The sequence below is a fragment of the Macrosteles quadrilineatus genome, unplaced genomic scaffold (assembly GCF_028750875.1).
Source record: "Macrosteles quadrilineatus isolate MER2022 unplaced genomic scaffold, UCM_ALF_1.0 Scaffold_15__1_contigs__length_3749704, whole genome shotgun sequence".
Taxonomy (NCBI): Eukaryota; Metazoa; Arthropoda; class Insecta; order Hemiptera; family Cicadellidae; genus Macrosteles; species Macrosteles quadrilineatus.
In genome coordinates, this window is record NW_026542608.1 from 146,169 (window position 1) to 290,347 (window position 144,179).

General features: G+C 33.1%; 1 protein-coding gene across 1 annotated transcript; it reads right to left on the reverse strand.

Moving 5' to 3' along the window:
• Positions 1-56,527: 56,527 nt before the first annotated feature.
• LOC129005076 (neural cell adhesion molecule 1-like) lies at positions 56,528-114,315 on the reverse strand. Its single transcript, XM_054433868.1, has 15 exons — positions 114,219-114,315; positions 81,329-81,355; positions 70,879-71,008; positions 70,003-70,226; positions 68,964-69,074; positions 67,968-68,171; positions 63,795-63,946; positions 62,178-62,322; positions 61,168-61,298; positions 59,203-59,344; positions 58,581-58,660; positions 58,107-58,329; positions 57,447-57,559; positions 57,049-57,289; positions 56,528-56,796 (listed from the first exon to the last, which is right to left on the reverse strand). Exons 1-15 carry the CDS (start codon positions 114,313-114,315, stop codon positions 56,528-56,530), a joined length of 2,289 nt encoding a protein of 762 aa, XP_054289843.1.
• Positions 114,316-144,179: the final 29,864 nt, after the last annotated feature.

The window sequence follows — 144,179 nt, forward strand, 5'->3', positions numbered from 1 at the left end:
GAAACCAACCATCCACTTTCGGCTCTTAAGCCAACTTGTACAAACATTTCATCTTTGTCAACAGTATAACTTTGCCCCTTTAAAATAACTCCCGAAATTTACTTTGAAAGCTATACAAAAGATTCATCCAACACTTTTCTTTCGGTTATAATATTTCTTTAAATAGTTCGTGTCTAAGATGTACTAATTAATCTAATATTATTTACGAGAACAAAACACTGAATCTTTCTCAAATCCCTCTTATTTAAGTACACAAAATACAGTTAATACTGCGTAGTAAGTACATCGTTGATTTAAGTATGGGTCCTTACTTCAGGATTAGATGTAGGTTAACATTTTAGAGAATTAACTATTTTAAAATATAATTATAAGATATTTACATTTTTACATATTTAAAGTACCTCTTTGAATACCTACTATGTTTGAAGTAATAATATGGCCATTTGCGATTTTTGTGTTGATGGCTTTGTTTTTATACGGCAAACGTAACTTTTACGGGGAATTCCTTCATATTAAATTTCAAAGGATCACGGACTATTGCGAAGTAAGACACTTTGACCGGAGTCGGCCAACTTCGCTTTGATGCCTTCCTCACCTGCCCAAGTGAGATACAACAAATTTTGGCCCCATGCTTAGGTTTCTCATCAACATGATAATAGAGTTATTTTTAGCATGGGCTTATGAGGGGATGGAACTAAAGGGGCTTAATGAGTTCAAATACTCTGATGGATTCAACAAAGCGTTTCACATCCCTTGCTAAAGAACCGAATCAAAACTGATATAAACCGTGTCCTATCGGTAACAAATTCGAAACAACAAACCAATCCATTCATTGAAACCTTTAATGAAGAAAAGGTGATGTTTGAAGATGGAATTCTTAAATATACATGTCATAGAATTGGTGTTAGGTATGTCAAAATGAAGGCTACTTCGTAAATAAAGAAATAAAACATGCTAAGGAATCCAAGCTGCACTTCTTTTTGAGTTGTTCTTGGTTAGAATTTTTTTAGGTTAAATCTCATTTCTTATTCTTATAATCTGATTTAATCTCCAGGGTTATTTATCGTAGAAACACAGACTAAGTGTGTGTTCACTTCGTCTTCACGGGTGAAGTAAAATCAAATCATTTGGATTTAAGAAGTAAATATTCGTTTGTTGAGATTAATTTAATTCATATGTTTCAGCTGATCGAATAACGTAAATAAACATTTCAAGTTTGAATTCCTCGAGAAATGATATACTAGATCGTTTTTAAAAAAAAAATAAAAAAAAAAAAAAAAAAATAAAAAATAAAAAAACTGTAATGGTAGTGATGTAAATATTTTCCCCGGGTAGTGAAAAAAAGGCTTTATAATGACACCACATTTTTAAAAATGAATGAAGAAATGAGGGAGTTATGGCATACCGACAAAAAAATACTACACTTGTTAATTATATTCAATTTATAAACAAAAATCAACCAAAATATGACCTACATTGTAATTATCCAACTCTTTACATTAAAGTATATCACATAGTTCTCATAACTTACGGTTATACAGTAGAATCTTTCTTTATTTCCACATTCAATAACATAAATAAACCTACCTTATATTTGTGTTAAAAATGTTATTTTATTTATTTGGATCAGCTTTCTGAAATTGTGAAATAAGCATTTAGCAGTTCTGACTGTTTACATTGAAATGTCAACGCAAAGGTTAACAAAGATTGTTTATTTTTGTCATGCTTCCATGGAGACCAATCAATATTTACTTTTGAAAACCTCACATCAAAACTTAGAACATCCAAGGTGTGTAGCCCGAGAGGAACTCAGGGAAGTGAATAGTCCTATGACATTCCTAGTGTATGTGGATAATCTTTGTGCTTAATTTGGGCTGTGTCGGTTTAAAATTCTAATCGTGGCAGCCAGCAGACAGACACCACCTTAATTTTATAATAGTATAGAATAAATAGGTAGATTATGATTTTTTTAATGCTGTATTTTTATCATGAAAGTATTTTGATTCAAATATTGACTGAATTAGTACTAATCAGTACTGCATCCGCTTCCTTTCCCAATGAGCAACAGACTAGGAGCAATGAAAACCAGCCCATGATTGTTAAATAATAATATTCACTCTTATTTTAATCATTAATCAACTTTACACTCTTTCTATCTTGTGAAAATGTCACAGATAAGTAAACGTTTCTTGACACATTCGTTGTTTGTACACGTATTTATCCTTGTTTTGGTAGGAAGGTTGTGTTAAACGTCACTCAACGTGTGAAATGGGACACCTGGCAGTATTGACAAAGACAACCACGTTGTTGACTAGATGTCTGAGGTGTGTGTTGATATGGCTGTTTGTGCTAATAGACTGAAGTAACTACCACGTGTTTTGATCAAGTATATAGTTTTAAAAAGGCAGCTTAATCATTTCCTTTATAAAATCCAAAAACTTGAAAACTGTCTTACAAGTAAAGTTTTAATTGGACATAGCATATCTCACCAAACTGTGCAACGTAGTTAGGTACAGCTCATTATGTTTATAGAACCGTTGAGGAGGAAAAAGATTCTGTAATAGTTTTGTTGCTTGTAACTATGTTTGGTGAAGGTAGCTTTTACCATGCATTGATAGGGAAGATGGCAGATCATTGATGTTATATTGTAATGTCATTAACTAACGATATATTTTCAAAATTAAATTATAATGTCACATTTATATTATAATGCAGCCCGTTATTAATGATTATTGAACATTCCGCATATAAAAACAAAAGTGCTTACATAATTTTTAATTTATAAAAGTGTATAAAACATTTTAATTTTCAAACTAATTCCATTTAATTACTGAAAAGCAATCCTGCATACAAAGCAAATTTCCATTTGCCTGATTTGTCTTTCACTTAATCTATTTGATAGTTTTAGGTGTACAGTAAAGAGTACCTTGGTTTTTGCTGATACGTGGAGTATTTTCTCTTGAAATAAATATATTACCAAACTATATCTAATAAATCACTCAAAGTAAATCATTCTCCTCCCACAGCAAACCTGCTGACTAAGTGAATTTTCATTTGCCTGATTTAACTTTCACTTAAATCTATTAAATAAGTTTAGGTTAAAGAGTGCCTAGGTTTGCTACTACAGTGAGGATAATAAAGTGTATTTTTAGTATAATAATAATACCTTAGTATAAAATTAATAAATTTTCCTAGTTTAATCAAAATAAATCAATAAACGAAAAACTATAAAAGTTTACTTTTGCTCCGTAAGCATAAAATGATAATTTTAAATTTAATTTTTTTTTCTCTGCAACCAATAACTTTGCAAAGTTTATATTATTGCCAAATTATACCTAATTTATTAGTTTTTTTATCTATAGAAAATGGTTTGGAAATAAACTGTGAAATTATATGTTTTTAGGGTCAAAAATAGGAAAAATCTATTTTCACCCCAATAAACCCTCCATAAACCCTCGTCCCCATAGTCCGGTCATGATGGTTCACGAACTTGTTCGAACAAATGTAGGTCTACACGTTTTACCTAATGGCATCAAAATTTTATTATTTTTGTTCGAGTAATCGTGCGAAAGATATATTTAAATTTGGACGGATTGTGTTTTTGGTGTCCGCCGACATAAAAATGAAATAAACGGTATCAGCATTCTGACACATACTTTCTCCCATAAGTTTGTCAACAACCTTTATCATGTGTAAGCGGTGAAAGTAAATATACGGAAATGTAATTTGTACGATTTTGTTCAGAATTTAAAGGACTACATACTAATTTTTTTCAAAATCGTTCGGGCCATTTTTGTTAAAATCTTATTTTTCCGTTATTTTATGGGGTTTTTATGGGAAAATAACATAATTTACAATTACTTTTGAACCATAATTTTTACAGAAATGGGATTTGTACCATTTTGTTCAGAATATAAAGGACTATAACATACAAATTTTTTATCAAAATCGTTCGGGCCGTTTTTGGGAAAATCCTATTTCCTGTTATTTTATGGGAAAATTCCCATTAAAAATTAAAATTTTTTTAAAAATGAAAAAACTATCAAAACTTTAAGGACCATAACATACTATGTCAAAATAAAACCGGATTTTTTTCTAAAATCCTATTTTTCGTTATTTTATTGGGTTTTTATGGGGAAATAACATAATTTACCATAACTTTTGAACCGTAATTTTTACAGAAATGGAATTTGTACTATTTTGTTCAGAATTTAAACGGCTACAACATACTAAATTTTTATCAAAATCGTTCGGGCCATTTTCGAGAAAATCCGATTTTTCAGGTTTTTTTATGGGTTTTTATGGGAAAATCCCCATTAAAAATCAAAATTTCAAAAAAATTAAAAAAACGCCTGGAGATACCATGGATTAGAACCTACATACCAAATTTCATCGAAATCGGACCACAGGTGTAGTCCCTAGCTCTGTACACATCCAGACACACAGACACACAGACACACACACAGACACACACACACACACACAGACATCACTTCGAAAACCACTTTTTTGGGTCCAGGGGGACCCAAAACAAATATATCCACTCAAAACTCAAACTCGAAAATTTTGACGAAAACAATACTTTCTCCATATACTATGGTATAGGGGGAGAAAGTAAAAGTAAATCCATCCTGGGTCCAAGTCTTATGATGAGACCTACGGTAATAGCTCACTCCCTATATGGGAAATTCGCTAAAAACACGTGGTCAATCATCTTTTAAAGGTTTTATCTACAAAATAATCTGAAAACACATAAATCCTAATCAAACATAGTGTACGTGGGGGGACTGGACATGGCTGGCCAGACGGCGCTATAAAACCACGTCACTAGGCCAAACATAAAACAGATCTCCGTCAAAGTCGTATAAATACAAACCGACCACTGACTGAATTTATAGCATATCTCTAAAAGCATTTGATGAAAACAAATCAATTGTGGGTGTTAGTTTTATGACTAGACTAATTTGTTAATAAATTTGTTTAACCCAATAAAAATTTATAAAATATAATTGGATATTTAACGTGAGGGTTGACAATTAATTTTAACTACTCCTTGTTATTCATAAATTTAAAATATTTAATAGTCTTAACATTTTGAGTAAATACTAAGTTTTACTCAATGTGTTTTTGTTAGGCTAAGAAATTTACAATATAAAAAGGTTTTCCCAGTTTAGCGGCTAGTAATACAATTATAGTATGTATGTTTACATGAAGGATGAAAAATACATTTTTTGTTCCTTTCATTTTGCTTTTAATTTGTACTCAGTTCAACCTATACAAGGACGTATTTTAATGCAGGTAGATTTTAAACATTGACAATATAGGTACTGGGTGAGTTTGATTTATTTAATTGTACGTTATTTATTTCTACATTGCACAATTATCTGTGGTGGTGAATAGTGATACAAATTTTAATCTGTTTAAGCCAAAAATTAGACTGGTCTAACTGTCAAAGATGCTTATATAAGTCAAATTGTATTTAATTATTCTAAGGTAATTTAATCATAAGCCATACTATTATAATATAAAAAAGGTGCATAATTCTGTATTATTTTGAAATTACTAAATAAAAAGGTGTTTCGCCATATGGTTTTTCTAGTGGAATTTCCCTACTTTTTGGTGTTACAAAAGACGCTGTGCTAAAGCACGATAACACATCTTGCACATAACTTCCTCCTCATAAACCTGCACCATATCGGCCATGCTGCTTCTACCGATGGTGTTGCATGTGGTTACATAAAACATATACACATTTATGAATAAATAAAACTATATACATCTGTTGTATAATTTTATCCACATTGTTTAGGAGTTGGATCTTGAAATAATAATAATATTTAAAAAAGTGATTCCCGATTGCTTTCAAGGCAGGGAAATAGGTTACAATATGATCGAACAATATGTGGTTACAATGTGTCGAAGAATTAATTATAATTTATTTCCATTCTATCTCCTGAGCTGTTATATCCAATGTGATATATAGCTTATGACATACCTAACAATCCGACAACAGCTCAATTATTCTCATAATTGAACAGAAGAAGTAAATCTTTAGCTCAATACTATAGTATTCGAAAAAGGTTAAGTTGTAATATTTTTTTAAAGCTTAAAACATAGATATGTATAGATTACAGATTAGTCCTATTAAATTTGCAACAATGTTTAAACATTATGCTTTTAGTTTGCTGCTATAGAAGGTATAATCTACAACAACCAAACCTCACAATTAAAGGAGCATCCCCACCACACATTTATCCTACAATTAGAGCTTCGTCTGTTGAAGTCATCAGTATTCTACTGCGGTTGTACGGTGCTACTACCCATATGTAACCCTCGTTCTTAAATTAATTGATGTTATTACTCGCATCTATGATGTGTTACATCTTGTTGTGTAATATGTATTGGATTTATAATAAACTTAAAAATTTTCTTTGGAAAATCCATCCCTCAAAACTACACTGAGTATGTAAAAGTTTTAGAATGTTTTGTCGTTTACTTGGAATTTACCACCGGAAGCAACTTAATAAGCTTGGAACAACCAACTATTATTGTAAAGGAATATCTTTTCGATCACTTTATTCCGCTAAATATCTACTAGAATAAGTAGTAATGTACTGTTAGTATTTTGCAGGGATGACATGAAGAGAAGAGTTTATGACTAAATTACAGTGAATATTATGTTGTATGAAGCTTGGCTGTGCTCTGTGCCATTCTGTATAAGTGCTCGTTCCCTAGTTAGGCAATATCTAACGGACACTTCATCAGCCATGGCAAATACCGCAACCCTTACAAGACAACGTCATGAACACAATAACCGTTCTCAATTGTTACTTCAAATGTATTCGAAAGTTATTCATATTAACAAAGCATTTTAATGTTCAACCATTATTTAGAGTATCCAGAAACAAATTATTAGAATTATTAGGTACAGTGATATTACTACAAATATTTGGATTTTGTTCAGTGTCCATATGAATAAAAACGTCTAAAAGCTCTTTCTTTAACGAACCAATCGCTGATTTTTGTTGAAGTCTCCTTTACTGTATGCGTAAATGTAAATGTAAATTGCTATGCTCATATAGGCTACGTCAAAAAATACTTCTTCTGTTTGGTCTGAGTTGGAAAGTTATACGTATAAGCAACACAATCTCTTTACGGTGGCAGAGGCATGGAAATCGATAAATAAAGTCTTTATTTTCCGTCAATAGTCTATAACGTTTTACGATTACGTAGAATAAGAAGTTACGCTTTGTTGTTTTCACACCGGTTTGATGATATCGTAAAGCATGACATGGAAGTAGTTGACTGCTGGGATTTCAAATTTATCACCTATTACCAATAAAGAAGCTGGAAAGCTGAAAGGGTTCTTTATTTAACATATACTACAGTAGTACTACAAATCCTACAAAGGTAACACTTTCTCTAGTAATCAACTCTTAAAGGTCATCTGCTGGTCTAGTGGGGCTTAAGTCCCCGAGGTCACGTATTCAAATACTGTTAATAACTTAGTTGATGTTAGCTTTGATAGGCCTAGCCTGAAGTAAACTGTAAAACTGCCTTATGTCCTGAAGATGGTACATGAAATAAAGCTTGGAACTATTAATTGTGAATAGTCACAAATTAGCATTTCCACAAAAGACCAATTAGTAATACCAATTACTACCAATAGGTGGTATATCATAAAGTTTTTCATAAATAGTGTAGTTTTAGAAATACGATATGCTAAATCATAATTCTTGCATTTCGTAATTCATCGCTGTATTTACCAAGAGGTCTGATCATAAATACCAAGGAGATTAGAGGCAAGAATGAACAAGAAATGACCGTATTCAAATTATTTAATGAGAAACCCAACTATCCAACATGAATGGAAAATCATTACTGTTTAAGCTATAATTGCCCGTCTTAAGGAATGGGGGGAATGTTGTAAATAAAAATGTCTTGCGAGTTTTTAATGTGAGGCATTAGACTGATTACTTTCTGGCATTAAAGAACATTATGTTTATGAAAGGTTACATCATATTAGAGTATAGTGTAATAATCTATACTATTTATCTACAATTTGAATATTAAATATAGCCCTACTGTACAGGGTAAACAACTTAACTGTGCAACGAAGATACACCATTGATACACCATCGGTATCTCTTAAAATATAAGATTTGAGAAAACATTAAGGGAAGAACTTCAATTATTTTTTCATCCCATGAAAAATATGGATTCCACTTGATCAGAAATGGCCGACATTGCGAAAAATAGGAAAAGTAATTAGAAAAGCATTGCATTTGAGATTGTTTTTTTAAAATGCAATTACGATTTAAAATTTTTTACCATGTATTTTTTTATCTTAAGCTGCTTGATTATGAGCGACAGCTTCTTAAATTCTTCTGGAAAAGTGGCTTATTGGGTACATACTTCATTCTGAAGCTCCTTAACGAGTATGTTAGAGAGGAAATACAAAGGAGGTGGTCTTAAAATTGCATCAAAAGTCTAAAAATATTATAAATTATAATGTGAATTCCGCTTTTTTATGGTGGATAACTTTGAAATCTTTTACTAAACCCCCTATATTTTATCAAATGTTTTTATATGTAGATGCAATTTTAAGACCAATTTAGCCAATACATTTCCCCTTCAAACATACTCGTTTAGAAGCTGCACGATGAAGAATGTACAGTGAAAGACACTTTTTCCTAAATTTAACACTTTGTAGCTTAAATGAGTAGCTTTAGAGAAAAATGTGAAGAATGAAAACTTTCAAAATTACAATAGCATTCCAAAAACATCATAAAATGCAAGTTTTCTAGTATTAAATTTTAAAGTTAGCAGTCATATTGGAAAATTGTGGGCATTTGTCAAAACGTGGAATCCATATTTTTTAATGTAACAATAATAGGCCTACAAATTAAGTTCCCCATTTAAGGTTTTATCAAAATCTTATAGTTTTTGAGATACCATTGGTGGCACAGGTAAGATGTTCACCCTGTATATTTCTCGACTGAAAGAATTGTATTCATGGAAAACTTTTTTGACATGCCCTTTATCATATAATTTTGGGAATGAAAATTCCTAACAACTTAGTGCATTGATGTCAGTACACTCTCATGTCAATACACGCATTGTACAATAGGTAATTACAAAATTATATTTACAAAGTGGTTTTTATTTTACCCACATTAAATACACATGACATTAAAAGTAAACGGCGTTTTACAAGTAATCTTCCGCTTGTGTTAATCATAGCTAGCAAGAACTATTAATATGCAATGTTGTGTAAGCGTAAGTTTGTATTAACACACGTGATTACATCAATGCCTTAACTAAAGTTTCTAAAATAACATATTCCTTTTTAAGTGTTGCACTTATTAATTATTTTACCCCATTTAAGTTCATAAATTAGTTTTAAAATACTTTGACAACAATAACATAAAGATCATACTTCAATTTCCTGTTTTTATTGCCAGGCAAACCGCAGTAGAATACTGATTTAGAGGCAAACCCCTAATTGTAGGCCGAACGTGTGGTGATTCAGGAGTGGTTTCTTGAATTGCAGAGTTTAGAAATAAATCTAAGAGGGAAGCTATCTCTAACAATGTCTTTTACAGCAAAAATTTTCATCGCACAGATTTGCCTAAGATACTATGAGAGGTTTAACAAAATATAAAATACAATGAAACCTACACCGTGATAAATAAAATGTATAATACATAAAATGTATTATAACATAATATACAAATACGAATAAATATATAATATAATGCAAATATGAAATATAACATAAATTTATAGTAAATATTCATTTTTATTTGATCAGGGTGATTGGGTATTACAAAAAGGAATCTCTACCAAAAATTTCAAAGAATTGTTCTGCGATAAATTCTCTCCTTTTAGATCTTTTAAAGCTTATTATGTTTAAAATATATAATGGATTATTGTTTGATGAAATGGGAAGGAATACAATGTTATAATTTCTGTTAAACTTCTTATTAAAAAACTTGAGGTTTGAATTCGTTCCCCCGTTGCAAACCACGGGTACATTAGCTAGTTTTATCTAAAGTGCTACTGAATATGAGATTTCTTTTTTAAAGAAAACCTTCTGAAGTTTATTGTGCTTATATACCACCGTGCACGCGTTCGACGCTACTAGGCTGATATGGTCGTGGTTTATGAGAAAGAAGTTATGTGCCAGTCGCTTTATCGTTGTTTATTATGGATTCTTAAATTTCTTTTGTAATATCAGAACACAAAGCAATTTTGTTCACAACTAACGAAATATCTTATTATCTCACTTTGTATATTTATTAAACGTTTCTTTGACTAGGTATTACACTTTAATGAGAATATCTGCTACTTTAATTTTGAAACTAGTGTACATTTTGCTCGTATTTGAGCAAAGTAATACAGGGGTTATTTCAAAACGAATAAAAGTCATATTTTTATAAGTTTCAAAGGGTCAACTCAAAGATTATGTAACTAATGAAAATACTCGCGATGTACATAACAGTTCGATATAATAAACATTTCCTCTAATTATGTTATCATATTTCACAAGCTGATCTTGTTTTATAGTGTTTTCTACAAATACCCGCATAAGGTTGTCCATGTTTATTTCAGTTATTGATCACGTAGTATGGTGCCACCATTGTCGAAAGTACGTTTGCATATTTCAGTCATTTTAAATAGCTATAACATTTTCTAAAGATTACCTAAAGGACTTCACGCATAACCTGCCTCTTACAATTTTATTTCTTCAATTGGCATTACTTTGGTTAGCTGCTAATATTATCAATTATATTTACCTGGCAAAATGTAGAGTTATGGGTCTGATGTTGTTTAGTTTTTTTTTGTTTTTTTTTTGTTTTTTTTAAGAGGTTTGCAGCCTCTTTTAACCTTGCATTTGCCCGTCCACATAGACTAAGCACCCGTGCGTGGAACGTATCGAGCAAAGCAAGGGGTGAGCCGGTACAATACAAAGGTGAACTGTACTGATAAAAGTTAGTGGCAATGACCAGGATCCGAACCCACGACACTACTGCCTTGGGCCCGAAGTCCGCGACGCTACCGACTGAGCCACCGACTCACCAAATAAGTTGGTTTTTTGTTCCGCTTAACTGTGAATAGTAATTGAATCATGAAATTAAAGTTTAACTAAAGGTATCTTGGATGTAGTCTTTTTTTTATAAAATTGCTTGACTTTTATAGAAACATAGATCAAATGTCGTTGACGTACCAATTTTATATTTATATTTTTTATCTCAAAGCACGTGTTTCCTTGAATATCAGATTAAATATTAAGAGCAATTGAATTATCCAAATGATCATAATGTAACCAAATATGTTCTTCATAAGGATAACATAGGAACTTTAAAAGCCACTGGGGCAAAGCCCAAGGGACTTTCTCATAGATTTAAGCTTGCTAATCTACGCGAATCACTCTTTCCAATGGTGGAAAGAATGGTCCTTCCGTGAATGGTCGAAATGGGGGAAGAGTTTAACGGACAAACTTTGTGATGGCGTATTAGTTATATAGATTTTGTATTTATGTTGGTGACACAAACTATAGACCTGGAATAGCCATGTAATGGCTATGTTCATAATTGTTTATTAAGTGAATGATTAAGCAATTAATATAGTAATTATTTATTAAATATAGGTTAATCATTCCATCTGAAATTTAAACATTCCAAGACCTTTTTAGCTTAACAAAATTTAACAAAAACATGTATGATTCTCAATCAATCCTGAATCATCAAACAAAACATGACAAACAATTTAATCCCTTCAACGCTACATTTTACATAGTCTTTGAACAATAGTTAATGTTATTGTTCTCTGGTTCCATCTGTTTCCAATATTTAAAAAACTAAATTATTTCAATAATAATTCTAAAATTGTCTAAACTTAATCGTTCTTTAACTACGGGTATTATTGACAAAAATAATTTAATGGCGTCATCTGTAACTACCTAAACATTATTTCATTCATCCTTAAGGACCAGGGACGAATACTAAGAGTAGAATATATGTCGGATTACACTATACAGTTATTATGCTGGTGGCCAGTAAGTCGTTCGTACTGAATGGGACTGCTGAATATAAGCCTGTTTTATGTTGGGTTTGTAATGTCATTTAATGGCCGCGTCTGGCAGTCAGCAAGTGACCACTTACAATACAGCTTGATTATGGTAGCTCTATGTACACAAATAAGCCTTTTAAACTTGAGCAGTGGATTAAAACAGTTGAAAGTTTAATAATTAATTATGATGCTTTAATTCCCCACATTTAACCTTTTTAACCAATGGATACTGAAGTTTGATGCATCGAATACCCTAGGTTTGAAAACCAAATTATTTTAATATGTTCGAAATTTTAATTTATTTATCTTTACACTATTTAGATAAAACCACAGTTACTTTTACAATGCGTTGTAAAGAATCATAAGTGTATAATTTGTTGATTGAGAAATATTTTTATCTAAACCAAAAATTTGGAGTATTTTATACAACATTGACGTAATAATTTATCTACTTGGGCGTCCTATTTAATTTATCATTGAATACAATATAAAAATATTTATTTTGTTGTAATATCCATTAAAATAAATCCTCTAGAGTAAACCATTGACTATTGGATACTGAAGTTGTATTAATAGTCAAAGGTGTAAACATAAATTTACCCTTTTTACCAATAATGGATTTATTGCATGCTTAGTAGACTATTTACTTAAAAAGTTTTAGTTTTTTACAGCGATATTTCATATTGGAGGATTCAATTTTCTAAACTGCAGGATCCTGGTTGTATTACACACTATCACGTACGGTGAATCGTGTACAAGACAGCGGGGGACTGATAACATCACTTCCCTTCGCGATAACGGTTGCTTACCTGTAGAAGTAATTGAGTAGTTGGCAACGGTGTTCTTTAAAAGATCCTTAGGCACGGTTCACACGAGCGACATCTAGCTGACTAGGTTGTGACTAGGTAAGCCCGACCATAGACAATAGTTATTTGTGCAACTAGTGAGAAAAGTGAGCAATTGACTCACTCGAGAGAAATCCTTACTCACGAGCCGTAGGCGAGTGAGGAATGGTTTCTCGAGTGAGGCAATTGTACTTTGAACTCGAGTTGCACATTATACTTTTCCTACAGTTACCATAAAACAAATAAATTGGTGAAGAAACATAACCTATTTTTACACAGAAGTGAACTTTTAATATAACATTTAACGTGAAGTGACAAATACAACAGTACAACAGCTGACCAGCTGATTTACAGCCAGTGCTGCCAACGTATTTCGCGCACATACGACTTTGCCTGCATGTTACGCGCTCACTATTTCGTGCCTTCACGTTGCAAATCTGAAGTGAGACAAAGTAATTAGAGTGAGACAATGTTAACATTGTCTCACTGATGAGCGAATTGGCCACTTTGCTTTCTCAAATCAGTGAGAGAACATGTACATTGTTAGGTAACTGTAGGAAAAAAATATTTTTTTCTATGACCCGACTGGGTAGCCCGACCACACAATACACCGGTCTACACGAGTGACTTTTCCACGGACTAGATGAAAATATCGATATCAAAACCACTCGGATCCATTGCTGGTACACAATGAGAACAAAGGTAAGATGAAGTCCTTACTTCAATAATATAACACAACAATTTGACAACACTGTATGCTAGGATAAATCTGCTTTTTGTTAAGGTAAACCCTTGTTATAGTAAGGAAACAATTTGTTTATAAAACACACACCACCTCGTTGATGTCGTTATGAGCTTGGCGTGTTTTGTACTTCCTATAGGAACTGCAGGATGTGTAAGCAGTACATATATGTGCTGCATAACAACATTATTCCACAGCTAAGTATTTAGAAAATATTTCCTTTCTGCATGTCTAAACATACTAATGTTTTTGGTATTGTTTAAAAATGCAGAATATATTCTAGCAGTGGAGTATTAGTAAACATCAAACATCATAAACATTATGACTACTCTTTTTAAAATATCCATGAACGAATATTAATTGTTTTTTTTAGAAAGCCCAACGCTAATATTTGTTCGTTGCTTTGTCCCGTAGTAGTGATTGTACCTGTATGTTTGATAGAATCGCGGTATTGGTCAGTGAGGTGGAACACGTCCATGCATGACAGAACTCGTGTGTGATTGTTCTGTGAGTTGCATTGCCGCTCTGCCTATACAGTATTATACTCTCCAATTTCAAAACAATTATTCTAGTACGGTACACAATATATGACTCCATATGTTAAGGTCAACTTGCTTTATAAATTAAGATATTGAAAGATGCTTTGGCAAACGCTTATAACTTCGTATTAATTCATTAGTATAGTAGTTCCTATTTCTAAGAAATAATATATAAACCTTTACTAGTTCTTTATAGAAATTGTATTATTTATAAAACTGGAAGAGTGGCTCGGAAAATTCTATAACTTGTTGAAAACAAACTAGTATGTGCTGTTTTATAGGTTAGCTAATCCTATATGGAACCATATATTGTTGTGTTATCAAGATGTCTTTTAGATTTTTCAAAACGTTTATAGTCGCCACTAAGATATTAGTCGTATTGGCTGGAACCAATTCTTGAATTCCTTGCCAGTGTGGAGACAAGGTTGTTCTCAAACGTGGTGTAATTCGTATTCAAGCCAAAGTCTCTCATTAGGCAATACCGTACAAAGACTTTCTTAAACCTTAAACACGTTGAAGCAAAACTATTACGATAAACATTTGTGCATTGTGCTAATTGAATAGTTTAATGTAGGATGTATATCAAGTGAGGTTAAAATATTTTTTTAATATTTCTTCTTAAGAAACAGCTAATCTATTTTGTATTTGTATTTATTTTACTCTTTGAAATATATTCAATATATATATCATGGGCAAAAATATATTTTCACAACAATATAGTCAAACAACTATCTACTCATTATTGGCTTGATACATTCGTTCCTAAAGTAAGTTCTGAACTAACCTTCATCCAGGAAAAACTAATGTATCTTGTAAAAGTTTATTTTCCTAGTGCAATATTAGACCAGACCTTCTTGGAGTTTCCGAAACTACTGCAATTAAAAATATTACGACACAAACAAAGAATATTTAAACTAGTAAAATCATAAAATCACTGAATATTAGTTAAGATCACTGCATAATGTCCTTTATGTATGGTTACTTTTAGTTTCGAGTAAAAAATGACAACCATTCGAAGGTGTCTTGAACCCGCCATTTTGAATCTTTGAACGGCTGCTATTTTTTACTCAGTTGCTATTATGAGCTCAAATGTGTGGCATTGTACTCTACTAATTAATACCTTTAAATTGATGTGCTTATTGACCTAAGCACATTGATGATTTTCTTCCGACTTCTAGCGGGGGTCTTCCTGAGGAGGTAGCAAATAATAGCAATGCATATTCAATACATCGTTAAACGGCTGTCATTTTTGACTCGTGTGTCCGTTTGAGTTTAAATTTGCAGTATTGTATTTTAATAAAAAAAATACCCTTAATTTGATGTGAATATCAACCTACTAGTCCAGGAGCTGAGGGGGTTTGAGCATGCATAAAAGTAGTACGCAATGTTATTGCTGATTATTGTAATATGGACTGTGGTGATCAAAATTACGTATTTCGCCTATTTCAAAAGTGGTCGATAAGGCGAGGGGGAGGGGGTAAACATGGCGGTTTGCGCTATGCGTTAAAACGCTGATAGTTTGAAAACGGTATAAGATAGAACATCGGTTAAAACGTCGTTGTAATTCTAAAAATGTGGACAACAATAATGGTAATTGGGTCCGAGGTCGTATCTCTATAAATAAACAAGTTATTGTGTAAAATATGTAAAAATGGACTTTTCGTGTAGTTTCTTTTACCGAAAGTAGAATTAATTTGTGAGTGTCGCAAAGAAGTAATATCAAATATCTTTGCTGATAGTTGTAATATGGACTGTGGTGATAAAAAATACGCATGTCGCCTACTTTTCAGGTGGTCGAGAACTTGGGGGGAGGGGGGCAAAGATGGCGGAACGCGCTATGCATCGAAACGACTGTAGCTCGAGAACGGTACGAGATAGGACATCGGTTAAACCGTAGTTTTAATCCAAAAAATATTACCAATAGAAAAGGTCATGGGGTAAAAGTTGTATCTTAACTAATAAAAAAGTTATAACAATAATAAGTTTAACAAAATCTACATCGTACAGCTATTTTTTTTTCGAAAATCGTATGGATTGTTGATAAATAATGGTGTAATTACTGAATTACTCGGCTAAATATTAACTAGTTGCATTTTCTTACAAGAAAAAAATATATTACTACGAATACGTTTGGTTTAAAATGTAAAACACGGCCTCCAAACTACATATAATACTTGGGGTTTCGCCGCAATCAAATGCATAATACAGACTACCACTACAAATCCAATTTTAATTATTATAATGTTGTAGGTTATTAAAATATGATTATATAACAGATTCTTATTCAATACAGTTATATGAAATAAAAAAACATTACTACAAAAGTAAATACCTTATAATAAAAAATACGGCAAATCTCTTCATTCTATCCATAACAATTACACTGGTTGTTCATATTATTTGTTGAATTTTAAATAGGTACCTAACTTTTGTAAGTTGATGAAATTTTATTGCCTAATCCACTAGTCACTAAGAACAAACGTACATAAAAACCAGCCACATACAATTTAAAAAAATCGTTAGCAACTTAAAATAAAATGTATTAAAATTTAAAATATTTAAATAGCTATTAAAATTTATAAAAGAGTTATTTGTATAAATAAAACACAATATATGTCAGTAGTATTAAACAGTACAAACACTTTCACAACCCCCATATCACTGAGTTGGAAGGAAATGAACTTTGGGGGATTATGTGCCGATATCAGCAGCACTGCGCAGCTAATATGAGGACGAACCCCAAGGCGTTTGGAGGCCATATTTAACATTTTAAACCAAATGTATTCGTAGTAATATATTTTTTTTCTTATAAGAAAATGCATCTAGTTAATATTTAGCCGAGTAATTAAGTAATTACACTATTATTTATCAACAATCCATACGATTTTCGAAAAAAAAAAATAGCTGTACGATGTGGATTTTGTTAAACTTATTATTGTTATAACTTTTATATTAGTTAAGATACAACTTTTTACCCAATGACCTTTTCTATTGGTAATAATTTTTGGATTAAAACTACGTTTTAACCGATGTCCTATCTCGTACCGTTCTCGAGCTACAGTCGTTTCGATGCATAGCGCGTTCCGCTATCTTTGCCCCCCTCCCCCCAAGTTCTCGACCACCTGAAAAGTAGGCGACATGCGTATTTTTTATCACCACAGTCCATATTACAACTATCAGCAAAGATATTTGATATTACTTCTTTGCGACACTCACAAATTAATTCTACTTTCGGTAAAAAAAAAAACTACACGAAAAGTCCATTTTTACATATTTTATACAATAACTTGTTTATTTATAGAGATACGACCTCGGACCCAATTACCATTATTGTTGTCCACATTTTTAGAATTACAACGACGTTTTAACCGATGATCTATCTTATACAGTTTTCAAACTATCAGCGTTTTAACGCATAGCGCAAACCGCCATGTTTACCCCCTCCCACCCGCCTTATCGACCACTTTTGAAATAGGCGACATACGTAATTTTGATCACCACAGTCCATATTACAATAATCAGCAATAACATTGCGTACTACTTTTATGCATGCTCAAACCCCCTCAGCTCCTGGACTATACGTTTACATTAAAGATTTTCTGCTTACTCCTTGTGGACCGTCCCCCTGAAAGAGAGGAAAATTGATAATTGCTTATAAAGGTAAGTTTTTATGATAAATTTTTAGATACAAAACTGTACTACCGTTTCTATGTTGGTTAAACAATACTAAGCCGTTCAGGGACCTTTTAACACGCTGTATACACGTAAGTATGTATAGTTAACCAAATGTAGTTTAGTTGACCAAAACAATAGTGGGTTTAGTTTACAAGTAAACTAGTGTATTTAGTTTATCGTATTTTAAAAACATAAAGTTGAAATTTAGGATTCCGGTCAGGGATCACTACAAATACGTTTCCGATAATAGCTTCAGTAAAGTCCAGCAAATAGAAAACTCTTTGACGTTGACTGAATGCTTAGTGGGTTTGTATTGGAAACAGAAGTAGTACCTAATACAACCTACTCTTAGACATGAAAGTGTGGTGAATTCACATGATATATATTACATAAACATTTACTGGTTTATCCACAGTGGTTTATCCAGTCTGCTATATGGTAAAAACAAAACTAAACGGACACATGCATTAACAAATATTTTGGGTGTATTTCAAATGACAAAAATAATTTCTTAAAACTAATACGTATGAAATCATTTTAATCATAATCAAGCGAAATTGGAGTTTCTATAGTCTATAGTTTGGAGTTCTATAGTAATTGGAGTTTTTGGTAGTCTATAGTAGTTTTTTTTGTGATATAATGAGAAAAAATCAATGTAAAAAATGTTTTTACACCTTATTTTTTTACAATTATTTGTCATCGTTTGTTAGTGAAATGCATTTTAAACAAAAATATAACAACCGAAACGATTATAAACTTTAAAAAAGTCAAAGACACTTTCGTTTTGTAAGCAGTAATAACAGTACACCAGTAGAAGTAGTTTTTAATATGGGTAATTTTATTTACATCATAAATATTCTGATCACCATGGTATTATAAATTACAAAAAATGTTTACTAGGTCCTAAGGACTGAGACTGATTAAATTGAATGCTCAACCAAATTTGGCAACTAACGCAATTAATATGATTATTGTTTTTACACTTATTACTCTTTAAACAATGCTAAATGCTCAAAATATGAATATTTCACCCAATTTATCGCAGTTAGATGAATTAACGTAAGCCTTGAAAGTAACCGTCGATTTCGACCGGTTTCACCTAGTAATTTATAATACAGTAGCATAATTTACAAAAGGGTTCTTAAAATGATAATTTGGAAAGAACTATAGAGTTCATTAAATGTAGTATAATCCCAAACCCCTCAAATGGTTTAAACGATTGTTAACAAACTGTTTGCATAATTTACATTAATGAATCCTTGGGTTTGTTGTAAAACTATCCACACTCACTCCTGGCTCAAAATCACAATAATCTTCCTATACATTTGATACAATTTCAAAAATGCGACCAAAATCCTCCACCGGACACAACCCACCTAACAAGTCCCCAATGCCTAGAAAAATCCCCAATTTGCTGAAAAATCCCCAAAAGTGGCAACACTGCTCTTCATTACCATTCTAACCAAAAAACAAAACACTAACATAAAATTAAAACTTAATGTTTACTTCAGCTGGTATGTTTAAAACAGTTTATACAAACACTGTGACATTACTTCCATTAGAAATGACTGGATCGGTCTGTAGGGCAGACCAAGGGTAATTTTTGACACTTCTGATATTTTTTCCACCGTCCTTGGACCTATATATTATGCTTAAAAATGAATTCTCAATAGCCACGCTACCTTAAAAAATTGTATTGTATATTCCTAGCTCAATATATTTCGAGGGGACCGATTCGTGTACGGAATTAAATATATATATTCTGGCAGGTTTGTAGGGAGGACACTCTGTTCTTTGGATTGTGTTATTAAACTCAAATTTAAACTAGTTTAACCAAAGAAAATACCTATTTTTCATCAAAATTTTACTTTTAAAGATTGAAAAGACATTTGGATCTTAAATATTTTCACTATACTGCGTCATTATTTACATAAATAGAACGATAATTTTGTACATTTATAACGTCTATAAATTAGCTCCAAAATTATTTTCTTTCTTTTTTTGTTTGATTTAGAAGGAACACGTATTTATCCAGCACAATACAAACTCATCAAACCTGTCTTAATATCTAAAATTGGTGAATTTTCATATTATTTCAGTGAAACATAATAAAATGAGACTTAATAATAAATACAAAAGAATTTGTATAGCAATGATATATTAAACAGTCGTGACTATTTTCTTGGGTTGCATCAGCCGAAGTAAATTAAAGTCAGAAATATGTACAGTTAAGGCCCTCCACTGCATATAATTCATTTTCTTTTCTGTAGAGTAAAAGAACTTCCTTTGGCCCCACAACGCATACAATGATAACAGCCGTTTCACTACAGTAATACTAAAAGTCATAATTCTCACATAAAATAATTTGACTCTAACTGTTCCCGGTGCCATTTGAGACTAAAATATATTTTTGTCACAATACAGACTGTAAATAATTTAGCGAGAATACCTGAGTACGATGACCATAATAGTTTCGAATATTTAATGAAAATATAGATTGGTTTCTATTTTCCATTGAAGGAATTTTAGGTGGCCTTGAGGAAAATGCTGAGCAAAGTCCACCATTTAAAGTTCTGGTTTAATGAAATCTTACCAACCACGTATCTCCGAATATCTGAGATGCATAACCATTTGATAGTGCCAACAATCAAATGGTTGAAGTTTCTCATATTTTAAATAATACAAGTTTATTCAATAATATTATCCTAACCACGATTTTTCACTAATTTAGGTCGTGTTATGCGTATTGTCAAAAACGTGTTTATAATAATATTAGTCTATTATTATTCTTGGCTTTGTTTTGTTGTGGTGAAATGTAACGTGTCAAGGGTAGGGGAGGGGTAGTTTCCTTTAGAATACGTTACAAAAGATAATTTGCCAAGGATAGCTAGTCGAGCGGGGAAATATACTTCCAGAGTCCAACTCTTTAAGTAGGATTCACCTGATTAAAATACGCTAGAGAGGTGTCAACAAGGCTACAGTATGCATTTAGACCACTGGCGTATTAGAGTCACTCAGATGTAAATATGTGGAAGGTAAACCAACCACTCAATCAGGTTTCAGTTTTATGTGTCATCACACGACTCTAATACGAAATAGGAAATAGCCAATCAAACAAAATAGACCACAGAGCAAATTAAATTTTAAATTGGTGGAAAAAATCTTCTTTAGTACTTTATGTGGTCTTAAAGGATATTTAGTCAAGGAGCCTAATCTGAATAATGGGTTACACTGAATCTATAACAAGATCACTTTAAATATAAGGCCAAAAGCTATTTATTTTTCTAATTCAATACTGTTTCCTTTAATTACTATTTTTTTTTATTTTTGGTAAGGAATATTTGAACAACCAAGGAAGGGAGTTTGGTTGTCCACAAGGATGGTCGGTTCGGTATTGATAGGTGTCGGTTGGTTAGTTAAGTGATATGGTGTATGTCTGTACGTCAACAAGTTACGTTGGGTGTATCGCCAAGGGGGGGGGGGGTAAATAAAAGGTGCAATACAAGCAAGCTATAGAGTAAAATGCAGAGAAAATTCAGATCAACAAATATCAAACACTAGGGTCAGCTTGCTAGCTTACTACACTACAAGCAGGTATTAAAATCAATCAAGCAATGCACCCCAAAATAAATGACAATACTTACTCTAGCAGTTTATAGCTAACATACAAGCTAGACAGATGATGATAGGTATAGCTACAATAACACCAGTTTAAATAGAAAATCAAAATATCACACCCGTGGAGTGATTACTCCTATAATATCCTACGGTCGAACGTAGTGAAATTTCAACTCCGATAAAAAGGAAAATAAACCCTATATTTTGGTAAGTTATCCGATACCGAAGGAATCTACGGGACTAACTTGTAAGGTTGGTTCGGAAGGATCGGGGTGGCCTACCCGTGGAATGTGTACGGGTTGTCCCAAGGAAGTTATTGTAGGCTAGACAGGCTTCTGGAACTCACCCGGTTGGGATGAATGAGTTCCCAAGGAAAGGTTACAAAGTAGCCCTTCGTAGCCGACTAATCTAACCTAACTCGTTTAGTCGTATTTGAAATAAAACGAGAACTAACTTGGTGTTACCATATATTTATGTATCGTATCAATCTACTGTGAAAATAAAATATAATAACTTGATTTCTCGCAATTAATTAAATATCATAAAATTAAAAATATAAGATGCATAAGATTTGCCGCCCTAACACCGTTTTAGGGGATGAAAGGTATATGGGTTTCCTGTGGTTGGAATACAGGACACCTCACAGGAGTTTTTAGTTTGGGATCGATAGGAATTATGGTTCTCGCTCGGAAGGAACTAGCGAGACCCCAAGGAATATCGAATTAAAATAATCAAAATAATATTTCTTCGAAACAACCTTTAAACGTTTAAATAAAAATACCACTGTCTCGGTTGCAATAATAAAATAATAGCAGACAAACTTACTATTTACGAAATGAAATATCTTAAGAAAAGAAATGCTTAAGGGCGGAATAATATCAAAATTTTGGCAGAGTGGTCGAAATAATAAATTCGAAAATTCACAATGGAATAAAATCGACACACTACCTTGTATCCTGGTACTAATCCCAAACACAAGACACTAGACACTCGTTACACTAGTCACTCGTAACTCGTACTTAGAACCAGCAGGCATCAACGTGCAGGCAGCTTTGTGCGCCGTCGCTACGGCCAACAGGTCTTTGCCGGCCTGCCGACTCCTTTACAATTCGTGCTTTTACTTTACGAGGTACATTTAATATTGAAGCAAATTATACTTTATAGTCTTCGTTTCAAAATAAATTAAATATTCTCTAAATAATAACCACATATAAAATAATACTATAAAATATTATTTACTACGAAAATAGTTACAAAAGAAAATTACTGTCACAGAATCAATGTTCAACTCTAGACATTTTATGTTGTTTCTAAGCTACTTTCAAACAACATAACCTTTTATGGCAGCAGTAAAACATAAAATAAGAAATAGCGTTTCTGTACTCTCTAAATAGTCCATTACTAGTTTACATTTACGGTTATGTTTACCCTTAACATATATTTGTGTTTTATTCACTCTTTCTGAAGCACTGAAACGCTGCAACTACAGTAGCAACATGTCATTTGATAGTTTTGAACAGAAGTTTCAATCTCATACAGCGATTTGCATTGTATAATGTATATTGTGGTCTGGCCTCCTATCTTCATCATCTGCGTGTCGGCATAACTACGCAGCATAGTGTTTTTTATTATTTCCTTAACGGATTGTAATAGTTTTTCTCGCCTTAATATTTTGTCTTGATGGAATATCCACTCCCCTTTTTAGTATTAACGGTGGTCTTTACACATTTTAACAACTATATTAGTCCAGCAAATGTATATTTTCTGAACGAGATACTTAAAACAACTCACGTCAAAAACACGAAAACAACTGTGTGTCACCTAATTAATCATATGGGGTTTCATTACTACTAGTACTGTAATGTTTTTTTTTTTTGTTTTTTTTACCGGAAGTCAGCTGATTATACAATGAAGGTGCTATGAGTGGTTGGTAAAATTAGGGCTTGGGCTTTCATTACGATCAGTGATAATGAGAATGAAAGGTTATAAACAAACAAAAAACATAACCTATTTTAGAAGTTATGAGTAGTGTTTGTTAATTCCATTATTCGGTGAGAATATATAACGGATGTGTATAGTTGTTTTATTATTAGTTAGTGTAGCGTGGTATGATTAAAAATATCGTACGCCACTCGTCAAAAATGTGTTTCCATGCTCGTATGGTAATCCCGCACTCGTCAATACTCGTCTGGTGAACACCTCGCAGGCCTTACCAATCCTTAATATTATAATCCTTAATACCTTAAGATTAATTTGTTTTATCTTGTATTGAGTCGGTGGCTCAGTCGGTAGCGTTGCGGACTTGGAGCCCAAGGCAGCGATGTCGTGGGTTCGGATCCTGGTCACTGCCGATAACGTTTTATCAGTACAATTCACCTTTGTACTGTACCAGCTCACTCCTTGCTTTACTGTTAACGATCCACGCACGGGCGCTTAGTCTATGTGGACGGGCAAATGCAAGGTTAAAAGAGGCCACCAACCTCTTTAAAAAAAAAAAAAAAACTAATTTCCGGACTAGTAACGTAATATACTATTGCCGGCCACCAGCTAAATTTGATTGGCCTATTGTTTTTAATACATTAGTTATTTCATAAAAATCAAAAATCTTCAACGGAACAGAATAAATCTGGGCTCTCTGGAATAAATAAACCTTTTCAAAGCAAATGTATTTAGCCTTTTCACTGGAATCATTGTAGAGCTGGAATCAAAAGAGAGCTAAGATCACTATACACCGACCCAGACATTGTTGCAATGGTTAGGAAGAAGGTTAAGTTGGATAGGGCATGTCAGAGAAAAGAGAAAGGAACAAGACTATATGAAGTTTAGAAAGCCACACCTGGAGGTAAACGTCCATTGGTAAGGCCGAAATTGAGATGGACTGACCAAGTATTGAACGACATCAGTACAATGGGTGCAAATGTCAACTTGACAGAAGACAGCAAAGGGTGAAAGAGGCTGGTACATGAGGCGAAGGTCAACTGAGATTTGTGGGGCCGCGACAGTAAGTAAGTAAGTAAGTGTATATTATGATCTGACCTACTTCTTTATCCTCCAGGACTGACTATACTCTCCGGGACTTATTCATTATCTGGCCGTCAACCTTTACCAGACATTTCACCTGACATATGCAACAAAGCAGACTGACCTCAACTCTGACATTTAAAAAATACGGGAGCTGAGTTTTCTAGCCAGCTATTCTACATTGTATATATTACCAACGGACGTATATTAATTTTGCGAATTTGTCGTTTTTACTTTTAAGTTTATTGTTATAATACCTGTGTTTCAGATTAAGTTTGTTAGTCTAAAAACCTATGATATAAGTTCCTTTTATAAACAAACCACGATATTATTAGGTACTAGCTGTGTGCCCGTTCTACGCACGGGGATCTTATCATAGTCAGTTAAAACCTTCTTATATAAAGCACAGCAGTTGGTTTGCATACTTTCAGATATGCTGACAAAACTATTCCTTCGCAAATACAGTATCTGACAGTTTCAAGCCAAAACTAATGCTTCGCAATTAAATGTCACCCGGATCTTGTTGGTCCATATGTTATATCCAATGACTAAATAAACGGTATCAGCATTCTGACACATACTTTCTCCCATAAGTTTGTCAACAACCTTTATCATGTGTAAGCGGTGAGAGTAAATATACGGAAATGGGATTTGTGCAATTTTGTTCAGAATTTAAAGGACTATAACATAATGGTTAAAAGTATTTAAGGTATTACCTCAACCTCTTAATTTAACACTTTATTCGGGTTGACATTTTCATTATCAAGGCGCTCTTGTCCTTTCCGTGAAACATTGAGAAACAAGGACATTAATGCGTTACCATCATACATACACACAAAAATACCGAACTTAATTAGGGAATCTGCTACGCTTTAAGCATAAAAAGGTACATATAAAATTAGTACTTGAAATCTTTGTTAATGCCATAAAATTTGATCATAACAATTTATATTTGCTTGGACCGGAGATGACTCCAAATTCTGTCGAAATGCTATCTGAATCGGTTTGCTATATGAAATGAAGTACAGTAGGCCTACTATAGACGATTTAGATTGGTAATTTGTAATAAAAATTACCAAAATAGGCCACGAACTATTGATACATAAACAACGTTCAAAGTGTTTGAACAATTCATGATGGTTTGCTGAATAAATGTTTTACTAAAATGCGTTATAGTTTTCTTAGCATAACATTTTGGAATCCAGACAGAAAAAGCAAAAATTATACAGTTAAGACATCAATTAAATTGAATAGGCCTATGCCTGTAATAAATAAGGTGCAACACCAACGATAACTAATTTGTAAATTACTGTGATGTGTTGGTACGTAAAAATGATTCTTGCTGCTACTAAAGGTTAAAAGGTAAAGAACCAGTACCGTACCAAAAACCAACGTTTACAGTTAAGAACTGTAGTACAGCCGACCAATTATATGCGTTAATCAAGGTTATTGATCTCTTGGTTTTGGATTTTCTCGTAAAAAGTTATCAGCAATCAAAGTTATTTCCCATTAATTGCTTTATTTGTACACAACTCTTAATGTAAACTTATCGGTGTCAGTTTAAAAAAAAACCTTATACAACATAACTTTCTGTTATTTAATAGATTACGTATTCTCTAAACAATGGTTGCTGGTATATATATTAACATTATAAGGAAATGTGACAAAAATCACACAACGTTGGGTTTTTGGACGTTTATAATTTTATTTCTTAAGTACCTAGGTAGGCCGTGTATTCTATGGAAAAGTACCGGTATCAAGGATCGTTGTCGAAAGGGTTGTTATAAATAATTGGGTAAGCATACGTACCACACGTACCCAAGAGAAGGGCTATGGGCCTATTGGCTGTATGGTCCAGCGATTGCATCACACGGTGAGTAGGAACTATTGACTTTATATCGTCAATGGTAGGAACAGAAAGTGACACATTGGAAAATCGAGTTCAGCATCATCCGTAAACCTCTGTTACAATCACCCACTGCAGTTGTAATTTTTTGCTTTACACTTTACACAACCGCCATTGAAGAGCCGTCAATGAGTGGAACATTGTTTATAAGCTATTGGCGACGGTCATTAGTAAATTTAAGTTTCCCAGCCGTATACAACACTGATTCAATCTTGATTCAATGTCTTCTTTCTGGTTATCAAAACTCCAAAACAATTTTATACACATATTTCTGGTTCCTGACCTGGATAATGCCTAGTTATTTAATTTACGGTTACACTATATTATTCCACTTGCGATTAATTAAATCCTTTATGTAATAAAAACGTTTTTAATCTCACTTGGATGGGATTTGCCTTCAGAACGTGATCGGAAATGGTTGTGGTGTTTGTAAACAACATTTGTAAACATTTCAGTGACAGCTAGAAAAAATAATCTTGATCCGAACAGCTGTTCGTTGTTTCATAGATGATTATGTGATACAAATTGGAAGAAAACTTGACAAAAATCGCACAAAACTGCATTTTTGAACGGCCGTAATTTTAATTACAAAGTAGTGAGACCATATTTTAATGGCTAAAGACACTCTCGCCAATCCAGTGAATATATTAAAATGACTTGGGTCTTGATAGGTACTCTCGTTTTCCTGGAGAAGATTGCGTAAAATGCCATCTTGAGTGTGTCAGACAGACAGACAGACAGACAGACAGACAGACAGACAGACAGACAGAAATTTAGATGAGACTTGTTTCGGCTTCTTTAATGTATAAAACGTAAAAATAACCTAAAAATGTATGATTCTGAGCAATGTACAGACAAAACTCTAATTTTATTTATATAGATTTTATCTTTTCCCATTACGTGATTTTTTTAGTAACGCACAATAATTCAAATAGGATGATCACAGTATTATTCCAATGTTTACTTTTACAAGCCCTATTATATTTTTATTTTTTTATATTTTATTTCATTCCAACGGCAAAACCATTATACATCTCAATACAAGAAAGATGGCTAGGTACTATTCACATACTAAAAATATAATGAATACTGAGTGCTAACAAATACATAACATAACAAGCAAATAAATAAGTAGTAATAACAAACGATAGCAACAACAACAACAACAACACTGTGGCTAATTAATAAACTATTGACATACCACAAAGAAGAATTACTAGAAAACCTATCAGGCACACATGGAAGTTCCTTAATAGATCAGGTAAGATCAGGTCCTATTATATTAAGTAAAAATAAAAGCTGAGTGGGTACCAATGGGAAGAGAATGAGAGTAAAGTAATGTGTTAAAAAGTATGTAAATAAATTACAAATACAAGTGAAATAGATTGTAAGCAAACATAAGATCGGGTGGGTTTTTATCAACTGTAGTTGTACAATTTTTAATTGAACTCCCAATCTTTTGTGAACAATTGCAAAGGATACGAAGTAAACTTCCATCCATGATGAAACAAAGCTTCCTTTGTTCTGTTTTCGATGTCTGAGGCGAACAATAACAATTGTACCTGGATTTAACTATTGAATAAACGTTTCTTCCAACTATATGATACATTTTACCCAAGTGTTTCTTCGTTCATCAATTATTCAGGATATGTAAGCAAATATTATGATCATAACAACACGTTCCTACGTTTCGATGTATAAATAGTGGTAATATAATTCCCTGCTCTTCGAATCGTTTGTACTCTATTGATTTAAGCAAACTCAAATAATAGTGCTCCCAACTTCAATAGTTGCCTAAACTGAAGCAAAATGAATCATTATACGCTATAAAAATACTTGTGTAATAGTAGTTTACGCAACGATTGCGTAAAGCTAGTGTTAACGACACGAGTATAAAATTTAAGGTACGAGTCTTGGCGAGTGCCTTAAAAATTTCTACGTTAACACGTGTCGTTAACATTATTTACGCGAGTTGCGTACACTACTTTACCATACATTGTTAATACATTGTTTTAATTACTAAAAATCACTATTCATAATTTCTAAAAGAGGTTATGTTTAGTTTATAACCTTGCATTTCCACTGACAGTGATGCAACGAAACACACTAATTGCACCAATCAACAATTAAATTGGCCTGAACAGCTGATTAGTTGAACTTTGAATCATTACAATTTTACTTCTCCTCTCTCAATCCTTGAACCTCATTGGTACGTTACCCGTGTTGTTATGAGTAAAACTATGCTGTTATGAAAGTAAACAATGCTGTTATAAGATACTTTACGCCACACTACATTATTTTGATGAACTTTCCACGCAAGGATTTAGTCCAGAAAACAGCTGTTTGCCGCCAGCTTATTCAAATGGGGTTTCATTGCGTAATACTGTTCTGCAATGAGTTTTACCGGACACCAATCAGCTGATTATACTGTATTTTCGTGGCAATTAGTGGTTATAAACAAAAACATAACCTCTCTTAGAGGTTATGACTAGTGTTTATTAGTCCTTTAGTTAGTGGTAATATATAAGGATTTGTACGGATTTAGTAGTATGCCGTAAACTATCGTACGTAACTCGTCCAAAATGTGTGTACCGGACTCGTATGGTTATCCCGTACTCGACTTCGTCTCGCACGGGAACAACCACACTCGTCCGGTAAACACTTATTTTCAGGACCAGTAACGTAATATACTATTTCAATTAATAAGAACTCTACTGAAACGGCTACTTAAAAAAACTGTCATAGGTAAAGAATATTTCAGTGTTTAAAATGTCTTGTATATCTATGGAAGTTTAAATATTGGTATTTGTATTAGTAAATTAAACAATAATTACCATACAGTTAATTAGATAAATTAATAAATTAAATCAGTGGATTAAAATATTTTCAAACATGGATCTTAATTTGAATTTTAACTATCGTTATTTTGACTAAGACTTCAGATAACCATAACCTAACCATCAACAGAATTGCGTGACGTATATGTTTGGAAATATATAATTATTATCAAATATTTCTAGAATGTTCAGACATTATGTTGGTCATAGATACTGTAATATTTATTTTTCTTTAGCAATGATGGATATCTCAAAAATTCTTAGTGACATAAACTTTTATTTATAGACTTTATAGTAAAGTAAAGTCATTACCCTATTAAAAGAATATTTCATAGCTGAATTTAACCAGTTAGTTTTTTTACAGGTATCCAACTGACCTACAAAATGGTTATTGGTTTTGCTTCTTAAATTCAGTATCCAAATAACAGTTTGTAAAATGTAATGCATTTTTGGCATGTTTTTATGTATCCTTTTATTTGAGTTCCCCAATGTTGGCAAAATTGTTATTCCTCTTCTATTTAACTTAACTTCAAACTTGACATTAATCTTTTAATATTACCAAAAATTTTGTTGTATTGTTTTGCTACACTGTTTGCTTGAATAAACCCTAAGAGAGAACTGCACTAACTAAGTGGTAGCCTACACAATATAGTTTTGTTTTTAAAATGTGCTAATATTTTTGTTTCTTAGACCTATGGTAAGTGTGTATATTGTGTTTTGTAGTTTTTATAATCAACGGTAAGTGTGTAAATGTCAATCCCAATATGAAACTATGGAAGGGTTAAAGTTACCCTTACAGGTACTATATTAGTATGGAACAGTTGTTAGTATATGTTGTTTGTTTATGTTTAATTTACATTGATTAAATGTGTGTCTCAATTAACAATAGCAATTTTTTTAGTAACAAATGCTTGTCAGTTTTTGAAGTTTTACTGTATATTTGAAAAAAATACAACATACTTCCAAGTATTGCTCCTGGAAAATTGAATACAGTATCTATATGGCAACGCCCATAAACTTTGAAGATTAAACTGCAGGTATGTAATGTATCAAAGGTTATTTAAAATAGCCATCATTACAAATACCACCCACTACCGTAGCTAACATTAACTAAAAGATACTAACCTAAATTTTTTTTTAAATTACCACGGTACAATTTTATGTGTTTACAACCATTACTTTTAAATGTGTTTTATAACCATTTTTTCATTGTATTTTGACTGGGGAAACGCAATGTTTCTCTGCTAGTAAAAAAGAACTTTATTTTAGCTCATATACAGAGTTCGTCTCCTGTGTCATTCTTACTGATTAGGTACACTTATTATTCTACGGTTTGTTCTTGTATATGATAATTTTAGGCAGAAATTACGATTTAATTCAATTTTCTATAAGTTAAGTATGAGTAAGGATTTTCCCAATATTAAATTATGTTATATTCTTTTAACTTGTTGTTTGCAAACTTTTACTAGATATTGCATGAAAGAAACCCCCTTTCTTCACATCTCAAACAATGATTGATCAATGATTGATGATTGAAAATTATTTAGACGACTAAATTTTAAGTATAATTTATTTATATTACGATAAAATAGTCATTAGTAAACGAGAAGTGATAATGACCCACCTTAATTCGTTTATTTGTGTAGTTTGGAGGTGATTATCTATAATCAGAAGTCAAAATGTTATTTATTTTTTTGTAAAAGATATATTTTGCATATCTAATGAGATTCATACTTTGATTCATGCATTATCCAATTATAATTCACAACTCCGAACATAAAATAGAATAAATACAGAGTGAATGCTTACCAAAGGCATTAATTAGGAATGCAGACTGGCAGAAAATCGCGGGGCAAACTCAGCTTTGTTTGAATAAGCATGTAATATACTTCTGGAACAGTCTTTCAGTGTTTGCTAAAACATAAGATCTCTTCATTACAACCCCCGTTATGCTACTTTGGTTCGGAGCAACATTTAGCTTTACATTGTTGTTTGTAAAGTAATAGTTAAGATGTATAGTTTATGAATATTTGTTTTAATAATTATCAGTAAAAGGTCTCAAAAATTCTTTCTTACGTTGCAATTGGAATAGAATTTGAAATTTGACATCCAAAATTTGCCTCATCAAACTCCCTTCAGTATTGCTGTTTTTATTAACGAATTTTGATCTCATATCCTCAAACCTGGTATTTGTTATGTTACGCCAGATAAAAAGAAAACACAAGTTTTTATGTTACCAATTTCGCCTGTATATTGTACATTATGTATTTTAAACAAGCTTGTTGATAAATAAAGAGAGCATGGAATTAGATGTGCAAAGCAAAAATATCACGTCAAAGTAACGTACGATGGGGTTGGAAATCTGAGAAAATGACTCGAAACATCGTCATTGGCATACTATAAAACATGACTGGCTCACCCAAGTTTTGTATTAGGATCCATTCAAAGTAACGTAACACGTGTACCTAGTGCAAATCTAGGTCCTAATTTTGAAAAATATTTTAGTCTTTGTACATCGTAAATCTTAAAAAATCTGCAACATTTGATTTATGAAGGTTTTTAAAACACAATTTTAGTTTTTTGAGTTTCTCGTTGACTTAACTCACATTTTGAAGAATTAACTTTTTCCCTTGTCCAAGAAATTGAATTTGATTTTTCTCCAACAAGAATGGTTATTAAATAAAATATTAATTTAAAAAGGGACTAGCAGAGTACCCTTTCTTCGTACAGAGGTTGGCGTATAAGTATAAAATGCGTTTAGTTGTACTCTAGCTTTGCGTTTGCAATGGGGGAGGATAAGGCTTAAGAGAATTTGGTTCTTTATATTTACGGTATGCTATAGTATTACAGATATATTATAGTATATACAGTATAGTATTACACATCTACCATAGCCATTATGTTCTACCACTGCACCTAAACATTATAAAAAAGTAAATTATCAAACATTCACACAATATCACACATTTTGTATTGAATTAAAAACATTAACATTACTGTCAACAATCCTACTTTGACAGTTCGCATTGTGTATCACAGATTTTTAATGCGGCTTACTTCAAATTAGCTGTTATCATAAATTGAAATAAACGGTATCAGCATTCTGACACATACTTTCTCCCATAAGTTTGTCAACAACCTTTATCATGTGTAAGCGGTGAGAGTAAATATACGGTAATGGGATTTGTACAATTTTCTTCAGAATTTCAAGGACATATTATATTTTTTTTATCAAAATCGTTCGAGCCAATTTTGGAAAAATCTGATTTTCCATTATTTTATGGGTTCTTTTTATGGGAAAAGAACATAATTTACAATAACTTTTGAACCGTAATTTTTAAAGAAATGGGATTTGTACCATTTTGTTCAGAATATAAAGGACTATAACATACTAAATTTTTATCAAAATCGTTTGGGCCATTTTTTGGAAAATCCTATTTTTCCGTTATTTTATGGGGTTTTATGGAAAAATCCCAATTAAAAATAAAAATTTATAAAAAATGAAAAAAACTATCAAAATTGTAAGGTCCATGACATACTATGTTAAATCAAAACCGGATTTTTTTCTAAAATCCTATTTATCGTTATTTTATGGGGTTTTTATGGGGAAATAACATAATTTACCATAACTTTTGAACCGTAATTTTTACAGAAATGGGCTTTGTACCATTTTGTTCAGAATTTAAAGGGCTACAACATACTAAATTTTTATCAAAATCGTTTGGGCCTTTTTCGAGAAAATCTGATTTTCCGTTTTTTATGGGTTTTTATGGGAAAATCCCCATTAAAAATCAAAATTTCAAAAAAATGAAAAAAACGCCGGGAGATACCATGGATTAGAACCTACATACCAAATTTCATCGAAATCGGACCACAGGTGTAGTCTCTAGCTCTGTACACATCCAGACACACAGACACACAGACACATACAAACACAGACATCACTTCGAAAACCACTTTTTTGGGTCCAGGGGGACCCAAAACGAATATATCCACTCAAAACTCAAACTCGAAAATTTTGACGAAAACAATACTTTCTCCATATACTATAGTATAGGGGGAGAAAGTAAAAATATGATAGTGCTGCACCCTATTGGTCAACCCTATAACTTTTTAATGCTATTCAATATCATGGAACCAAATTGTTTGGTCGAATTAGCGGACAAAATTATTTAATCCCTTTTAAATGTGAATACCAATAAGGTGAACATGGGAAACTCCAGAGCCTCTGGGGCGGAGCCTGAATGGGGCAGAGCCTGAAAGGAGTTTTGAGATAACAATATGCCTAGGCCTAAGCCTATATGTTAATCGGGAATGTGAGCTATCACCACCCCAATCAGATCAGTTAATTTCGCGTTTACTTGTCACAAACACATACATCCAAACCTTCTCATTTATAATATTAGTAGGATTAAACACATAATGAAAAAACAATTATACTGTAACTAGCTGTAACCGCGGGCTTTGCCCCGTTTAACTTCTTAATTTTCAAGATGATCTCGTTCGCATGGCTCAATCACGTCCTGGTTGAAGTTCGTTCGCTACGCTCACTCACCTTTAGGTTGGAGCTCGTTTGCTACGCTCACTCACCTTTAGGTTGGAGCTCGTTCGCTGCGCTCACTTGCCTTCAGGTTAGCTCGTTCGCTACGCTAACTCGCCTCCAGGTTGAAGTTCGTTCGCTACGCTCACTCACCTTTTGGTTGCAATTAGCTGTTGTCATAAATGTAAAAGAAATAATAATGCTGCACCCTGTTGGTAATCCTTGTAACTTTAATGCTATTGAACATCATAGAACAGAACCAACTTGTTTAATTGAAACAGCTGTTAAGATTCATTAATTCCATTTCTCATAAGGTTAACATGGGAAACTCCAGAGCCACTGGGGCGGAGCCGATTGGACGGATCACGAAATTGATGGTGTATAAACCTATTCCATGACATTCTACACGTATGTACCAAGTTTCGTGGCAATCGGTTCAGCGGTGTCTGAGTTTATCACCGCCAAAACAAATATACAAACATCCTCTTTTATACTTATAGATTTAAAATATTTTAAAAAGGAATCATAATTTTAACAGATTTAAGTATGTTTCTAAGTATACCTGTAACGATTCTTAATGGAAAAATAGTATCATGCCGTCGTGGATTAACTGGTAACAAAATTTTTTTGTTAAATTTCTATTGAAGGTTAACACATCAAATATAAGAATTGGCAGTTACTTAAGTCGTTTGTTTTAAATCTCTACTACTGTAAATCATCTCAAAGCTGAGTCAAATTAAGTTCGTATGATAAAAAGACAGATAAAATGGAGTTATGTATTTGTAGTTTTTGGAATTGTTAGTTAAACATAAACTCCAAGTATTTGTTCATAACAAACCTGTATTAAAACAAAACAAGTTTTGTTTTCATTCGATCGTTGGTCCTCGACATTGTTTACCTTCTTACATTACCTTGGGCGAATATAAAAAATTCAATCACGTGAACGAACTACTGTAGTATAAACTATATTGTACATGTATAAATACAATTAAGTTGAAAGTATCTCATTATGCACTGTGTTTATCAAAGCATTAATAGCGATAAATTGTAGATGTATCGAGAATCGACAGTGTCTTAGTTATTAGTTTATTTATGTCTGTTACTTTTTAATAATACACCCGGACACCAAATCTGCCCACTAAGCGAATTTAAAATATATATGATTAGATCATACCTGAAATGTTTCCATTAAAAAGTCATATTTATTGCCTATTTTATTAGATTTCACAAGTAGGCTACTTAAGTTTGCTGCTACAGGGAAAGGAAAACGTTTTTTTTTTTAGTAAATAAATAATTTGCCAAAATTGATTTCTTTTATGTCCTTCAGCGGCTACATCTACATGGTAATACATTTACCCGTTTAGGCCGTTTCATCATTTCCAGTTTGGGTAAATCGATCCTCGCTTATCCTTAAATATAATAGGTGAATGTGTTTTCTACGAAACACTACTCCTCCGTTAATAATGGACGGACTTTTACATACGATGTTTCAAAATTAAGTATTTTTTGTGTAGACACCCCCTTTCACCAATTACTGTAATAAAAGTGCTCGGTCTTTGCCCTACAGGCCATTTAAAATCCCAATGTATTTCTTACGAAGAAAATGTACTAGCCCAGACTTCAGTGGTAGTGAAATTTGTCAAAGTGTCGAGATATTTCGCGTCATGTGTCCATGTTGTTAGTTGAATAAAAACAAACAACACATGGTTTGTTATTGTTTTATATCAAACAAGTATTTTTGGTTGGATACAAATAACTATCAGAATTCAATAATAGTTTCCATGGTTGAAGAAAATGCCACGAGCAGCAAGAATAAGTTTTGAAACCCGTAGAAGACGAAGATTAGTACGTGGCCTTTATCGCCTTGGACAAAATGATGAGACTAATGATGAACGCCGCATTGGACTAACTATCAGAGATCCAGAATCTCATTCTCTTGGATATGCAGATTTTGTGATGCATTATATTCCCATCTTCTCTGCGTTCTCTTCCCGTGGCGAGGCATGGATAACAACTAGTTCTTTATAATAAGCATGGCAATTTCGATCATTCAAAATCACCCAAATTGTGTGACTTATTCATTGATTCTATAATGCCAGTTGGCTTTAATTTGTTTAGTAATCTTTCAAATGTGGGTTTCTATATTAGAAGGGGTGGGTGGCTAAGTTAGTGTGGGGATGTGAAGACGTAGTATTCCAAGCATATTATTGTAATAATCATGAAAGCTTTGTAAGGAAACCTTGTCAACTGTAACAGTGTAAGTCAGTTGCAAATCGGAGTTGGAGATTTTAATGGTTGCTACAAAGGATCACTCGTGTTACAAAGTGAGGGAATTTCCAGAACAACTTGTCAAAGAGGTATCAGCTTTCTCTACGACTGTCTTTTGTAAATTGTGACTGTGTGAAATCATCTAGCCTGCAAGATCCTAATGAAGACTTTATGGGTTTGTGGCTTTCTTAGTTAGGTTGTTTCTCACATAGGTTCATTGTATACTGTATGTTAGTAATACAATCGTATGAGTGGCAACTCCCTGCAATCTATCATCACGACCTCAAAAATTAAGAATTGCCATAGTATTATCCAAAACTATAGTTAAATAACGCTTGTCTAAAACAAACCATTTATTTTTAACAGCTTTTAAACAAATGTTTTGAATTAAACTGTTTTCCCTGAATTCACTGATTTTTTTGTGAAGCATTTTTGTAAAACTCAAACCTTAACATGTTCAATCGCATCTATTTGGTATATTTTTTAGAACCGTTACGCACCATCAAAATTTGGAAATTTCGATCATAAATACTTGTTGCAATGTTTACTTTACCGATGTTTAATATGCATTTTATCGTAATTGTTTCCGCCTGATTACACGTTTAAGATTCCTGGTTATCACAGGGTAATTTTAATTTATGTAACGGCTTTGATTCGTACAGATGTTTGTTGTGAATGTTGCGATAACTGAATCCAAGAACAAAAACTATGGCATTTATTTGACGGGTTTAAATACATGAACATTATACGTAAAGGAAATCTATTTGTTCGTCACATTGAGAGATTCCAATATGTCACAACCAAAGTACTTGTAATATGTCACAAGTTGCCTCTGGCTTCGTCGCTGTCGTTGCTGAATATGGTTCTCAGTTAAAAAATATCATCTCTGACGAGTTTTGACTAGTTATTTCATTAAATGTCAAAGACTAACAAGCATTTATATTTCAACGAAATTTTTTCAGGAATACTGCAAAATGAATATAAAATAGTTTAAACTAATGTCGATTAAAGATTGTGTAACCTTGATAGGTGAATTAAAAATGTACGCTAGAGTACATGTTTATAAAACGAAAAGAGGATAAGTTATAATATTTTGAAATAATTATAAATTTTATGACAGGATGTGTTTTTTCCAGACAATTTAAAATAAAGCGTTAGTTGTCGTAACGTATGATAGTATGATATACAAAACTGTGCATATATTTAAGAGAACAGCACGGCTTTAAGCAACTTATATTCCATGTAGCTGTACGTGTGTAAGGCGGGTTGGAATCAAACGTGTCATCATTTGTATTCATGTCCATACTCTCATTAGACAACGTCGAACAAAGTCTGCTTTTAACTTTGTAAAAACGTACACACCTCTGGTAATGCTACGCTATCGTAAAAGTTCTTTTAGCAATTTGTCCTCTCTCTACTCGCACTCTTACAATGATGTAAGGAACTTTACTGTGAACAATAAAAGTGAATCATTAAGGAAATTCCGAAAATCGCAAAAGATTGTTCGCACTTTTTATGGGTAAAACACTAGAAGATAATAGCCAGATTATAACTGTTTTTAACAACATTTAAGCATGTAAATACCCCTTCTGCAGAAAACATCTTACTAAGCAAATTTCTGTTTGTTTGATTGGATTTTAACTGAAATATTTCCATCAGGAAGTTATATTTATTCCAGATTTAAAAACATTAAATTTAACAAGTTTTCTACTACGGGGAATGGAAAACAGTTTTTAGTAAAAATTTTTAAGGTATGAAACAAAATCAAATCAATTTGCCAAATGTGATAAAAAATATATCATTAAACAAGCAAACTACAACAACGATTTCAATGTTACTTTCTGACGTTCCAATTTGCTGAAGATACTACGTGTTTCGCTAATACAGTGATATCATCAGGTAATTCGCTATTGCTTGAATATTAAAATCAAACAGTTATAACACGCAATAGTTTACACACAAAATGCTTTTGACAATAGATCGGGAACGTCGTCGTCGCTGTGGCCACTACCATCACGTCATTGACATTTCAGTTATATCACAGTGTCGAACAATGCATTTCTTAGAGTGTTAGTATTTTCATTTAGTACCTTACTTGGTTCACCCTGTACTTCCTTATAAATCTCATAATACTCAAGTGTGGCATTAAATAACTTTTCTAGCACTTGAGTAACATTTGCAAATTATCTTAAATAGAACTGTAATTATGGTCTTGTATGAGATTATATTGCATGAGATTTTCAGCATAGTTTGACTTTGGGTGACCATTTTCTTAAGGATTCGTTCTTTAAAACGGGGTTTAAATTATCTCCCTGTTTGTCCTATGTGGTATTTTTTGGACATTCATTACAATATAATTTTAAAAATCCCAGTGGTGTCTGCTGTAATTTGCCACCATTACGTTATTTCCTGGGGTTAATGAGATTTCCTAGTTTGTTGAAGTTTCTGTAAGTTTCTGTAACTGTGTAACCATGTTTTTTTATATAGATATAGTTGGTTTTGTACTTAAGCCAATTACTGTACCTTAGTGTGTCAAATTTCTTCTTATCTCTGGAAGTGTTCAGGACACGTTTCATGTTTTTTTTATATTATTTTGTATTATCCTCTCTATTATGTTGCTGTCATAGCCATTATCTTGCAGAATTTTCTTCAGGTCTTTGTTGCAGTTGATGTTAGTCATGGTTTAATTTATGTATACATGAAATAAAAGCTTTAATTTCCTGGGAAACTGGGCGGTTGAAAGTAGCGTGTATTTTTTTGGCTGGACTAGGTTGTCTTGTGAAAAATGCTAAACTGGTGCCTGTTTTATTTTGTTTTTATTGTTAAATACAAGTAATTTATTTTATTGTCACGTCCAATTTCACTTTTGAATTTTATTTTTGGTTGAGCGGGGTTGATATGCTAGATAAATAGTTCGATTTACCTCTGATTACCTTTAAACAGACATATGACATCATCTACTTACGTTTGGTTCATTATGTATTTAGCATATCCAGAGCTTCGTACCATGGATGCAATATTAAAGTTACCAGAGAAACCAATTAAATTGTCCTTAAATCACGGCCATTTATCTACGGTACATTAATTAAGAAAACATGTTCGTTTTTGTGGTGCATTAACAAAAATAATAAAGACAGTGACATTCATCACACTATAAAAAAAAACCTTTCTTGTATAGTTACTTGGCATTGTTGTTTTTACTAAGAGCGAACAACGTAACAGTACCAACATTTCAGAAACCATGTTTTTTTTTAATAAATAATTAGGGACAAAACAAAAGTCAAGTATTTACTATTTAGTGTAAACATATTTTTTTTATAAATTATATCAATATTTTACAGCATTATAAACAATGGTATTTACCCACTTCGGGGACTTTATCAATATAAAGAATTTACTTATTGTCTGAGACCTAACTTATTAAGAGCTTATAATATAAACCTAACTTAATAATAAAGTACGTCAGTGTTTACAAGTTAGTTATACTTTTAATAAAGTTGACTATGTTAGTCACGTAAGTAGGCTATATTGTATCGACCCATGAACGTGACAAAGGTTACATATGAACACCATAAACCTCTTACTGTAGCAATAAAGTTAGTTAACCGCGCAATAAAGGCGGTTTATCCGATAAAATCTTCCTTTACTGGTTCACATTTTACTAAATAATTGACAACGTAATTTAAGAACTTATTAAGCTCATTATTACATTTTATACAAACACAATTTTTTGTGTTTAACTACTAAAATGTAGGATGTTAGTGGCTTAGTGGCATTACTGAAGCGACATGGTGAACTATGAAACTGCCAACCGCAAGATTTGGCTAGTGAAAACTACTTTCCATTAACATATATGATTAAAAACAAACCATCATACAATCATCTTCTAAAAATAATTATTTACAATGTTGGGCAACCAACATGACTAACATTTTACATGTATGAAAAAAATTTAATCCACGTACGATTTTACGAGCTGCTTGTTGATTATTTTTTAATAAAAATAAAAGTTGCCTAAATTTGGTATGGTTTAGTTGTCATTCTGACCAATGAATGATTAGAAGTACGCAAATTACAACGTTGAGAATTCAGTTATGCAAACTAATTTAAATGAACAAAATGCTCCTTTGTATATTAACTGTAGACACAATATATTGTGGATATATTTTAAAACAAAAGCTTTTAAAATATAACTTGACCTCATCGTAAAACACCTATCTCCTAACTCATAAATCTCGATGACTAAAACATATTTTCCCTCATGAGAAATCGTATTAATTTACCTCTTTCTGATTAAGGTTTCCTATTGTCCTTCAATGCATTTAAACATAAAGGTAAAGTCTTCACTGATGACTGACCCACTAATTCATTACTAATTCTTTACCACCTGGACAAGTATGTCAGAGAGTGGTTGACCATGTATTGGATAACTTTGAAAGACTACTAAGATAATTTACTCAGTTCTTATGCTGACCACTAATATGGGTTCAACCTGCGATTTGACTGAAGTGTCTGAATTGTTCGGCTATTGGTTCAAAGTGTTTTTGAATGGAAAGTATGTTGTTTATTTGGTGAAGAGAAAGCACTAGTGTATGAGCTTGATCAGTGGCAATATCAGCAGTGATGTACAATATGATAAGTACGTGGCGATATCGACTACTTTGATGTACATCGGCCTGTCATCAAAGCTTTAGTGTCCACGGAACCTACAGATGTTGAACATGTTAGCAGATTATAAAACAGAATATCTAAAAAAAGGTTCAACAATGACTAAGACGAAACGAGTAAAGCAAAAGAGGGGGGTTATAAGAAGTAAAAAAAATCAACAAAAAAATTCTGCTAATTAACCCAGGGTAAAAATCCTAAGGTTGACAGAGCTCCTGTTTAAGAAAAATCCAAAATCCTTCCGACGGGCTTGGAGCTGGTTTTGTCAAATACAGACTGTATAAACCGAAAGTAGATCAAGTCACTGTTCAATTCAAAACCTCCTTCTCCATTTCCTACGTCGTGGACCTGTTTACCTCACTTCCATGGCATTTTAGGATTGCAGATACATTAATCTAGTTTCCACAAACGTTTCCCACACTCGGCACTGCTAGCCTTTACTACTTCATTCACGACTTCCTACGTCGTGAAACTGTTTACCTCGCTTCCCATGCCATTTTAGGATTGCAGATACATTAATCTAGTTTCCACAAACGGTTCCCACACTCCGCACTGCTAGCCTTTACTACTTCATTCACCCCTTCCTACGTGGTGGACCTGTTTACCTCGCTTCCCATGCCATTTTAGGATTGCAGATACATTAATCTCAATTAAAACGATTCCCACACTCCGCACTGCTAGGCTTTACTACTACCTTCCCCACTTCCTACGTCATGGACCTGTTTCCCTCGCTTTCCCATGGCATTTTAGGATTGCAGATACATTAATCTTATCTCCACAAACGATTCCCACAACCAGCACTGCTAGCCTTTACTACTTCCTTCACCACTTCCTACGTCGTGGACTCGCTTCCCATGACATTTTAGGATTGCAGATATATAAGTCTAGTTTCCACAAACGGTTCCCACAATCTGAACTGCTAGCCTTTACTTCTTCCTTCACCACAATTACAAAGTCAAAGGCTACCACAATTAGTTGAGATCCAATACAGCTTTTGTCAATAAATATAATATTAATCTTACCAATATGGTGTTGTTAAATAATTTGAACTATTATATTAAAACGTACTGGATCTCAAAAGTATTCTAAGTAGAAACATTTTCCTTTATATCTTAAATCTAAAGAAAATGTTACACCTAAATCAATCTTCATTTCTTAAACTTTTGGAGTTTTCACATATATTAAAATCTGCTTCAGATGCGGTGATTATTTCAAGTTTGAATATGAGAATGCTAATAACTAAATAATAAGTTATCCAAAAATATTACATACATAAAATCTTAGAACCAACCGTAGTGCATTCTAATTATAGAAAATCGTAGGTTTCCTTTACCCGATACTTCAGTCAAAACAAAATCAAATGTATTAAGAGATTCTTCGTCCAAACGTGTATGTAAAAGTTAAAGGATTGGATTCTTAAGAGCACTCTTATCGTTGTGTTTACAAAGAAAGCAACATAAAAGCGAAGGTCTTTTCATGTTCAGACATGCATAAAATTGGAATGGGTTCTCCGGAAAGACTCTTTCTGATTGTAGATATTGGGAGCATTTCATTTGAAATGTATTTGGTCGCTTATGATTTGTGGACAGAGGTAATGTAGTTGTATGGTTGTTAGAGGAGCTGTGCTTTTTATCACATTTGTCTTTAGACAACAAACACTTTAACCACATATTATCAATGTTACAATACGTTTATTCCTGGACAACAAGCCTAACTGATTGCCTTAAAAAACATTTCAGAGGAAATCTGAGGTAAAAAATATTCAAGCATCAAGTGAACCATAATTTCATGTGCCATAATTTCCCTTATGAAAATATTTAATGCTCTTTTACATCAATAATGGATTGTTTGAAGGAACTATAACGATGATTCTAATATTGTTGTTTTATATTGTAAGGTAGTGCAATTCTTAAATGAAGAATTGTAAAGCCGTGCCCTCAATACAACCATAAAAATCTACATTTATAAAATGGAACGAGTAAGGTACGTAAGTAGCTCGAATCAAAACATTTTCCTACTAAAAAGAAAACAAACATGCCTTTCTTCAAGAGTCTAACAAAAATATCAGATATCACTGAGTGAGATTCTCTCTCACATTTCTTAGGTTAGCAATTGTTTTTAAGTTTCACATTGAAACGACATTTTACAAATCTATGACTTTACTGAAAGCACGCAATCAAAACATTTTAAGCAATAAAAAAAAGGTAAAAGATAACATTAAACAAACTCTTTTTTGAGTATTCACACTTTCTTTAGGAGTTTTTTTTCTATATACTTCAAAGTTGTCCAAGTTTTACAAGTATTTTTACTTTTTTAGCGATTATTGTTTTCAAGATTTTTCAATATCTTTTACTTTACTATCATGGTTTTCCTTGCACCGTGTGTAGAATCTTTTACAGTGTTATTCCTAATTGAAAATTAAGTATTGTCTTTTGTGTATTTTTTCCTTTTTTCGTATCTACGCCAATTGCATTTTTGTAATGAAGTCGAAGTCAAACACTTTTAAGGGAAAGCGGTCCAAAGCCATTAAATTTTTCTGGATGCGCCGGGGATTGAACCCGTCCCTCCCGCACCGAAGTCCGAGACGGTAACCACTAGGCTAGCAAAAAGTGTAGTGTTTGAACTTCAGGTACATGCGTCGTAAACTTTTGTACACCGCACACAAAAGCTTCCTTTGTTGCAGTTTCGATTTGTGAACAATAACAATCGAACCAACTCTTGTTATTTCCTGTTACCCTCAGAAAACGGACTGCATGTTTACAGATTTACAAATGAGTTTGTGCTTTGGGTTCGAAGTAGCTTTTGTATCAATACAATATTCAATCGTCCAAATAAAACTATTGAAAGCCTCATTAAGGATAAATATTCTGAACATTACTGTTATGTAGAGAGTATTTTCCATCCAGATATTCAATCCAGCAAGGAATGGTTGTTTATGCTTACAAAAGACTGTTCATGAACTGATGTATATGTATTTCGATAGTTATTTTATGCCATCTTTTGTCGGATTTAGTTAAGCAGTTATGTTTTTTTCTGGAATTAGTTTTATCATAAGTTTAATATTTAGGGTAATTAACTATTGGTCAAACCTTCAAAGTTTCCAGTCGGCAAATCCAGCAATTAATTATAGTTTTCCAAAATAAAACAACAACAAAAAACATTCAATTGTTAAATTAAAAAACGGTGACTGCTATGAGGTTATGAGGTGTATCATGGTGACTGATAAATTTTACTTCGTTTGAGTACCAGAGGACCAAAAATTGCTCGAGGTGTTTCAAGAGGTAAAACAATCAAATATAGGCCTACAAACATACGGTGTCCATGATAGTATAAAATAAAGTCTAATATGTGGAATAAAATAAATTATATACGTAATAACATTCTACCATTTTCAAGAATTGGTTATGTATATGCTATACAGCATTTGTTAACAGCCTTTTGGTTACAACCATTGTAAATAAACACAATTTTGTGCCAGGCCTTCAGAAGATGTTATCGAAACCAATGAACTCTTGTATGAATGTTGTAAATCTACTCTTATAAATGTATTAAAATGTAGAGGTAACGTAAACAAGATAAAAGTATTCAAAACTGTACATAAACACTCTGAATACGCTAAGATATGTTTCTAGGCTAGATATTATAGTTTCAAAGGCTAAGTTTAAGTGTTTGCAAGACGAAAATAGGATAGCCTTTACTCTAATCTCTAAGTGTATAGCCTATGCCTTATATGCTTCAAATCAGTGTCAAGAGATTCCTTTTTATACTAAACCACATTTAGATAGAATAAGTCTAAATAAAACAAACAAGTTTCGAAAAAAAATATTAATTTGGAAGTTAACCAATGTAAACCTATTAAAACATACAATTACAAAACAGTTTGCAAAGTATTACAGGCGTACAAATAACAGTCATAATATCCGATGAATTAAAAGAGTCAACTCAAAGATAATGTAATAAATCACTCCACTCCAGTTATCGAAACTGAAAACGAACGCTCTTGTGTGTATCATATGTTTACAATGAACAGCTATTTCAGAATGCAAATAATACACATTATTCGCCTATTTATAGTAAACAAAAATAATATTTTCTTCATAAAAAATTCATTGGGATTTTTATGGTAAAATAATTAAAAATCAGATGGACTAATTCGATCAAAAATATACATACGAAAAACAGCTTTGTGAGGTGAACTTGATCACAATTCTAAAATAGTAAGGTCATAAAAAAATATCAATACTATTTCTGGGTTCTGTCCTCTTTAAACCATTTAGGTCTGTAAAACATGTTTAAAGACTATCAGTTTCCAACCTTAAAAGTCGGATTGTATAAACCTACTTGGCTTCAATAAGACAAACTATTTCTTAGAACTATTATAATCTTGAGTTATTTTTTTCAATCAAGTTTGACATGAAAGGATGTTAGAATAAATTGATTTTGTCTGGTGAAACTAATTGTAGCCCTCGTCAATATTCATTGAGCGTCCAAGTGATTTCACCAAGATAAATTTACATTTTGATTAAATCCGTGGACATGAAAACACTTGTAATTAGACCTTTGTTTCTGATATTTAACCAAAACGATTGTTCAGTTTTATCTATGTATATTATATTGGTATATACTTAAACTTAATGATTACATTCTTAGAGACTTAATTCTATGGTCATAAATTGTTAAGGATTGTCTTCCTTAAAACATGTATGATTTATTTAAGTTTTAATGATAAAAACAAGATCATTGAGTCTTATTTACAGCAATTGAATATTTGATAGATACTTCAATAATGTATTTATAAGCGCATGTAAATAATGAAGTGGCATCGCAGCATATGTAGGCTTTGATCTAAATAAAAAATCGATTTGTCAGTTGGCGTCAAGAGGTTCTGGGAGTTACAACCACTAGACGTCTGCTCCAGATAATATAATATGGTAACGTCAGCTGATCGTCCTTAACTTTCTAGTAGCATGTTTCTGGTTCATGAGAACACTCATAATTAGTTCATAAGGTTGATTGTTTCTTTTAAATACCTACAGAATCCGTTAGATGATCTATAATTTGAGTGAACCAAATGTATTGGCATACCTGACTATAGCTCACATAATCCCTGACGAGCACAGCCCATCAAACCACCCCAGATATGCGGTACAGGCATTTATAGAACGGTGTATTGAGATTAACTTCATAGTCTGAACACTTTATACATTGATGAGTTTTATAAACCACACGTGTATAACACAAACTCATTCCATACTACTTGTCCTATTTTATTTATTATTAAAAAATGTTGGACTTACATGATCCAAGTTGCGATTAATACTATGAACAATGAATATGCACTTTATATTTTCATTACCATAATAGTATTTGTTTTTTAAGGGCAAGTGTCTAATATTAGATAATGGACAATATTAAACCAAATTAATAATTTATAAAACAATATTTATAACAATTTATAAAACAATATTATTTATAAAAAAGGAAGGTGTCAGTATGGGGGAGTTGCCTTTACCTCAATATATTTACTTCGTGAGACTCGAACCACAGACAATATAATACTTTAATGCTTTGTCTGTGCTCGAACGTTACACTGCTCCACAGTCCACACCCACACTCGAGACACCGTCCTCGCCCTGTAGGCAAAGGTTGGAATGACAAATTCCCGTGGATAGTGAATTATGGTCGGGTTTTCAATGTTAAGATCATGTGTTGGGATGAATATAAAAAAACGACAAGTACCCCGTAGCCCTACCAGAAGAATGTATGGGTACTTATGAAATAATAAATAAGGAGGACGAAGACATTTTGATTACGACCTATAAAGCATAGGCCAAATAGTTATGAACCTTAACCTCTAGTGTAGTATCCAGCAAGGCTTAAGTAGTTGTAGTAGTGTATAAAGGTTGGTAGCCACACGTTGATAACTATCTCTCTGGAATACATTTGTAGTTGATTTTACTCATTGTTGTGGCTTGCCCCTGAACTGGTAAGACAAATATAAAACAATAGTGGTTTATTTGCCTTAAATTTCGTCCCAGTTCAAAAATAGTTTTATTATCTACAACCATGGTTTCGACGCTATTCGCGTAAACAATCATGAACTAGGACGAAAGTAAAGGTAGGCTAGATAAACCACTTTTATTTTATACAAGGATTTTAATTAAATGCTTTAATTTAATTTTGAACATTATGAAAATAAACTTCTTTTATATTTCGGGGATAATTAAAGTAACCAACCCTCTTAAACCTATTAAAAACCAAACTTAAAAATGTTAAGTACTAACTCAGTGACGTAACATTTTTTATTTATTAATTTTGAGTTATATTTTGTGTTTATACTTAGTTAATTCTTGTTATGTTTATTTTATGCACGCCAGACGGTCCTCCTTCCTATAAAGGATCAACTATTAAGGTCATAAACCTCTTTCAGTGGCCGTAAAACTAGGAAAGTGCGTAATAAAACTCATATATTCCACAAAATGTCCACTAACCCGTTCACATTTGCCAAACTGTTATTTTTATTAATGGGATAACTCACCTTTATTTTGAGTATCATCTAGATAAAACTCTTTTAGTTTTAGTAATTTTGTAGTTAAAGTGCCGCATGTTACTCAGTAAGTAATCTGAGTAGTGGATATTCAGTAAACTAATTGCATTACTCTCATTGACCCAATTACAATAAATTATTCTGTTTAGTACCTACAAAATAAATTTGACCATTCCTTATGAGACCATATAAGATTTGATAGTCTTAATTACATTACAAGATTAAAGGCGCTATACGAATTGTATGGATTGTTTATTATTAATAAAAGTCCTCTCACCAATGTCCATCATGATGACCACAAATACTACCGATTTGCTAATAAAATTAGGTTTAGAGATTAGCTTTACCTACACGTTAGTGTTATAATTAACAATAGTGTTATATAGTCAATGGTGTTAAAGCCTGTTCATTTTTACGTTTTTCGTTCATTTTTTGCGGTATTTCAAGCAATGAAATTGGTAAAGGCATTTCGCATTATTTAAATAGTAGCTATTATAACGAAGATAGATGTAGCTATGCGTAATGAAATAGTAAATTAACATAATTACACTATTTGTAAGACGTTCATGACTATTTGGCAAAATTTCTGTTGCAGAAGGTTCTTTAATTCATTGGAAAACTTTGTACTTAAAATAAAGAGAAGGCGGATAAATTGATGAAGGCAAGGAAGAGAAGCAAGCGAACAAGGACAGGTAATGGAGTGGAAATATCCTGATAAATGTATTGGCACCTCAATGCCTCATCGTCTTAGGAATAGAGCTCTTAGGCCATTGTAAAGGGGGTTTTAAATTAATAATTATTAGCAAAGGTAGGCCTATAGTACTTTAAAAAACACCCACGTATTAATCATACCTAATTAAAGCGAGAAATTATTAGCTTGATAACAAACAACAGAATGTCAGAGGAACGTTGATCTTCATTTAAAAAAAATTACAGTAAGTCGATGGTTTTATTAGATAATTATTGTGTTCAGTAATCAATAAAACTGCACAAAATACCATTCTTGGGTGAGAAATTAACAACTATTAAGTGAATTTAAAAGTGTCATTGTAGGTAACGTTAATCGTAGACATTCTAAATTTGGCTACAATTTTACCACTCCATATGTAATCCATGTGTCAACTATACGTTACATTTACGATATGACCTAAACTTGGGCATTCCCAAATCATGTTTCTACAAATTTTCCTGTGAGCTATTACCGTGGGTTTATTTTAGAGTGGAAGAATTTGGAACTTGCATAGTTTGAATGAAAAAAAAAAAATACTTATAGTAGGCCTAATATTTTGCCATTGAAAGTTTACATGTGAAAAATACCCCCACCATATGGAAAATACTACAGGGAAGATTATAGGGTGTGTTTTTATTGAAATATTATTCTCCATAAGAATGACATGAGGAATTGAAATTTACCTTTTTTTTTAATCTATTCCGTAACCGTTAGGTATACAACAATGCTTCATTACACTAAATTATTTCTTTTTTAAGCTGTACAAAATGGTTTGAAAAGAAAATGTGAAATGTTAAAATAAATATGTATGAATTTGAAAGAATGGTGTTTTTGGCTTCTTAGGATCTCAAACCGACAAAGTAAATCCTGGGTCCAGGTGTTACTAGAGACCTACAGTAATACCTTATTCCTTATATGAGAAATTCGCTAAAAGTAACTATACTTTCTTAGAAAAAAGGACATTATCCTTAACTAGCTGTTACCCACGGGCTTCACCCCGTTTGACTTTATGAGTATTAATGAAACTATTGATTGGTTAAAATCAGAAATAAACAAAACAGAATACAGAATTAAATTGAAATAATAACAAAGAAATAAGTACAGCTGAGGTATTTTTTACATTAGGTATATGGAAAGTTCCCCTTAGAGAGGAATAACGACCTTAAAGGGCAATTTATGAAAGAATGTATAGTTTTGCGCAAGGTTTCTCGTCATGACGAACATTTTTAGTAAATGGTTTATGGGGGTGTGACTTGTAGTTTTCTCAAAAGTTAATGGGTACTTTGGGCTTTATATATGGATTCCTATGTTAGGTTGATGTTTACTATATTCACCAACCAAGGTTAAATATTTGTTGAGATCAAATACGATGTCAATGAGTGCGTTGAGTTTCTTTGTTATGATAGAATTACGATTTTCTAAGTTTCTAATTTATTATTATTCTCTTACATGCCTTTATGTCACGTATGAGTCGAGAACTTCAAGATCTTTCAGTTTCAATTAACAGTTTTATTACTTTTATTATCCTGCCAAACAAAACTACTAACTCTGTTTTCTTTTATATTATCAGAAGCCTAAAATTGCTGAGAAAGTAAATATTTTCATTCTGGTCACGGTCGAATGCAGCATTTGTTGCTCTGAGACAAATCGGCCAAAGCTCCAGGGAGCACCAAGTTCCCAACTCTTTGCTAAACTTTTGTTTCTATTTATTACATCGATTTTATCCTTAGTTCATAATGTAGGCGTACTGTCCTAAACCATTTCATTGTGATAAATCATTGATTAAGATGGAATCCATCAACCATTTCTAATTAATATTTGACTGTTTGGTTACCAACAGCTGGTTTAGGAACAGCTGGTTGTATTTATTTGATTAGAATGAAAATATTTGCATTATTTTGTGGCTCGAAAATAGTTGGTGTTTAGTTTAACTGCATAACACTTTTTGTAATCGTTAAATGAATTTAAAAATCGAGATGTACCTACTTTACTATTTGTTGATGTCTTTGATCTGTTTCTCAGCAACTAAATAATAGTTGATATATTATTTATTTAATGTGTTCAGAGTATCAATGTCAAAGGAATGATTATTTGCAGTCGAGTTTCACCAAATATCGTAAGGGATGGCATCTGCCTTCTTCTATCACTAGGCTACTTTGTGATAATTTATAATGATTGCTCAAGAGAGAAGATGTTTGATCAGTTCAATCACTTATATCCCTTGGCTAATAAAAATGTCATGGTCATGCAATTTCAGATTAGTATGTTGCTTTAGAATCCCAGTTCACGTTTTTTGCGGATTATGTAAAAACTAATAGCTTTTTATGATTTTTTCGTAAAGAAATGCATACTATAAAAACACATATTGAGGAAAGACATTAACGTGAGTACATTCTGATTGGTTATCAAACCATAGACACTGTAGCCCTGCAACTGTTTAGGTTTGGTTATAAGAACCACAATAAAACATCGTGAAAGGATTTTATGTCACTTAATGTTACTTTAAGATACAGTAAGACGGAACACTTCCCAATAAAGTATGGGGGATCTGACAGTACTATTGGAAAATAAGGTTTAAGCGTGTAAACCAGTAAACCAATGTAAAAGCAAAACAGCGAGAATAGTTTTCTGGCCAAAAAATTATGTAGGTGGTTTTAGAAAATAGTGGAAGAATATTGGGAAAATCGACCTAACAAATTCGGACTAAGTGGAAACTTTGCACAGTTGTTTAGTAAGCCTAAATAAATAAAATTTCAAAAGTCCCCATAAATTCCTGCTGTGCTTCAGCCGCCATCTTGGAAAATGGCGGCTAATTTTCACTTTTTTGACAATATTTCACAAACTATTGGTATTAGAGAATTTTTGAAAATACAAAAGTTAAAGAACGTATAAAAATACATCTTTTTTTATTACAAGGTTTGCTCTATCTCTAATGGTTATTGAGATAAATAATAAAAGTTAGTATTAAATAAAAAGTTCCCATGTTATTCTTATGGAGGAAAATAAAATTGTTGCAGTTTGCTTATTTATGGATGTATTTTTATCAAACTTGGCAAATTTATTTATTTTATACTAAGCTATTGATATTTAACATAAATATACACTTTAGTACCCTCCCTATAGCAGTAAACCTAGTACTCGTTAAATTTTAAGTTATTTAACTAGGGAATCTTACATTTTTAGGATATATTTTTAGTAAAAATCCACTCAAAGCAAATGGATATTCATTTTTTAATCATATTAACAATCATTTTTCTTATTAGTATTATGATTTAAAGCCCACTTACTATTTTATCACTACCATGTAACTACTAAAAACTTAAGTGGTACCTACGTTATTACTCCCGGTATAATTTTTTGTCGGTAAATATTAGGAAATTGAACCTTAAAATCCGGACTAACTTGAAATTTTGCACAGTTAAGCACAGTGAGACTAGTTGATGAAAATGGCAAAAGTTCCCAAAAATACCGGCTGTGCCTCAGCCGCATTCGGCTGAAGCACAGCAGGGATTTATGGGGACTTTAGAAATTTTATTTATTTAGGCTTACTAAACAACTGTGCAAAGTTTCCACTTAGTCCGAATTTGTTAGGTCGAATGGCTTTATTATTCCTAAAATTCTTGGACTAAAAGCCTTTACACGCCTTCTTTCAAACCATTATTTCTTATTTTTATTTGATACGACGAATTATTGAAACCAAATGTGTATATTTTCACCACAGTTCAGAAAACATAATAACGTGCTGAATATTGTTTCTTTTTAGCTAAAGAAAGTTAAACAAACTTCACAAAAAAAGACATTTCAGATTTAATCCCTAAGTGCAAGTTTTACTGCTGACTAATTTTACTTTTATAAATCATGTGGATACTGTGTCTCAAAAATAAATCAAAGAAACTACCTCTATTGTTTCATGAGATCAAATTTATAGGCACTATGCCTAAGCTTCCAATCCCTTAAGACGATGAGGTATTGATGTGCCAAAACATTTATCAGGATATTTCCAGCCCATTACCAGTCCTCTTTTCTTTTCGTTCACTTCAAAGGTTTTTTGGATATTATTTTATCCAATTTTTAGAAGAGCATTTTTCTTTATGTATACGCTGCACGTATATCAATGCAAACCATGACACAAGGTAACCATAACATAGCTAACTATAATTATAATTTTAATATTTATTTGAACTAAAAAAATTAAAGATTAATTAGTAAAACTCGAATGTCTTAGAAATTATGGCAATGTATACACTGGTGTAAAGAGCCAATTTTAAATTACCTCCATTAGGAAGTAAATTATACCAATTTAAAAATTTTAACGTCATAAATTATACTAGAAACGTAAAACTACAACTTCAATTATAAAACTATGCCACATTTGTTTACGGACCAAAGTAGGAGATGTAGGTTCATTTCGCATTCAATGCACAGTCGATTGTGCCATTTGTTGCCTTCAGACAAATTGGATAGGTTTTGGGTGGAACATCTGTTTACAACAAAACTGTCCTCGTGTGTTTACTCCCCATGAATGTAAATAATATTACGTATTCTGAAAACTAAAGGAATAAATTTTACCTACCAACTTCGTCGTAGGGGTTATGTGTGTACCGTCAAGTTTTATAAAAATCTAAAAGTCCATCACTGACTGACTGACTCAGTCACTCACTCACTCACTCACTGACTTACTTATTCATCACTGATTCTCAGAATTTCAGACTATACTGTTAATACTGTTCAATGAAATTGCGACCATACATAGTAGGTATTTTAAGCGAAGTGTGAATGGAGATGAGTGTAGGATGAGTGGCGCGATCTTGAGGTCTTGTTAGTGACTAAGGCCGACATTCCTTAGACACAGCTGTTAATTAATAGCCCATACAGCTAATGGCAACTAAGGGACCTACAGTTTATAGTGGAATCCGAACCACATTTTCCTTGGTATATACGAATTTGTCTAATTATCAGGATAGTACTGCAGATGGTCGTGGTACTCACTCGTGCGGACGTTAATCCACACCAGGGAGTATCGCATCCACAGTGCATGCCTATAAATATCCACAATTCGTGACCTCCTAGTAGCTGGATTACAGGACGACGCCACCCGTATAGAAGGCTAAAATTTGGTTTACTAATTATTCAGGTCAAAAGTAGGAAAGTTCAAAAGATTCCTTAATGATTATACTAAAGTGATACGCCCTGCAAGCCAAAGTTCCAATTTTATTCTTATGGGCATTAAAGTCTTACCATTAATTATGTACCATCTATTCTATCTGTGTGTATTCTAAGTGTTGTGTTCTGGGCTAATATACTTTTTATTACTTCTTTTTGACACTACAGCTTGTTTTTGTTAACTCTATTTTCTCTTCAGTACTTTATTTTTGTGTTACCAATTTTGGATGTGTTTGTTTAGTTGTGTGGTTTCCTTTTTTTTTTAATATACAAATTTTGAATCTGTACTTGATATACAAAGTAACTCCACCATTTTGGTGGCGTTCGGACCCCTCCTCATATGGTCAAATGTTTATGACTACAGTAGTCATCAAATATCCGATTACATCAAGTAGTCTACTTGATGTAATCGGACATTTGATATTTGGAAGGCATCTCAACGATTGTATGAAGTATGTCAGTCAAATAATTGTAGATCACGAATTATGAGTACAACTAAACTAACTTTTGATTTATAATTTAACCAACTAATATTGAATTTAGAACATTAAAGCTACATCATCTACTCAAATCCATTTACATGTAATTGAGAAATTACTGTGTTGTGTTTAAAATCTTGGTTTTTTTTAAACTTAAAATACTTGTTTGGGAAGCTTAATTTTAGAGTTGGAAACACTTATATGCATCATCACAAATTTACTTCGTAATTACACCACCAAATTTGTGTAACACTGATGACGAGCCACCCTGTATATATTATATATATATGGTTTGCTCTGTGCTTGCCACGGATTTGAGTTGTAATTAGACTCTATATGTTATTAACTATATAAGCAATTTTAATATTTCAATTTATCCGTAACAATTGGGTAAAGGGGGTTAAAATATTATAAATAATAATAAATATTATATTATTATAAATAATACGGGCAAATGTAAATTCGCTTAGTCTGCAGGTTTGCTGCGGCGGTGGTATTTATTGCATTCAACTCACTTTTTCGTTTTAAATCTTACAAGTATTTTTTTTATTCTCCCCACATTTCTATAAATTATTTTCTACGTTTTAGTTTGTTTAAAAACGTGGTACTTTAAAAGGTTTTTTATAAATTATTTTATTCTTTTTAGTCATTAAGTGTAAATATATTAAATCTCTTTTATTAATGACCTGTTAATACATGACCAAAACCTTTTTAACTGTAAACAGATGTTTCAAGTTTCAAGTATCTAGCTTATGAGGATGTTAGATTAAAATCGATTGCTAAATTTGATGCGGAAAGATAGCGAGCTAATATAAACGTTTTAATAAAATAATAGTTGATAAGATATCATAGTATATTACTTAAACTACCGTAACACTTTGACCAAAACTATGTTTTACGCATTTGGCCAGTGATTATTTCTTGTTGGTCTATGACTTTTTGTTGTCTATGCTTGTTGTTGTATGTCTGTGTAACTTATATTTTAAACTTACTATTCAAGAGACGATAAGATTATGTCCAGTGTAGTTGATATCTCTTAAGGTTGGTTCAATGGACTCTATCTTGCCTCCTTTGCATGGAAATGACGGTCTAAGGAAAAGGGTAAACCTGAATATCAAACCAAAAATAGAAACTTCCACATCAGCACATTGTCAGGTAACCTAAAAGTCTCAACTTGCTGAGTTTAGTATCGTATATTTTCATTCCTAAAACTTATCTTTAAGACACGGTACTGTATATTTAAACACATAGTTGAATATGTTATAAATATAGCATTTACATAACATGAATGCTCCACAGTTTATAGAGTATAGTTTTGCATGTGTTTGAGATAGTACAATCTAATTTAAAGGAGACAACAATTAGGCATATTTTAATGTTATATAAATGAACTAAGTGTTTGAAAAGTGATATATTTTCGTCAAAGATAGATTCATCAAATAAACTATACCTATCTGTACCAATCAACTTACGTTCATATCACCAATGCATATCAAAGCGACTGGTTTCCTGGAACTAGGACAATACATTCACTGATAACTCACTGTGCACTAATTTATAATGTGGCTTACATTGTTATAAATAGCTATTATTGAGGTAAAATTGGTCAGTAGACGAAACTGAACACATTTTTGTTTATTTAATTTGATTTATATCCAAACTAAAGGTAACATTCAACACTGAGGTAGTACAAAAATAAATATACACTTGATAATATACAGTTTAACAATGAAATTACGGTACAGTACTATAATGACAACGTTGTGTACGCGCACTATTGAGGAACATTACAAATCTTTATTTTGTAAAAACCCTACGTAATTCTAAGTATACATTTTATCCTAGTTTAAATTGGCTAACAGTGAAACGGAGAGTTCTTATCAGTTAAACACACCTTTTTCTTGTGTTTTAACACACATAGCCCATAAATATTTTTTCTACAAAATAAAGTTTCGGTTTCTTGGTCTTAAATTATTATAAATGAAGTGCATAATATACGACCTATGCAAAGTCGACGAACGGAGTGATACAAATATCAAAACAACCGTGATCCCTTAAAATATTGGTTGGCATCATTGGTGCGTGGTGCAGTGGGTATTGCAATACAATAAGCCCAGAGAGCCAAAGCCAGACATTTTCTCGACATTACTAGTTCAATTTGAAAGATTTTTCGTATCCGGCTGGTGTTTGGTTGTCCACCGACAGCGTGCAATCATACATACACGCCTTTATAACTAACAATATCTGACTGTGTAATTAGCATGTAGTATCAATAATTGGTGTTGTCTGAAACACTAATTTTGGATCATTTACAAACAAAGATTCACAAGCTTTACAAGAGGTTGAATTGGCGTTTGAGTTTTAAATAGAATATTTCACATCCTAAGTTTAACTTTGGACGAAAAGGCCTTTTATACAATAATTATTGTCGACTACCGGTTTACTCATTACGTTGTCACATATATTTAGATGTATGGTTCATTCAAACAACTAAAAATGTTAAATTACAATTTAGTTAGTGTGTAAAATTAGACTTCACTATACGGTTTACAGGACTATCCGTAGTTCTATTTAAATTATTTGGTGATGAAAAAGTAATTTTTTTTTCTTAGAGGTAAGACCTAGGAACTTATAGAGTGTATTATTATATATATTACATCTAAGTTTACAAAAATAAAAATGGTTATACCTTTTAAATAATACATTTTTCATACATTTACCACACATTTAATAGCTAGCGAGCAGTCCTAGATGTATGCAATGTACGGTCCAAATATACATCGGTTAATTACAACGATAATAGTGTCCATCTGTCTTTCACTTAGTCTTTGTTCCAATATGTACAATAAATAAGGTCCACAAGTGACGTCATACTAGTCACTCCCCACCCCCCTCATCCTGGACACTGGCTCTACTTCTCCGCTTCTCGCGACTGGCAGAGCTCGCCCTGGAGCCGCCTCCGTAGTGGACGTTGTTGAGACGGAACTGAGCCGCCCCGGGGTCTGGACGTGTACGGCAGGACATGAGAGTGGCCATAGCAACCACCAGAACACACACCAGGATAACTCCAGCAGCTACCAGCAGCCCCGTCACCAGCAGATCTGGCATGTAGTCAGCAGCCATCGTCGCCAGCTCTACCACTGAACCTGCACACAAACGTTCGTCACCATATTACCTAATTTAATTTATTAAATTTGTTACTGCATTAAACTCCATATTAAATACAACTACAAAACACTGATAACGTATTAGTGATATTACTGGTCTATTCAATGATGTTAAGTACTCACTATAAATACACTCATTACGACTCACTATCTCATCGTTGGTCTAGCTATTTTCTTATATTGCTGCAAAACGTGCGTCAAAATAATCGCATTTCCATTTTTATACTATACCTGAGTGTGCAAGTTTTTCAAAGTTTGATGAAACCTTGACACCCTGTATCAGCACAGGAGGCTCGCTGACCCCCATCGCGTTCTTAGCGTATATCAGCAGCTGGTACTCAGCACCGGGCTCCATAGAGTGCAGCAGGAACCGAGGAACACTGCCGAGGTCTCTATAGAGAGGAGCTCCCACACTAAATCCTCCCTTGCCGCCGGGGGTCGCTTGGTCCGCTTGTCGGTCCGTCTCTCGAACCTGAGGTCATTTAGAATATTTAGCATAAAAACTGTAATGTTCAGTATGATTTTTCGGTGATTTACACGCTTTATTTTTCGTGGTACCCAAGCAGATGGCTTTTCAGCTAAAATATGGTAGTAAAAGGTAGTCTTAGTGTATATTTAAGTGATTATACCTCCAGTACGAAGTGTTGAGCCAGTCCACCGTCGTTGCCCGCAGTACACACCACCTCTAGGCGACCCGCCGAGCTGTTGTGGACCCCACAGTCTCGCGGTGGCTCTGGGGCTTCTAAACAGTGCAAGGACAGTGCTAATATAATAACATATTAATATATCGATAGTGACAAAGTGGTATATACTTAATTATTATCAAACAAACCGTGTTTGCTCCATGTTACATCTAAAAACCGATTCCGCTTGGGGGAAAGTTGAGTTCTTTAGATCTGTTTTTGGGTTCCATTCGGGTTGTTAATTTCGCAAATATATATAGTAAAGCACATTCAATAGAACACCTATAGATCTATGATTTACTTAAAACCTGGAGTAACCACTCCAAGGCTCCATATTAATTTCTACTCTATTAGTTTTAACCTTCGTCTGCATAATTTTTACCATTGACAAATATACGTTAAACAATAATATAACTCATAGCTTTACGTATCAAAATGGTTAAAATGACCAAAAATAAATTGTCACTAAAGTAGTCAACAAATCAATGAGAAAATGTGGAACATTTCTAATTAAGCATCTATAAAATATTCTCTTTGTAGGCAATATACTCCACCAATAAATCATTAAATAGAAACAAGAGAAAGTGGCTTGCAGATTGTACTTACTTGCGTGCACAATATGCAGCAGACAAGGTTTGACTTGACGACCCACAGGGTTGGAGGCCCAGCAAGCCAGGGTGCCAAAGTCCGACTCCACAATGGGAGTGTAGTTCAGTAAACTGACATGTCCTAGGGACCGGACCCTGTCTGAGGGGATGGGGAGGACATCCTTGGCTTTGCTGTAGGTCCAGGAGAACTTGAGCGTATCACCCCCTGGGTCCGCCAGCACCTGAGTAGATATGTTGTGTGAGTGCTTTGACAGTAGTGGCAATACCCGTTGAAGCTTAACTATGAAGCTCGTCTATTATTTACTCTAGATTTTACAGTATTGTTTTTAGAATTATTAATTACAGATAATATCTCAAACATGTTTTCGTCAATTTCCTATCGAATACTGATCACTTGCACTATTACGCTTTATTAGTATAAATATCGCAGTTACAAGCGTGACAGAATGCGTTAAGCGTTGTCTAGACTCACCTCGCAGCGTGCTGTTACCGTCTCATGACGTAGAGCTCCCACCACAACGTTCTCGGTGCCTGGTCTACACACTGGGGCGTCTGGAACATTTCAAAATAAGAAACCACAGGAAAATAGCATTTTTATAGTGCATAGGATCTATTAAAAATTTTGGCAAAATTATCTATAACCAATGCACAAAAATCAAGTAAATAAGGGCGTACATATACTATAGTTCGGCTGCTTAGAAAACGACCTGCGCGCTAATGCTAAACCAATGTTGGAGGAGGTCGCTTTCTAAGCGGCCGAACTATAACTGTTATTAACTATCTCACAGTAAGGGAAAAGTAAGAGATGAATACAGTAGGATACATACTGTAAATTCAGGTGTTGTCTTTATATATATATTTTTATTTTTATTTTATTTCAAGCATGTGATCAAATTGTTATTATGTTCACTTGTCCAATTTTTTTATATTTATATTTTCAGGCTGTGATTGAATAAAAGCTATTTATCTTACAACATGACGTAAACTTTTATTTGTAAAATTAGTAAAGCCAACAGGATAGTACCGGAGCTAACCCAAACGTTTGATTCCTATTATCGATTCTGTATACAATGACCAAAACCATGACTACTCACACTGCACAGCCAGATATATAGGGGGACTTTTGGAGGCTCCTTCGCTGTTGGACGCGACACACACGTACTCTCCTGAGGAGGTTCTGGACAATCTCTTCAGCTCCAGCACTCGCCCTGCCTCGTCACGTGACATCATCTTGGTCTGTATGAGAGACATGGTTAAACAATTACTCACAGGTTACTGCAAATGCAGGTACATTTTACTTGAACTAATCATGAAAGTATTTTTTTATTGTTTACTATATACTTTTAAGACTCTAAAGGTACTTGATTATTCATGTCGTATTAAATTAATTCAACTTTACTTATCTGCATCTGAGTGTTCTTCCTTTTTGTTCTGTATTTGTAATATACTATAAAAAAATAGGTGATAGTTTAGATGATTTGTTGACTAACATATGTTAGGCATACGACTCTTTTGTTTGCCTTTGTTTTGTTATCTAGCAAATACTGTAATGAGAACCAATAAACCTAAAAGGTCCATGTTAAATTTCTAAACATTTAAAATTCATGCAGAGAAAACCCCTTTAGTCTGATTTGTACCAATTGAGATTTACACCTTTCCATAGTTGGTTACTATGACGGTGCTAAATTTCATGCAGATCGCATCAGCCATTCAGGAGGATTATATTAAAACAAAAGCAGGAGTGTAGTATAAGAGCTTCGATTCGCTCCGCTCAATAACCATCTCCAGAACTCGAACTGCCTCTTTGGTCTACGAGAAATATATTTAACTACCTTAAAGACGACGTAAAACTCCAAGCCATATTATGAGTCGAATTTGGTATTTTCTCTATATAACATCCATGTAGTAGTATCTCAAATCACAAATTACTTTTTAACGTAAGGAATATAGCAAAATAATGTACCTGTTAAGAAATAAGTCTTACAATTGAAAAATAAAGTTTGAATTATTTTCATAACTCAGTTTTCCTGCAGTAAAACAGACAGTGCAATATCAAAGACTAACATGTATTTGTTTGACGATTGAAAATCGACAACATCTTCGGAAGAATGTATTTTTCCGCTTACACATGGGAAAAGTTGGCTTCTAGTCTACTCAGCTATTCCCCTCAAAGTAGGCAACATCAAACGTTAGGAAGTGGATATTTTGACGGTTTATTTACCCCGTGACGGTCGAGTGCTTTTCCCCGCCTTGTTTGTTTTGCGTTACCATTCCACCTCTGTTTACCGTGGAAACACCCGCATAACTCAAGCAAATAGAATTTGCACTTTCTGTTCCGAATTCCCTCGAGGGATTGAAGGAACCGAACTTAGAGATTTGTCTCAAGCACATAACTGAATGCAGTTATGATTATGTGCACAAACAACTATGTTTTTCAGTGTTGTGATTAAATATTTAAGAAACGAGACAGATGACAAAAGTATTACATGTATGTTAAGAATTTAAACAACAAAATTGTTTTTTTCGTCATACTTCAGCTAAAAAGTCAGGTCTAAAGTGGCAAAGCCTTTTTAGCCCCTAGGAAGCTGTTTATTAACATTAGCACAATTAATTGTGAACAAGCTGGAAGTCGCTTTGAGAGGTTGTCTCTACATTAAAAATATTTTTCGTTTACTAGCTTAGGTTATCATTTAATTATGCAATATGACGGAAAATATAGTGTATCCCATGGACAAAATGTATTTTCAAGAGAGAGGCACTTTACGTCCTAGTGATGAAATAATTATACTATTCTTCGTAAATTATACACAGCCTCATACTTAATTGATGTATTTAAATCAATCTGAAAATAAAAATAAACTATGGGACAAAATCAACTAGATTTATGTATAGACTAGATCATACATAACCTTTAGAGAATAGTTTACCAAGCAACTGCAAATCCACTATATTGAGACTGGAAGTGTATAGTGTCGTTTAAACAATATTGAATTTAAGTTACCGAAGTAGTTTTGAGACATGCTTTATACAATCGTTGTGGCTGGTGACTGGTGACTCACCCCATGGTACCAAGTGATGCGGTCGGCCTCAGGGAAGGCCCGGGCGTCGCAGGTAAGCGTCACAGAGTCGCCCTCGCGGAGAGACGAGACGCCGACGTTGGATCCCAGGGACACGGACACCACGGGCGGGTCTGTGGCAACAATGCTACTGTAGTTGGCAGTAAAACAATAATGTGCGATGCCTAGGTAAGAATTGGAGGGCCAGAACAATCGTTTGTACGTCAGTAACACATATATTGTAAATATATTATATATGGACTTGCAAGAAAAAAGATTTGAAATTAGATATTTACTTCTGAGTCGCAAATTTTGTTGATGCTACAAAAATCACGCTCTTAATTTTAAAACTGGCTAAATTAAACTAACTCACTAATTACTGTCACAAGTACATCTACACTTAAAATCTTGAAGCTTTGTTATTACTAAAATCTAGATATGCAACACAAAATTATTTAAATAAATTTACAGTAATAAGTAGCACCTTGACTCAACATCCATCCGAGTAGAACCACTCACCGATATTGTTCTAAGGCCTACTGTCGTTTAATTGTTTAAATGTACGGTTTTATAGTTTAAATGTCCACACTTGTAATGTTTATGTTTGTTCATGTCCGTTTAGTTACTGTACTTATTTTGACAACCTTTATATGAAACGGTCATGACATCCTTTAATGGCTGAAGATGACTTCCTTAGAATTCGAAACCTAGTTGCGGTAACATGTAACAATTGGATTACGCAGAAACAGGTAAGCCAATTTTGGTAGACAGAACATCAACATTTAAGTGCCTGTAATAAATTCATGGTTTCTATTCTGAAGTGTATTTTGTTTTTTTTGTTTTAGTATATGATGCAATCAGCAGAATTTCTTTATGTTTTACATATGAAATTCATTTCAAACATACTGATTAATCACATAGCAATTCATTTACAACAGTATAACATCCGCTCACGTAAAAGTAATGTTTTCCATTACATAATTTATTCTCAATTGAGTAAAGCAGATACGTACAAGCCACCCTGATGTAGCGACGGTCCTCTATGATGGTTCCCTTGAACTTGGGGTTCTCCGCCCGACAGACCAGTTCCTTGCTGTCATCGCCCGCCTCAGGCCGCAGCGTGAGTGTGCTGGAGGTGCTGTTGCCATGGTTACCAATCTGTCACACGTAAACTGTTAGTAATTAACAAAATGGCGGGTTCTTGTTTAGTTCCACATACAAACATATGTCAAAAACGCATTGCTCATTCTTGTACTGTACTAACATACATTTAAGGAAGCTACGAATAAAGAAGAATTTGCAATACTAACTCTCTACTTGCAATGTTAGACGCTTATGTATGTTAAGTTAAAACATTTTTATTGATTCATTTAGAATTTTTTTACAGATCAGTAAAATGAAGGAATGTTACATAAGTTAGTATGTGTTGTTTCATAATGAGTTGAACACTTTCATTTAGGACACAGCAAATGGTTTTTATCTCTAAAACACTGTATGTGTCTCTTACGAAGTGCAGAGATAAGTTTAAGTAGACTCATGATCAACACCACCAAGCTTACGGTCATAAGTGTATTATTTTCGAGAACTTTTTTTTTACATAGGTAATTATAAATGTCATCATTTGCTAAAAATATTACCCTTCCTTACCCTTCCTATGATATTGTTTAGGAACATTAAATTTTTCAATATCCGATTGTTCATTAATACACTGTTTCGACCCCAATCTCCATTTTAAATATTCCATGTTAGTGTAAGTCGAACCTAAATAATTCTGTTGATATTCTAAGAATATACGTTACCCATATAGGAACAATGTTAGACTGGATTAATTTGCAACATGATTGGAAATTTAATATTGTTTGTACATTTAAAATTTCTTAACATATTTATCTATTATATTATTAAAGTGATACAATCAAATTGTATGTAAACGGTTAAGGCCATTTACCAAATAAAAATATAGGCATATGGCACATCAAAATGAAGCTTAGAGTGTGTAGATTTGCCGAAAAGTATTGATATGGACGAATTTCCAAAGGGCTCTGCCCCACAGGCTGATTTCCAAAGGGCTACGCCTGGCATGCTTCCAGAGTTTACATGATTAAATTTAATTTAGTTAATGAAACAGCTGGTCAGTACAATGAACTGGTGTTTGTTTATTTACTAAAAAAAGATGTTTGTGACGCTTTATGTAGATTTATGAGGGTTATGTTTGGTTTAAAGAAAGGTTGTATACGTTTTGAAAAGTATTGCTCAAAGTTTCATTTTGTAATTTATATAGTAAGCTATATAGAGAGGCTTGACTAAAGTTGAATAATGGTGGTAAACATGTCTTTCGCGAAGCAACAATATGAAGCATTTGATGCTATTGCTACACTAAGGTACAGTATGTTGTCATATTCTTTTGGACCTATTTACATAAAAAGTAGGGGTTTGAAAGTAAGTAGGTTTACACTTTTAAATCAGTTTATATTTTCAAATTATATCATAGAGTTGCTGTATTTTAAAACACACATCAGAATTATTTTAATAGCTCTCTAGGTCACATTTTATTCCCGTTGCAAAGCACGGGCATGGCAGCTTGTGTGAACATAAAATAGTTATGGTAAAAAGCAGACATGTTGAATTACCGTGGTGACTGCGTGTCGGACTATCTCACCGTCCAACCACCAGGTGATGCGTGCTGGGGGGAACGAACCAGTAGACTCGCAAGATATCTGCTTAGACTTGCCAGCAGACAACACCTCCACTGGCGATGTGATCTTCACCGTCAACGGCTTCACTGATACACAACAAGTCAAATAAATAATTAATGTATAACAGCTAATTTCAAATTTAATGTAGTCATCTGTAGCGATGCGTTTAAATTCGAAAGCGTGTATCATACATTCAGGGATAATAGATTAATTTGACTATCGTTGTTTATACTAATTGTTTTTGAAGTAATTCCTTAGTCTACGTAATTAGTGACCCGATTTTACATGATGATTAGCATGAATCACTAACACTAACTTCAATTAATCCATCAGTGTACATATTCCGCTTATTTTTGCTGTTTCATAACAATGATATTTTTAACTGTTGTATGTAAGCGAAATTCCTTCAACAAAAACTAAGTTTCACTTACAGCTTTAGACATCTATATCTATAAAAGAGGAAATATGTATGTATGTATGTGTGTATGTATATACGTTATGGACTCCGAAACCGCTCGACAAATTGTAATGAAACTTTCAGGCATTATTAAGCATCTTTCAAGGATGGTTCGAGTGAAGTTTGGTGCAGATCCGCCAAAAGGGCTCTGCCCCAGAGTTTTAAGTGGGCCAATGTCAGACTTTTTGATCTACAATGTTTACAAATAAATATAATTTAAAAGCAGATGTTTACTTTCACCAACTGTTTTGTAGGTTTGAATAATCACAACATTCTGTATTAGCATTAGTCATGATTTGAAATAGTGCCACAGTGTTTCTACCAAGTGCAGCACAGAAAACTATTTTACTTTTGAATAATAAGTCCAAATGTATTAAACCCCAATCGCAGCACACCTGTGCACTCAACAACGTTTAAATTCTCCAATGTTAAATATTAAAAACATAAACACCTTTATCAAAGTATTATAAACAGTAAAAGGGATGACAATGCCTTAATATTTTTATCTTTCGTTCTATACCCACACAATCTAACATAAATTATTAAGTTAATAATAATAGTGCGTGCTATCTCGGGTATTCAAATGCCTCTCAATTTGTCATCAACCCACCACATTACTGTCATTAAAAGAAGGAACTCCAATAATACTAATGCAAAATTTAAATACACTTAAGCTGTACAACGTTACCAGACTAACGATTTAAAAAATGACGTCAAAATTTATTAAAGCAAAAATTATCAGTGGTAGGTTTAAGGGAGAAATAGTCTTAATCATAAGAATACTGATGATTTCATCCGAATTACCCTCTGAATTTAAGCAACTACAATTTCCTTAGTGTCTTGCTTTCGCAGTCACCATTATAAGGTACTAGTGCAATCCCTAACTATCGTCGGTTTAAATGTAGAAAAAGCATGCTTTTCACACAGACAGATGTATTTTGTTAGCGCAGCAACGCGCGCCGGGTAACTGCTAGTATGTATATACAGGGTGAATAAAAAGTCAAGACCCCCCCCCTCTAATATTTCTCCTAGTAAATATACAGAGATATCCTTTTGGTGGTCGAGCAATCTTAGCAGGAAGTTTCATTTTATCATTTTGAAATTTTTGAGTGTCCCCCCAGAAGGGGGGATTTGGGGGGCAACTCAAATATTTTAAATGTAAACCCCCTTCAAGTGACACCTCATTTTGAAGTGTTTACAAAAACTTAAAGAATGGTGAAAACTAGAGGTCGCTATCTCTTCTCTATCCAAAATGGTAGCCCGTCAAATGTTGTGGAAAATCAATGGTAAAATTGTTAATATTGGCTGCCATTTTGGATAGAGAAGAGATAGCGAGCTCTGGTTTTCACCATTCTTTAAGTTTTTTAAACACTCCAAAATGAGTTGTCACTTGATAGGGGATTCTATTGAAACATTTTTAGTTGTCCCCCAAATCCCCCCTTTTGGAGGGACACTCAAAAATTTTAAAAGTAAACCCCCTTCAAGTGACACCTCATTTTGAAGTGTTTACAAAAACTTAAAGAATGGTGAAAACCAGAGCTCGTTATCTCTTCTCTATCCAAAATGGCAGCCAATATTAACAATTTAACCATTGATTTTCCACAACATTTGACGGGCTACCATTTTGGATAGAGAAGAGATAGCGACCTCTAGTTTTCACCATTCTTTAATTTTTTGTAAACACTTCAAAATGAGGTGTCACTTGAAGGGGGTTTACATTTAAAATATTTGAGTTGCCCCCCAAATCCCCCTTTTGGGGGGACACTCAAAAATTTCAAAATGATAAAATGAAACTTCCTGCAAAGATTGCTCGACCACCAAAAGGATATCTCTGTATATTTACTAGGAGAAATATTAGAGGGGGGGGGGGGGCTCTTGACTTTTTGTTCACCCTGTATAATTGTAATTATGGGTATAATAAACTAAAAATTTTCAAATCGTAAATGTTATTTTAAGTTAGATCTACCGACTGGTTACAAGAACGTAGCTTTAATTAGGGCCCAATCGTGAGTTATTACGAGTTTACTAGTACTTATTATTGAGTGTACCAGTACCTTTCTATACATTGTTCTAGAATATTCTATGGTTTATATTATTTAAAGTTCGTACAATTATTATTAGCTTTTTATGTTGCATTGGTTAGGCATGTATCAATAAGGAATCAGCAGTTTTAAACAAAATGTAGATAGATGGTGGATTTTTAAGTTGGTTTTATAGTTTTAAAGGCTTAATTTGAACATTTATAACTTTGAGTTTACTTTAGTCGTGAGTATTAATTGCTCAAGTAATACAAACAACTAATGACCTGATTCAGATACGTTAAATACAGTTGCGAAGCTGCATTGTTTACAATATATTTAAGAATAAATACTTATCGTGACTTAACGCTAGGAAATATAATCTTTTAAGGAGTGTGCATACAACAGAATGAAGAGGTTTACAACGCATTTTCTTGACGTCAACATGTACGGTTGCTAGGGACAAAATAACCAAACTAGTCTGTGGTTTAATCCAACAGTATTACTATGTCCAAAATGTTTTAAAAACGACTGTTTGGAGTAGAACTTTACATATTATCATCCAAATTAGTAACAGGAATGAGCCAAATCATGACTGGATCGCATCCCATACATTGCATAGTTGCAGTATCGGTGGTGTAATGTATGAGGGTAACCGTATAGTGCCACGTCGTGCAATAAGATACACACATTTGTATCGACAGTCAACTGTTATGTCTGTAATAAGCGTCGCTTAACTCTATGTGTATGTGTTGTCTCCTATCGCTACCGCCAGCCCTATATAACAGTAATGGTGTACTGTTAACAGGTCATCTAGTTTGCATAAACTAGTATTTGAAATATCAACCGGTTTACCGAATTAAGTAATTGCTAAAATTGTTGTAAAGCATGTATATACTCCTAATTAGAACAATCTGAGTAATTGATGAATCTCAAATAAGCTGATAAGCTAAATACAAAACCTGAATTATACCCACAACTTCAAACACTATCCACTTATTGCAGTAAATACTGTAACAATACAATGTGTCAAGTAATACCAAAAATCAACGGAGTAACCGAGTAACTCGCCTTGCTTTCTTAAGCTTGGTGGTTAAATCTAAGAAGAGTGCATACTCTAGTATATCGTTTTTTTAGCTGAGCAATTAGTAATAGCGTAAACGTAGAAGATTTAGAACAGGAGGGAATCTTGATACTGTATTTAAGAAACTATTGCGGGTACAATGGTTTCATAATTGTCCCATAATGAATTTAAAATACAAAGATTTCACAACGTCCAGGACGTTCCTTGTAAGAATTTCGAGTTTTACAGGAGTATATGAGCAGAAAGTAGCGATGTAAAAATTTGTATTTACCGGATTTAAGATTTTAATGCAACCCTTATAATGGGAGATCTCTTAATTTGAACCTATGATAGACCAATTCAATGTATATAATGATGGTCACTATATAGTGACCATCGGTTTTGGGACACTATACTGTATATTGTATGTTTTTCCCGTTGGGCTGTATATGCTCACTAAAAATAAACAGCGTGTTAAGTCAAAAGACATAAATACGTCTGTACCGGTGCTAAACAAAATAAACATGGAAGTCCGTTTCTAACTTTAACATTAGTCACAAAATACTTACGAAATATTTCAATCGAAACCTTCCTAGACACGGGAGGTGCCGAAGGAATGGATTGAGCTCGGCATTCGAACACTGTGTTTCTGAGGGATCTGATCACGGTGCCTACGAACAGTCGGTTGACAACGTAGCTGGTGGACACACTCTCACTCCTGTCATCTACCAACAGACCGTCCGACCACCAACTCACATCCGGCCTGGGTCGTCCTAAGACACACAATTGACAACGTGGCATTATACACAATGCCTCATCAAAGTGTATAGAATTCATTTGTCAGATCTCCATTTGTATAAGTTATAGGCTACAATATACGATTACCCATTATTCATGCTTTATAGTAACTGTAGGAAAATATAATATATAGCACGAGTGCAAAGTCTCTTTGGCTGCACTCGAGAAACTTTCCGCCTCTCAATTGCAGCAAAGTACCACTTAGTGCACTAGTTACACAAATAACAATTTCGTTTCTAAATTACATTCTTTTAGGCGAGGTGTTATTCACTTATGTAAATTATTTGTGGGTTGCATTCATCTTTATTTTTGTTTATGATTACCAGGACTCGTCAAAACACAACTTTTTTTGTGAGTTCCGCGAAACCTCTTAATTTGATGCGACGGGCCATTGCGTGTTTTCTATATACCGGTCTGCTTGTTTGTGTGTGTTTTGACGAGTCCTGGACACCATAGTCAAAAATAAAGGTGAATGAAGCCCACAAATAATATTCATAAATAGATTGCTATTTTGTAAAGTATTGTCTTAATATACACTATTATAATGGTATAGAATAATGTAATACAAATGGTTGTAATACAGTATTAGATTGATACACTTGATAATAATGCGTACAATGATTGATACGCATATCCAATAAGGCAACATGATATATACATTAGGATATTAATATAATCTAGCCTCCAGCTAGATTAATTTTACTGCTATCACCTAGTCGACCTATGATCACTATATAGAACATGAGTAGTTGATAGTATTGTCTTACCTCCACTAACGTGACAAGACATCTGCATGTCGTAGCCCTCCAGGAACGGTCCCGCCACCCCCATCACCTCATTGCCCTCAGCATCCATAATCTGCGGAGTGGACGGAGGCTCTGTGATGGATAATGGATAAGGAATAATTAATATGATTTAATTTATTTTTGTTTGAATTTGAATGTTTTAAATGTGTTGGAATAGTAAAAGATTGCCGCTTTCCCTAGTTTTCTCATCGTTTTAATGCATAATTAATTGTGTAAATTTGAACTGCATAAACTAAATTTAAGTTTCAGTGTTTAAGCAGTTTAAGGTAATACTTATCAGGTACAGAATTTATATATATATATATATATATATATATATATATTATTTTGCGTATTTTCACCCTTATATCTTGTCAACTTTAATTGCTTTTATTTGTTTACAACTTAAATATCGTTAAACTGATAACACTGACGTGAAAAACAACATGTATAACCATTTTCATGGATTCATCAGCTGTTCACTTTCGTGTTTTGGATTTTAGCAGCAAAGTTTTAATCGTCGTACGAAGCTTATACTTGGACTGGGAAGGCTATCATAGCTGTGGCCGTGGACTGACATGTGACTACCAAGAGAGGTCTGAATGTTTTCCTGGATAAGGAGATGCTCCATGCTGCCCTAGAGTTATTATTGAGGATGGAGGTTTTTACATTGGCGTTGAGTCAAACTGATTACAACTTACAGTTGTTTTCCTTTGGTGTAATGTAGTATTACTATCTTGTTCATGGTTTACTTCAAATTATAGAATGAAATACATTAAATGTATTGATGGCAGCATTATAGCTTTTCTTTATTGAACATTTTATACAACAATACTCACTTTTTTAACAATTAACAGCAAACATACAATTTTACGATTTATTTAGTTGTCGTGGAATGCGTGAAACTTTAAGAAGTTTATGATTCCTTCTTAATTTCATAACTATTTCAAATGTTTGTAAAATCGGTTGACTGGTTGTACTCAATTGATAAATCCACCTTACTGGCTCCCGGTTGATTTACCTAACATAGTGAGGTTGACTCTGTAGTTCCTCGTTGGAGAATTTAGAAAGTCGACTCTACACCTGAAGATTCCCTCGTCACTTTCCTGGACGTTGGTGATCTTGAGGGCTGCGCGATGGTCCGGGTCGGATGATCGCAACAGGAAGTGACATCTTTTGCCCTGGGAGTCTGTACTGGCCCAGTGAAGAGGGGCGTCGCCGAGGGTGTGATTACGGGCGTCAAGGCTGTAAAACGTCAGAGATACTTTAAATTAGTTATGTTCCTGCTATAAAACCGCGTTCATATTATTTCGTCCCTTCTGTCACACATATGTCGTTTACAGTACTTCCCTTGCCCCCACTCTGACATATAAACTGGATACACAGGCACTGTGAGGACTACTAATACAAATACGAAATCTTAAAGTCAAACTTGCATTTCTATATGCAAGCTATTCAGTTCTCCAGTAAAAGTTATTCTACCCAATTATAAACTAACTTTCACAAACATAAGTGGAAAGTGAAATACCTTGAATTCACACTCATTTATGATGGTAAATATTAATGTGCGGAATATATTCAGATTGTAAGGAAGAGATTTATGTTTAGGTGCTGAGACCTAAATCATAGGTCATAAACTAATTAAAAGATTGCACTAACGTATACGTTATTGCCATCCAAAACAGTTTGCACTTTATTTGAGATTATGCTGAAGTTAAATTTGGCTTAAAGATTGTTTCAAATCAATCAATATATTGAAGGAAGGTTCGTCTTTTATACCAGATGAAACACCACCACAGCTGCTCTATTTAGAACTCGGGCTTTTATGAAAGAGGAACGAATATTTATGAGAATTTATTAATTATTTTATTTTTATTTTTGCTATATTTTTACCTACCTGTACAATGGCACTCCTGTGGCATCCTTAAACCACAACACCATGATGACTCTGTCCCCATGAGGAGCTGACAAGTCACAAGGTAGTTCTGCATCCACACCAGGCACGGCCCACACTACCTCTGCTGGTACTGCAACAAATGTCTACTTGTAATCACTGTTGATGGCATTGCAGCTACCAGCTTTTTGGAATACAATTTCAAAGCCTGTCCTCAAACCACAACTCCATAATGACTCTGTCCCTATAGGAATTGAAAAGTCCATCCAATCAGGTAGTTCTGCGTCCACACCAGGCACGGCCCACACAACCTCTTTCAGCTGGTACTGCAACAAATGTCTACTTCTTGTAAATACTGTTGATGACATTGTACCTACCTGCTCTGTGGATTACAAATAGAAAGCCTGACCGTAATTCTCCCCCCCCATTTGGCGGCATGTTCTTTTCTTCATCCACTACTATCCTGTGGGTTCATACCACTATGTGATGGTTAATATCGCCATGGTAGTACAAAATTATGCCGAAGAAAACTGACGATTTCGCAAAGTCTGAATTGCGTTCTTTAATTTAATTTTTTATTAAAAATTAACTTCTCTCATTGGGTCAAAAATGGTTTGTTGTGGCACCTTAAATTATAAAAAAAAAAAAACACCCACTGAGCATATATCATTTATTTATCAATTAATTATGAGAATAATAAATCTAAAACTGCAGTCACGATTTCTTAGCTTAGAAAAATTTACAATTCATTGTAGGTGATAATAAATAGAAAAGAAGAACAGTTTAAGCTATGACATAACTGGTTCTTTTAGACCCCCACATAACTGGACCAAATTCTCTATAATCCTGACTTTTTGTTTTCCTCCATAACAACAGTAATTATGATCAACCATCAGAAAAAGTTTGATAACGCTAATATTTCTAGGAATATGTTTGTAAAAATAAACCTTAATATTAAACATTATTGATTGCCTAAATGGTTAATCTTCCAGAGAGGTCGATGTATGCAGATGTTTGTGTAGGAGGAATGGGACATTCACTGATTGTTTCAAGCAACTTTGCCAAAGGAAATCGTCAATGGAGTCCATTCAGTGACGCTATTGTTGTGTTCCTAGGCAACTAGCCAACTGATGCTTGTTTTGGTTGATTTATAACTCAAGTTTCACCTGATGACTAAAGTTGACCACTTTCTCTTGTCCGAGCTAGTTGATGGTGCAAATTAATTACTTTGTACATACTTCTTAATTTGCTAACAGTACGAAAGTTCGAGATAAAAACGCCAATAGGCTATTTAATTGTCTGTCATTTATTTTGTTTACTTTTGCATGGCTGTCTACTAGTCCAGGCGCTGAGGGGGTTTGAGCATGCACAAAAGTGTAACGAAATTTGACTTTTGATTGTTGCTATGGGTACCTAGTAGATGAAGAAAATCGATGTTGTCGCATTTCTAGGTGGTTAATAACATGGGGGGGGAGGGGGTGAAGTTGGGGGGCCGCCCGGGGGGCCGCCGCGCACAAAATAGCTTATATCTCGAGAACCAAAAGTCATATGAATACGTTAGACATGTCAAACTGTGCAGAAAAATGCATTCTACAAATAGATTATGTAGTAGTTTCACGGAAATTGACAAGAAGTTACTAAAAATTATATTTTTTAAATTTACGATAAGTATAATCAGGAGTATAATGGTTTTTGTTGTTGTTTAGAACCACTAATTTTTTAATTGACAACTTTTGAGAAGAGTACACAATAGGTAAATAGTACTTCTGTATAATGAAACTATTGCGGTACATAACTTAACAGCTATACAATCCTCAGATCCAATAAACATAACACAAACAAAGGCACAAAACGCGTCGCGGTCATTGTTCCTGGTGCCGTAACTATTAATGGCGAATACAGTTCAAGCTGAGACTTATATTATACTTTTAGAAAGATGGGGATTCTGAGGATTCATTTTCATATACATATAAAATAGTATTGAGCGACCATTATGTAGCGGGAAATATAGTTTGTAAAAGAAGAGAGTTCAAAATATATTTTGGTGGTGGATCGTTTCCATCACAATCTGAAACTGCAATAAATTCCCTATAATTTATACATCTCCGAATCTGAGGTTGGTTATAACAATTTTATGTAGTTTTGAAAAGGTCATAAAAATTATGTTTTCGTAAAAAAATGTTAACATTTCACATTCTGACGTAAATTACTCAGGAAATTTCGATTTCAACTACATTTAACTATACATTTTTAGAAAGAGCTTTTACTCTTAAATTATGCAGTGTAACAAGGCTACAAATACAAGCTAAGGAATACAATGGAAACTCCATGTACAGTATCTAAACTTAAATTTATTTCATTACAATACAAAATTGATGGTAAAAGAAAAGAAACTAAGGGTTCACAATAAAAGTTTACAAAGGGTGGCAAATGAATTTACTAAATTAAGCTTTAGGCTAGGCCTATTACAATAGTTCTAATTTAGGTTGAGGGGTTATATTGCATGGATATTTATCTCAGGTGGGGTGATCGAGTGGCGTTTGAATTTAATCTTGTGATTAAAATTATCTTGTGATTAGCCTAATAAAATTTTGTTTTGAAATATAAATTATGTTCGAATTATTTTCTGAAAGGTTAATTAATTTATGTTCTATATAAGTTTCTATTAGTTTCTTGACTTTTAAATTCTGGTACAAAAGCTCAAAAGTTAGGCTTATAAGTGTTGTAATGGCTTCGATCCAAGGAAAGAAAATGTCTACTGGAGGGATCTCACCAAAATTGATGTCTTCTTCACAGTTAAATTTCTTGATGTTGTGTAGTTATTAATGTTTGTAACAAGGACGGATCTTCTTTAATCAAATTTCACTATTCCAAATATATGCACTTAAAAAAAAATTATATTAAAATATGCAGTTTACAATTTATATCTTCATACTAGCTCAGCACTCTTGGAAGTGAGGAAGGTTTGATGCATTGTTGCATTCACATATGTCAATGCTGACTTTATCACGGGAAATTGTAGGCCACTGTTCACACATATATTATAACAATTTTCATTTGCATTGGAGCTAAATTTGAATTTTGACAAGTTATTTAAGTAAAATGATATTGAAATTGAAGCAACTTTGTTAAAAAAAGTTATAGGTTATTTTATTTACATGAAATAAGGTTATTTGAAAATGTTCTATATTATAATGTATTGAATCAATTACCTATTGGTCTGTTTGGCCATATATTATACAAGGTTTGATAAAGAGAGATGGATTGACATATTGATAAAAGTAAAAACATATGGTAAAAATTAAATTATTATATTGAAAATTTTTGTGAAAATACTAAATTGTTACAGCGGTATAATATTTATTTACTGTTGATGCAATAAATTTATTTCTCATTCAACAATCAAATACAATTTGGTAATGAAAATAGTTTGGTAGTTTTTTATAATTTTATTTTTATGTGTATTAAAAAAAACATTGATATTTCTACGTAAGGAATCATATTTTACACAACCTTAACATTTGGATAATATGGATAAAAACATCATTTTTATGTTGATTTAGACATTTCTAAGTTGAATAATCCAAAAATTTGCAAACCTCTTGCTACTACGCCTAAAAGCATTGCTGAAAAATATATATTTGTATATTATTATATTCTACATTTATCACTGAAACATAATATATAATAGATATCTACTTATATGGGCATGTTACCGTTCTCTGGTGAATTATATGGTACCACTACAAAAGGGCCAAAATATAACCACCACTGGTACCCAGATGGGGTCAAGGATTGAGAGATAAGAAGTAAAATTATAATGCTACATGGAGTTTCCATTGTATTCCTTAGCTTGTATTTGTAGCCTTGTTACACTGCATAATTTAAGAGTAAAAGCTCTTTCTAAAAATGTATAGTTAAATGTAGTTGAAATCGAAATTTCCTGAGTAATTTACGTCAGAATGTGAAATGTTAACATTTTTTTACGAAAACATAATTTTTATGACCTTTTCAAAACTACATAAAATTGTTATAACCAACCTCAGATTCGGAGATGTATAAATTGTAGGGAATTTATTGCAGTTTCAGATTGTGATGGAAACGATCCACCACCAAAATATATTTTGAACTCTCTTCTTTTACAAACTATATTTCCCGCTACATAATGGTCGCTCAATACTATTTTATATGTATATGAAAATGAATCCTCAGAATCCCCATCTTTCTAAAAGTATAATATAAGTCTCAGCCTGAACTGTATTCGCCATTAATAGTTACGGCACCAGGAACAATGACCGCGACGCGTTTTGTGCCTTTGTTTGTGTTATGTTTATTGGATCTGAGGATTGTATAGCTGTTAAGTTATGTACCGCAATAGTTTCATTATACAGAAGTACTATTTACCTATTGTGTACTCTTCTCAAAATTTGTCAATTAAAAAATTAGTGGTTCTAAACAACAACAAAAACCATTATACTCCTGATTATACTTATCGTAAATTTAAAAAATATAATTTTTAGTAACTTCTTGTCAATTTCCGTGAAACTACTACATAATCTATTTGTAGAATGCATTTTTCTGCATAGTTTGACATGTCTAACGTATTCATATGACTTTTGGTTCACGAGATATAAGCTATTTTGTGCGCGGCGGCCCCGGGCGGCCCCCCAACTTCACCCCCTCCCCCCATGTTATTAACCACCTAGAAATGCGACAACATCGATTTTCTTCATCTACTAGGTACCCATAGCAACAATCAAAAGTCAAATTTCGTTACACTTTTATGCATGCTCAAACCCCCTCAGCGCCTCGACTATACGTTATCTAACAATAAAACATTTTCTTTTAATTAAGTGCTGGCTGAATAAAAAGCAAAGTCACTGATAGGGCAAGTGTATACAATACAACCTATGTATCGTACTAAAATAAAACCTTTACAAAGAGTTAATGTGCTCCAATAGAAATAGTTGTTTAAACACCAGCAAAACATTTCGATGCAGCTTTGTAAACACCGTTGATTGGCTGGCGTGATGAGATTGTAATTAGTCCCTGCCAATAATTAACACCTGATAACATCGATCCGTTGTAAATGTAAGGGGATCTTTGGCTAATAAACCGAATTGTAATGGATACCGTTTGAAAAGCAGTATTTGATATGGCCGGAATATGTTCATAAAACTTTTTTTATATTTTATAAAGCGAATTGAATTAATTTTGAACAAATACCATTTCATATGGTTTTTAAGAACGTGTATAACATTTGAAATATTTCGTTTAGTCAATTGAATGGCGTTTAGCTCATTTCTAATAATAAATTAAATTTTAAGTTTAACCAACTTAAATTGGAAATATACAAGCACACATTTGGGTTCATATAGGTGCAAATACGTTCAAAATACTCGAAACAGAAACAGTGTATGGCAAGGTAAGGTAAAAATCTAACTCGTTTATTACAAAGAGCCATGTGTTACTTTTTAATCCCATAAATGTTACCTATCTATTATTGTAAGAATTACATTTCATTAATAGACTTTACTACCGTTACTTTTTACGATAAGGAATTGTTGAGGAAAGTCCGTGCTATTGTCTGCGATCCATTAGGCATTTCTATGCTAAGTATAATTCGGCTTCCGATCGTTACAAACTAACTTTTTCTTCTTGGGATCTGCGGGAAACTTTGGCCCTTAACCCCAACTTTCTCCACCGCATCCTGCAGCACCGCCCAACACAAAATTATTACTCTGAATGCCTTACCTCTTATCCTAACAATGCAAGGTCAGATTTACGGGAAATATAAGTTGTGGATTCTGATTATTCTACACAAAAATAAGATATATTGTCGAAGCATATTTTTAAAATTATTTTGAATTTAACATGATTGTGAATAGTTCACCAACATTACCTTCTCTAATTTAAAACTTAGCAGTATTAAACACGTTTAAATAATCTCTATGCTTTAGAAATTGTATTAGGTTTGATTTTTTCTTTGGCTAGATTATGTTTTGACATACATGGCTAAAAACGTATCAGAACACCCCTGTGATGATGTAGTGTTTTGTATTTCAGTGTAAAAGAGGGAAAGGTTTTTTAAACCTAAGAGCATAGTAAAAACAATAATCGAATCCTCTAAGCTTCAAAGCGACGATAATGCAAGATGAGCAATTCAAATGCGACGCCTTCCTTCTAGTAAGAGCACATTAGGCTTTCCATTACTTGCCAGGGTTTTACACGAGTAATTTGTATTTGACTTTGACTTTTTATACGGATCAGGTTTTACAATGATTATCAAGTAGTTTCTTATTAACAGCAAGTGTGCAAACGTAGTAATATATATATTATAACTTTAAGAAGGTAAAAAAGTGCAGTTTTTTTTAGTTTGCATCGTTGGCTAGATTGAGCAGAAGTCAGCACCAACAATGAGCAATTTGTAGTACAGCCTAAACTTTTGATTTTAATGTCAAAAATTTGATTTTCACTAATTAATTCTCCTAACCTCATAAAATTAAATAAGATTTATTTATAACATGATCGATGGTCATTGTACTGGCTTGCTCGCACTTTTGCCATAGTAAAAAAATATTTGGCTACCTCAAATATCATTTTATGTCGGCGTAAGTAGTTAGACAAGTCCTCGAAAGCATCAAACAACCTAATCTGGCCCCCATTACGTGAACAAAATATGCACACTGTATAACAAACTCATGACTAATTTTATTATTAGTGAATTCGTCGGTTCTATATCATAATGTAGCGTCAGTCCCAGCAACATGCCTTGCTAGTAAACAACTTTCCTATCTCTTGCAGTTCAGTTTTGTCTTTCGATTTTTACAAGCGGAACAAATAGAGCAATAATCCATAATATGTTCCAGTGTTTGCTAATATGTTGTTAGAAACTAGCCATATCCGGGTTTTATGATAGAAATCGAAGTATTTTGACCCTTGTTCATAATTTAAAAAATTAATTTCAACGGATTTTAAAATTAAATTAATCTAACAAAATGGTATGTATGATGGTAAACTAATACAGTACAAGAAAGACATATAAAAAATGCAACTATGTACTTTTAGTACAGTCTTCTGATATCGATCGTTATCGGAAACTTTTTTAGCTGAAGAAGAAGCCAAAACTTTGGCCCTTAACTCCAACTTCCGGGCCACAGCTTGCTCCAGAACAAATCATTAAATTAAGAAGATAACTACGACCTGCCAAACGTAGCTTATTTCTAATACACAATTGTTTTATTCTATTTCGTAACAGTCATTAAGGTTTTTAGCATTAGGGGCATATTCTATGAAATGGATGAAATCATTGACTGCATGTAGGCTACTTAATGTAGTATATATTCAATGATAAAATTTGGTTATGATTAACGCAAATCTTTATAGTATTAATGTGGAGAAATTACTAATTAAAGGTTTAAAAACACACTTGTAATATTTAGGTAAAATTTTAAGAAATAGTTACGAAAACAAAGCAATTATCAATTATATAAGATGGGGACGCCACTATGTGCTTATTTTAACCGAAATATGCGTGAAGGATGAGTGTAGGATGAGTGGCGCAGTACATGTTATACAATTTAAGCCAGTATATTAAAACACCTTTTGCTATTTAATATGTTGGTAGCTTAATACTGTCAGAGAATTAGTAAGACATATGATGGGTAAATATAGTTCGTAGGTTAGGTAAAAAAGATTAGATTGTGTTTAAAAATGGAAGTCCGGTATCGCTCCGTTCTTATTAGCTGTGGTGGTGGTACTTGTAATGATTGTAATTTGACTTTACCTTTAATACAGCACACACATGCAGTTTCATTTTTAAAGTTTCATATTGCAATATTTGCATACGGTTTTAATTTGGCTAGTATGAATACTTGTATTCATTTTTTCTCTTTTAAGAACAAAATGCTTTAAATTTGGTGATGGTGATGATGGCCGATTGTGGACATTTTTACCCCTCTAATAATTTTTGTATTTCTTTCGATTAATCGAATGATTACGTTGAATACAAAACAGTATTTCACTTTTCCTGGCGTTAAGCTAAAAAGCCTCTTAAGCTCCTTACTGTCCCTTTTTAAAACGTTTTTATTAGGTCACTTTCTTGTCCGCTACAAATTTTGCAACCAATTTTATACTAACTTCCCGATGAGCTAGGGACTTGAAACTTGAAACATATCTCACAAATGGAAGACAATGCAATATTATACAATTTAATTTTCATATTTCCCTTGGGCTACGCCCCATGGGCTTGTTTTTATTTGTGTCATTAACACACTTTTTTCTTCTGAACATTCATATAAAATTTTAAGAACTATAATTTTACACGCCAAAGGGTTTTAGAAGAGGTTTCCATTAAAAAGGACCAATAAAATAATTTCATAAGGTTAACTATGAAAACTTAGAAGCAGAGCCTAATAGGTAGTATGTAAAGTATGTAAATATAGAAATGGTTATCCACCAAGATCCTCCTACTACTGCAACCATGAGAGGCTGGAAGTGAGGTGTCATGGAGACAATGCTGGATACACCCACATACACTCTCCTTCTTTAAAGATTACAACTAAAGTTGTGTCATAAGCAGTTGTTTATTTGTACGTTTTAGTAAAACCAATTGTTAACAAACATTTCCGGTAGTTCCAATTAGTGATTTTCAAAATCATGCCAATAACCACTAATAGCATTGACGATATACCATAACTTATGGTAGTAGAAGTTATGGTATATAGTCAGTGCTTATAAGTACAAAGACTATTGTTGTATTTCCATGTCTTCATAACCTTCTTATCTAACCACCTTAATTATTTATTTAAGACAAACTCATCAAAAAAGTTATTATAGACACTGATTGTCAAAGTTATATTATTTATTGTTTGTCGAAATTCTTGTTAAATATATCTTGGTACATTGTGGTTGAAATCCTTTATTTTTTTAACACATAATTATTGAGATGGTAATCAATTACGCCAAAGCTAAATTAAAAGCAAGGATTAACTACTATTGACTCATTGTTTAGAATATTAGTTGCCAAGGTCCGAAGGCAAACTTATTCCTTTGATGGAACTTTTCAGTGTTACAACTTCACTTCGGGAAACTTTCGGATGGTTGCAACTTGGCTTGAAGTTAATGATGCTAAGTTATATTTGCAATCTAAATAATTACAGAATGGGATAGAATTACAGTTGCACCACCAGTTGTGTTATTACACTAACAAAACAAAGATTTCCACATTTCTTTGAGTGAAATTTCCCAATTTCATTATCGATGAAAATAAAAATCCTAAAAGTACTGGAAGCCATGTTTTCGTACGTTTTCACAATGAATAACGAGGACGTGTAACAAAGAGTATTATAAACTTTTTATAATGCATCTAAAATAATAGTTCCAATATTTATAACCTCTTAATTATAAAGCCAAAAATATTTAAAATATATAAAACCATTCAACATCTAGCAGTGAACGATTACATCACGTAAAACCATATACAGTACGCGTAGAGCGTAAAGCTAGTTAATTCTACGAATTATAGTCATAAGTTGAGTAAACTTTTAACCACTAATTAAATGCATTAGGTACTAACATATATTTTAGGCACTGAATAAATAGAAATATTAAAATCTAAAGTAATATGTTAACGTTGATACTATTTTAATTTATATCGTACTACGTCCACCTATCCAAAATGTTTATATCGTCGTGTAGTACGGCCTGGAGTAAACCAAATGTCCACCTACTTATTTACTAAGGTATGTATTTTTGGACCGAGGTATAAATAAACTGCTCTTCATTGGTTTGGCACTTGTGAGGTGAATATCTCCGAACCACTCAAGGGTGTCAACGCATAAGTCTCCATGTCATATTTTAACGTTAGCTACATAGCTGCCTCTACTTAGCTGTAGTCTAGTAAAACATACCTAGGGAATGCTTAGTGTTTTAAGGTATATCCCACAGTGACATTAGGTCCATCTACCTAGGTATAGCTAAGCAGGAAATGCTAAATAATAATTGCTTTGTTGTTTTGTTTAATAAAATAAAGGACTATTTTTTAAGATTAGGATTGTAACTTCTGGTTTTCAAAACATTACTTATTACACATACCATTCTGTCTAAATATAATTCTTAAAAGTTTTTAATCATACATCAAGTTCATCAACTCCGGTTGATGAATTTCATTATAATTAAACCTAACACATAATACATTATATACATGGTCGTAAAAGCCATTTAAACTATCAGTATGTGATTTATTACAAACACACACGAGAGGGAGAATTCAAAAAGGAGACTTGGTATCCAATGTGTTATTATTACTTGCAAACTAAACAAAAAACATCCAACTGCTTGTTTATTGTGCCTAAAAAAAGTCAAATATGATTAAATCAATTTGGCCAAGATTATACAAAAATTACGAAGCGATTTTTTCGTTAATGAAAAATAGTCTGAGCCATAAACTTACCAGTCCCGACGAAGTTCGCGTTTGGGACTGAAACAAAAACGCAATACCCGAATTATAAAACAGTTTACGAATTTTTAAAACTTTAAATTAGTATTCATGCATACCAAAACTGAACCCTGTGGAAGTATTAGAGTGATGTATTCATTTTAAATGTAAGATATTAAAATCTAAGCTTGGTTTCAGTCGTCAAAAAATAAAAACACACACGTTTATACATCGATTGGGTTATTTTTTGTAAACAGCGATTGCTTGGTACAGAGACTTGTTGGAATCTTTGCAAAGGCAATCTTGACAACAAAAAAATTTTATTTATATTTTATAACCAACGTTAGAAAATAACAAATGTGAGATATAGACTACATAAAAAAAATCATTATAAGAAATATTCAAAAGTGCCATCCAGTGTTGAGACGTGAAAAGTGTTCCTGACAAATATGCGAAAAACGTTTATACCGATTGACTTCAAATTAGAGTTAACGCTTATAATAGCATGCTTTGTTGACCAAGTCGTATTAACTCATTATTTACACAGGCATTAATTAATGACTAACTAATAACTTGGGAGCACCGATGGAAATAATTGTCTTAACTTTCCTTTTGTTCCTGGTTCCATTTTACGATTGTAAACAGTCAGGGCTTTTATTACTAAATGCTAGTTAAGTTGATAATCACCAAATTCTCACTAAACATGGACCACAAAAATATAATTCGGGTGTAAAATTAGTTGTAGTGTTTCATTTAATTAATTTAATACAGAATGTTCCGAAAACTGAGGCGTTTTTAAAATACAAATATTTAGCATATCGTACATCATGTTAAAGCTCTCAATACGTAATGAAATATTTACCATCAATATATTCTGTTGTTACTATATAATGTTTATGCAAGAAATACCTTTTTCAAAACATTTTCCAAATATCAAGGATCCTTTTTAAAGAATACAAAAATTACGTTCTTTCTCTGGGCGATATAATACAGTCCCTTTTCCAACCTTTTCTTATAAAGTTAGCTATTTTAATAAACATGTAAGATACACATGTTCACGAATGTCTGTATACAAAGGTCCATAAACATTCTTTGTGATTGGAAAATTAAAATGCTATCTTTTTACTTATCCATATTTCCTATTTTTTAAGTGCATGATTTGACTGAAATAGGTAGATAATTATATAATTTGAGGATACTAACATGTCTAAAGATATCTAAGGAACACACCTGCAATAACATATCAATGCTGTGTTCTACGAATGTTAGTCCCAAACATGTCGGCAATACATGAAAGCAGGTCGCGACTGACGCTACAAACATCCGAGAGGTAAATATTGTGATAGTCACTAAAACACCTGCTGCCTCAGAATCAGCTTCTGGGAAATGGCTTCATCGTGGGATTAATTTACTCGTCCGCAAGTTAAAACTGTCGAATGGCACAATTAAGTTAATGCAAGTGTTGAGTTAGTTAGATAAGGGTAAAAACATTTTGAACGTTGTTTTGGTGTACAGTTAATAACAATCAACGATTTACATTCAATAATAATATTTTGATCTTCACTCACTATTATTTAAAATTGTATACTTGTTTGTATTTAAATAGTTTTCTTTTTAGCACCGGTAGGCGTACCTATATCTGATTATAATCCATTCTAAGTATTTCTTAGGGACAGATTGCTTAAACTTGAAAAGGGGTAAACAAGAAAAATTATGTGACATGTTATAAGCACATGTAATACAAACATTTAATTGTCACTAAAATTGGATTTAAAAACGTACGTTTATATATATGCATAAGATAACCAAGTATGAGGTGCTAAGGTTTCGTGGCTCGTTTTAGCTCGTAACATTGCACTATTTTGGACAACTCAAAGACATTATTCGCTATGTTTAGGAAAAGACCGCCAGTTTACTGATAATACTATACAGGTTTTCCTTTCTGGTGACGTCAACCACAGATTGTGATTTATTAATAATGCATGTTAATGTCATAAATATTATCAAAATTGTATTTGAAACTTATTTAGAATAATATAATTGCAAACATTTTTGAAAATGAAAAACTTAAAATTCTGTATACAATTTACAGTAAGGTAGGAAACATACCCCCGTATTATTTTATATAAAAAAATAATGCGTTTCTGTGTTTTACTTATATAACCCGAATTATAATGATGAATGGCTAAAGTAGCTGTGTTGTAATTCCCGAAGCTGAATTAGTATTGCTGGCCAGACTTGCTGGATCCCAATTTACTGTAGCGAAACAATGTAATTTGAGAACACTAGAGTAAATCTCAATTGTGCAACATTGATTACAGACGATAGCGTTACTATCGTAAAGTTAATAGGTAAATTGCTAACTCGTACGTGTGAAATCAAATGTCATTTTTAAAGGTCATTCTGTTATCTTAGAATAATCGTATTCAGATATGAATATTGCTCTACGAATGGCTTTAAATTTAAAATCGTGTTATATTGTACTAGGACTCCATCTTATTAATAAAAGGTACAAAATTGTATGTTAAGCTTCATAAAAAAGATGCTGCTGATGATTGTCACGATTATTGCTCCATAGCCAGATTTGTAAAGAGTTGACTACGTTTATTCAAATATATCTTATGAAGACAGGGACGTGCAGGATTATAACATATCGTTGTAATAATAGAGATCGATGAATATATCATGTAACTTTATGATAGGTGAGATTTAAAAATGTTATTTCTTTCATAGCAATGTATGTATCCAAGACATGCACGAGATTGCATATACATTCGGCCATACTTTTATTCAGATGTTTATTTCCTTTTATTTTGATGATCCGATCTTAATGACCTCTAATATGAAAAGTATTTTTTTTTTATAATCAACATAAATGCGTCGTTACCATCATTGCTTCCATTATAATAACTGCTATGCCCAAACTCTACGACGCACTGTACATCGTAAAGCATGAACTTCAGTGAATTTTCAGAAGGTGATGTAAATCTTACTAAAACGTATTGGTAATTTTATTAGCGAATTTCCCTATAGGGTAGTAGTTATTACCGGAGGTGGCACGGTAGGACCTAGGCCCGGGACCGATTAACTTTTTCATTTTGATGTCCCCAGAGGCCAAAAACACTATTCGTTCAAATACTTTCCGTGAACGGGATAACTTGAATAATTGTTGTCTTGTTTTGATGAAATTTGGTTTAAAGGTGTAAAGCGGGATACACTTGAATGAGTTCGTGAACCAGCGTGATCGGACCGTGGGAACGGGGTCTTATGGGGTAAAAAATGTTTTTTTCTCATTTTTGACTCTCAAAACACAAATATTTCCAATTTCTCTTTAGACCTTTTTAAAGACATTAAAAAAATAAACAAATAATTTATTACATCAAAGTCTTTTTGTACGGTTATTGGTAACGTATAAAATAAAAAATAAAATAAATATAAAAACTCCCATGTCATTCTTTTGGAGAATATTGCAAAATTTTATAGTTTGTTTATTTATGGATATATTTTGATCACTTGGAAAATTTCTTTATTTTATACCAAGCTATTAATATTTTACTAAAAAACACACTTTATTAGTTTCCTTGTAGCAGCAAACCTAGGTACTCGTTAAACCTAATGTTATTGATAGATTTAATTGAAAATCAATTCAGACAAATGAAAATTTGCTTAGTCGGCAGGTTTGCTGTGGCGGGGGTATTTACAAGTTGCCTTGAGAGAAACACAATATTCTGCCAGTATAAAAGTAAACTTCTATGTACAATGTTTTTTCAAGGAGCAGAGTACCTTCCAGTCAATTAGTGATTCCGTTGGGATTTGTTAGAATACAATCGAGTTTGGCTCCAGTATATGGACAACATCCATGGATACCATTAAACATGCTCTGCTGTACTTGGTTAGTTATTGTAAGAATTTTTGTGTCGACACGTTCATTATTCATTAAGTCACTATAGCAGAACTAAAACAAACGAGCAGAACGTGTTTTTTTATTCTTTCAATTGCAAGAAGTTAAATATGTGCTATAAAATATATATATATATATAAAATATATATATTTTATAGTGTATAAGTTATACATTAAAATATAATGAATAAATACACAAAATAATAAACCAAGTTTGGTGTAACTAACTTAATAATTAAGTTAGTAAGTAAGTAATTAAATATAATTATTATACTTACGTAAATTATAACAGTACAGTTGGTACTAATGGATGAAAGAATACATCAAACTTGGTTAGAAACAGCTGAATATCGTTAACAAAGGGAAATATTTGTCAAGCGACAAAGATTATTGTTTAGGAAGAAAATGGGCCGTAAACTTAAAGAGATCTTGTTTGGATTTTTTCAAACTCAGTTGTTCATCAATGTCAATTTAGGGTATGTTATAGAAAATATCCCTCCCCACATTATAAGAAGTCTATCCACGTACAAGTAGGAAGATTAGTATCTCAAGTTGTTTGGACAATGTAAAGAAACTAGGCGTCTGGGAGGCTTGAGGTAAGTAAGGATAATGCTCAAGCTCAGTTATTTTGTAATCAAATATACTGTTCCACTGTTCCAAATAGTCATAAGAAATATGAAAGGCAGATTGGTTTTGAACTACAAATACAGCGACAGTATAACTGTAAGTGAAGGCAGGTAACGTGTATCAGCAGATTCAGCAAACTCAGCAGCGACGACGATGTCTCAAGTCGCGGTGTTTACTGCAGAGATAAGCCCACAGATCCCTAGACTCAAGTGACATTAAACAGTATAACTGTAAGTGAAGGCAGGTAACGTGTATCAGCAGATTCAGCAAACTCGGCAGCGACGACAATGTCTCAAGTCGCGGTGTTTACTGCAGGGATAGGCCCATTGATCCCTAGACTCGAGTGACATTAAACAGTATAACTGTAAGTGAAGGCAGGTAACGTGTATCAGCAGATTCAGCAAACTCGGCAGCGACGACAATGTCTCAAGTCGCGGTGTTTACTGCAGGGATAAGCCCATTGATCCCTAGACTCAAGTGACATTAAACAGTGCAACTGTAAGTGAAGGCAGGTAACGTGTATCAGCAAACTCAGCAGCGACGACGATGTCTCAAGTCGCGGTGTTTACTACAGGGATAAGCCCATTGATCCCTAGACTCAAGTGACATTAAACAGTGCAACTGTAAGTGAAGGCAGGTAACGTGTATCAGCAGATTCAGCAAACTCAGCAGCGACGACAATGTCTCAAGTCGCGGTGTTTACTGCAGAGATAAGCCCATTGATCCCTAGACTCGAGTGACAATAAACAGTGTAACTGTAAGTGAAGGCAGGTAACGTGTATCAGCAGACTCAGCAAACTCAGCAGCGACGACGATGTCTAGAGTTGTGGTGTTTACTGCAGGGATAAGCCCATTGATCCCTAGACTCGAGTGACATTAAACAGTATAACTGTAAGTGAAGGCAGGTAACGTGTATCAGCAGATTCAGAAAACTCAGCAGCGACGACGATGTCTCAAGTCGCGGTGTTTACTGCAGAGATAAGTCCACAGATCCCTAGACTCAAGTGACATTAAACAGTATAACTGTAGGTGAAGGCAGGTAACGTGTATCAGCAGATTCAGCAAACTCAGCAGCGACGACGATGTCTCAAGTCGCGGTGTTTACTGCAGAGATAAGCCCACAGATCCCTAGACTCAAGTGACATTAAACAGTGCAACTGTAAGTGTAGGCAGGTAACGTGTATCAGCAGATTCAGCAAACTCGGCAGCGACGACGATGTCTCAAGTCGCGGTGTTTACTACAGGGATAAGCCCATTGATCCCTAGACTCAAGTGACATTAAACAGTGCAACTGTAAGTGAAGGCAGGTAACGTGTATCAGCAGATTCAGCAAACTCAGCAGCGACGACGATGTCTCAAGTTGCCGTGTTTACTGCAGAGATAAGCCCATTGATCCCTAGACTCAAGTGACATTAAACAGTGCAACTGTAAGTGAAGGCAGGTAACGTGTATCAGCAGATTCAGCAAACTCGGCAGCGACGACAATGTCTCAAGTCGCGGTGTTTACTGCAGGGATAAGCCCATTGATCCCTAGACTCAAGTGACATTAAACAGTGCAACTGTAAGTGAAGGCAGGTAACGTGTATCAGCAAACTCAGCAGCGACGACGATGTCTCAAGTCGCGGTGTTTACTACAGGGATAAGCCCATTGATCCCTAGACTCAAGTGACATTAAACAGTGCAACTGTAAGTGAAGGCAGGTAACGTGTATCAGCAGATTCAGCAAACTCAGCAGCGACGACAATGTCTCAAGTCGCGGTGTTTACTGCAGAGATAAGCCCATTGATCCCTAGACTCGAGTGACAATAAACAGTGTAACTGTAAGTGAAGGCAGGTAACGTGTATCAGCAGACTCAGCAAACTCAGCAGCGACGACGATGTCTAGAGTTGTGGTGTTTACTGCAGGGATAAGCCCATTGATCCCTAGACTCGAGTGACATTAAACAGTATAACTGTAAGTGAAGGCAGGTAACGTGTATCAGCAGATTCAGAAAACTCAGCAGCGACGACGATGTCTCAAGTCGCGGTGTTTACTGCAGAGATAAGCCCACAGATCCCTAGACTCAAGTGACATTAAACAGTATAACTGTAGGTGAAGGCAGGTAACGTGTATCAGCAGATTCAGCAAACTCAGCAGCGACGACGATGTCTCAAGTCGCGGTGTTTACTGCAGAGATAAGCCCACAGATCCCTAGACTCAAGTGACATTAAACAGTGCAACTGTAAGTGTAGGCAGGTAACGTGTATCAGCAGATTCAGCAAACTCGGCAGCGACGACGATGTCTCAAGTCGCGGTGTTTACTACAGGGATAAGCCCATTGATCCCTAGACTCAAGTGACATTAAACAGTGCAACTGTAAGTGAAGGCAGGTAACGTGTATCAGCAGATTCAGCAAACTCAGCAGCGACGACGATGTCTCAAGTTGCCGTGTTTACTGCAGAGATAAGCCCATTGATCCCTAGACTCAAGTGACATTAAACAGTGCAACTGTAAGTGAAGGCAGGTAACGTGTATCAGCAGATTCAGCAAACTCGGCAGCGACGACAATGTCTCAAGTCGCGGTGTTTACTGCAGGGATAAGCCCATTGATCCCTAGACTCAAGTGACATTAAACAGTGCAACTGTAAGTGTAGGCAGGTAACGTGTATCAGCAGATTCAGCAAACTCGGCAGCGACGACAATGTCTCAAGTCGCGGTGTTTACTGCAGGGATAAGCCCATTGATCCCTAGACTCAAGTGACATTAAACAGTGCAACTGTAAGTGTAGGCAGGTAACGTGTATCAGCAGATTCAGCAAACTCGGCAGCGACGACAATGTCTCAAGTCGCGGTGTTTACTGCAGGGATAAGCCCATTGATCCCTAGACTCAAGTGACATTAAACAGTGCAACTGTAAGTGAAGGCAGGTAACGTGTATCAGCAGATTCAGCAAACTCAGCAGCGACGACGATGTCTCAAGTCGCGGTGTTTACTACAGGGATAAGCCCATTGATCCCTAGACTCAAGTGACATTAAACAGTGCAACTGTAAGTGTAGGCAGGTAACGTGTATCAGCAGATTCAGCAAACTCGGCAGCGACGACAATGTCTCAAGTCGCGGTGTTTACTGCAGGGATAAGCCCATTGATCCCTAGACTCAAGTGACATTAAACAGTGCAACTGTAAGTGAAGGCAGGTAACGTGTATCAGCAAACTCAGCAGCGACGACGATGTCTCAAGTCGCGGTGTTTACTACAGGGATAAGCCCATTGATCCCTAGACTCAAGTGACATTAAACAGTGCAACTGTAAGTGAAGGCAGGTAACGTGTATCAGCAGATTCAGCAAACTCAGCAGCGACGACGATGTCTCAAGTCGCGGTGTTTACTACAGAGATAAGCCCATTGATCCCTAGACTCAAGTGACATTAAACAGTGCAACTGTAAGTGAAGGCAGGTAACGTGTATCAGCAGATTCAGCAAACTCAGCAGCGACGACGATGTCTCAAGTCGCGGTGTTTACTGCAGAGATAAGCCCATTGATCCCTAGACTCAAGTGACATTAAACAGTGCAACTGTAAGTGAAGGCAGGTAACGTGTATCAGCAGATTCAGCAAACTCAGCAGCGACGACGATGTCTCAAGTCGCGGTGTTTACTGCAGAGATAAGCCCATTGATCCCTAGACTCGAGTGACAATAAACATTTTCTCAGTCTTGTATCTCGCTCTACTTTAAAACATCGTCTAGTTTATTCTTCTTAAAAAAAAAACTACAAAACCTTTATAAACTGAAATGGCATTTTTCATTCATTTTTTTTTATAACCGTATGAAGATTTTATTTCTTTATTTGTCCATACTGTGTTTGTCGTACTTAATACACTGGTAAGTTAACGTTATAATTATACGACCTAAGCTGAGATTTAAATGTACCATTAACAATACGAGGATTGTTGAAGTAGGATTGTTTACAGTTATGTTTATGTTTTTAAATGCAACAAATAATATTGTGTAATGTTTTATATTTTTTTTCTATTGCTTACCTATAATTGTTTACCTAATATTCTTTACCTGAAGTGGTAGAACATTATTGCAATGGTGGATGTGTTATACCATAGCATATCGTATATTTAAAGAATAAAATTTTCTCAAACTGTGTCCTCTCCCATTGAAAACGCAGAACACGAGTATAACTGTATAAAGAATTCTATACTTATACGCAAACCCCGTACAACGGATGAGTACTCTGCTAGTAGTAAATCAAACGAAAAACTAAATTTGTCAATATGTCCTAAAATACTCTGCTTCACATTAGTATGATTAGGAACAAAATTGATCCTAACGTACCAAAGAAGGTTACTTTAACGTCGTAAAAATATGAATGTTTTATTGTAAGTTATAAATCCTCAAGCGATTTGAAACTCCAATAGTATGAACAGCAGAACAAAATTGACGATTGTTTCAATGTAGTTATGTTAAATAATTTCAATATAACACAAGGCCAATCCTGTTTCAGCATATCTTTTATTATTTAACATTTTTGTAAGACTAATAACATCCTAATGATAAGCTTTAGTTTTCCGAATGTGTTAAAAGAGAATAAAGATTAATTGAATGACAAATCACTTACCCATTGAATAGTTACTTAGTATTAAATTGTATTTAATCGTCCGTTTATAATGGTTCCACTGAGGGTGTAAAACCCATTAGTGGCAATAGTGTAATTCTTCGCTCAGGGCCGCAATGTGCTGCTTCTCACGTGTCACGTTCACGTATCTTGTGTTTTGATATACGAATAATCGTGTTATATATACGAGTTTACTTGCAACATTAACTTTCAATCTTAATTTGTGCTCTGTACTAGCTTGGTTTAGGAATCCATACGTCAAATTTGTATAAGTACATTTTATTAAGATGTAAGTGTTCAAAGTTGACAACGGTACTTCTCGAAAATATTATTTTTAATTTATGGCAAATTGTGATCCTACAAGCTAACCTTTAATTCGTCGAATGTTTGACCAGACGTCGTGGAAATAAGGGTAGGGGGTACATAGGGGTATCAACAAATGTCTTTTCGATGTTGTTGACATGCATTTTGGCTTTGTTTCGACTTTTAATGTCAATACAACTAGATTGCTAATAAGTGAAGCGAGAAAGTGAGGAAAAGAACGTTTAATTAGGATTTTTTAACTAAGCTACGTATCATATCAAATCTTACCAAACACATGTGTCCCAACCAATCCACTGTTGCAGCATGACACGGTACATTTACAACACCGGTACAGGTTCGACAGGTTGGGACTAGCAAACTCTGTTTAGTTTGGCTCCAGTCCCGATATCGCGCCCGCTCCGTTCTGCCAAATGCTTCAGTTTAATTGCCTATGAAACACTCAAGGTGCCGGGACGAAGAAAAACATCGTCAGTTTAGCGCCATCTTCGCTCTATACATCATTCAAATACAGTACTCCACCAGCCTTCTATTGACAAATAAAGAAAAACTTGGATTGTAAATTTGACTATGTAACGGATCTATTTACACGGTATAAATACTATAATTTAAACTATTTGGTGTTTCAAATACAAAAATTAATTATTTTCATAAGTAAAACCTTTATTCTAATCAACCCAGTTCTAAAAAATTTTATCAAGATTTTCAATCATCTAATCTATAAAATATTAATATTCTATTACATACCAGGTTAATAGTTGTTATGGAACCATCCGTTAAAACTATAGATTATATATTGTTAACTTATTTCTATAGTTAAATAAAGTTGATTGAAAACAAATTAGTGATGTTACTCATCAAAGCTATAAATTGATACCCAGGCTTATAATTAAGTTGATACCCAGTTTTCATAATGGAATGTGTTTTTATGGAATATTATTAGCTTCTAGTAGGTTATGAAATCAATAATGTTGCCATAGGTGATCCAAATTTATTTTAAAACAAGCAAAAGGTTACTTATTCTCCGAGATATTAACATAGGAATTTTAAATTTAGAGGTTTTTAGAAAATTCTCCATAACCAACACAACATGAACGAAAATTGTTTTGGCCTCTGAAAATGAAAAAGTAAATTAGTCCGAGTATAGGTCTTACCATGAGACTTACAGTAACACCGTAGCTTATTCCCTATACTGTATAGGGAATTCGCTAATAGTACCATTTCTCAGAGTGTACCTCTGATCATAATGCATCATTAACCAAATATACTTAAGACTCTGTGTTCAGAAAGAGAATGTCAGTATTTTAGTTATGTCACAGAAGTTAATTTCACAACAAAGGCAACTACCCACCCTACTACTAATACATAGTAAGCTATATGCTATTTATGGTAAAAGCAATATAAGGAGAACACATTTTATTTTGGTTCAGAACACTGTCTGCACCAATAGTTATAGAATATACATAACCTACATTATCTAACCAGAGCATTTCAACGGTAACTAGTGGTGTAATATATAGTGGGGCAGAAAAGTGGCCCCGCTGTTTTTTTTCTTTTTATAAATAAAATACCATTTATTCTTGGCAATACCGTTTCTTTTTTTAGATGAAGATGAGCATAGCAAGTGTTTATGCAAAGTGTAATATTATTATTGTAGAGCCTATAATTTGTCATACATTTTCTTTTCATGTAACTTAGCGTTGCATATACTTTATGTCAGATGAAATTTAAATAATCGTACAGTTCAAAGTCATCAATAGATCATCCAAAAATATTAAAACCTCATTTCATAGTAGTTAAAATGTAGGTTTGTTTGAACATTTTATTTTATTCACTTACCAATCACTTTCGTATAAGATAATTAAGAACATAATTTATAACAATATATATACCAGATCAATATTCTATCTGAAATCGGCAGAAATCTACCAGTCACCTCATGTTATTATACCTTTTTAGCGAATTTCCCATATAGGGAATAAGCTATTACCGTAGGTCTCATGGTAAGACCTTGACCCGGGACCGATTTACTTTTTCGTTTTGAGGTCCCCAGAGGCCAAAAACACCATCCGTTCAAATTCATATATATATATATATATATATATTTATTTATTTATATTTATATATATATATATATATTTATATATGTGTCCGTTAGCGCGATAACTCGAGCAAAATTGACCCGATTTCGATGAAATTTGGTACAAACGTGTAAACCTACATTTATTCGAACGAGTTCGCGAACCAGCATAATCGGACCATGGGATCAGGGGTTTATGGGGGGTTTTATGGGGTAAAAATGGGTTTTTCTCATTTTTGCCCCTAAAAACTTTAAATTTCTAAATTTCTCTCTAGACCATTTTGAAGAGCTTAAAAAAACAAATAATTTAGTATATTGAAGTTTTTTTGAATGTTCATTGACTACGGAGAAAATTCAAAAAAATTGTAAATTTAAAATTCCCATGTTATTCTTATGAAGAATAAATAAACTGTTCTAGTTTGCTTGTTTATGGATATATTTTAAGTAATCAAATTTGGCAATTTGGCTTATTTCATACTAAGCTATCAATATTTCAATTGAAAAAACACATCTCAACATCTTCCCCGTAGCAGCAAACCTAACTACTCACTAAAATTAATGTTATTTAAATAGGATATAAATCTGTAAATTTTTAGGGAATATTTTAGTAGAAATCAAGCCAGGTAAATGGAAATTCGCTTAGTATGCAGGTTTGCTGCGACGGGGGTATTTCTATTCTTAATATTATTTGAGATTTTGGTAACGTTATTAACACTCACATGTCATTTTTATTTAGTCACAAAGTTTGGCCTGGGGGCGGAGCCCCGAGCGAGCCAAAGGCGAGTTACTTTTATACGTTTAAATCCCTTTATACTCTTGTTATTGCTATATTATATATCTCTATTTTTCTTTCTGCGATGTATTAGATACGTACACATCCCTTTTACAGTATATTCATGTATGTTATTGTAAAATTATGTAACCGCTGAGAGAAATAAATACATACATCACAATACTTAAATTAGACTGCCCATTTTAACCTGTTTACAAAAATATTTCTCGAAGGAAACTGAAACGAAGTGGAGTTTGATGTATCTCACATAACAACTTTATATCTTGAATGGTCTGCATTATTTTGTGAAACTAAATAAAACTAAGGAAATATGTTTATATACATTTTATTTGCTAGAGATTATTCCAATTTTTATACGTTTATACTATAGTGAATGCAAATTAAATAAATTATTATGATTTTCAGGAAAGCCTTTTTATTTAAATATTGTTCCCGAATAGCATTACTTATTTTGACTCTGATTACCTCTACGAGCCATTCTACCCCCAAGGTGTGCTAAGATGGGAGTATTACGGTCGTTATGAGATGTTAGTAACACTCTTGGCCCACCAAAAGCTTAACATTATTTATCGGTGTGTCAGAGAGGCTAAAATAGATTGTATATTAATAGTTGTAGGCAGTTACATGCTAGAAATAACACGCAGCAGTAGCGGTAGCGAGTAGTGAAGAGTCTCTCTATATAGTTGGCAAGCTTGAAGTTACTCACGATAATTAATTATTGATTATTATACGTCTAATAACATTTGAAATCATCATCAGACGAATAATCATGCGAAGATCAAGAACCTTGATGGCAACCCTGTTTATATGTATACTATTGACTACCGGAAGTTTCGAGCAAGAAGTTTCTAAGAGTACAGCTGGAGTCAAGACTTACTTCTTGATTAGTTAGGTTATTTATATTTTTTTACATTTTACCTATTATAAATATACAATTCCTCCAAAAAAACTACCATATGTGATTTTTGAAACGTTTGACAAATTTACTGTTTGTCCAATGTAAAAGCTATGACAATAGTAACAATTTATTTGTATATACATGAAGCGTCGAATTTGTTAGTGTACTATATTATTGTTTTATCTGTGGAGACAGTATTCTACTCAAGGAGTTCTGAGTTCTGAAAGAAATTGATAGTCCATATTTCTTGAATTTGTTTGCAATCTGTTGTGCCCTTGTTCCCAAGTACGTAACTAAACTTAGAATATCTTATAGTTTCCTGTTTTATTCCTTCTATCGTTGTCCTGCTGTGTAGCTTTTTCTGGTTATCGATATTTTCGTCTCGTCTTTCTTGCGATGTCTTCTATTGTTTCTAGTTGATATCTATTAACTTGCGCAATCTTTTTTTACGGTATTTAGTTCCTTTTCCGCATTAGCTTCACAGCTGTGAGATGTTGTATGCTTGGTACAACAAAGATTTAAAGGCTGCCTTCTTGTGGATAGTTGGATGAAAAATTGCTGCTAAATCGTTTAATAGCACAAAATACAATGCTAATCAAGAAGTTATTTAACTATTGGTTTTATTTCTGTTCCATCTTTTTAAAATATGTTTTATAGCGTAATTTGTTAACGAAAAAATTATAGTTGCGCGAAAAGGACGATCTTACTGATCTTTAAAGTAGGCAAAGAATTACTAAATTCAAACATGAGCTGTAATTGCCGATAGTAATTGATTTAATTGTTTTACCTGTCATTTACATCTGGTTACGGTATATATGTATATACACACGATAGCCTATGTATATAACAAATTGCAACGTATAAAAATGTTCTATTTTTAATATTTTGGATTAATTCTCACTAGTTCGAACCATGTGAGAATACAATTAAACACAGACAACAAAACATAAACGATCACTACTTAAAATTCATTTAAACTAGTGGATATTTTATTTTAAAGACTGGCTGGGAGCCGAATTATAATCTTATAAATAAGGAAATAGAGGAGTTGGGAATGCGTAAACAGTGAATAAACACTTTTTTTTATTTTAAAAACAGAATTCTGCTTTTGAGATTTATAATTTCCTCTCGACAAAGTGTTCGTTTCCTCTGTGCCGTTCACGTGATCAACATCCTATACACACAAAGCCCAAACATGCATATGGTCTGCATAATATAACTTGTTCTGCAACAGAATACATTTACTATATATTTTACTGGCACAATTGCAAACGGAAAGAATAAATATGTGTTATGGATTTACAGTTTTACTCGTGATAAATTCAAATGAGGTTATATCTAAAAGACTGGTAGTCACTATTACAAATGCTAAAACTTTAAAAATACAAAAAAAACTAACAAAGACAACTTTTCTTCGAATTCATTAAATACCCCCGCCACAGAAAACCTGCAGCTTACGCTAATTTCCATTACTTGGTTGGAGTTTCACTAAAATATTCCACAAACATTGAGAGATCTATTTTCTATCTAAACAACATGTACTTTAATTAGTACTTAGGTTTGCTAAAAAGGAAAGGTAATATAAGTGTTTTTATTTAAATGTATTACATTTTTAGATCGCCAAATATGATCAAAATATATCATATATTACACAAGCAAACTACAATTGTTTATTTATTCTCTATAAGAATAACATAGGATTTTTTTTATTTACAGTTTGTTTTATTTGTTTCTGTAACCATTAGGCCTACAACAACCTTTTAAATAGGTACTCTAAATTATTTGTTTGATTTAAACTGTGCAAAATACTTCAGAAATAAGCTGTACAACTTTATTTTTTAGATGTAAAAATAAGAAAACCAATTTTATTCTATGAAATCCCGTTTATATAGTATATAGTACATAGTATATAGTCTCATCCGTGCTCATTCGAATATATCTATGTTTACATGTACCTAAAGGATTCAATAAAATCAAGGATTTTTACTCTAGCTATTGTGCTTATTCAGTCATCATCCTTTGAGTACCAACAATGTGGTAATATTGGTTACCAAAATATAGTTTTACTAAATTTTATATATTGATCTAAGTATTTAGTTATTTTAAATTTGACAAAATTCTTTACCACGTAGACCAGCCTCTTCTACACAACTCAAAAGACATCAAGGACCTTCCTCGCCTTTCGCTTGATCACTTGTCGTTCTGTCTCCACTTCGACCTTTTCACGTATCTTTCATGTGAGTCTTGCGTAATCATAAAACCATTCGTACTTCCTATCTTATTGCTAGATATCTCATTTCATTAATTTACCTTGCTTTGGCTAATTCTAGATTTTTTTTGTTCTGTGCATTTCAACTTTATCTATATCCTCACTTAACATGTCTTGTTTTAAATACTGGAAGAAGCTATATTAATTCTTGCACTCTACATTTGAGATAATAAATATCAGCTTAATGTTAAGATTTCGTTCGGTTCATTGTATAAAACCGATTAAAAACATTAGATGTTGAAGGATAAAAGTATTTTGAAACAAAAACCAAAAACATTGTAATGTTGTAATGTATCAAATGTTGTACAATAAGCTGGTATAACTAAATACACTTTAATGCGGATTTATGGTTTCAATTTGCGTTTTAGAAGGATATGATTATTTGAAGAAGATTGGTTCGAAAACATTTGACATAGTTCAATAAATTTTGTATTTTAGCCATTTAATCTATAAATAGGTGATTAATCTATAAATAGGTGAGGTAATACAGTATTTCAACATTATATCAACAAAATATAAACAGTACTATAGTATATCAACAAACTTTAAGTTGTCTAGAATGTTTATTGTTGAGACGTATTCCTTTGGATTAACTCATCTAGTTGCACATCTTTTTATTCTATTACAATTTTACCAATAATATATTTAAAACCGACATTTGGTTTACTGTTTATTTGTAAAGTGTTTTGGTTATTTATTTTGGCGGATTATTTAACAGTCAAATCAGATAGTATTTTTTCAGAGGGGTGATCAGGTAAACTAGTACAGCGTGGGGCTCCTGTATCTAAGGTCCTGGGTTCAAATCCAGCCAATCACCAAAGGTTACAGCCAACAGATGCCAACCCTCTAGACTTAGCCCGAAGTAATGTGTAAACAGGTTTAGGGTGAGAGGCCGGGGCAAAATACGGCATAAAAATAATGATGTTAGCAAGAAACAGTATAATAAATTATTAAAATACGCTGTAACTAACAGATTTTTCCAATAAACCGTTTTAGTTTTCGTATATTAATAGACAACAAATAATACAAAAAGAAATACTAGAAACATTTGATCTTTATACGTATCATTCGTGGCAGCTGTTGCCGATAAACTGTACACTGTAACTTCTACCGAACAGAAATAGTCAAGTATTTATAAGAGATCGCTGTCGCGGGGGATCTTTCTGTGGCCACTGTATCTACAACTCCTGCCAGATTTGAATGATGTATTTACAAACTGTTTTTACCACCGCTAGGATAGTAAAGCAGGTTAAAATCCAAGCGAATCTTTTATGAAAACTCCTCAAATACCATGTATATTTCATTTGCAAAAATCAATTGCAAAATTGTTTACAACTATATCGAATACAAGTCATACTGCAGCTTTTTTTTATAGTCCAAATTTGTACTCCTATTCAAACTATTACGTTTCTTATTAGGCAACATATGTTTAATGGCTTTTAAAGCGTAAGCGGCTCCTCTTTTTTACCTTTTAAGATAAGATATCTGGTATTTTTTACCTAACCATTTTTACAGTGTGCACTAGGCTGAAATTGGCGAATGCAAATAAACATATGTTCATGCCACTCGTGAGCAAATACTTTTTTTAAATACCCTCCCAAATATTATAAATATATACCTTTTATATGGGTTAACTTGCATTTCTGTATTTTTTTCCTGATACCAACTGTAGACGTCATCATGTGAACTGTAATACTTCGTCCACTACTGTTGCACACATAAAGTAGTTGTTATACTAGTAAAGCCAACTCGTAGTTGTTAAAGGTGTTTACTGATTATAAAATATGTTGTATTCAGTAACAAATCGCAGTGCACGTGCCCTGGAGCCAAGGAGGGAGATTTGGCCTTCAGTCAAAACGATGCTCATCTGGCCGTGCCTTCATTTGGCGACCTCGCGCGGGTAAATTAAAACAAACAATTTTAGCCACCAGATGGATATCTTGTAATATATGATCCCTGAATGAGGGAGGTCCAGTCATAATAGATTTCGTCGAATAAAGATATTTCTGTATTCAGTTGGTTATTATAATACTGGCATATTATAATATTTGGGTTGTGTAACTTTTCTATGTATCTATTATATTCTATGCTTTGTTCAGCTACAATTAGTTTTTTTCACATTTATACTTCATACTATCATACTTTAATGATTACTTGAACCATTAATTTAAATTGAACTAAACCGAAACTGCTCCACAGTAACAATAAATAATATCACCACAGCATTCTTTCACGAAGGTTTTTAGGTTTAGTAATTTTTTTAGATATTTTAGAAGATAAGCCGTAACTTAAGTATAATTATTTTCGATACTTCATTTATACAGGGTTGTACATTTTTATGTTCTAGTATCACATTATACTTTAAATGATAATTCTGAATTGCAAGTTACGCTTATTATGCATAGGCAACTTTATTTCAAACCTAAGTTTACACTTTTAAAACTAATACTTGAAAATAAAGGTACCTAGAAACATAATAAACATGCATCATCTCGTCATTTTGACAAAGATTATTGTTGTGTTAGAATTAATTCGACAAGACATAAGTTAAACTGAACTCCCGGTCCGAGCTCCAGGGTATAGGCCAACACTGTGTTAGCGTTATCTGTATGTACTTTGGCGCTGTTTAGTTTGCCTGCATATATATTGGCAATTAATATCTTATATTAGCTTAACCTATTCAATATTTCTTCGTCGAAAGGAATGATTTATATTCCCAATAAGGTTTAATCGATTGAACACATTTACAGCAACTTTTTCTCGCATCGAATGTTTTTGGAACCACTAACGATGTGAACATTTTGTATGCATATTTAATTGACGGTTTTGTTATTTTTAGAAATACTAGAGGTCATCCAGTAGTCGAAAACTCGACCAAAAATATTGTATGTACAAACTTATTAATTTTTATTCCACGCTGTAAATAAAACATGTTTTTGGAATTTCTTCCATTTGTTTTCATTTTCTATTTATATCTCGTTGTTATTTCGTCACCAGCATGACAACACAAGGCCAATATTATTATTTTTTTTAATTTAAATATTTTTTTGTTTATTTGTTTTAGTTTACAAAGGGATTCTGCACATCTGAAGGAAAAAATATATTTATACTAGTATGCGTAGATTTACCATGCAATGCTGCAATGCACGAGCTGAGAAATAAGGTTTTTAAGGAAACATGCTTACCTATTAATGTATAGATTCTCAATTCAAAATAATTCAAACTTTAAATTAATAAACATATTCACTTTTATTTTAAACTAAAAGTTTAGTTGTGCTGTCGAATTGTTTATTAAATTCCTTTTCCATTTACTTTTCCTTCATATAATACTGCGTCTATTACTAGTGTTATCATTCATGGGTTAACTGTTTATATGTTTCGTTATAATTCTAATAAATAAATATCATATAATATTTCATTATTTTGTTAACAGTAGTTTTTAATCAGCTTTTCTATAAAGTAATACAAAGGCCTTGCGTTAGACCGTAATAGTAGTTTACGCAACGATTGCGTTAAGTGAGTCTTTACGACACGAGTAGAAAATTTAAGGCACGAGCCTTGGCGAGTGCCTTAAAAACTTCTACGAGTGTCGTAAAGACTATTAACGCGAGTTGCGTACACTACTTTACCTACGACCGTTTTTTTAATTACTATCAATCTGGATTTAATTACTAACAATCACTAATGATAACTTTTTAGAGAGGTTATGTTTTCGTGTATTGTCATTGCCACTGAAAGTGATGCAACGACTTGTTGTATAATCAGCAGATTTCCTGTAATTACGTGTTTGTTAAACTTCGTTAAATATTACATTGCTAGCAGCATTCTTACCATAAATAATATTGTATCAGGTACAATTCGGCAAATATTTCATTTATTTTTGGACTTCCACCATCTTAATTAAGAATACGCGAGTATCAACATGAACAAGTCGGATCAACAATTAAATTGGTCAACTGATCAGCTGATCAGCTGATTAGTTGACGTTCGAAGCATTACAATTTTAATTCTTTTCTCTCAATACTTGAACCTCATTGGTCCGTTACCTGTGTGGATATGAGAAAACTATGCGGATATGAAATGAAACTATGCGGATATGAAAGTAAACAGCTGTAAAGTGAAACTTTTCAATTCTAAGAACTGGACTGAAATGGCTACTTTAAAAAACGGTCGTAGTTAAACTAATTTTATGATGTACTACAGTGTCTGAGTAAACTAATTCTAAAATTGTTTAAGACACAAAAAAGTCACAATCTTTTTGAAAACAGCACAGAATTATCTGTTGGTCATACGAATGCACCTGCACAAATTATAAAGAATCAATTATTCATTGATATTTTATCAATAAGTTATCCTTTAGAAAAAACAAAAATACTTGTAAACAGTGTGATGAAAGTTCTAGTTGTAATACAATTAGGCCTATCATGGTTATATGCAAGTAAAACAATTTTCAGTGGCATTATTAATAGTTTTGAATTTTAAACTCCACAGAAGCATTGCAGTCAATACTGATATCGCTGAGCGAGTAATTTAGTCTAAGGATAATTGCGATGTCGGCCAGAGGTTAGTTCTCCCTTCTCCTCTAAATTGAATCCAGAGAGGAGCCAATGGTAGCTATAATTGTTTGGGTGACTCGAATATAATTATTAGACACGTGTAACGAACAATGTCGCATACTCGTACTGTACTTCTATATTACTTCTTCTACTTATACATACATACACTTGATTTGAGGCGAGTTTTCAATAGGACAATAGTTTGTGATAAAATCTTGATATTATTCCTCAAGTAAATTTATTTTAGATTTGTAATCATTGTGGGACAAGTGATTAAGCAACTATTTCAACTAATTTCCTTATGTATAATGGATAAAAAATAATGTGATGGTTTTAAGGGTATTCTGAATTTTAGTAAAAATAAGTATTTACTCTTAAAAAATGTGGTACACTACATTCGACAGTCTTATGAAAAAATATAAAAGCCACAGTTTTAAGTGCAAACAAGAAAAACTATAAAACCCTTTTTAAAATATTTATGTTTCTTTTAGGCAATATAAATAACTCCATAAACAATGTTATACATTACACTGACAGAAATGTCCTCATTGCATTTCTTACTCAAAGCAAATTTTGTGAAAATCGTTTTAAGGCCAAGAGGCAAAAAGTTAGGAAAGTACTGCGGCGATGTAATGGTCTTCTTATTCCGCTACCTTTGTTATTTAAAGGAAGCAGAGCTATAATTTGTAAGGGTTTCTAGATTTAGTAGTTTCAGCGAAGTATTTTTTTTTCTTTTTACTTATCAGTAAAGATTTTTTTTTTATAACCAAGGATTTAAAATAAAGGCTTGATATGAGTAATCTATAATTTTATAGTGAATATTTATTAGATTATTAATTTGTATCTATTTATTATCACACCGAAGTACTTTTATCGTCCCTTCTCATTTTTAAGCCGTTTAAAACTACAAGTAGTAAAAGGTTGACCAGCTAATTGATTCTTTATCAATAATAAATAAATAATTTTTAATCTCCAGCGGTAAACCATCAGAGGGAATCATGAACTTATAATGTAGGGATTTATGATCAGAGCTAGGGTAGTTATGATTGGCATGTCTAAAAATGCTAGTTTAGTAGTTTCCTAGAACGAATAGGCCTGTGAGTAATGTAGTATTTTTCAACTTCCTTTCCTTAAGGAACCAGAACACGAAGTGTGACCAAAAAGTTTGTTGTGTGACTTAAAATAGAACTAATGTCAGTAAATTATGTTTTTGTCCTAGGACACTAGGCACAAGACCAGTATTGCTTTTCACATTAGTTCAGGCTATACCTAGAGATTGCGGCATAATCGCTTAGATAAAATCCATTAGTGGATTGGTGGGATTTGAACCCGGGACCTCAGGAACAAAAATGCCGCGCTATAACCACTAGACCAGCTTGCTCCCTCAAGGTCAGTTAATAAGGTAAAACTTGTAATAAAACTATGAACTTTTAACTTAACCTTGAATTTAAAACATGTCATTGGCTTTATGAAGGTGTTGGCTCAATAATTATCAAGAATTTTTTAGTGTTTAGGATTTAAAGTTTAATTGTGATGTTGAAGTTGATGCCTACGAAAAAGTGTCAAATTTAATCAAGTCACCCTTAATCAGTATTGGTGAGCTAGTTAGATACATAGATCAATATACAGCCACAAGAACATTTATTTGTGATTTGAAGTCCCGTTCATGTAAAAATATATGATATTTAAAAAATATCTTTGATATGATTTTTTTCCTACATTTGTGTCGAGATCGCGAGGCAGCGGGCCCCGTGTGTTGTGAATGGAATGACTATAAATATCAGTTTCCGGTAGCCGAACTCTTGCCAGCGAGACGCAGAAATGTGAAACTCAGATTCTAACGAGTGTTTCCTCGTTATACAAATCCAACATCGCAATTCTTCTTGGCTTTGTTTTTATATATTTTACGTGTTGTGGTTTTCCTCATAATTTTATCAAACGAATGCTTTATTTGGGTGTATTTAAAACTCTATGTGAAACCCATTTCGACTTAATCAAGATTTTAAAAATATCATTATACATTTTCAGGTTTTTTTTTAGTTTCGAATGTTGAGAGGAAATGTCGATCTTTTACAAGATCAACAAAACTCTGATTGACTGATGTTTATAATCTTAACAAAAATAAACGGTTGTATATTTTTTATCCACAAAACCCATGATAATTCGTTAATATTAATTGTCAGATGACAAGTTGTGCAGTGAGTGATACTGTTGGACACTACAATTATTATAATTGATTATATTGTAGTTCGTGGGGATCATGAAAAGTCAACTGGTATGTCTGTTTATGGTATAGTGCATTGTATAAGTACGCTAGCTTGTCTGTAAGCTATCTGACAGCTCGGATCAGATTCCTGTTGAGAGACTCGGGGAATGTTGGATCGCGGACCCTCAGGACTCCCCAGGCCCCAACTTGGCTCCCTCGCATTGTTTATTATAAGTTTCTAGTTCCGAATCGAGACTTTGAGCCGAAGCAAACTTTCAGAAAACTCTGTTGCCTTCCTTGTTATTCTGTCAAAGGATCATTACGATTCTACTTTACACTTACAGTTCACGCTCAAGTTAAGCTCTAATATAATCTCAACTATTATGATTCAAAATTAAACCAATACTTAACAAATTAATAGTGTTAAACAATTCTGCAATCAAATTGTTTCACTATTTCCTTATCAGTCTTAATTGAAGCTTTTAGGATACATTAGTTCGTCGATTAATTTAAATTGCAGCTTAAATTTTTATTTTAAGTCATTCCTTGGATATAAGTGTGTCTATCAATTATTTGTGAAGTAGTCACCATGTAGTTTTATTTTAATTTTTCAAGAAAATCAAATAGCTTATATTTTGACTTATGTGCCTAATAACGAACACAGCTGAAAAACATGAACGGAAACTTATTTTATTCTTACAAATTTGAATAAAAATAACAATCATAGAGATAGTTAAATGAGTCACCCTTCCTCTTGTGTACACATTCCTTTTCATCTTTTTAGCTTAAAATTATTAGATAGCACAACCCCACATACTACATCTAGTTCATAGACATAGACTAAGCTCTCATTCCTTTGTATTTGTATTAAACGCCAAGTGAGTAGTAAACCAGACATTGGGTACTTCAGTATCACGACTAAAAGAATAAATATTAACATTGATTTAGAATTGCGTAAAATTATATCCTTCATTTTTTAATTGCAACTTTTAAATGTACAGATTGCTCAGAAGTGCACTTTCCGTTTGAAATATAATTACATATTCGCTATATCTATTACACATCAGATCAAGGATTGGTCTAGTTTTCAAACGTAAGGTATAGTAAAATTATTGTGTTCATCATAGTAATTTATACTAAACAAACATTTGAATAAAATAGAAACCATAGAATAAATGAGTTTATAAAAATATTAACTAAGTAGCCTAATTGTATTATTAAGGCATATTTGAGATCATCTACACTAAATACAATATTTCGAAAAAAATATATTTCCTGTATACGCTGATACCTTGATACACATAATTTAACTATACATATAACATGATTTACAATAAAACAATAGTACTAAAATAACTGCCCAATGATTTCAACAGTAAACAATATGCGTTTCAAAATTAATAGAATTAATCTGTGTATTAGCTTTTCTTTAATAACTTTTAATCAAGAAATCTAAACGTATTAGGTACTGTAATAAACTCGAAACGTAGCAACAACATTTTCGGATGAGACAAAAAACTTTCGATTTTGTTAACCTAAATAAGTATGCAGTACAGAGAAGGTGATTTATTTTTTACTTCAAGTACGATTATTTAGTACAAGTGACAATGCTATGTGAGTTTGGTGTTGTGTACGAATATGCCAGAAAGATGGGCATGTGTCACATTTTAAATATGGAGTTGTTAGTTGAATTCAGTTTAAGATATATTTTAGGAATATGTAATGAGGAATATTTTGTTATCAGATAATATTATAGTAATCACACAATATTTTCCATCTAAGCGTAAGCATTGTCTATATAGTTTCCAGAACGATTACTGTTATGGTGTCATGCAATTAGTTCCAGATGTAGTAATTCAATAACCGTAATAATTTCTCAACAAGGCTTTATTTATAGAGTTGAACAAAGACGGCGATGGGGTCGGCAAAACAGAACGATAAAGATCGTCATATATTGAGGCTATTGTTGTACCACAATACCAGACACAATGACTTCAGCGTCTTTGGCGGTTTGTGCTTTTCTTGTATAGCAGTTCTTTTGTACGACGTATGTCGAGGTATGGTGTAATGAATGTTCATATATAGGAGTAAAAACATTAAACCAACCTCATAGTATGAGAATATAGTTTTAGGCAAGTTTCGACGATAAAAAACGTCAACATATTAATAATGCTAAAATATTTATCACCAAAATATATCTCTCAGTACGGATTATAAAGACTTGTCTAAGGGGAAGATAGCTGGTCTAGTAGTAGAGCGTGGGATGTCGGTCCCCGAGGTTCCAGGTTTAAATCCCACCAATCACCAATGGTTATTTTTCTAAGTGATAATGCCACACTATATATGCCAATCTTCAATTAATATAAAAGAAAACAATCATGGGCTGGCGCCTAGTTAAAAACAAAATCTACAAATTTTATCCTGAGGGATGAAATATAAAGTATACTTTGGCAAACACAAACACCAACTAATTCCGTATTAAAAGTGCTTTGTACAACGACATAATAGAATGGAGGTAAGCAATATAGTATTTACTGTTATGATATTACAGCAAGGTTGATGAGCTTAAACAGAGTGCAGGTCTGCAACACGTGCACAGTTTGGGTTATAAATATGGAACTAACTTTGAAGGAACCGACTAAAACAATTTTGTTAGTAGTTAGGAGAGTAGTATAAGCACGGGCGCGTGTGTGAGCCATGGACGTAATCGAATATTGTGTTAGATTTAAGCTATTTAAATGTTTCAATAAAAGTCGTGTGATGACCAAAATAATTGTATTATACTCAATAGTTCAAATATATTTTTATTGTATCGATTAATATTTTGTTTCAATACAAGTACCCTACCGTTGGAAAACATATTTTACAAACCTTTCGAAAAGAATTTACACATTTATAACTTAAAACATTTATAATCTATACATCTTTAAGCCGTTTGAATAGCTACTAAACATTGGAGATATAATATATATGTTAAGGAAAGTTGTTTTAAAACACACAGTACTTGGATTAAAAGCTAAATAAAGCGCAGAAAATATCTTCAAAACGAGTTTAGATCAGAACAATGTATTAAAATCATGAAATATATCTCTTTTACTGGCAATCGAAAGATATCTTTTTTAACAGAGGTATTTTTATACTTCAGCCTAAACAGATGAGTTTGTTATAATTTAACTGCATGCATCAATAGATAAAACCTTTTTGCTAAGTAGACACTACACGTAAGCATTAAGATTATTATAACAATTTACATAGTTTTATTATAAAACAATTCACGTATTTTACTATGAGAGAAATGCAGGTGAGGTACTTAATCTGCTACTCTACAAACTGAATGTTATATATGATTTAGATTTAACTCATCTTAATAAAAGTAAAGTACACAATGTATTTCAAACTGTTCCGGGAAGGACGAGTTCGTATTTCCTTATGATCGTTGTTCTGGCTACATTTATAAGGGAGTTGTATTAACATTTCTAGAAGAATGTGCCCATTCCTTATATTTATCCGAGGTTATAGTTCCTTTTAGGACTCCTGTATATACGTCAACTATCAGTTCACAATGAGGTACATTACCGTCAAACTGTGGTATTATAAAAAACGTAAAATTTATCACGTAAATATATTTTTACAGTATTAAACTTTAAATTTTATCATTATTTACCCTATTTGTTAAGAGGATTATTATCTATGTATTAAAAGTTATTGGTTTTTCTTTTTCGAGTCGAGTTGGCTCTTCTACCTGACCGATTTTCATAATATTGTTCTAAAATTAAAGGTATGGACGCACAGATTTGCCATCAAGAATCATCATTTATTTATCTTCTGTATAACACGACCAATAAGCACGAATTCGATCCACTCCGAACCTTTTAATTCAATTAAAGATCTATTTCATCAGTTCTAATCTACAATCAATGGTACGTAACTCTATTTTATTTAAGTTATTTTATATGTTTAGGTCTTAAAATAATCCTAGAAACAAAGGCTTTCATTTGAGATATTGATCGTTTGAATCAGTTAAGCTCGAAATACTGACTTACTCAATAAAAACGAAAATTTGAAATGTAAATTTAGATTTATTTACTCAATTCTAATTACGCTACCCTATATTTTTTATCTAAGAACCTTAAGTGTAATACCAGCTTTCATTTTAATTAGGCTATTGATTATTAGGATCAGACCTACCTAAAGCATGTAAAGCGTATAATTTAACAACCCAAATTGTAAAAAACGAGTTATTTATCGTCGATTTATAGTCAAATGATTTTGCTTGAAACTTTAACAATAACTGTTTAATGTAGTTCTTATTATTGATCACTATCCATTGAAATGGGGACGAAACCTTATATCTAAGAAACTTTAAGAAATGTGGCGTCATGCTCCAGATATTTAGTATAAGAATGATATCAATATCATTATTGATCGTTATCAATTGAGATGGGGATGCCAACTTACCTTATATCTAAGAAACTTTAAGAAATGTGGCGTCATGCTCCAGATATTTGGTATAAGAATTATATCAATATCATTATTGATCGTTATCAATTGAGATGGGGATGCCAACTTACCTTATATCTAAGAAACTTTAAGAAATGTGGCGTCGTGCTCCAGATATTTGGTATAAGAATGATATCAATATCATTATTGATCGTTATCAATTGAGATGGGGATGCCAACTTATATCTAAGATACTTTAAAGCAATAGGTCGTCATACCCCAGTTATGGTTCCACCCATCCGCCTGCAAATACAACATAAATAGTTATGTGACTTGCACTGTTACTATTAAACCATATTTTAATCTCCACACAGATAAATTTGCCTATGAAAGATTCCTGATAAATTTACAAATATTAATTGCTTACGAAAACTGGTCATTACATTCGTTTAATTAGTAGACAAAGAATCTGCTTAGTTTTGAAGAGCACCCAATACTACACTTAAAATAAACCAAACTGTTTCATATGGTAATTGAATGGCAATTTAATATTCCTGTTAGTTGGTAAATGCCTAACTGTTACGCAAAATATTAATAATTGTATAAATAAAAATCCTATGTTATTCTTTTAGAGAATAAATAGTTTATGAATATGCTATGTTTAAATGAAATTTGTTTAAATGAATATTACATACTAAGCTATCAACATTGAAATAAAAGCACAAAATGCCTGTAACATACCTCCCTTACCTAACCTTACCTTACCTTCCTTGCGCAACCTTACCTTACCTGTAGCAGCAAACACAAGTACTCATTAAATGTAAAGTTATTTAAATACGTAATAATCTGACAATGTTAAGGAAATATTTTAGTAGAAATCTAGCGAGGTAGATTTGCATTCGCTTAGTCCACAGAATTGCTGTGGCAGGGATTTTTTTTATTTCGTGGTGCTATACGAAGATGATTTTTATAGGATAGGTAATTTTCGTTCATAAAACAAACCGCACCCAAACGAAACTAATAATACGAGGACAATAGTTTTTTTTTTACTCAGTGAGCAGAATAAGGATTATTAAATCACTAACACTACAGATAGTCTTTTTTATAAAAGTAATTATAACATTGTTAATAGAAGTATAACAATTGAAATTATTTGATAACTTTGTAATAGTTCTGTTGAGATAAACGCAGCAACGAATTATATCAAGTTACGATAAATTTGTGCCTTTGCAGCTTGGTATTTCACAGTAATGGAGCTAACAAACGTAACAACAGCTTTGAATCCCGAGTTTCCATTTAAATTGATTTGCCGTTTCACTTCTAAAGCATCCTAGATTCTCTGTCATAGGTTTCATGTTATAACGTACAACTATTTCTGATTGTATAAAATTACATTTTTAGGCTTTACATAGATACAGTGTACAGGCTTTAGATACGTGAAAAAATTTATTTTGGTGTATTTATGCTTAGTGTAGTAATGCTCTAATACTTTTACTTCATTCGATGTTTATTTTGTTTTACGGTGGTTCATTTTAATTAGTTAATTATTGTAGCGTAGACGTTTTAAGACATAATTTTTAATTTTAAACTTTCTGCAATATTATCCAGAGCTTCTAAAATCAATTTTACTTGCAAAGTAACTAAATTGCGTGATCTTGATAAAGCAATATGTTCTTATAACATTTTAATATTATTTACACTTTTCAGTAAAGTTGGTTGGAACCTATTTTTCTCGAGAACTGGTTGGAACTTAATATTCTCGAGACTAATAGAAAATGTTTAAATTTTCACTTGAGGCTCCCAACACAAAACAATATTAAGTTAAATAATTATTGCACCTTAAATAATGAAGCTTTCATAAACATTTATGTTTTACACTTACTTTTACAATGCATTCTTACCTCATTTTAAAACACAAGGGTAATCCGTTACGAATGGTTGTAATTAATAAGAAAGCTACCTATGTACAAATTAACATACGACAGTTAACAATGAGCACTCCAAAGATGAAATATTTAAAAATCAAAACAAAATTGTATTATTCAATTTGTCTATATTGAATCTGCCGACAACAAGTAAAATCCTCTAAAAGAAATTTGACCTGCATTACCTGTATTTAAACGTACTTTACAAGCATTAGGGCCATAAACATAAAGAATTGTTTGAATATACAATTTCGACGTCTTTCGACGTTTTAGACCTGACAAAGTAGAGCAGTGGGCCTCTGCTTTGAATGGACGGAATGACTATAAATATCAGTTTCCGGTAGCTGAAAGCTGGCACCAATGCAGAATCGTCAAGCAATATGAGCTACCTACCTCATCGTTTTTAAACTTTCTTACTTGAAATACATCGTATGATATGTTTACTTAAGCCCCTCAGATTCTTGGTTTTTACTTGCATAAACACTGAAAAAATTAAAAAAAATGAAACCATGTCTGATTTGATTCCTAGCCATAACAAACTCTTTCTCATTTTTGGCTTAAAACACGTAAGTTTTTTTCAGTTTTGCTTCATTTTTTTGTAATTTTGTGTTCATGTTCTAAAACCTGGTTGGTATTCACCCTAGCAATGATGATACTATCCAACAAAAGGTAAGAGGATTTGGACGGTTCCCATACGAAATACGTCAATGGCGTTGAAACACAAATATATAAACCTGATGTTAAAAACTAAATTGTTTTATTGGTTGTTAATACAAGCGAGTGATGAGAATATTTTAAGAATAAAACATCCATATCACGATATAAGTAATGTTATTTCAAGTATACCAACTTGATTGTAGAGTTGTGAAGATGCACTCCCAGTTATTGGCATTATTTCTAATTTGATTTTTAAGTTTTTTGTATATTTCGTTTTGTGAAAGGGAATTACTTCAGCTTCGTATCACGTCCCTCGCACCTCTTTCGAGATGCGGGTGAGTTTCAAAGTTCACAAGTGTCATTTGCAAACAAAAAATAATTTTTTAGAATTACTTTGATTAGAAGTAATAATATCATGGAATTAAGTTTGAATGTATTATGTGATGAGTTTGGAAAAATAATTATTACTCCTTACTCTGATAGAAACCACCAAAAGAGTAACATTATGTATTGCCATTAACTCTTATGTAATTAACTCCTTTGTACAAATAAAGCAAGAGTGATGTACACGTGCTCACAGTAAGATGAATACGCAGAATACAGTCCTTTGAAACTACATAGAGAAAAATCCATTAATTGATTACAATCTATTCTCCTTTCTTTACCTACGACTACAACCCGTGTGGTGGATATGAATTGCAATTTACATTTATTGTTGTTTAGTTGTTATGGAGGTCTTAAGTAAATAATTTCCATTACCTTATAAAGGGAATATTTCAGCCCTGGTTTGTGACATTTTACTTATAAGTATATGTAATTTATAGGTAATTACTGAAGTCTGTTTACATAAACATGTCATTGATTGTTTAGTGATAACAACGAATCACCTTAATGGAATGCTTTTGACGAATTTCCCATATAGGGAATAGCTATTACCGTATGTCTAATGGTAATACCTACACCCAGGACCGATTTACTTTTTTAGTTTTGATGTCCCCAAAGGCAAAAAACACCATCCGTTAAAACCTATCTTTATAAATATTGGTGAAATTCGTTACAAGATTGCGCACCAAGAAAACCACGACTTCTTTATGCTTCTGATTTTTCTCACTCACAAATAGCAATACATTAAATTCTAACAAAGCTAATAAGATGTTTTTCAATTTTATTTTTAAGCACTTCTCTATCCCACAACTACAACAATTTTGTTGTAAATATTTTTCCAATTCTCAAATTATTATTTTTCTAATATTTGCAACATAAATACTCACAGTTTTGGTTGATAAAACAACTAAATATATTTACTTTTTATACATAGGCCTACTAACATCTCAATGGTTTGTGCTTATGGCTGTGACCTTTACTTAGACGAAATCCATACCTAAACTTCAATATATTAAATGTCCAAATATTTTACACGAAAACAAAAATCATGCAGCATCAGGACGGAAATCACCAGCAGTTTTAAGAGATAATTACTACCATCCCAGCATAAAAAGTGGGTCACTTACAACGCCAAGCGTTCAGAAGTGCTTCGTCAAGTTTGTTAGACAAACTAAGACTAAAGAGAGTCTAAAAGTAAACAACGAAAGATCACAAAGTTTTCAACAAACAGAGCAAAGATTACAAAAACATAGATGAAACGTTACTCAGTTGAGTTTATCATGAAAAATACATTCTAATAATAACTTAGTAAAATAAGTTCCTTACCATAAATTGAACTCGTTTTTAGAACACGATGCATTAAAACAATTATTATTTTTACAATATTTTCTACACATTTCGAGTTTACAATCACTAGTGAATGTCATAGCCCAGAATGTGTACGGGAAAAAATAAATTAAACCCAAAACATACAAAAAGTAAACATGTCGATTAACATTTAATCAGTTACTGATTTAAATTCCAGTTGAGTAAGAATACTTCTAAAATTAAATGACATAACATATTGATATTTGAGGAAACACATTCACGCATATCAAATGTATGTGTTATTCGAATAACTTAAAGTCAGTTACAGTTAAGAACAATCACTCAAGTAATCGTGGGTAATAAAAGTATGATGCTTCCTACTATTCAGATACATAAATACTCATATTGTTTTGATCTACGTCGTAGGGGTTATTTAAGGAGGTTGAGCAGCCATCTTGAGGCTCGCCGACCTTTGATTGAATCCATAAATATCCGTCAAAATATTCATACAGTTAGTTCTAAGTATTTTAGGAATTTTTTACTAATAACTCTGTATGTTTCTATTCCAGGAAATATTATTCGACTTATTTATTGACCTTAATTAGAAATTAGGCTGTCAACACGACATATATACTCGTTTGCTGTAATGATTTAAAAAACCTAAAGAGAGTATTGACAAAATACAACAACGTCCACTACCTGCACCGGACATTATTACAGCCATTGTATGTGTAAACAGTAGGACATAGTTAGAGTTCTATACTAACTATACGTATCCTATTCATTCTTCACATATCGCTTTACTAACGTGTATTTCAAGACTTGGCAATAGAGCAATAAGTTTCATTGAAACAGTTTGTACCATGAAGAGATATATGTTAAATTGATCATTGGCATAGCCCTATTCTGTATCTCTTCGTCGTTTTTAAACCGTAGTATAGCTAAAATTGTAATTATAGAATTATGGATTTTGTCACAATAGCCTATTAAACTATTTGCATCTTTTCAGTCTGTTTCTGAGAGAATTAAAAATGATTTTTTAGCTATCGAAGCGTTAAACATGAGTATATTTAAAATACAGAGTAAAAAACAATCAATTTCCATCGTGATTGTCAATAATAAAATAACAACAGTGTTCTATCCTATGCATTGTTAATTGTTTAAAATGCTTACTGAGAAAATAATAAAAAACAATAATCCACACAACTGTCCTTACTTATCTGACTACCCTCTCATTCTTCCGACCTAACAAGGACCTGTTAAAAATCTTGACATTGAAAATTCTTGATTGTAGAATCGGCCGATGACGTCTTATTTGTTTGGGGAAGGCAGCACATAGGGGGGGGGGTTATAATTAGGGGGGTCTTATTAGGGGAGTTCTAGTAATTAAAACTAGGCAAATTGAACTAACAAGGTTATTAATGTTCTGAGATCATTTTTATCTAACTAACTAGCTAAACTAAATTAAACTGTTTAGTAATTGTTTAAAACATCACTTATCGACAGTTAAATAATGAAACGATGAAAGTCAATCATGGAATCTGGTTTACCACCAAATTCTCAACGATTCGTGGAAAGTTTTTTTTTTTTTAAGATGCCGATTATCACTAGAAACTATCCTTATCTAAAGAGATAAAGGTTATAGAAAAGTTACACTCTAACTTAAGGAAAATAAGGTTATTCAAATTGTAATCAAAAGCTTTGTAATAATACTAAAAATAACGGCAAAGTGATTTTAAATGTATCACCTTTCTATTTCACATATAGTTTTCCTTTATTAAAAATAAAAACTGAATTAATTAGTGGTGACATAAAGTCAATACAGAAAATAAATGTGTTCGTACAATACATGTTTCTTATTATCGTGATATTTTACCCTTATACTACGATAACTAGTTATGGTATTTAATCTAAATAAAACTATATGTATGTTAACTTACGATTTCTTTGAAAGACAACCGCGTCGTCGCCCTGAGGATCGCCTCTCAGGCCCGCCACCAGGTTGAGCAGAAGAGCAAAACACACTAGGACCTCCATGGTTACTACACTCTGGCTCACATATCTACGTCTACATTGGCCTATCAACACTCTACAAGACACTGTACACTTTTATATAGACTGAATTCAGTCAATAATCATCCAATTTTTTTTATTGGTCGATTTCAATTTTTTTTTTATTATGTCAAGTTTTTATCTGAAATTAAAACACAATTAATAATGCAAATATATTTAAATATGTCTTCGAGAAAGATGTATTTGTAATTTAAAATATATTTTAATGTTGTAATTATTTATGATTAAATGGTTTAGATGGCATCAAAGCACAATAAATTAAGGTGAGCCCTCGAGAAATGCGTTGAATGAAATTTAAGGTCATAAAAATGTCTTGTAAGATTAAAGTTTTATTTAAGAAGGGGTCAAGTCTTAAGTTTTTTAAGAAAGGATTGATTCAAGCATTTGATAATACGAACAAATAAAACATACCGTATAGTTATACGATTTTTAATTAAATTTTAGATTGCAAAGATATTAGATTCATTGTATTAAGTAAATCGGTTGGGTGCGCATGCCTATTAACTACATACTCTGTAACAATATTGTTCAATTATTATACAAAACAAATTTGAAATAACATCGTAAAAAGCTTTAAAAGCCCCAAAATAAGATAATATCTTTGTACTACTCCACACGTAGGATATCAACACGATGTAGATCAACAGTTCTTTATGGGAACACCTGATTCAATGTTTGATCTGAGGCTGTAGCGCTTAATGATTTCATAACAAGGCACTTGTGTGGGGCTCCAGGCTAGGTTAACACCTGATCTGCAGAGGAGTTATTTATTTTAAGCTTGTTAAAAAACACGTCAGAACAGCAATCCTGTTTTTGACCACATAGAATTGATTAAGTCAGGTTTAAACCAACCAATATCTCTTGTTGATTTAAAACTTGCTTATTTTTTATCCAAAATGTGTCCTAATGTATATTAACTTCTTGTGTACCTACTTTTATGTATATTTCTTTAAATAGTTAAATAAGTTGTTAACACTTAAAGTAGCCTGTAAACACATGCTGTTAACTACACTTTTCGTACTATCTATCACTTAACCACCTTCGTACAATGGTCGCACACAACAACAACACGCATGGTATAACACACCCGCACCACACATACATTCGTCCGTCACTGTCGCCGCCGCCGTGCCGCGCGGTCCGCGTGCTCCTGTGCGTGCGTGCGACTGGAGAGGGGAGTGTTCTATAATGAGACCTACATATCTCTTTATTAGTTGGTGTTTTGAGTTCTGAGGGTGACGAACCTGAGGTACAAAGCAAAGTCTTTATGAATTCTTTACAAATTTCAAAACGTTTCGATTTACGGTTTTATTGGTGTCCAATTGACGGTTTTGAATTGTTAGCCTACGCTTTAAAGACTGTTTGAAATATGAAAAATAGATACCCGTGCGTACATCTGAAGAATGAAATATTCGATAACGAGACCTACATGTCATTATCTGACATTTTGAGTGTTAAGGGTGACGACCTTAAAGAATAAAGAAAGGCTTTAACATTCTTAGAAAAACTCAACCTCTCGTTTATTGGCATTTGTTGGAATATGATGATTGGTTGCTTCCTGCTGTGATTTTCTTTTACTTAAAAGGCATTCTAAAGCTCCTCCAGGTGTATGTAATTAGACAAGATTATTGTCAAAATGCTTCAAATGTCATGCCATTTTGACCAAACGTAAAAAGCAATGTCTGTATCTGACTATGGAATGGGTATTTAATATCGGACATTGTTTAGCTTCTTTTTACATTTTCTAGTGTAATAAGGCGTTACCCGATTTAGGTTATTTAAACAATTTTGTGCATATTTCATATTTTGAAACGTTTGTTGCAGATATAATAAAAAAGATGCAATTTGTATGTTTATTAGGGAGAGATTCCTCAGGGAGGGTTAAATAAATCATAAGAGATTGTTTAATGTGGATTAATTAATCTTAGCTAGATTTGAAAAATGTATTTATTTTATTTTGTGCTTTGCAAAATTTTATGGTATATTAAAAATAGTACTCACAACATTTTGTTTTTCGTAGCAGCATCAATACCAATAATTTCCTTCGTTCCATTAATACAACTAGATAGTAATAATTATAACAGATAACAAATCTTAATCAATTTATTTTCCCCAAAAATTTTTTTTATTAGCATCAAATCATTGTTGAAATAATGAAATGTTTTGAAGGCGTTTCAATGTTTAATATCTTGTGGTACGTAGGTCTGCTCGCTAGGCTGCCGCTCACGCTAAGGGTGTGTCCAACCCTGGAAATGGCAATTATGGTAATTAATTGTGGGATCCGCAAAATATTGCTTTTACACTCAATATGAGCCTATGAACTGAATTGTTGTTACAATAAGCATTTTCCAGTTAGAGGACATCGTAAGTAACACATTGACATTTCCCTCTCTGTGTAAAGATGCATTTATGCTAAAACTACTGTAATAAATAAGGCAGAACTTACTGGAACCTACTTTCGACCAACAATATTTGATCAAGAAAACAGTTTTTTGTTCTCAAACGTGTCATACAAAAGAGACTGGTATCACAGGATAATTATTTATTATTAACTGTAAATTTGTTAATAAATAAAATGACAATTACTATCTATACCATTTAGATTCAATATGCATAGGCTACAGCCGAAAGTATTTTCACGGTCTTTGGTAAATTTAGTAATTCTACGTAAAACTTGTTTACTGAACTAGCAAGCTTAACATATTCATACAACGCTTGTTCTCGGCGTCTACAGTCCAAGTCAAACCTGGGGACTATATGTCTTATATATGTCTTATATATGTCTATATGTCAATATCTTACCTTAGAAGGAATAAATTATTCACAAGTATTTTAAGGTTTTACAAAAATGTTTAAATATTCTTCATAAAAAAATCTTTAAATCGCCGTTAAAAAGAAAATTAAATGTAACCCACGCTTAAAATCTAGAATTGACATGATCCATGTGTAAAATTACTCAGTAAAGTCACAAATAATCTACTTATAATGTGTTAACACATTATATTAAATGCATGTAGATTATTTCAATTTAAACACGTTTTTTGATACTTTCTGCGATAAACATCGCAAAGCGAACAAATTTTACTGAAAATAGATTGAAATTTACAGAACGGAAATTTGCCTGAAGGTTCTCTTTCCCAATTGAATTCGGAGCTGAAGCGTTTTGTTTAACGGTTTATATTTTTCCATGAACGTTATGTTTGCTAGAATGGGTAGCGTTTAACTTTACAGCGGGACCGTTCCTTACAACACGTCCACACTTACGTTTACTATAATCCAAAGCTCCGCATTAATCGTTCAGTTGGCCGTTTATTGAGAATAGTATATTTTATAATTTCCTTAAAATTTTAAATTAAAATATACACATTTTTATGTACATTTGTGACCCCGCTGCAGACGCAAGTAAGTTTGTAACTACTCACTAGTATACAGTTTGACCTAGGGTCACCTGTGTGGGTGACCCACTGCAGACGCAAGTAAGTTTGTCAAGTAACTTGTAACTACTCACTAGTATACAGTTTGACCTAGGGTCACATGTGTGGGTGACCCGCTGCAGACGCAAGTAAGTTTGTCAAGTAACGTGTAACTACTCACTAGTATACAGTTTGACCTAGGGTCACATGTGTGGGTGACCCCGCTGCAGACGCAAGTAAGTTTGTCAAGTAACTTGTAACTACTCACTAGTATACAGTTTGACCTAGGGTCACATGTGTGGGTGACCCGCTGCAGACGCAAGTAAGTTTGTCAAGTAACGTGTAACTACTCACTAGTATACAGTTTGACCTAGGGTCACATGTGTGGGTGACCCCGCTGCAGACGCAAGTAAGTTTGTCAAGTAACTTGTAACTACTCACTAGTATACAGTTTGACCTAGGGTCACATGTGTGGGTGACCCGCTGCAGACGCAAGTAAGTTTGTCAAGTAACGTGTAACTACTCACTATTATACAGTTTGACCTAGGGTCACATGTGTGGGTGACCCCGCTGCTGTTGCCGGTAAATGTGTCAATGACAAATGAGCCATCACTCCCCTATAGGGGCGCGGGTGCAAGGTCATGGCGTGAATCACCATTTCCACCCTCACTATAAACACCCGCCTATTGCTTCTCTATACAATTACTTCTTTTGTTCTCGAAATCTGACAATTTGACAATAAAGGCAGATGTTTCCCCTGATAATCCTTAATCTGTGATCTTTGGCAGCAGTTTTTAGTTACAATGGTGATTCTGTTTATAATCAAAACGATTACATCGCATCGCAAATCAAGTACCTAGTTTCTTTGAATCGGACATTTAATTAATTGAATAATTTTCCACGTACATTTTTATTTGACGTTAACTTAATTTGCATTCTGTATTCATTTATTACACCGCCTTGCAATTCAAAACGAAGAATTATTTGAATCGGAACGCATAAGCAGCTATTTGAACCACGCTCAACAATATATAAACTACTGTTCTACAAATGTCACGGTTTGTATGACCTAATACACAGCGGAACAGGTCGCAAGTCATTGAGTCTCCACGCTTGGTCGCGTCCACAGTTCGCTCCGCTCCACTGGCTTCAACCCTTCATAATGGATTTTATCGGCTATTAGCAACATACAAATTAGTTTTATCACAAAATCGGTTACGGTTTTAATTAACACAGCTTTCTTCGGAATTAGCACATAAAATGTTGTTTAGAGTTATTATCTAGCAATACTGGTGACATGATTAATTGTTCTATACGAGATTTAAATGTTTGTTTGTTATTAAAGACTTAATTATGACTATACATTTGATTCATTTGGTATATTATGGGGGTAAATTTAAATAATAAAAGATACGTAACATGGAACAGTAACACTCTATAATTTTGAAAACTGGCCAAGTAAGTTTAGAACAATTTTGATTTATTATATATTTGGCATGACAGTTAGTACAACCATTTTCCTTTTTATGCACCAAGATGATTATGTGTTTGAGGTTTGCTCACTCAGAGCATAAGGTGTTTATAGAAATGTTTGTTTGAAAACTCAGAATGAGGTGGACCGTCTGTCTAGACCATGCCAATCTGAGTAAAGTAACAAACATACGCTTTCAAAACCAATGTTTGATAAACAAAATGTCTAGTTCAGGAATTTAATCACACTCGCCTTAACATTAATTTCTGATACTAGCAATAATACAATTTTTTTAAATTTTTCCATAGTACCTCAAACCCTTGGCTACTCAAGCCCAATAATAAAATTTTACCTAAGTAGTAAATATCTAAATTTTGGGAATGGCGTTAGATGTCTTAATCATATGTAATTACGTATTTATATGAGCCTAATATGAGCTTGTAAGTTGTAATAGTACAATTCCATCACTAGGGCCTAAAGTGACTCCTTTCGACCCCAGTTCAAGTTTTACGATCGAGGCGAAGCCGAGGTCGGAAAATGAGTGAGGGTCGCAAAGACACTTTTTGCCCATGCGATGAACTACATTTTTTCGTCATATTGCACCATTATTTGGAAAAAAACTATGTTACACAACTATAATCGTTTTTATTTCAATATAAAAGGTACTCCAAACTATTTCTAAATTGTTTTCAATTTAATTTGCTAATTATTAACAAGAATTCAAGAATAAGCTCAAACCGATCAAACAATCAAAACATAATTTTGATGAATGCAATTGTTTTCAGTCGAAATTTCCAACCAAGTTGACAACAGCAGATGTTTAATCCCTAGGGAGTACAAGATCAGCTGTTGTCGACTCGTTTGGAAATTTCGATTGTAAACAAAATTATCGCATGTATCGGAAGTAAGTATTGCTTGATTAATCGATTGTAGTTAATTGTTGCCTCATTGAAAATTGTTCGACATATCGATAGTATGATGTATACTAACACAATTGTAATAGAAGAAACAATTGAATCGCTAAGTAAACAGCTGCTTGTTTCCATTAGCAAATTTAATTGAAAAAAGTTAGAAGTAGTTTTGAGGGGTTATCTTTAAAAGAACACTATTTTGGTTTCATAAAGTAGTTTGTTCAAATAATGAATGGTGCAATATGACGGGGGAAACGTCTTTTCAACCCTTGCTCATTTTCTGACCTCGGCTTAGCCTCGATCAAAAAACTTAAGGCTCGGGTCGAAAAACTCACTTTATGCCTGTAATGGACGCGTTGCAGAAAGTCAACAGTCCCGGAAGGTCAAATAATTTATACCTGTGCCGCTAGGTCAAAAACTACAATGTTTGCAGTGTCTGTAGATCAAAAATCCCAGTAAGTCAAACAGTACAGTCCGAGCTAAAAACGGACGCGTTGCAGAAAGTCAACAGTCCCGGAAGGTCAAATAATTTAAACCTGTGCCGCTAGGTCAAAAACTACAATGTTTGCAGTGTCTGTAGATCAAAAATCCCAGAAAGTCAAATAGTACAGTCCGGGCTAAAAGTTTAGTCTATTTTAAAGCAATTGACTTATTGGGAATTTGACTTAATGCAACAGCAGTTTTAATATAACGAAATAAGATAAAATATAAGTTCAGTTTCGCTGAGTCAACAGTGCCGGAAGGTCAAAAGTATAATCTGTTAAAAACAACGATAGTCCTCTCGACGCATGTCTTCAATAATTTCGTGTTTTGGTGTTCTTAAAGTTGTGCTAAAATTTTGAAATTTGGCACAGAGCTTCTTGGTTAGTCCTACTCGATGACTATTTTGTTGGAACTTTAAACTATTTACCGATCTAATTAATAAAAAATGATTTGTATGGTGAAATAGTTTTAAATCGTGATTTCTAACATGAAAAAGTTAGCATGCGAGATTTTTTTTGGGTTAGAGAGGTTTTGTCTGTGGCAAAGTTGTAGCCAAAAGTGTAATGCGTAAAATATATTTTTTTGAATTTTTTACTATCAGTGGTTCAGTAGATAACTTGGGTTGAAGAGGACGGCAAATGTAGCATTTCGCAACGCATGGAAAGAACTACATCGTACGATGCGACTGCTGAGTGGACTTTTAATTTATCTAATTTAATTTATCTAAGGACAAGAAAAAGGTGAATATACAGATCACCAGTACATTCATATTATTTATAAAACATCTTTCTTTATTACCAGCTAACATTTTTCACTTATAAGAATACATCATAAACAGGGTGTTAAAATAAGCGGGGAGATACTTTACCTAGTAATTCCTTGGGTCAAAATAAACAGAAAATCAAGGATAACATTTTTTCCAAAATAATTTCGTTAACCAGATATCCGCCATTTTGTATTTTTTACATACAAATATTTATCTTTGCACTTTTCCAACCGATGTTTATCAAACTTGGTATGTATGTTAAGGTAGGAGAGACCCATGTTATAAACAAAGATTCATCTCGATTCACCCTAAAATTTCAAAATTTAACACTTAACTACAATATAATACACTCTACTACACCACAATATTTACGTATCACCATAAATCTTTAACAAAATAAAACGTTAACATTTTTAAAAACCAAAGTAAATCAATATAATATTTCTTTTTTGAAAAATATATTTAAAAAACAGGCGATGGTAAAATAACGACAGGCGAGTTTCGATCTGGGTGTTTCAGGTTTGAATCTAGGAGGATTTAACATTAATTAACATTAATGTTTAATCCTCCTAGGTTTGAACTGATTGAGAGGAATACATGAAACCGAAGGGGGGAGGTAGCAACAAGTGCACTAGTATTTACTAGTGTCCAATTACAATTTGATGGATTTAACCAAAACCTTTTCTATTTCACTTATTTTCAGCTGTTAAATTTCAAACGATACGTTTTAGCGACATCATTAACGTTATTATCATCATCCTCGTTTGAGTTTGGGTTTGCAGCAATGTATTTTTATGAATAAAACCTTTAATTTGATACCAAACTTGACCTCTGCTGCTATTAATTGACTGTATGCACTATTAATTAACAGCTGTGTCTAAGGATTATGTCGGCCTTAGTCACAAACAGGACAACAAGATCGCTCCACTCATCCCACACTCATCTCCATTCATACTTGGCTTAAAATGCATACATTTTGTATGGTCGCCATTTCAAAGCAACATGGCTACATTATCAATGACAAACGTGGAAAACCTTATACGAGTGTGAGTAAGTCCGAAAACAACTCTAAAAAACAATAAGCAATAAATTGCAAGAACCGTTGCTTATATCATTGGGTATACACGTATGTACTGACGTGTATACTCAATGCTTATATCGAACAAATGTACATCGTTAGAATTTCCATTTGTTGTTCCATTTAGTTGTGTGTCCATTAGTATAATAGTTTAGTTGACTCTTTTAAAGTCAGCGGAAATTGTGACTGTTATTACCCTTGAAATAATGTTTGTGTAGTACTTTGCAATCCTACCAATGCTTATAGAATCATACGATTACAATTTTCTGGCTAGAATATGTCGCATAGAGTGGTGACTACTGTATCTTTTTGGTTTGCTTGTAAAACAGGATCAACAGAGATTTTCCATCGACTTAAACAATACGATACTCTCAAACTGTTCATTGCTATAACAAACTATCACACAGTTTGATGAATATTTGTGTGTAAACCACATACAGTACACCTGTAGTCTATCTATTTTTCCTTTTATTTTTCCAAGACTTTATAGAAAATCACGCATTACGTGATCAGTGAAGAAAGGTGTCAACCTTGTTTTATAGGTAAAGAAGAACACTGCTTCATGTCAGAGCATTCAGTTATCTTTCAGTTATCATTCAGTTTACCAAATATTTGGTGAGAATTGTAAATGCTAGTCGACCTGTACCTACCCTTCTACCTGTACGTAAAAAGAAATGTACTGTACACTGTTTAAGCTCGTCAATTGTACTCTGGATGAATGGGCAAGAGATAAGAGGGGCCCAATCAGCTGTTTGATAACGGTATTCGTGCGGTTTACTATTTGAGTTTCCTCGTTCATTATAGGCTTTATTTCTGCATAATACAACCGACTTGCTTGCCCGTAAAATATTTGGGATTGAAACTGTTTAATAGTAATAGTATTCATTAACGTATTATTATTAAATTTCTTGTTGTCCTATTATTCAACAGCGACTCGAAAACCCTTGTTTCTCTGTAGTACAGCAATATTGTTACGCACAAGTATTAAGATTGTTTAATACTGACATTGCATTATTATATTTTAATTTGAGCCTAATTACGACGGTCTACGTACACGTTATTAGTGATATAGTAACATTGTTTATTATCATATTGTTGTATTACACGAAAGACATTAATTTACGACGATCCTTCGGCTTACATATTATTGGATCATTTGTTTACGTATCACGATTGTAAACGTTGATTGTTGGGGTATAATTTTAGCGATTTAAATATTATACAGAGCACCTACGGTTAGGAACAAACTCCTACAACAGTTTTATTGTTATTTAACATACTAATCAACAATAACGTTTGCCGCCAATTGTATTAAATCTAATATGGGTCCTTGGAACCTATTTTTGTTAGTTTGGATGTACTATCTCTTCCCGATGGTGTAAGTGCTGACTGAGCCAGAAGACAGGCAAAAAACAGCCTTGCAAGAACAACGACTCATCCGTGCCTACCACGACCACTCCCGCCGTTATCACCGTGACACTGGCATACTACACCCAAGGCAATAGTTTTAGCATAGATTTATCATTAACTTTAGATACTGCAAGTAGAGATTTCATTTAAGAGAAACAGATAAAGCATTGACTTTGGATACTACAAGTAGTCATCCCATTTATGAGAAACAATTATACAATTGACTTAGTGGACTTGTAGGAGACATCTCAATTACGTGAACTATATTTAGCATTGACTTTGCAAAAGTATTGGATTACAGTACTATGATAGCTCCGCTCAAAATTGCAAGCAGACAACTGCATTGTACACCTAGTACATATAAGTACACGCAAAATAATGCAAGGGACCTTGAAAGAAATATTGGCAATGAATTTTTCATAATGGCAGAAAATAATTACAGTACAAAGCACTGTGGTGCATAATCAACACAGTAAATCAATGAAAAAAGAAAAAAGTTCAAAATCTACACATTTCTTTCTACATCTATTATTTCTTACTTTACAAAATCACCGAAACCACGCTCTCCTCGTGTATAGATATATTGTGGGAACTACATCTGCCCTAGGTTGAATTAGCATAATAGCGCAAGTTTAAATGAGAACAATTGTATGACTAAAACTAGTAAAAATAATTGATTTGGTAACTGATGACGTTGTTTAGACCTATCAGGAAACTACACTCCTTTACCACGTAAATATCTAACATAGTTTGTACCTCTGTGATTTCGTCTAATCATATTCAGTGATTCATTATTTACATAGTTTGACTTTTTCGTAGGCCTGGTTGTAATATAGCTTATGTCTGGTTTTTCATAGGTGTTGTCGTTGGTTATACAGTAGTACTTGCACATATTCGCGCCTTTTTTAATCCCGCGCTTTTATCGAGTGCGTTGACATTGACTAGTTATTCCAACTATTGTCATCAGTTTCTTGTTCTGTAACACACATTCTAATCCTGATGTATCCCTCACTACATTTCCGCCTTGAACTGCATTATTTGACGAGCGTCTGGTTTAAATACATTAAACGATTTACAAGCTACATTATGAAATATTCATAATGTACCTTGCAAATCGATTAATAGATAGTCTACTAACTAATTTACTCCCTACAAATAATTAGGTAATACATTATTTAATACAGTGATATCAATGACAAATGTATATGATACTTTTACTAATACAATATTCTTAAATTTATTACACCTATTTGCAAATGTTTCAGCTACCTTGTCCACAGTAACATTTACATTCGTGTAGTTCTTGACAGAAGACTTTAATACAAAACTAGATGTATGTCTCTTGGACTTGACATAATTTCAAAAAGAAGTGATATTGTATACAACTCACAACAAAAATCAAATAGTTAGTATACGCTGTCCTAATTGTTATTTTTACTTCCGATTTTATAGTTGTAAACAAGGCAATAATGGTGGTTGGAAAACTTAAGTTTTTCGCATACTTGTCTTAATTTACAGATTCGGTTGCATCCTTTGTTAACCAAAAAGGATATTTACATTTATTGACAAAATAAAACTTAGACTGATCGATGATTATAAATTCGATGACAACTGCATTTACATCACCATACTTATGCAAATAGGTCCAAAATAAATCTCTCATAGACAATATAACTTATAAAGACCGGCCTCTGCAGTAATATGGTTTACCGTACTTATTAATTGCGTACTTATTAATTTACCTTACTTATTAAAAAATAGCAAAGTGCCGAAAATTACCAATTTGTGGGTAAACCAAAGTAATCCAACCTAGCTTACTCTAACCTAACCTAACCTAACCCATGCTTAGATCAGCAAAGTGCCGAAAATTACCGATTTTGGGTAAACCCAGCTTAGGTTAGGGCTGAGGAGCTCAGCTAAAGGTTATTTTAGGGAGTCCTTGGAGGCTAGTGGCCATTTTGGATAATTTCAAACAGCTGCTGAAGAGCGATTTATCGTCCAAAAATATTTTTTCAAACACCAAAGTGATTATAATTTAACATCGAGTATAGTGTGAGATTAGAAATGTTCTTTGTAGTTTTTTATTGTTCTCCAGTGGAGTCAATGAAAGCTAACAGCCATCTTGGATTTGTCCCCCATAAGAGCGATGTTAATTACGTTAATTTCAGACAGCAGCTGGAGATTTATTTACAGTCCAAAAATATTTTTTCAAACATCAGAGTGATTGTAATTTAAATATCTAGTATATTGTTAAATTATAAATTGTCTTTGTAGTTCTTACATTGTTTTATGAGTTACAACGTCTAGGCTCCAAGGACTCTTTTACACTCTTTTATTGACACTTACCAGTCAAATGTGGCGATATTAATGATTTATAACGCTTTTAACGATTTTCAAACGTGTTTTTCGTGGTGAAATATGTGTTTGCTGAAAAAGTGCAAGAGGAAAAGAAGTTTGAAATGACTCGAATAATAAAAAATAGGCTTCCATTAAAAGAAAAAAAGATCTTTCAAGCGCTTATAATCGCCGATTTCTAAAGCTTTTCTCGATTTCCAAACGTGATTTTCAGGGTGAAATAGTCGTTTCCCCCTAAAGTGCCAAAGGAAAATAGCATAATTTTGGTAGATAAGGTAAAAAATGCGATAAAACATAAGTAGTGCAAGTTCAGTATTGCCTCCTGGATTTCACCAATCACGTATTCAGACCCTAATTCCAAAATTTAGTTAACCTTGCGCTGGATTTTGAGATAAATATTGCAAACCCACAACGGACCTTTCCAGTTCTTGCTTATCTTTACCGCATATCTCTCTTATCTCCAAGACTACAGACTGCGCAATGAAGGAGGGTCTCGTGCCTATGCCTAATCTGACGAAGAATGAGCAAGAGCAATCGTACATTTGTTTTTTTAATTGTGGTGTAAAACTTTTTAATTTATGTTTAGATGTTATTTAATTTCTTGTTATGTGAGTTTGAATTTAGTATGGTAGCCATTTCAGAAGAAAGTATTAAAGTAATTTGAGATGTTAAGATTATGAAGAAATGTCATTTCTTTAACAGAAATACTAAGATAACTTCTCAAAATGACTTCTAAATTGTTATTTATTTTGCTAATGCAAACAAGCATCTGTTTAGTAAATATAATTAAATTATTTCGTTTATTACGATTGTGTTAGTGTATATTACTATCGATATATCGAACTATTGACAAGAATGCCACATTTAGCTACCCCATTCAGTTTTTCATATTTAAAAATCATATCTTACAAACAGAACTTTCCAAATTAAACATCAAAATTATTTAACTGACCTTTACCCTATAGAATAAGGAATCCCCAAAGGAAGCGTACTTGAACCATACTTGTATATTCCCTTTACATCGGACCTACCAGAAATTGTAAATACTATCGTTGCCACATTTGCGGATGATATGACCATTTTATCTGTCCACGACAAACCGGTTCAAACTACAGCAAATTTACAGTTAAACTTGGATGAAATTTCACATTGGTTTAAAACATGGAGGTTCAAAATTAGTGAAAATAAATCAGAAAACATTACTTTTACCCTAAATCTGGCTACATGTCCTCCAGTATCCATGAACAATATTTACCACCCTAAAGTAACAGAAATAAAATACTTGGGCATGCACTTAGATGCAAAGCTTAATTGGAAGGCACATATCTGGACTAAAAGACAATATCTAAATTTTAAAATAACTAAGCTTAATTGTCTTCTTGGATCTAAATCAAAACTTAGTACACAAAATAATGTTACTTTGCAGAAAAGTTATAAAACCAATTTGGACTTATGGGATCCAACTTTGGGGATCATCAAGTACATCAAACATTGAAATTTTTCAACGATACCAATCAAAATTGCTACGTAAAATTGTCAACGCACCTTGGTTTGTTACTAACAGAACACTTCATAATAATCTTAGAATTTGAAAAGTCAAAGAAGAAATTACAAAATCTAGTGAAAAAAGATAATCAAATTGGAAAATCATTCAAAATCGTCTTATACAAAACAACTTTTGCAAAACTTATGACAGCTAGCCTGACCATACTACTGGAACGAATTACACGCGGTTGGTACCAAATGAAAGATATTTTCCTGTAGATGTGATGAATCCCTTTATAAATAAAAAATAGGCTCAAAAATAAACACAAGAAACGAATTTAAAATTTTAAAAATAACTTGGGCCGTATGGGTTGCCATGTAGGTAACGAAATAACAACTAAATGTAAACAGAAAATAAAACCAAATAGAAGAAATTCCATTTACATGTCTTATTTATAGCATAGGGTAAATATAGATAAGTTGGAAAAATACATACTTTTGGTCAAGTTTCTGACCACAAGGCGAGCTCTCATCTTGCACTAAATTTATTGGACAATCACAACACCATTTACGACATTTAAACCTCCCATTCAGATTCGGCTGTGTTATCAAAATTATCTTTGTCAGCTAGTGTTGAGAGTGGTAAATCACTATACTTTTAACGTTGTATTATTGTTAATGTATTTGCTTATTTTTCTACTTTTGAAACAGACTGTAAATTAAATAAAGTTGAAACCCGATTAAGCTACAACCCATTTAATAGTATATTTCGTACCTAGGGCCAAAAATAAGGTTTTGCCGGCTCGAGATAGTTCGACTTCGTCTCGATCGAGAGCTGCAAAACCATTTCGGTCCGTGGTACGAACGCTATTTTGCACCACACTATACCCTATTGCCACTATTCACCTCTATAATAATGCACACTGATGGTTAGCACAACTACAACTTTAAGGTTATGTGAAGAAATAATTCGAGGCATCAGCAAAAATAAAAATAAATTGTTGCTAGGCAACGGTGACAATAAAATAATTCTATGGATACTGATTGTGTATTTAATATGCATTCATGTTTTAAGTAAGTAAGCGGGCAGCTAATTTTGCGGCCCTAGGGACCAGCGACCACAGAATTAAAATTAAAATTTTAATTCTGTGGTCGCTGCTAGGGACCTGCTCGGTCCCCGAATAACGATGACAGCTGGCATGGCCAGCAAAACGTAACTTTCAGCCACCAATTAACGTATGTAAAACCACTAAAACATCATAGTGTGGTGAAAAAAATTATACATACTTTCGATACAATCGAAGCTCACAACTGAGTTTAAATCAGCTGATTTTCACTTCCTAGGGAGAAAATAGTGAAAAGACCTACTTTAAGCTCTTTAAATACGGCTGTTTTTGCTGCAGTATGACTCAGCGTTTGCAGTATGCTTCAGTGTTTTAATAAATATTTGATAGTTAATTTGTCGATAGTGTAATGCAGGTTAATCTTATATAATTCATTACAATGATCAACCACCAAAACACATACTTCAGATTCAGTTAAGCCTAAAATTATTCAAAGATCCCGTGGGTGATAACATAGGTACCAAAAAGATATTTTTTAGATTTTAAGATGAAAAATTAACTGATGAAGAAGCGGATGAAGCAACAGTCTGATCTAGAGTTAAGTTCACAAGAACAGTGGGAATGAAGCTAGTAATTAAGTCTAGTAATTAACGGTAGTATACAAAATACGAAACGTGACATTGGATTGGGCCGTTGAGTATTTTGAATACAATAGGGGTACTCGTCAAACAGTTAAATATTATTATTTCTATGAATTTAATGGGTAACTTTAAAAGATTAGGTGGAATTTCTAACAATACTTCACCGTAATCAGCAGCAAACATACATAAGGAATTCCAGTTATTACAACAGACGCTCTGACAGCCCATCAACATAAGACCTGCAGACGGGTCAACGAATATGCTGAAAAAAATAACGAGATAAGTGAGTGTTAAAGTGACTATTTATATCCGGTCGTCATACGCCACGAGACATTCCGTCAGTGAATGGGAGGCCCACACAAGGGTGAAGATCGATAACGCGCTGCATTTGGAATGGAATAAATTGCACAGGTCCTCGAAAAGTACTAAATTCTCGAGTCCCGAAAAAGTTAAGTCCCCAAAATGTCTTATACACTTACATATATATGAATTTGAACGGATGGTGTTTTTGGCCTCTAGGGACTCAAAACGAAAAATTACATCGGTCCCGGGTCCAGGTGTTCCCATGAGTTATACGGTAATAGCTTATTCCCTATATGCGAAATTCGCTAAAAACCTAATAATTCTATAGAATAACAAGCTGTACCCGCTGGCTTTGCCCCGTTAAACTAATTAATTTTCAAGATTAGCTCGTTCGCATGGCTCAATCAAGTCCTGGTTGAAGTTCGTTCGCTACGCTCTCTCACCTTTAGGTTGGAGCTCGTTCGCTGAGCTCACTTGCCTTGGGGTTAACTCACCTCCAGGTTGAAGTTCGTTCGAAACGCTCACTCAGCTTTTGGTTGCAAATTAGCTGTTGTCATAAATTGTTAAATTGACACAGCTGTTATGATTCATTAATTCCTTTTAAATATGAAAAATCATAAGGTTAAGATGGGAAACTCCAGAGCCACTGGGGCGGAGCCCGAATGCCCGATCATAATAAAAACTACTTAGTTTTCCTATTTAATGCCCAAAGAATCGGTGTATCGAATTTCAGCCTCCTAGGTAAATGGGAAGTGGGAGAATTAGTGATGATGCGTGAGTGAGAGTGAGTGTGTCAGTGAGGGCTTTGCCTTTTATAAGTATACATAGCACATTAAACCAGCTGTTAGTTAAAACAAATTATATTGGACTAAAACAAATCGATGATTACAAAGAATACTTTAAAAAATAATTTGAACATCCTACTACTGTATTTTACTATGCACATTTAATTAAACTGCCATCCTCGTACCGAAGAATTAAATGTATCAATGGTCAGCATTACACATACATAGTATAAATAAGTCAACCATAAGTATGTATTTGAATTTTCTTCCAAATGCTGAATTTGTGTCACAAATACTGAATGTTACAGCTGTTATGTTAAGCAAATTATAATGTACTAAAAGCTAGCTAGAAGCATTGACTTATTGGAGAAGGTTAGCATCGGCTGCTAGACTTTTTAAAAACTAAAACTTAATTTATAAAAAACTGGGACATTAATTTTAAATTATGGCTTTGAAATTATCTAGTTCTCAAAATTGTCTTTCTTTCAACACAAAACTAATAAAAATCCATCGACTGGTTGATTCAGAATCGTGAAAAACCCCCATTTACGTTATAATAATATATATGATAGTTTGGACAGGTTTCAACCCTTCCGTGGCGTAATACATTACACAGTTTATATGTAACTCATAAAATAGTTCTACAATTAAATGGATCTCGTTTTACAAACGTATATAATAACCAGAAATGTTCAGATCGTCCTTGCGTGTATTTTATGCCACAAATTTTGACGAAAGGCTTTTCATTACATAAACTATACCTATTTACAGTGTTGACCAAACAGTTGGCAAGAAGCATTAATAAATAAGCTATGTACCAAATATGATAATTTTAGCTCTATTCTAATTATGACAAAACACGAAGTAACTAAAAGCGAGTTTTGTTGGTGTAGTAAGCGTTGCAGGAGGTCTACTTTACACTGAATCGACGTTCACTTTTATTGCTTTTGATCTTCCGACACTTTTGACTCAGCGAAACTGAACTTGTATTTTACCGTATTTCGTTATATTAATCCTGCTGTTGCATTAGGTCAAATTCCCAATAAGTCAATTGCTTTAACATAGACTAAACTTTTAGCCCGGACTGTACTATTTGACTTTCTGGGATTTTTGATCTACAGACACTGCAAACATTGTAGTTTTTGACATAGCGGCACAGGTATAAATTATTTGATCTTCCGGGACTGTTGACTTTCAGCAACATTCCCTGTTAAAGCAATTGACTTATTGGGAATTTGACCTAATGCAACAGCAGTTTTAATATAACGAAATAAGATAAAATATAAGTTCAGTTTCGCTGAGTCAACAGTGCCGGAAGGTCAAAAGTATAATCTGTTAAAAACAACGATAGTCCTCTCGACGCATGACTTCAATAATTTCGTGTTTTGGTGTACTTAAAGTTGTGCTAAAATTTTGATAATCGGCACAGAGCTTCTTGGTTAGTCCTACTCGATGACTATTTTGTTGGAACTTTAAACTATTTACCGATCTAATTAATAAAAATTGATATGTATGGTAAAATAGTTTTAAATCGTGATTTCTAACATGAAAAAGTTAGCATGCGAGATTTTTTTTTGTTTTGGGGTTAGAGAGGTTTTGTCTGTGGCAAAGTTGTAGCCAAAAGTGTGATGCTTAAAATAAATTTTTTTTGAATTTTTTACAATCAGTGGTTCAATAGATAACTTGGGTTGAAGAGGACGGCAAATTTAGCATTTCGCAACGCATGGAAAGAACTACCGGTACATCGTACGATGCGACTGCTGAGTGGACTTTTAATTTACAGTTCTAAGAACAAGAAAAAGATGAATATACAGATCACCAGATGAATATACATCATATACAGAGTATTCATATTATTTATAAAACATCTTTCTGTATTACCAGCTTACATTTTTCACTTATAAGAATACATCATAAACAGGGTGTTAAAAATAAGCGGGGATGAGATACTTTACCTAGTAATTCCTTGGGTCAAAATAAACAGAAAATCAAGGATAACATTTTTTCAGAAATCGTTTCGTTAACCAGATATCCACCATTTTGTATTTTTTACATACAGATATTTATCTTTGCACTTTTCCAACCGATGTTTATGAAACTTGGTATGTATGTTAAGGCAGGAGAGACCCATGTTATAAAAAAAGATTCATCTCGATTTACCCTAAAATTTCAAAATTTATAACACTTAACATATATAATATACTTTACTACACCACAATATTTACGTATCACCATAAATCTTTAACAAAATAAAACGTTAACGTTTTTAAAATCCAAAGTAAATCAATATAATCTTTCTTTTTTGAAAAATATATTTTTAAAAAAGGCGACGGTAAAATAACGACAGGCTAGTTTCGATCTGGGTGTTTCAGGTTTGAATCTAGGAGGATTTAACATTAATTAGGTAACATTAATGTTTAATCCTCCTAGGTTTGAACTGATTGAGAGGAATACATGAAACCGAAGGGGGGAGGTAGCAAAAATTGCACTAGTATTTAATAGTGTCCAATTACAATTTGATGGATTTAACCAAAACCTTTTCTATTTCACTTATTTTCAGCTGTTAAATTTCAAACGATACGTTTTAGCGACATCATTAACGTTATTATCATCATCATCGTTTGAGTTTGGGTTTGCGGCAATGTATTTCTTTGAATAAAACCTTTAATTTAATACCAAACTTGACCTCTGCTGCTATTAATTGACTGTATGAACTATTAATTAACAGCTGTGTCTAAGGATTATGTCGGCCTTAGTTACAAACAGGACAACAAGATCGCTCCACTCATCCCACACTCATCTCCATTCATACTTGGCTTAAAATGCATACATTTGTATGGTTGCCATTTCAAAGCAACATGGCTACATTATCAATGACAAACGTGGAAAACCTTATACGAGTGTGAGTAAGTCCGAAAACAGAGTAAGTCCGAAAACAACTCTAAAAAACAATAAGCAATAAATTGCAAGAACCATTGCTTATATCATTGGGTATACACGTATGTACTGACGTGTATACTCAATGCTTATATCGAACGAATGTACATCGTGAGAATTTCCATTAGTTGTTCCATTTAGTTGTATGTCCATTAGTATAATAGTTTAGTTGACTCTTTTAAAGTCAGCTGAAATTGTGACTGTTATTACCCTTGAAATAATGTTTGTGTAGTAATTTGCAATCCTACCAATGCTTATAGAATCATACGATTACAATTTTCTGGTTAGAATCAAGGCTATTAAAAAGAAAAAGAGGTTGCCTCAGTCGCGCGTATGACGTCACCCTCCGACCCGGACGGTGCTGCTTTTAATTCACACAGCTGTCACCTGTCAAGTACTTTGTTATTGTTGTTTGTTTTTCATTTATTTATTTGTAAACAGATCCGGGTCGGCGGGTGACGTCATACACGTGACTATGTCGCATAGAGTGGTGACTGCTGTATCTTTTTGGTTTGCTTGTAAAACAGGATCAACAGAGATTTTCCATCGATTTAAACAATACGATACTCTCAAATTGTTCATTGCTATAACAAACTATCACACAGTTTGATGAATATTTGTGTGTAAACCACATACAGTACACCTGTATTCTATCTATTTTCCTTTTATTTTTCCAAGACTTAATAGAAAATCACGCATTACGTGATCAGTGAAGAAAGGCTGTATCCCATGTGTTTTATAGGTAAAGAAGTAAAGAAGAACACTGCTTCAGGTCAGAGCATTCAGTTATCATCAGCAATTGTAATTCCCGAATCTTAACTGAATCAATAGTCAATTATGTTAGGGTTTGTTGATAATTTATAATGCACTTTACATGCTCCATTTGATAGTTTATAATAATTTACTCGGAATCTATAAGACACCTTTGGCTTGTATTAAATATTGGGTTGGGCCGTTTAGTATTTTGAATACAATAGGGGTACTCGTCAAACAGTTAAATATTATTATTTCTATGAATTTAATGGGTAACTTTAAAGATTAGGTGGAATTTCTAACAATACTTCACCGTAATCAGCAGCAAACATACATAAGGAATTCCAGTTATTACAACAGACGCTCTGACAGCCCGTCAACATAAGACCTGCAGACGGGTCAACGAATATGCTGAAAAAAATAACGAGATAAGTGAGTGTAAAGTGACTATTTATATCCGGTCGTCAAACGCCACGAGACATTCCGTCAGTGAATGGGAGGCCCACACAAGGGTGAAGATCGATAACGCGCTGCATTTGGAATGGAATAATTTGCACAGGTCCTCGAAAAGTACTAAATTCTCGAGTCCCGAAAAAGTCAAGTGCCCAGAATGTCTTATACACATACGGAAATTCGAGTCCTCAAAATATTGCAATAGTGTATTTTCATATAAATTCTTGAGACCCGAAAAAGTCAAGTCCCCAAAATGTCTTATACACTTACATATATATGAATTTGAACGGATGGTGTTTTTGGCCTCTAGGGACTCAAAACGAAAAATTACATCGGTCCCGGGTCCAGGTGTTGCCATGAGTACTACGGTAATAGCTTATTCCCTATATGCGAAAAAAAAAACCTAAAAACCTAATAATTCTATAGAATAACTAACTGTAGTCTACCCGCTGGCTTTGCCCCGTTTAACTCATTAATTTTCAAGATGAGCTCGTTCGCATGGCTCAATTACGTCCTGGTTGAAGTTCGTTCGCTACGCTCACTCACCTTTAGGTTGGAGCTCGTTCGCTGAGCTCACTTGCCTTGGGGTTAACTCGCCTCCAGGTTGAAGTTCGTTCGAAACGCTCACTCAGCTTTTGGTTGCAAATTAGCTGTTGTCATAAATTGTTTAATTGACAAAGCTGTTAAGATTCATTAATTCCTTTTAAATATGAAAAATCATTAGGTTAACATGGGAAATAATAATATCATAATAAAAATTACTCAGTTTTCCTATTTAATGCCCAAAGAATCGGTGTATCGAATTTCAGCCTCCTAGGTAAATGGGAAGTGGGAGAATTAGTGATGATGAGTGAGTGTGTCAGTGAGGGCTTTGCCTTTTATAAGTATACATAGCACATTCAACCAGCTGTTAGTTAAAACAAATTATATTGGACTAAAACAAATCGATGATTACAAATAATACTTTAAAAAATAATTTGAACATCCTACTACTGTATTTTACTATGCATATTTAATTAATCTGCCATCCTCGTACCGAAGAATTAAATGTATCAATGGTCAGCATTACACATAGTATAAATAAGCCAACCATAAGTATGTATTTGAATTTTCTTCCAAATGCTGAATTTGTGTCACAAATGCTGAATGTTACAGCTGTTATGTTAAGCAAATTATATTGTACTCAAAGCTAGCTAGAAGCATATTGGAAAAGGTTAGCATCGGCTGCTAGACTTTTTATAAAAACTAAAACTTAATTTATAAAAAACTGGGATACTATTTTTAAATTATGGCTTTGAAATTCCCTAGTTCTCAAAATTGTCTTTCTTTCAACACAAAACTAATGAAAATCCATCGTCTGGTTGATTCAGAATCGTGAAAACCCCCCATTTACGTTTTAATAATATATATGATAGTTTGGACAGGTTTCAACCCTTCCGAGGCGTAATACATTTACACAGTTTATATGTAGACTACATTATAACTCATAAAATAGTTCTACAATTAAATGGATCTCCTTTTACAAACGTATATAATAACCAGAAATTTTCAGATCGTCCTTGCGGGTATTTTATGCCACAAATTTTGACGAAAGGCTATACCTACTTACAGTGTTGACCAAACAGTTGGCAAGAAGCATTAATAGATAAGCTATGTACCAAATATGATAATTTTAGCTCTATTCTAATTATGACAAAACACGAAGTAACTAAAAGCGAGTTTTGTTGGTGTAGTAAGCGTTGCAGGAGGTCTACTTTACACTGAATCGACGTTCACTTTTATTGCTTTTGATCTTCCGGCACTGTTGACTCAGCGAAACTGAACTTGTATTTTACCGTATTTCGTTATATTAAAACTGCTGTTGCATTAGGTCAAATTCCCAATAAGTCAATTGCTTTAACATAGACTACGTTTTTAGCCCGGACTGTACTATTTGACTTACTGGGATTTTTGATCTACAGACACTGCAAACATTGTAGTTTTTGACCTAGCGGCACAGGTATAAATTATTTGATCTTCCGGGACTGTTGACTTCCAGCAACATTCCCCCTGTAATACACTTCATATTTCAAGGTAGGCCTACAAACAATAAAAATAGTCTACCTACTATCTGACTCCTTCAGTTATTTCAGGTGGCTTTAAGCTAAACCACATCAAACAACATTGTCTAATTAGGTAGTTTTATTAACCGATAAAAATATTGAAGAAAACCCATTTATAGGTATAATGTATTTATTTTGTTTTAGCTACTTTTATACAAACGGTTTTTATTTATAAACCCAAATTCAACGAACTGGCATCAGTGCTATGAAAAATTGTACCTTTATTCGTAGTTTTATGGCACCAAAAATATTATATTATCATATTGAAAAGATAAATATATACTTATAATTTTAAAACGTAATTACTCTTCATCTAAACAAGAAGTAAGATAAGATAATAGTATAAATATACATGTTTCCAAACGAGTTTCCACCCAGGAATGTCATTTTTTTTAACTTTCCATGTGAAATTGATTATACATATAAGTATATATATATCAAGTAAACTCGTATTGTAATAACATTACTTTTAACGGAAGTGTAAAAGAACAGAGACGACCCAAAATAACTTATAATATGTTTTGAAACGTATTTTATTTCTATCAAGCTTTCAAATAGAAAGCACTTCACTGTATTATTTATGATGTTTGAATAAGTTACACAGAAACATACAAATATTTGCAAAAAAGTAATGGATTCTCGGTACTGATTGAATATTGAGATGGATCAAACGAGGAAATATAAATGTTTATTCGTTTCTTTTAAACGAGATATTTTATAAATCTTATCCATAATTTTGAACATGTTCTATCTTTAGGACAGTATAATGATTCTTTTTTCTATACCATTTTTAAGCAATGCATTTTTTACGGTGGCTTCATTCCAATCATTTGTAGTTTGTACTTTACTGCAGTTACTAAAAAACGTAAATAAAATATGTGCGTACAGAGATGGCAATACAGAGTGCTCAGGCTGTATATTTGAGTCACAGTATCTAGACCATTAAAAGATAAAGGTGGAGTAAGAAGACCATTACTTATCCGCAGTAATTTTCTAACTTTAAAAGCCTTTCGGCTTTACGATTTCCACAAAATTAGCTTTATTGAACGGATGAATCTCTTTACTGCCTTATACGAGGCAATGCATTTAAATAACTTTATTTCAAACGAAATAAATAATGCTGAATGAAGGGAAAACTCGTGCAGCAATTAATGGGTGTAATTTATATGTATTTATTACTTGTTTTTAGTTATGTAATTTGAAAAAATAAAATGGTTATATTATGTACAGATATAGTATGGTTAGGTTTATAATTGTTACATGGTTTGATTTAATTACCCCATACAATAAGAGATAACTTTTTAGATATGACTTGTATTATCTTTACTTCATATCCTTTTTATATAAAAATAAATACTATTTCTCATAACACTTCAGCAGATTCGAAGGTAGTTTTAAATTCCTTTAAATGACGTAATATATTTTTAAAGGCACTTTCTGTTATGTAAGATATAATATCATTATTACAGTTTTAAACATGCTTAAAATCTAAATTGGACGATTTGTCTTAAATATTATTTTGTTATCATATCAATCATCTTTAATTTCTCTACTATGTGTGTCGTGATGATGCAGTCAAATCTGTTGTGTGTGCGAATATGTAAAATTTAAAACAGCTTCGTTTTAACCAAAGCAATATAATGAGTGCCTAGCTACCCTGAATGAATATTACATAAAAATAACCTGTTTTCTTTACCATTTACCTGGACGGGCTTGTAGCCTTAAAAACTCGTCCATATTTACAATGCAAAAATTTGCATATGAAATTTAGTCTTGATATAACTATATGGAATTCTCATTACCGTCATAAAATTGTATAACCTAACGAAGCTACGTAGTATTTTTTATTTCAATGTAAGTGCAATTTATAAGAAACTATACAAAAATCAAAAGTTATTACATTTGCATCAGTTCAGTTCAGTGAGAGCATTGGTCAGAAGCAACCAGGTAGAATTTTTATGCAGCAGGCGTGTTGGCAAACTACAATTAGCAAATTGGAAAATGTCCGCTTCGGACTTTAGAATACCGTTAATTTTTTATGGTTGTTTGGAATATTATATAAACGAGAGCTTATATTGACATTTCTATTCAGAAAACCTTATTGCATCCAATTTGTTGTACTTTAGATTTACTGCAATAATTTATCTATAAAAATATTTATCCGACGTATTCATATTAAAAATATTTTTTATTCTTAAATCTCAATTGAACTCAACGAAATTTAAAATCGTAGATGTTCTTTTTTAACATATTTGTATTTCATTTTAAAATCTAATACTGTCCAGTCAAGGAATGAGGTGTAGAGTGCGTGAGCAGGTAACTAAGCGATTCCTTCAGAAACATGTTCAGGGGTAAAAGTACGCATTATGGGTTTTTTGATTATATATCGAAAACTATAAACTTTTTGTATACTATACTAAATTATAAAATTAAAGAAGGTTAAATTTTCTGTAAGAAAAGTACATAAAGTGTTTATTTTGGTTAAACAGATTACGAGTTATTACTTATTTAATTAATATATTATTAAAATACTCCTTCCATAAGAAATACATGTAAATTAGTATGCGAAATGGGGCAAATCCTATCCGCCCAAAGGAAATATAACCGATATTCCGAAAATCTTGGTAAAATTTCCAGCAATTTGACACTTTAATCATAAAATTTTCAAAAAAACGAAAAAGGAGGGAGAACGAGCGTTTATAAACGGGATGGTTTGAGTTTTTTTTTATATAATAATCTATATACAGGGTGTCCATAAAAACGTTTCAGGACTTTGGGAAATGAATCCCCATACTAAAAGGAAGAAAAGGGTTTATGGGAAGGTATATCCGAAAATGCATATTTACCCAGATATCCGCCATTTTGTTTTTTATACAAAAATATTTTTATCTGTGAAGTTTTTTATTCGACGATTATAAAATTTGGTTAACATGTTAACATACACAAGATCTATTAAAGAAAAAATAACAAAGTTGTTCCGATTGTAAATTTCAAAATGGCGGCCGGTTGAATTTTTCTAACTTAAATAACTCAAAAACGGCTTATTCCATGAAAAAATGTCATGGATACTTTTTTTAGCATTTTTAATTTCCTATCAAACGATACCAAGAACAAAAAGATCGGACACAAGGTAACTGAAATATAACGTTTTTTGTGTAAAAATAAGGCAAATTAGTCGGGGAACCCTTAATTTTTGCCTTATTTTTACACAAAAAAACTTTATATTTCAGTTATCTTCTGTCCGATCTTTTTGAGTTGGCTCACCACCTAAAGTCAGGAATTTTGGTATGTTAACACTCTAAGCCCCCTGAACAAGTTTCTGAAGGAATCGCTTAATTACCTGCTCACGCACTATACACCCACTTTTGGATCATTCATTGACTTGACTACTACTCAACAAATACATAACTTGACGCAAGTACATTCTTGAAACAGCTCAATAAGATTGAATACAAAACACAATGGTCCAGATGTTTCATTCGAGAGTCAGTTTTCCAAATTGTAAAGATTACTTATCACCAAGTTCCTCTCAACGGTCAGAGTATTGTCTGAGTCTGTAGATTAATACTTCCTGTTGTACTAGTCCCATTTGCTCCCCTCGCCTTCACTCATAATTGCCACCTCGTCCCACCACTGCCAGTATCTTCACTGTTTTGGTGTTATTAATATTACTTACAATCAAGACTAACTTGAAAAGTTGGACCTCTACCCACAGTCAGCTCTTTCGTAACTACATCTTTCACTTTAATGAATCGTTCTGATGGTCTGGGAGATCATTTGTAGTTTCTGGGAACTGTTTAACCCAAGTAACATGAAACAAAATAAAAATATGTCTTTTATACGCATGACTATTCAAAATATCGAAAGTACAATGCAAAGAAATAGTCTAGACTATATATTCTTATTAAGAATTTTGATTTGTGTAGGGGTTGTTATACATTAACTTTGATAGTATCGATACAAATCCATAATTCCCTTTGTAAAAATGCATACATAGACCCTCCATATATTTTTAAAGGGAAAACATTCCAATACTTTAACGTAGATACAGTTTGTAAGTTAAACCAATAAAAGGGCTTTGCTTACATGGTAGACCACTCATTCCTGAAATAAAACTTTGTCCCTTCTCCTCCCGATTCACAAAAAGTGAACTAATCATGCACATGTGGTCTATTCGGAGCTCAATGTGGTTTTAATGATCTGAAAACGTCTTTGATGCAGCTATAATATTAAAAAGTTGAGAGGTTCAAAAGGATTCCGTCCATAAAACTTATGAATGCTTGTTTGTATCCCCCTTTAACAGATTTACAAACAGGTTGCATAAGTTATTATGCAGTAGAACTTTTTTAATATGAATTTTAATAATATCAGAGTTAAAAATTGAATAACACTGTAAAGAGAAAATATATTAAATCATTGTGAAAGTATACACGTGACGCGGTTTGATTTGTCTTCTATCTTGCGACAAATATAGAGTACTACGGACATTATATTCACGTTCAATGGTTTTAGTAATAAGTTAAAGTTTTACTTGCCCGTTTGTGGGGTTCGTTTTTTAATACTTACAGTGGACACATATATTGATTTATTGATATGTCCAGATTGAAAGCTATCATTTGATTCAAATCCTGAACAAACATTATACTGAATTACTATTAATCCCGCCAGAGAGATGATAGTAATAGAACCGAGGACACGTATTCAAGTATCCATAACCCAGTCAACAATATAGAAAGATAAAGATCGTGGAGTATAGCATTGTTGGATCACAATACCAAACACAATGACCAGAATGTGGTTTGTGTCTTCTTATGTACCTCGGACAATGGCTCTTTTATGTTCCGTAATTGAAATAATAACAATGTTAGGACGTTTGAATCGTTACAAGCCCATAAAAGTATACTACCCTTCAAGAGGAAATTGCCGCTGATTTAGACTTGTCTTTTAACACATATCATTACAGTTTACTCATTAAATCATAAACCAGATGAAAGGATGAATTTGACATCACTTGATGTTTAATTGTTGACTTCAAGCTTAATTTACCATGTAATTTAATAGTTTTACTCATAAGAGTTTTTAGGACATTAATAAACGTTAAAGCCATATATTTCAATTTGACAAACCATATATTACTAACCAATTAGAACTGATTCCTATAAATTGTATTTTTAAATTACTAAAGGTGCATCAACAATTCAGTGGAAGCTATACGAAAAATATAAATAAACACCTATTACATATAAGTATACCAAACGTATTACCGAATATTTTTTTATTTTATTTTATTGCTTCGGTGTATATTATTGGTTATTTATAATTATTAATATTCTCTCTTAATAGTTTTCATTTGTTTTCTGTTATATTTTTTGTAGATTTTTGCAATATTGTTATTACTCTGTAGTGTATTTGTTTTTAAGTAAAAACTCACCTTGTTTTTAAGTAAGGGAAAGTAGTGATAACGCTTTTATTTGGCACTAGCAGAGTACCCGTCCTTCGTAAGGGGTTGGCATATAAGTGCAAAATGCTTATTGCAGTTATACTCCAACAGCGTTTGCAATGGGGGAGGACACAGTTTGATAAAATTTGCATCTTTAAATTTACGGTATCTATTATAGCCATAATGTTCTACCACTTCCCCTAAACAATAAATAGAAAAATAAACTATTAATAATTCGCAAAATATCACAAATGAATAGGACAGAAAGATTATAGCTTAATTTTAACATTATTGATATTGAGGTAGTTTTATATCATTGTGAACTTGTGCACTTGTTCAGCTCTACTTTCAACATGCTGCTGTTTTCAGGGAAACATTGAGACTATTGTTGTTGGCAGTTTTATAGAAGATGTCAAGCTAGAGTGTCACATTTCTTGTCCTCGCTGGCACTGTCAGTATTCACCACCGGAACTGATATTTATAGTCATCCCATTCACCACAGGTCTTTTCAGATGTAGTTAACGCATACAACTGTAACAACCTATGTACAGATATACAGTTGATCCATAAAAGTGCGAATAAATATCTAAAACAAACATTTAATAGCAACACAAATAAATACACAGTTATTGAATTCTCTTTTTAGAAAATGCTAGAAACTACTTTACGTTTATTTATTCTGTAAAGTCTCAAAACTGTCCCTAATATCCAATTTTTTCTTCTTTTTTTAAACCCCACAGTCTTAATCTTCATAAATTTCAAATAAGTATTGGAGCAGTAAGCACTCACTTACTGCATTTGACTACTGATGTAACTTGAAACGTGTAAAATAAGGAACATAAATTAATATTAAGCCTTTGACTTCCACCGGGTAAAAGTGGAGGACCTTCAAACAACCTTTGCTCTAAAGTAGGGTGTAGCCTATAATTTTACTTTTGGGATAATTTACCATTTTTATGTAAACACAAACTATTTCGGATTATGTAAATTGTGTAATAAAAGTAAAATAAGTCATAGGGTTTAAACTAAAACATCAAGAGCTTATAGAGTTGTAAATAGTCATGTTGAGTGTACGATGGTTATTTTTAACAATTGTTACACAATAGGAAGATAGATAGTGGAGAGCTTCAATGAAACCCTATTACCGTTGGCAACGTTGGCCAAACTGCCACATGTTGGACCCCTGCTATTTGTCAGTGCTGCCAATTGTTATCTCTGGAGCTGCTGACTGCTGGGATGTGTCCTTATGGCCATAATTTACCTGCTGGAAACTAAAACAGTTTTCCTCCTACCATACTTGGTTCAAATTTAAGACATTTATTTATAACTCATTTCCAATAGAAACCTCTTCACTGCAACAACAGTAAGTCAGTAACAATATTGAAGTTTCACATATTATTGAATACAGCTGTGATTCATAAGTGTATTATGTTTAAAAATAAATTATATAATTAATATTATTCATTTAACAATCTCTTCTCTAGATATATGAAAGTTCCATCAAACAATTAGCCCCTTCTTGCAAGAACTAAGCTAGTACAATACTATGCAATTAATCACATGCAGTCAGTGTAGTCGTGTTCCTAGTACTGTAGACAGTAGACGGAAGACAGTGTCTAAAGAGGTGTCATGTGAGAGGGTCGAGTCTCAGGGGACTCTCTGGTCCAGGGAGATCTTGTGTTGTGTCTAGAGCCACTGTTGTATCATGAGACCATAGCTAGACCTACAAACAGTCCTTGACGTTAGTGATACTATGTGACTAATTAACACTTGCTTAGAGAAACAGATGGACTTAGTCAAAACTATGAATACTGATCCGAAACTGGATTACACTATGTTTACCATTATTTAATTAAGAAATTACGATGATAATTATTTAACATACATTTTAGCTGTTTTTCTTTCTGAAAAAGAGAATAATTCCACACCAGTGCAATTAAGCACAAAATAATAAGTTTAATAGAATATAATTTTAATT

Excerpts from the sequence above, each read along its gene's own strand:
- LOC129005076 (XM_054433868.1), bottom strand. The coding sequence starts at position 114,315 with ATGGAGGTCCTAGTGTGTTTTGCTCTTCTGCTCAACCTGGTGGCGGGC. Across the intron at positions 61,299-62,177 it reads TCGCTACATCAGGGTGGCTT|ACCCGCCCGTGGTGTCCGTG; the intron begins GTACGTATCTGC and ends TTGTTGCCACAG. Across the intron at positions 58,330-58,580 it reads CGGTAACAGCACGCTGCGAG|GTGCTGGCGGACCCAGGGGG; the intron begins GTGAGTCTAGAC and ends ATATCTACTCAG.